Source organism: Empidonax traillii, unplaced genomic scaffold (genome assembly GCF_003031625.1).
Source record: "Empidonax traillii isolate 1590-97213 ecotype Southwest subspecies unplaced genomic scaffold, ASM303162v1 scaffold22:size5013007, whole genome shotgun sequence".
Classification (NCBI taxonomy): domain Eukaryota; kingdom Metazoa; phylum Chordata; class Aves; order Passeriformes; family Tyrannidae; genus Empidonax; species Empidonax traillii.
The window spans coordinates 2,923,535-3,067,377 of NW_020955215.1; the positions used below are offsets into that span (position 1 = coordinate 2,923,535).

At 47.1% G+C, this 143,843-nt stretch overlaps 2 protein-coding genes across 2 annotated transcripts; one reads left to right on the forward strand and one right to left on the reverse strand.

Annotated features, from left to right (window-relative positions):
• Positions 1-13,207: 13,207 nt before the first annotated feature.
• Positions 13,208-20,063, reverse strand: YIPF5 (Yip1 domain family member 5). The gene is made up of 6 exons (XM_027902212.1): positions 19,976-20,063; positions 19,668-19,776; positions 18,323-18,495; positions 16,856-17,001; positions 15,116-15,297; positions 13,208-14,272 (listed from the first exon to the last, which is right to left on the reverse strand). The coding sequence occupies exons 2-6, from the start codon at positions 19,766-19,768 to the stop codon at positions 14,110-14,112; spliced, it is 765 nt and encodes a 254-aa protein (XP_027758013.1). The 5' UTR covers positions 19,769-19,776; positions 19,976-20,063; the 3' UTR covers positions 13,208-14,109.
• Positions 20,064-27,182: 7,119 nt separating this feature from the next.
• KCTD16 (potassium channel tetramerization domain containing 16) lies at positions 27,183-93,957 on the forward strand. Its single transcript, XM_027902224.1, has 3 exons — positions 27,183-27,577; positions 27,850-28,988; positions 92,190-93,957. The coding sequence occupies exons 2-3, from the start codon at positions 28,157-28,159 to the stop codon at positions 92,639-92,641; spliced, it is 1,284 nt and encodes a 427-aa protein (XP_027758025.1). The 5' UTR covers positions 27,183-27,577; positions 27,850-28,156; the 3' UTR covers positions 92,642-93,957.
• The last annotated feature ends 49,886 nt before the right edge of the window (positions 93,958-143,843 follow it).

Below are 143,843 nucleotides of genomic sequence, written 5' to 3' on the forward strand. Positions count from 1 at the left end.
TGAAGGATGAAGACAAACAGAGAAATGTGTATCTGCAGCGAGATCACCAAGAGGAGATTTCAAAACCTCACACAGAAATCACCACTTTTACCACCTATTGCCCTAGAATGCCACACAGCCACAACAACCAGCAGCCATTTGCTGCAGTCCCAAAAGAATGATTGAACCGACACAGCACCAGCAATGGCTCAAACAGCCACCGACAGAACACAAATCAAGAGTCCCAGCCCAGGAAGAGCTCCTTGGTGGGACAGGACATGCAAAGAGAATGCTCAGAGACGGTGCAAAAGCCCAATTCCTACCAGCACAGCACCACTCCAGGCCATCCCTTCCCTGGATTCAAAGCACTTACCACTGGGAACAGCCTCTCTGCTCCACATTTGCCATTTTTCATGCTGCTGCAATATAAACAGCCCCAACTCTGGGTAAATGTTAGTGCTCACCGACAGCCACTGTACATATAGATCTCATACAGTTTACTTTGTGTGTTTTGGTTAGAAGGTCAGAGTAGTGGTCAAATATTTGGAAGAGGCATGAAATTTATAGCACCTAAGAAATTACAGCACATAGTAAACACACATGCACCCTATTTATGTGCCTATACATATAAAGAGAAACAGCACGACCTTGGCAGTTAATTTGTTCCTGCTGGTAGGCAGGATCCAGGGAGGGAATTCCTGCCTCTCCCCTCCCTGCTCCTTGGAAGCGCCTTTGCTCTGCGGCACACAGCAAGCTGATGCAGATTTCTATTTACATTATCTTTATTTAATTAAATGCTGCTTTTCATACACATACTATGCAGCTGACACTCACAGCTCTCCCTCTGTATCAAGGAAAGTTTCCTCTCTGTGGCCCCTTCTCCAGATGTTTGCCTTTTAGAGGATGCAGGACTCATCCAGCTGCAGGAGAAGCACTCCTACCTCACCCCACTGTACCCAGAATCATCCCACCTCACCCCACATCAGGAGTGTGTGTGGCTGCCCCGAGGCTTGGTGGGGGTGAGGGCAGCAGAGGGGCAGGGTCCCCCCTGGCCAGTCCCCACTGCACACACAGCACCAAGCAGAGGGGGGGCAACGCAGCTCCCTGCACCCCAAAAACCTCCCACTGAGCTCCACTACCAGAACGGGAGTCCAGCGTCACCCCTTTTCCCTCTGCACACTTAGCTATCAGCAGAAAGGACACGGGTTTTCGTGACTTCATAGCCTACTGTGGGAACCCAGCTCTGGAGGGGACGCCTCACCTCCAAGAGGGGTTCGCTGTCTCTCACCACACCTATGAGGCTGTGGGGGGTGTCTCATGACAGCATTGCAAGTCAAAAAACCCCAGTAGCTGATCATCTTGCTCTCCTTTTTGTGCTGAATCCCCCAAAGAGGGCAGATGCGAGCCCAGGGAAATCCACCCGGGGAGTCCGGGAGAGCCGATGCCATTCGGAGAAGGTGCTGCCTCCGGTCCTAAGGGACCTAAACTGAGCAGGGATCCCCAGGTAAGGCAGGCAAAGCACATGGAATAGTCCTCTCCCAGCACAGTGAAACACTGTGGGTTTAACCCTGGCACAGGCACGAGCTTGGGAAGCGGCTGAGCCGTGTCTGGCAGCGAGGAGCCATCGGGAATGGCACCGGCCCCAGGGATTGCCATCGGGGCACTGCAGGCTGCTGGGATATGGGTGGGAAACCCTCCTGCCCAGTGAATTTGCTGCTCTGGCAGTGCCTTCCCCATGTGCCCTCCTTGTGAGGGCTCTCCTGACCGCCCCAGCCCAGCCAGCAAAGTCACGGGCAACTCCAGGAAAGCCCAGTTATAATTAATAAAAGGATTGCAGCCGCAGCTTGGATTGTGACATAAACCCCTCATTTTTCCAGTCGTTCCAAGAATGACTGAAGTTCACTGTTCTCTGTGATTCAAAAGCTGCTCCCAGGCAGCCCCAGCAGGCAGAGCAGCTGCTCTCCTTTGGATACAGCAGAGTCTGAAGGTTTTGCAACGAAACCAACTATATTTAGTGAGCCCACCAAAGCAAGACTGTTTGTTGTTGTTATGATTATTAACAAAAAACAATAGACTCAGTTTCAAAAATTGTCTTTCACAACACAGAACTAGTGAGAAAAGCAAAGAAGTCAAAGCTCCTGACCTGGGTGACAAGGGACAGGGAGGGCAGCCACATCTGGACAAACAGGACAGTGCAACTGGATGAAGATCCCCTATAAAGCCACTGGTTCATAATGCCAAAATATGATTAGCAGTTACCCTTTGCTTACAACCAGCAGGCCAGAGCTGTGTGCTGCCCCAGCTCTTGCAGATCGTAGAATCAGAGAACCATAGACTCGTTTGGGTTGGAAGGGACCTTAGAAGCTCATCTTGTTCCCCTTCCTACTTCAGGCAGGGACACCTTCTACTATCCCAGGTTGCTCCAAGCCCCATCCAACCTGGCGTTGGACACTTCTAGGGGTGGGGCAGCCACAGCTTCTCTGGGCAATCTGAATAGATAAAGCTACAGAGAAGCTCCTGCTGCCCTGGTCGTTCTCAAAGTCCGACTTTAAGGTTTGCTCAAAAAGATTTTTAAATTAACCCAAAGACGAAGTTCCTCCCTCAAATGGAGCTTTATGAGTACACGTTCAGTTTCTGAGCAGGATCCCCCCACAGACTGAGTTTCTCTCTGTTATATCCCAGCACAGCAGCTGCACCACAGCCCACCTGCTCAGCCGAAGGCTCACCAGAGCTGTAACTCAGCAGTTCTAGAAACACCCCTGCAGTGCCCAACTCCTTCCAGGCTCTGAGTTACAAAGACAAGCAAAACTTACAAATAAACTTCAGAATTTTTCACATAGAAACCATTTAAAACCTCTCATAATTAAAACAAAATGTGGTCATTTTTATGTACATCATCTCTTTCTTCTGGAGTTATTTTTAAAGCTTTAGTTGCTATAACAACATATTTTACCATATAGCATTTACTGAAATGAGCCTGTGCTTCCTTCTAGTGCACAGCAGAGCACCGACCACCCACCATGCCCCAAGTGGGGGAATCTCTCCTGCCCCAGGGCACCCCCAGCACAGAGCACTCACGAGGTGCACGTGGCCAGTGAGAGTAAACCCAGCAGCTCAGGTACAGCTGCACTGTCCCGGGCACATGGGGGAAAACAGCCAAGAGAAACAGATCCACCAGCCCAGCAGCACCAACCACTTGTTTTCTGCGCTCAGTAACTTCTGCATAGCACCCAAGGAGCCCCTCTCACAAACCCCAACACCCCCAGGCAGCTCCAGTTCCCCAGAGAAGCCCTTACCTGCATCCAGCACCCTCCCTGTAAGCAGAGTGACCCTTGGAGGAAAAGCCAGAACCACTCCCGTGGCTGCATTGATAATCTGGGCTGGCTGGGTGGGGCACACTGGGGTGGATGGGAACACCTGAGTGGATGGGGAACACCTGAGTGGATGGGGAACACCTGTGTAAGCAGAATCACAGAATGGTTTAGATTGGAAGAGACCTTAAAGATCATCTTGGTTCCACTCCCTGCAATGGGCAGGGCCACCTTCCACAGTATCCCAGATTGCTCATGAGGCACACCTGAGTGAGTGAGGCACACCTGAGTTGTCAGGTCGACCAGATGGCCGTTGTAGGTCCCTTCTAATGGCAATATTCTATTCTATTCTATTCTATTCTATTCTATTCTATTCTATTCTATTCTATTCTATTCTATTCTATTCTATTCTATTCTATGCCATTTCATTCTTCTATGTGGATGGACACACCTGTAGCCCTTCTCCCCTGTTTACACAGACACTCTGACCAGACTTGCAGCCTGGCAGGTATCAGAATGCTCGATGTTGCCCCAGGGCAGAGCTCTGTGACAGGCAGAGCAGTGCCTGTGTTGGCTGGAGGCTTGTGGAAGTAGTTCAGGTGCTGAGCAGGTGCGACTGGAGCAGACAGTGATGGGTTTCCTTGCTGCCATCCCGCCCCAGATCCCAGGGCCTCACCCCACCATTGCCCTGCTCTGATTGCATGTGACCTTTAGAATATATATTTTTGCTAGTAAATAGTGTTGTTGCTGTGGCCACAATGACCCAAGACCAAGGGAGGAGGAGAGACGAGAGTCCTCTCTGTGGTGCCAATTGCGCACGGCTGGGGATTGAGGGGCCTGTTAAAATTTGTTCCAGAGAGCTCCAGGGTTACAGGGGAAGAGGGAGCACAGAGGAGAGGGGGGAACAGGGTGATATCCTGCTCACTGTGCTTTGCTCCACATCCAGTGACAGCAGGAGGGTTGGATGGGGGCTGCTGCTGTCAGGCTTGGGCAGTCCCAGAGCCCCTGGCAGTGGGCAGAGCCTCTTCAGGGTTAGTCCTGTATAGAAGCTCTTTATTGCTTCAAAACGTGTTTTATCTGAAATGCATTTCTTCTGCTTAAATAGAATTTGTTTCCCAGGAGCTGCCTGGTCACCAAGTCACTGAAAGAAGGGAGCTGTGAATGTTGGACCCAACTCAGCCCAATGATTACTAAACACAGGTTTTAAACATTTTCAAATATTTATTCTCTTCTGTATTCCTTTTTTTTTTTTCCCCAACAAAACGACAGTAATATTTTCAAACAAAATAAACCAGAGGCAGTGCCAGCGGGTGAACCCTTCTGGATGCTCCTGCTGTTTTGGATCAGTGTGGAAAAGCTCTGCCAACAGCAGCTCCTCACCTGGTCCTGTAGAGACGGACATGCTCAAACCAGTGCCGGGCTGGGGAAAGCACGTTCTGTGTTTGAGCAGCTGAAGGGTTTAATGGAAACCAGGGAAAAGAGTTTTAAGTACAGAAAATACTGATCTTCTCCAAAATTATTTGCTCTGCTTGAAAGCTAATGCTCTGCTTTTAGTCTGGTTTTATATGTCTCTTGGACTTGAGTTATGGCACAATAATTATGGTCAGAGGCAAAGAAGAAGTGTTATTTCTTTACTAAGAAGATGGAGAAATTCAGTTAAAAATAGATTATAAGGCAGTGCTGTCAGGCACAGGCATTTTCCTGCTCCACTGGATTTCTGTTTTCCATCGATCAAGGAGGAATTTGCTCACATAACATAAGAAATTTTTATATTACTCAGCATAATTAAGTGTAACTGGTTAAATTACTGTGGAGGTCACTAGAACAGCCAGTAACTTTTCCTTGCTTAGGGAAGTGGCAGTTGGCCAAAAATCATTGTCCTCTCCACCCCTTTTTGGTTTTTTTAGCATTGTTGCACGGGATTTGGAGCTTCTGTCGGGGAAGATGAGAAGCCAAGTGCACAAACCCCGCATGTGCCCTAGGGCTGCACTCCAGTGTGAGACAGGGTTTGTGGCAAGATCAGACCCCAGTGACCCACTGGGTTCTTGTAGGAGACATCACTGAGCCTTAGTCAACAGAGAAAAGAGTATGGAAACAGTAAATGCTGACTATCTCCTTTGGGGGAAAAAATGGAGTTTTCCTTAAAAATGCAAGCCCTGCATCAGGTGGAAACTTCGGGTAATTCACGGATCGAAGGGAGGATTTCTTTCCTTATGCTCTGACATTTTGTTAAATATGTCTTAAATATGTCACTAGTGAATATTCTTAAAATAGAATCCCAGCTTTGGCTCTATTTGCTAGGCCATGCTGTCACCCAGCACTGCTGTGGAGGAGGCTCTGGCTTGTTGCCCACACACCTCCTTGTCCCCTCCTGCAGCATTCACGGCCCTGCCACAAGTTTGACACCAGGGAACTGATTTCAGCTGAAAATTGACATGATGAAGTTAAACCAGACCCAGTCACGAGCAGGAGCAACTCCCTGGTCCAGTTCCCTGGTCCAACTCCCTGAGCCCCTGCTCTGGCACCCACTAGCAGTGCTGGCACTGCCCAGAAGGGACCCGGCAGCCTCCGAGCAGATCCCACCGCGGAGCACACGCTACACGAACGGCTGGAATGGGCCGATTGGAATACGTGGATTGCCATCTAGCGGCATCTAAAAATGCTTGTTCAGAACTTCTGTTACTCCAGTTTTGGTGACAGGGGATGCAGAGTCTCAGTGTTCCTGCAAGGCTGCTCTGAGCTGGTCCCATCATTCCCCCCCACACACACTTGTAGCCATGACCCCCCCACAGACTATGATCAACAGTTTGGGGATGAAGTTACGTTTGCTCTTCTTTCTTTATTTATTAATTCCATATTTTAAATTTTCGGGATATTTTTGCTATAAATAAGGCCAAAGAGTGACTCTGAGAAGAAGGTACGTCGTTGGTGATACTTCTCCTGGGTGACACACAGATTCAAGGTCAGGGTCGCTCTGCTGGTGCCCACATTTTGCACCAGGAAGTTCAGGGAAATCCCAGTGGCTTTGTCCAAACCCTCACACATGTGCCCAGCGTGCAGGGATCTGCAGGACATGCAATGCTCAGGCAGCCTGCTTGGACTCAGCAGTGCCACTGGGTTCAGGCCCTGCTGCCCCCTCTCAGTTTGGTGTGGAGCACAAGGGTCCTGCTCGTTCCCACCTGCCAGGTGCCACTGAAGGTGCCACCGTGCCCAGGTCTGTCCGTGTGCTCCACCTGAGCCAGCCTCACCCACTGGCTCCCTGTGACCCCCTCCTGCCCCCAGAGGGATCCATCTCACAAGTGACCGAGGTCTCATGGGTGTCTCTGAGTCATCCAGGCTGCCCCTTTTCGGTGGGAGGGGGTGACTCATCTGACATTATGGCTCCGTAAGATAAGGAAAGGGCCTTCTGGAGCCAATTTATTTCCACTGCCTGTAAAGCCTAGGATGAGTTACTCATCTATCTACATCTGCACTACAGATCTGTGCCTAATCAGGAGAATCCCACGGTAGATTTGTTGTCATAAAGGCTGAAAACAGTGAGCAGTATCAAGAACCACAGTAATATAAATACAGCAGTCAAAAATAGCTTCTTGATTCCGAAAATGATGCAGATGAGTTGCTGAAAATGGGATGAATGAGTAAAAAGTAAAGATATACTTTGGTTCTGGTTTTGTTTTCCCAGGAGAACTGGGGGCCCAGGCTGGGGTTTTGCTTAGTGACCTCCCAGTGAACATTCTACTTCTCTGTATCTCAGTTTCTCCCTCTGTGATATAGACGTGATGATAATTAACCAACACCTTTGTAAACTGGATTGGCAGAAACTGGTAAAAAAGGAAAAGGCATTTTATAGCGGGAGAAAAGCGGAGCAGAACTGCACTCCATGAAGCTTTGCTGGCTTTCTAAGCCTCTTCAAGTGTCAAGGATCATGGGTGACCCTTGTGCTCCAAGGCCAAGATGTGTCAGCTGCAGCCTGTGAATAACAGAGACTTGATGAGAAAAGGGCTGCAAGGGCCAAGCTGGGCAAAGACATCAGAGATTTGGGATGGATGTGCCCAGTCTGAGCCTGCTGTGGGTGACACAAGCCACTGCAGCAAGTTAATTACAGAATCAAAGAATGATTTGTGTTGGAAGGAACTTAAAGTCATCCATTTTCCCCCTCCAGCTGTGGGCAGGGACATCTTCCACTAGACCAGGTTGCTGCAAGCTCCATCCAACCTGGCCTTGGATGCTTCCAGGAACGGGGCAGCCACAGCTTCTCTCTGCAAACTGTGCCACGGCCTCCCCACTCTCACAGTAATATCTAACCTAAACCTGCTCTCTTTCAGTTTAAAACCATTCCCCCCTGTCCTGGCAGTACATGCTCTTGCAAAACGTTGTGAGGAACATCAGCTTCAGCTGGTGAGGGGCTGGGGCTGGGACCTGGGGGAGCTGGCCAGGTTGTGGATCGTGGGCAGCCCTCCTGGCTCCCATCCAGCTCCAGCACCCGGTGACGAGGTGGGAGTGACAGCTGAAAAAGTCTGCAGTGGGGAATGTCCGTGCAAAAAGGGGGTGGAGATGCTGGATTAGCACAGGCCAGGGCTGTTCATGCTGCCAGAGATCCTTGGGAGGAACTTGCAGTGTTCCTGCCCCTCACAGCAGATCCCTGACCAGCACACTCCCCATGGTCACAGCCCAGCCCTACAGCTCCCTGAGATGGCTCCTGTATCCCTCAAAGGGTGTATGAAGAACAAAACAGGACCATGGCAACCAGACTAACAGAGCTGGGTGGGATCTAAACACCGAGCCCGTGTACATCAGAGCAGAGCGAGTTGTTTGGGGGATCACACAGCAGGTTTCCATGGAAAAAGCTCCCAGAGAACAGCCTTCCAGACAAATTACTCTGTAAACTGAGGAGAGGTTTCAGAGCTTCAGCTTGATTTTTTTAATGAGCGTTATCTGGCTGCTGCCAGTGCTTTATAAGTCCAAAATTTAACTTTGCTGTCTTTTCTCCAGGGTCCAGAATTGTGCTTTGGAACTAATGAAGGAACAAGAAAGAGCCTCTGTGGTTATTCAGTCACCTGCTCAACAATCCGGGGCAAAAACAGAGAAACAAATGTGCTGAAGTAGAAGGGAGAGAGCTAAAGGCAAACACTTGCTGCTTCCCAACAGGAGACTTGCTCTGCATTGTGGGTGACCTGCACAGCTCCCCTGGGGCCTGGGGTTGTTGAAGGCTCCACCAGCTCCCCTGCACCAGCCCTGGGCCTGCCAACATCCAGACACACTTGGGAGCATCCCAGGGCTGCATCCCACACACCATGGCCAGGGTTGCACTCTGGCCTGACATCCTGCAGGGTTTGGGATCCTGGCAGGGAGGAGGAGGCAGGGCAAGGAGCTTTCAGGTTAGAATTCACTCATTACCTGTGACCACATCCACTGTGTACACTGGGATGATTCATTTACACAGGGAAAAGCCAAGAAGATCCTCCCAGCTGAACAGTGCTCCTGACTCTGAAACAACTTCAGAGCTATGGACAGGTATTTCCTCTCTCTCTTTGTGTTTTCCAGGATCAGCTGTTAAATTTATCACCACCTCATGCTGATGTCATGCTGAGGCTCTAAGACCTTTTGTGGCTTTATTTCCTCCTGGCATTCTCTAAACAAATCACTGTGTATTTTCAATAAATCTTAGGAGAAGTGAGGGGTGGGATATGATCCCATTCTTCCCTGAGGGCATTGGAGTGGTCAGCAATAGCCTGGCACAGCCCCTCACATCCTCCCACCCTGCCTGGGAGTCAGAGCCTTTAATGGAAGCACTGACTGGGTGGGAAAACTGTCCTGAGCTAATATATAGACAGGAGGATCATTTTCAAAATTAAGCTCTACTTTCAGGTCTGAAACCAAACTAAGAATAGATTTGAGGCAGAATGAAGCCTTTTAAGCTCAATTACAGCTCAGGCAGAACATAACGATCATCAGCACATGAGTGAAAATCTCTTGATTGCTTCAAATTTATTCCGAATTAACGGTGGTGGGAAGGAGGGAAGAATTAATCCAATGATGTGGGCTTGGACTGATCAATCATTTGTAATTATGATCTTCTCTTCTGTCAATACTCACACTGGAAATTTAATTCTGAGGCTGTATCCAGCAATGACAGGGAAATTGCCAGGGATGAAGGACTGAAATGAGGAGGAGAGGCCTGTGCAATTAAAAAACAACAAAACCCCACACACAGACCTTGCTATTCAAATCAGATAATGTTATTTAAACATTCAATAAATGAACAGAAATAAACTACCCATGGTGTCAGAATTGTCATCCTGTGTAAACATGTGAATGAATCAACGCGTTCACATTGAAGACACTGAAATCAAGTTCATGTGAAACATCCGTGTCTTTCCAAGCTGTTACTGACCTGTGAATTCCCAGCCTCCAGATCAAACCCACTATGACATCATCGTCATCTTCAAGTACATCTAGTTTAGAGAGAAGGATTTAGATTATAAGAACTCCAAGAGAATATAAAATGGGCAGAGAAATCACTAAAGCCAAGTGCAACTAATCATCTGTACCCAGGGCATTCTTTTACCACATAAGATTATATTCACAAATCCCTTTTCCTTGTTTGGCTTTTCAGGACAATACAACTGCTGTGGCTTTATTCACATGAAATGTAATCAAATGATGTATTAATTTCTCATGAATTGCATAATTCAAAAGCTCCCAAAGCCACCATTTTGCATGTACTTAAAAACTGAAGTATACCCAAAATATCCAGTGGTGAAATTGTATGTCTGAAAGGCATTGAGAAGGTTAAAATGCAGAGGGCTATTTTTATAATGCTCCAATCTGATTTTTGCAGCTCCTCTCTGAATAACCTCTCAGTGGTGATGACAGCATGTGAGGCCATCAAAGAAAATTTTAATGCATCTTCTTCTAGTAAAGAGGGTGAAGGAATATTAAGCCTGTGCTGAGGTACAAGGAAGAGCAGTGATCAGGAAACAACACTGCAAAGAAGAATAACAAGAGTTTCTATGAAGATATTTGAACAAAAAGTAAAAGTACCTTCTCCCAGGCAAGTGACAGGAGGAGAGGAACTGGCCTCAAGCTATGCCAGGAGAGGTTCAGGTTGGACATGAGGAAGAATTTCTTCATGGAAAGGGTTGTCAGGCATTGGCAGGGGCTGCCCAGGGAGGTGGTGGGGTTCAAGGAATGACTGGACATGGCACTCAGTGCTCTGGTCTTGTTGACAAGGTGGGGATCGGTCACAGGTTGGACTTTGTGATCTTGGAGGTCCTTTTCAGCCTAAACAATTCTGTGGCTCTGTGATCAGGTTCACTGTAGCACATCAGGAGTCCTGCAGGCCCACCCAGTGGACAAGCAGGAAACAGCAAGCCCCGGTTCTCCCATTCCTGCAGTTTTTCTTAGGATGCCACAGGACATGGAGCATAGACACTCCAGAGGATCCCGGTGAAGCCAGAGCCAGATAACTGGATGGGCACAGCGAGAGCTGCTCTTTCTGCTCCAGCTGCTCTTTTAACAAACACAGTTCCTAAAAAACAGTAACTAACTTTTGAACGATAGTGTTGACAAGAACTAAGGCACCACTGGTGCATCAGCTGGTGACTGCCCTCCCACCGAGTGCCTCGGGCTGTGTCCCAGCCCAGCCTCACACCACAGAGCCTGTTCCCAACTGCAGCATCAGAGCCAGAGTCCCATTTCCTTCAGGCACAGATAATCCAGTGAAAATTTCCCAGCGCTGATACCAGAGCCAAACCTAAGGGTATTCCAGCTTCTTACGGCCTTTCCACTATCCCAGTGGATCACTCAATCCCATGGAAATAAGGTAGCCTTCTGGAGAGAAGGCAGATCAAAGCATGAGGAATTTCTGGTGCTCCCACACACCTCCAGGATGCTCCGCTGCCACTGCAGGGATGGAGGAACATCTGGCTCACACAACACCCACATCACCCCTGCTCAGGCCTCCACCCGCCACTGACCCAGCACCAGCCCCTCAGGGACAGATCCCAGCACCAGTGCAGAGGTGACAGGCACAAGAGCACATTAAACACCTGCTTTTTGTACAGGATGTGCCCCACAAATTGCTGATACTCAAACAAACGGAACCAAACTGAACTGCAGCAGCAGCTGCCTCATGGCACAAGTGACCTGAAAACCAGTCACTGTCACAGCACCAACAAACTGGGATGAGAAATGGACAAACTGGGAAAGGTAATTCTCAACTCTTGTAGAATAGGAAGTGAGTTCAAGATTGGGTGGGGTAATAAAAGTGAGTTTAAAAAAGCAACTCCAGCATTTGTATATGAGTGGTATAAGGTAACATGAAAATATCAAGAGACAATACAGCGTGGAAGAAGTGACGCTGGTATTTCACCTGAAAACCAGGTGAGAATCCTGACAAGAGCAGTTGTAGGGGAGTCCAGATTTGGAAAATAAATTTTAAAAAAAATTCCTACTATGAAAGGCAAATGGGGGAGCACAGAGCTACAGTCTCCAATCCCGACATTCTACAGAATGGGGAGATTGAACCATCTGAAATGTAACTAAAATTGAAGCAAGAACTAGGACAAAACTTCATTACAGAGAATCAATGGGATTGATTTTGAAAAGGCAATAAACAGTCAATGCAATCACATTAATTAATGTACCAGAAATGTGGCATATTTAATGCAACCAGTCTGGACATAACACTGTGCTTTCTTCAAGTCCTCCATGAATTCAAGTGTTGGACCTTCTGCTCCCATGTGCTTCCCAAAATACAATATTGGAATATTAGAACCTGATGTGCTCAAAGTGTGGGAGCTTTTCTATGTACTAGAGTCACTGTGTGTTTAATTAGTTCTCATTAGTAATCACTGCAGTTTATTTGCACAGACACAGGACATGGTGCTCCATCATGTTCTTGACTAAAAGAACTTGGTGCCCCAGGGCAGGGGAGGTCTGTCCCAGAGACATCACAACTGCAGAGTAAAACATTTTGCTCAATAAAATCCACCCACCACGTTTATTCAGGATGGTAATTTGTAATAGCATATCAAAGGAGAAATCATCTGGGCTCTTGAATTCATCTCTGGAAGGAAATTGCAGGGTTTTGTGTGTCTGTGAGCTTCAAAATTCACCGTCCAGCCTGTTACAGCACACAAAGAAGTCAGAATGGTTTGTTCATCAGCGTGGGGTCCTTGAAGGCTTAACACTCAAGTGACACTTCCCACAGCTTCCAGGGACATGAGCAGAAGATGCCTCTGGCCAGTAAAGGACCTGGGCAGTAACTTCCAGTGGCACTAGGAAGGTATTTCAAGGAGAATGTGCAGAACTAAGGGAAAAATGTGTGCTGAGCCTTTGGAATGATTCATGCCTTTGTCACTGGGATGAAAGCTTCCCTTGAAGATGGATTCCAAATGGAGTCTTACCAGAAAGTGGTAACGGAACACAGCTGAGCTGATTCAACTCTGGAGTAGCTCGTTCCATGGAGAAGACAGAGGGACACCAGACTGACACCTGTATCACTGCAATGACATGAAATCCCTCGGGTTAAATTGCTGAAATAATGGGTGTTGTAATCCCAGCCCTTTGCCAGAGTTTTTTGATTTCCTAGTTGGGGGCATGGAATTATTATGTACATAAGTAACCTCCACTGTATGAGAACAAAACATGTCTGTAGCCTGCTCCTACTTATTTTACAAATTACCAAGTGCTTCTGTGAAGAACAACTAGTTCTGCTTTCCCACTTCTCACACTTGTAAGAATTCTTGTGATTAACACCCCAACCAGGTTATACTTCTCATTAACTATTTGTGACTGAAGCAAATACCAAATCCACTCACGGAATTCAATTTTAATTGTGATTTTGCTTCGCTATGGACATTTCTATTTTAGTAACTGAACATTAAAAAAAGAAAGATTAGGAAGATCAAAGACCTTTTTCAAAATTTAAGGAAAATTTAATCAATATGCCTTAAATTATTTTACAGTAACTACAATACTGACAAGCATTAACGTTTTCAAAATGGTGGTTTCCTTGGAAGTACTGCAAAAGAGATTCCTCTTCATCTACCAGTATGTGCACCGTGAAGGAAAGAACCTCTGTCGAAGTCCTCTTCAGAAATCCAAGTTAACATAAAGCTACTCAGACACCCAAATGTGGTCATGTTTCAAGTGTGACAGAATTACAGATCCCTTTCACTTTTAAGCATCTGTTTTCTAACTCATAATTTAAGTATTTTAAATCCTGAAATACTCTCACAGCAAATGAACGAATAATTGAGACCAAAATGCTTAAGAGTATATTGGTGAAGATACAGGAAATACTCTAATTCCTTTTGTTCATTTGTGCATTTTGTTTTTGGTAAGAGGGGTCAGGAAACAGGTTCCTCATCACTACAGATTTAAAGAGAGTCCCCCAAATCCACGGCAGCTCCATTAACAGTTTTGGATAAAAATCTACCAATTTTTAACTGTAACCCTTCTCCCTCCCCTAAAAAAACAAAACAAAACAAACAAAAATCACAACCCTCAAATAAACAACCAAAAGTTACTTTAGAATTTCTAAAGATCTAGGAATGGGAAAGAAATCACAGGAACTTGATAAGCATGAACACGTATTAAAGCTCTGGGCACCCCAGGTCATTGAAAACAGTATTCAAAGTCCTAAAAAAGTGAACACGAGACATTTTTCCATTGTTCCAGGTGATTCAAACTGGTCTAAGTTTCATGATAGCAACACGAGACAGTTGTTTGCAGCTGTTTCTGGTCCAATTCCAAGTTCCACGTTGGGATTTTCCTTTTGGCCCACTAGAGTCCCCCAGTTTGGACAGTCTGTTCAAAACACCGAAATGAGGGCGAAGACTCCGTACAGCAACGCGCAGGGATAGGCTACGAGGAGCTGCTGTCCTTCCATGGCTAAGGCAGAGATAAAGATCTTGGAAGCAGAAAAGCTGCACCAGCCAATAATTCCAGCCGTGAGAATAATCCCCATTATCCCCCTGGAAAGGTGAAGAAAGAATTCACGTCAGCCATGTGTATATACTCTTATAGGAGTCACACCTGGACTCAGCCAACACCTTGTACAGATTCTATGATGAATTTTAGCTTTTGTGTTTGACAGTAAATGAATCAGTCCCACTAAAAGCACTGGTAAAGCACTGGCACAGGCTGCCCAGAGAGGCTGTGGACTGCCCATCCCTGGAAGTGTTAAAGGGCAGGTGGGACAGGGCTTGGAGCAACCTGGGATAGTGGAAGGTGTCTCTGCCCATGGCAAGGGGTGGAACTGGATGAGCTTTAAGGTCCCTTCCAACCCAAACCATTCTGTGAATCTGAAACTCCAGAACAATATTAGTCAACTACTACAGCATAAAACCCCTTGAAAATTAACTCTGTGCATATGAAACATAAAAGCAGTGAGTGAACTAATTGTGGCAAGCTGCTTCTTTTCAGTCCCTAATTTCATAGTTATGAGGAAACACACTAATTTTCTTCTGCTTATAAAATTCTAATTTGCATCTTAAATAATATTTACTTTTAGACTTTACAGGTACTGAGACCTGTCAGATCCAGAGCTGGCAGAAAACAAACCTGAGATTGTTCTTGGAGTCTATTTATTTAAAAGCTGTCAATTGGCCTTGAGATAAAACCAGTATTCACCCACCTTTCCCCCAGTAAACACCTGAAAACTGTTGATAATTATGTTTTTATACTTACTAAAAAAAAAACTGTCATATTCAAATTATACAAAGCTTTATCATTGCATATGGAAATTCCTTTCAATAACTTCCTTCACCATCTCGGGAGAGGAATCTCTTACCAATTTATAGAGTATAAGTACTTACTGTAGTGAAAATACAATTGCAAAAGAGGAGAGCAGGATCATGGGAAGCAGGCAGTATCCCAGGACACTGGCCACGCAGCCAAAGGAGACCCCAGTCATGCTCATCAGGTTCAGGAGACAAAACATCCCCACGCAGCCGATTGCACTGATCCCATACACATAACCGAACTGGATTTTCCCAGCCTGGAAGCCAAGCAGAGGGATGTGTGTTAGTTATGGGAGGATAAAAATCTATCCACCACCACAGGGATAAGGACAGGATGGTTACAGGTATCTTTATTCCCCCTTACTCCCACCCACAGGCAGTTCCTTCCCAACCTGAGCCCCAGGGCACCTGCACACACCAGCCACCCAGGAGGCTGGAGTTTCTCCTGACCCTACAGATCATAATGAACAGATTTTATCAAATTGTTATTCTCTGATCTCAGCCTGTGAACTCTTCAGGTTTAATCAATAACTGCTCATGCAGACTGATTACTTACAATAATAATCTTTACAGAACACGTACCTAAAGACTGAAAAACTGTAATTGAGGAACTTTTTAACAAATCCAGACCTGAAGTCCTTTAATTTGTCACAGACTGCACAAGGTTACGGCACAAGGTAAGTTATTAAAAATTCCCAGGAACAGCTGAAGCTGAGCTGGATATGAACTCAGGATTATCTCAGATTTTAAAAAGACAAAAATCCAAAAAAAATTGTTAACAAGCACGCAGAAAGCACATCTGGATTATTTCAGTGTATCTTATGTCAGCACCTGGTTTTCCCAGGCCAAAACTGATGGTTCCCTGCCCCAAGGCACCCCCAACAGGACATGGGGCCAGGCAGCTCCCAGGGTGCAGCTTCCAGGGTGTCCCCCCCCACACAGCCTCCAAGCTAAATGTACTTAAAACCCCCTTCTCCTCGTCCTCAAGCACTGCAGAAAACAATCACACTTGCTGCGACCTGTACCATGCTCAGCTCGCTTCCTTTCACTACATTCCATGGATTTTTTTAAGAAAGCACACAGGAGAAACAAACAATTTTTAAGGAAAAGAAATTTCAAGCCTATCTATTATAAACACATTCATTAATTTGAGTGGCCTAGTTTCCATAAATAAAGGCTACTTATTAAAGTAGGTTTGAAGTCCCCTCGGTACCAAAACGTGTTTTAACTGTCACAGCAACGTGAAATTTTAGACAGAAATTTAAAGCAGTGCCTGAAGCATTCAAAGATAAAAACTGATTAAAAACCCCTGAAGCTTTCAATGCCAAGAAACACTGTTTGTTGCTGCTCTGTCATCTCATCATTGACACTTGTGAGGCATTAAAGAACAATCTTATTCCAATTAAGCTCAATTTAAAAAACCCACCAGGCTTCACCACTGACTGACCTATTAAGCAGAATAAATGAATGTGAAAGCAGGTTTGTTTCAGAAATGCTTTACCAGAGTGACCTGACACTCAAAAGTCACACCTCATGTGCCAGTACTTATTGCTTCTGTTGGTGTGTGAGGCCCCAGTGCCTCTCCTATATAGCTACAAATTTTTGTCCTGTGCAGAGCCAGAAATCAGACTTTGATGACCTTTGGGGGTCCCTTCCAACTCAGGATACTCTAAGAAATCCTTGGCCAGGACATGCTTTTTTGGCCTCCATGCCAAGAAGTCACTTCCAATAAACCCACAGGTAACGTGGCTCTTTTCCCAGTGTTTCCAAGAACATAAATGCATGAACAGCCACATTTTGCAGGCAGTGTCTCACCAGCAGTAATGTGGCTCCAAAAGCCAGGCAGAAGACCATGGGTCCGGCCAAATCCGTCTCGTTCATGATGCTCCCGTCGGCCACTTTCAGGGGGTGCAGCACCGTCAGTGTCTTCTGCCAGATGTGGTCAAAATTGATCCCCAGTTCTACAAATGGAAAGAATGATGCACATTCATTTCATTCCTGCCCTTCCTGTCGCCCCCATTTGCTCAACTCTCAAGTTTTCCCTGCCTCTCCACTTTTACATGTCCAGAGGCACCCGATGGGGAGCAGCAAATTGAGTGATCCCATCTTTCCCCACGCTGCCTTCACACATTCCTGGTCTCAAACGCTGGGAAGTGCCCAGGTGGTTTCTGAAGGACCAGTTAAGAGCATAAACAGTGTTTTGGGGCAGCCCAGAAGTTCCTTCAGCCCATTTCCCTCTTGCTGCACCAACAGCAGGTGCACCAGAGGTATCAGCACAGACCACACAGCTTCCCCAAGTCTCCAACAACTGCTGCCTCAAGGATTTCTAATTCAAAGAAGTTTTTCTATAGTTAATTATTCCTGGAGGATTTCTCTTTCACAAACCAGCCAATGAGCCCACTAAAAACCCCTCACCCCTTGGAGCAGTGTCTGGTGACAAGGAGTTTCCCAGCTCCCTCCGGCTGGATTTGATTTCCAGTCTCCCTCCATCCAGTCTGACCAGAGCTGTGCCTCAAACCCCACTTAAGATGCAGTTATATCTTGCCCACTGCTCTGGGAAGCATCTATGTAAGTAAAATACTAATCTGACTATTAATAATAAATAAATAAAAATTTTTAAAAAAATAGTATAAGCCAGAGGGTGGGAAGACATCATGACTGGGTACAGGTAGCAGGTGTGACAGACATCTGCCTCTCTACCCAGAAACAATAAGGGTTTATTCAGTTGTTTGGAACTGAAAAATAACGGATATAAGGTGGAAACTGATGCCATCAATCCAGTCAGTAAATGAATATCCACTCTGGCACTCTGCACAGGCTGTATTCTACACAAGCATTTCTGCAGTGTTGAGCATTCCTTGCTGGCAATGAAACATTCCAGTTCTAACTAGGAATAAACTGAAAGTACCTGCAACCATTTATTTTAGCAGGCAATTACAAGTATTCCAATAACGAGTATTCCAAAACCAGGCAATTACAAGTATTATTTGCAACAACAGAACTATAAAGTGTTTTTTCATGTAGTCAGGTTTTCCAGTTAATTGATTAAATCTGCCACAGAGCAGCTGGTGTGAAGCAGTAAAGCATAAATTTAAAAATGCAAAAGTTTGCACATGAACAGGTATTTTATACAACAAAATAGAGGTTAAAAAAATAAAACCAAAAACAATGAGAATTTCAAATCCACTAAGCACTTCCAGCAACAGAGAATCCACACAATGCTACTGACTTATCCCCAAACTAGGCACAGTTTTGGATTTGGGCCATAATATAAAGTTATACCTTCTAACAGTGGCGGCTCATCCTCAAAATTACTTCCATAAAAAGACTGTGCTGAAGCAGGAGTGTAGGTCGGTGTTGGCTGGTAGATCTGCCCCGTGTAGGGCTGCTGCTGCTGCATCATGTCGGGAGGGACAAACCCACCCTGCTGAGGGTAGTCGTAGCCTCCATAGTGCCTGCAAATTACAACACCTCGTTAGGACACACACAGAGCTGCATCTGAGACACCTCCTGCTAAGGCAAAGCTTATTTCAGTAAATAAACCACAGCAAATCCCTCATTCTTTCTTAAAAGCCCCATTAGATGGTCCTATACTCAGATCCTTTACAAAAAAGCCCAATCAAATACATCCTCTGCCCTAAACAAACTCCTGAGTTATTCTGGCCACTGATCATTCCCAAGTCTGACCAAAGAGGTTTCAGTAAACATCTCCAAAATATTTAACTGTGGAAATATAAAAAAATTTAGAACTCCTTGTCGTTTCTTGTGTTAGCAGAGTTCAGTCTCAGCACTGCAACCCTGTTCAGGTCACAAACAGGCACTGACCGGCTCCATCCATCCAAGGGAAGTGGCCAAACCCCTCAGTCTAAGGCTGGGTATTCACACAGGGCTCCCAGGATCTCCCCTGACTCAGGAACACCCACCACGCTTCCCTGCTGCAGCCTGGGAATCACCAGGACACTGCTGGCTCATTTGTGTGACACTAATTTTTAGTCCCCAAGTGCAGAAGGACTTGCAGAAGAACAGCATTTCTTTTCCCAAGGAGATGCAGGTTACTCAGAAAATTGAGATTACTCATATAGCCTTTCTTTCAATCTTCTAATACTTGCTCTAAAATGTAGCAGGCAGGGAATTCAACACGCAACTTATATCTCCATTTACACACTGTGAGTTAAGCTGTTCATCAAACAGAGCAACAGGGATTCATTTACAGGGCACAGCAGTTGGCTGAAATGCCAATCCTTTCCCAAGCACACAGACTGTCCCAGAAGCACTAAGGGAGCCTACGGGAGAAGTGGAGAGGGACTTTGGACAAGGGCCCGGAGTGACAGGACAAGGGGGAATGGCTTCCCACTGACAGAGAGCAAGGTTAGACGGAGCACTGGGTAGAAGTTCTTCCCTCTGGAGGTTGGTGAGGGGATGCGATGGAGTTCCCAGAGAAGCTGTGGCTGCCCCATCCCTGGAATTGCCCAAGGCCAAGCTGGAAGGGGCTTGGAGCAACCTGGGATAGCGGAAGGTGTCTCTGCCACGGCACGGGGGTGGAACTGGACGACTTTAATGTCCCTCCCCACCGACCCCATCAACGACTCCGCCAGGCCGAGGGGTTGCACGGGCACACAGCGCTTACCTGCCGTACTGCCGCCCGCTGTAGTCGTAGGGCTGCCCCTGCTCCTCGATGCTGTAGCCGGTCTGGTAGAAGTCGGTGTTGAAGCCGTCGAACCCGGACATCGCCACCTCTGCAAGACAACGGGGGGGGAGGCGGGTCCAGAACCCCTCACAAGGCCGCGGCCACGGCCCCCCAGCCAGCCAGCCATCCCTCCCTCGGGCCGCGCGCTACCCCAGCCGGCCCGGCCACCGCTCCGCCCCTCCCCCGCGGTGCTCCCGACCCATCCCGGCTCGTCCCAGTCCGGTCCCAGGACCCATTCCCGTACCCACCCGCGGCCCCGGCTCCGGCCCCGCTCCCGCCGCGGCCCCTGCGACGTGTCACGGCCGCCACACCGCTTCCGGGACGGGGCGGACGGCTCCGCGCATGCGTGACAACGGCCACGCCTACTGGTCTGTCCCCGCCCGTTGATTGGCTCCGCCCCGCCCTGGCCCCGCCCCGCCCTGGCCCCGCCTCACGGCCCCTGAGGGGCCGTGAGGCGGGGCCAGGGCGGGGCGGGGCCAGGGCGGGGCGGAGGGGAAGAGGAGGCGGGAGGGCCGAGTTGTGGTCGATCCCCACCTTGCCAACCAGACCAAAAAAAAAAAATAAAAGAATTGTCGTCGTAAATCCTTCCATCAGTATTGCCCTAGGTAGGGAAACCCAGCCGGCAGGTCTTGCTGTGGTCACACGGAGCAAGACGGGACGGTGTAAAAAAAACCCCACGATTTCTGTAAAAAATCTCTTTCAAGGATTTTTTTTTTTTCCCCCTAATACTCATCAAATAAAATGGTGTTGCGAACACTTGCATAAATATGGAGCAGAGCGGAGATGGAGTGCCATTTCCATGATCCAGACAGAGCTCCTGTGGGCATCAGTAAGAGTATAGACTTGGCCCTAGAGACATTGTTTTGCATAATGTTCATTTGAGGTGTGTTTTCCTCCTCAAGGCCACAGCTTAGTGACATGAAGTGGGGTTGCCTGCAGGTTTAGCCTTTTCCCTGTGATCTGTCTCATCTCCCAAAGGGAACAGGCTGTGCCCTGCTCCCTGCACTGATGGGAGGGTTTATGTGGCTTTGCAGGTGCTGAGGAAATGGAGGAGCTGATGGTGCTGCTGAGCAAAAAGTCAGTAATTGTTGTTATTTAGTACCAAACTTTCATACCCTTTTATATATGTCCACAAGAAATATTTTCCTGAGGCCACGAAAAAACTTTCCTAGAGCCATGAATCTTCTTGTCTTTACTCAAGACCAGCTGTTAGCCCATCCCTCACAAATGAGCTGCAGGATCTGGGAATACTGGAGAATTGAGAAAAGCATAACTGGGACTGCGCAGACACTGCCATGTGCAGAAGCTGCTTTGCTTCACAGTCCAGTGTCACTCACTGTTTATCCCTCTAGTTTCATCATTTTGCTCCCTTTTTTTTTTTTTCTTCATGAAGGGCCAGGGGAAAAGGCTGTATTGGCACTGTTAATTCGAATTTGTTTTTATTAACTCTCTCAGGTCCCAGTGCTGAGTGCAGGAAGGAGTGACCATGCTTTGCTGGCTTGGGTGGGCTTTGAGGTGGACGCTCAGGGAAAACCCCAGGTAAGGAAGTTTACCTGAAACTTCAAAATGAAATGAGTTGTGATTGCTACTTTATCGTTGTCACTGAACAGGTAGGTGGTGGTGAGTTCAGAAACACACCAGTTGTGCACACATAAACAGTTTAATCCCATGGTTGATGTCCCCTGACCTCTCACACTCCTGCTGGGCACATGAGCTTCCACAAGCTGAGCCCCTGGTTTGCAGTGTGTCTACATTTTTCTTTTAAATTCATTTTGGCTCAGGAAATTATTACAGTTCTTGTGTTACAAACTCCTGTATGTAATCTTCTGCTAGTGAGGTTACTGTATTTAAATTACAGCCCTGTTACAAGCCTCTCCTGCAAAGCGTATCATCCAGTGCAGCGTCCACAGTATCTCCCAAAAACAGGCTCCTGGGAAATATGTCAGTTTGTAGAGCTGAATGGAATAACGGTGGGGGAATTGCAACCATGGATAACAGAGATCAGTAACTGTGGTATAAGCTGCTTCTTGAAAATCTATGCTTTAGGAAAATTAGTGTTTGAAGTCTGAGAAGAGCCCAGCTTTCATGGAAGACTGTACAGTGTGTGGGCTGCATCTGATGGTGGTGCCTTAGTGCCACTTCGCTGAGCTGTGTGACTTGTTGCAGTTCACTGGGCAGTGAAATGAGACCCAAATCCCAGGCACTGGGCTGTGTAATTGTGATCTGCTGAAGAAACGCTCTCTGGCTAGAAATCTGTTTGGGATTGCTTAGATTATTAGAATTTACTGACAGCTTAGGTCGAGCTTTCATTAATTAGTTCTCTGTGCACCAGGCACCTCACCATTGCTGTAGGGCATCATCTGCTTCAGCTGTGCGGGATGGATTCACACCCTCTGGAGCAGTGTGTGCTCTCATACAGGCTGTGGGTTCAAGGGGAGGGCAGACACTGCAGCTGCACAGCTGCTCCTTCCTGCACGACTTGGGAAGGGCAGTACGTGGATTGCCTGGCTCAGCGAGCCTGGGCTACAGCCTGGAGCTACAGCCTGGTGCAGCACCAAGCACCGTCCCTTCCCTGAGGCATCAGCTCCAGCTGCACTGGTGGCTGTCACAGAATCACAGAATTACCAAATGGGTTGGAAGGGACCTTAAACCTCACACAGTTTCACCCCCTCCCATGGTCAGGGACACCCTCCACTAGACCAGACTGCTCCAAGCTCTGTCCAGCCTGGCTTGGAACACTGTCTGAACAGAGATTCTGGTTTTGCAAGAGGCTTTGAAATGACTCCAAGATGGGAAAAGTAAAGATATTCATAAACTTAGTGCATGGGTTATACATCATTGCTATTATTATTATTATCATCATCATAATTGTTATCATTATTATTATCATCATCATGGTACCCAGTGAGGACCAAACTTTGTTTTAACTGTAACATTAAAAAGCACACTTTAATTACACCAGTATTAATGATGGGATAATTTGAACCAAACTGAAAATAAAAGGATTATTCAAACAACTTTGGAAGTATGGGGGGATGAAAAAAAGAGAGAGGAGGAAGAAGTCTACTGAAGCAGGCCTTGCTATGGCAGAACTTGTAAGAGAGAAAGTTCCTTACAGAGGGGGAACTGAAAAGAGCGCTTTTTATTTGATTTTAGTCCTTGGTTTTCGAGGTGAGTCCATGAGGACTGCCTGTACATGCTGGATCTCTCGCAGTGTTAGAGTTGTTTGTGTAGCAGGTTGCTTTGTTAAACACTGGCCGTGAAGTTCCAAAGGAGTTGTCAGCACTGGATATATCCATTCTTTTCCGAAATGTTGTCTTATGTACGATGATTGATATCAAAATCAGTGGAACATGATAGCCCCTTAATGTCAGTTTTTGTAAGCCTCAAACCTTGTGCTGTGCTTGTACTGTGGGTTTGGTGTTTGCCAGAAGGAGCAAACGGTCTCATCTGCAGAAGCTGTGACCCCTCTGTGTGTTACATGGTGGGAAGAAACGTTCTCTCATGTCTGCGTTTGAATCATCTGCCTTGCACCGTGCCCGTGCTCACGTCCAGAAAGCTGCTCTTCCCCTTTGCCTGTTTTTGATGAAAATACATTATGCACTTGAGTTATGAATAAAAGATCAAGGGCATATCTTTGTAATGCTTTACTCTGTATTTGTGAATAAACCCAGCTTCAAGGCACTCACGCTCTTTGCTGGAAGATCCTTTCTCAGGGAGACTCTGCCATTTAGTGTTACTTTATGTTTTTTCTTCAAAGTGAAAGATTTGTGAGGGCTTCCCATTCCCACGTACTGCTGGATTTCAGCAGATGAGACTTTCACTGTATGTAATTCACACTGCTGGAGAAGGGGATAATCTCCTATTTTAGCTTGTACTGTACTTGTTCTTGCCTGCCTCTTTTCTTGGGAGCTCCATCTGTGGAGCTACCTGGGTGACGGAAAGGATACACACCTTTTAGAGAGGTGTCTGTAACTTTGCAGGAGCCTGGAACTGATTCCTAGCAGGCTCTGTCCTTTGCCATGGATTGAGGTCGGATTGGCAGTCTTGTCTGGGAGCACCAGCGTAGGAAGTGGTTTCTGCCTCTCGGGAAAACCACTGGCTCTCACAGTAAACCCAATCCAGACATTTCCTTGTCCCTTTGCCACACCATCCTTCTCAAAAACTGCCATCTTCCCTCTGGCTGGCTGGAGTTCTGCCCTCGGAAATGTCGCCTTGGCTCAGTACTTAGACACGAGCCTACTGAGGAGCACAGAATGTTACAGGGAACAGGGCTGAAGGATCCTTAGGTGGCACCTTGAAGTTGTTCCTGAATCAAAGCACAGGCCTAGAACTGGAAGTACTGTTCTTCTTTCTTCCTTTTTTATTTAAACTATTTTGTGTAAAAACCACCCAGAGTGATGAAAGTTCTCATGTGGCTTTTTAGCTGAAATCTGCTGTCCAAAATCCAACTTAGATTTTTTTTTTCCCCAGAATTACTCATTCAGTTTCTGCTACTTTCAATTGCTTCTTCACTGAGCACCTCAAAGCTCTGCATGGTGTTTGTTGCTGATAAACAACTCTGATGTTTCTCATTACATGTGGGTGACTTGATTTGAATTTCCAGCTTGTGGGTTCACACTGGAGATGTGTGGAGGTGATACGTACACACACCACTGCCACTACAGCCCAGCTGAACACTGCTCTTTCTTTCTAGCACTCGTTGCTACTTCTTTTCAGACACCTTTTTTTAGCACCCACCGAATTCTATGAAGTTGGTTGTCCCATGTTTTCCTGAAATGCTAATTTAGCACTTTGTCATAAGGAATGACCTCAAACCTGTGAATGCTGTCACATCACTCATAGATCAGGCTTAAGCATAGCTCTGTTGGGACTTCTGGAACATACATTTTAAGCTCACGCTAAGTTTTCCCCTGGCTGTGCTGAAGGTTATAAAGACATCTGTTAGAAGTGAAACATGCTTTATCCTCCCCCCTTTGATGGATGCTGTTTTTCTTTCCATCAGAACTGAGCTGCTCCTTGGCACGGACCTGACACATATTTTACATTTAGGTCATCACCGTGTATTTGGCCCAGATTTTAAAGTTTCACTCTCTCGGGCTGCATTTTGATGGATTTGGCCAATGGCTTGTATTTAGCTGGGGAGCCTTATGTGATGCTTTTATGACTGAAGTAATTTCATCAAAGGAAATTGTGTTACAGTGAAATGATTGGAACATCCCGTGTAAAGAAATAAAAGCAGGTGCTGAATTGCTTTCATTATTATTTGAAAAGTGCAGATGCATTTCTAAAGCTGTTGTTATTAAAATTCTAAGGTTTTTGTTCTTTTCAAAGGGCAATTCTGATGATAATGTTTCAAAAAGACATAGAGCTTAGAGCTCTCTGTATTGGCTAATCACATGGAATCCTTGCCGGAATGCTTCGTGGAGCTTGTCAGGAGTCACAGGTTTTTATAAGACTCTTGTCACCCACTGTTCACTGAGCACCTGCACATCAGACTCACTGTGTTGTCTTGGCCCTCAAAGCACCCACACAGGTGATCTTTAACCCCAGCCTTGAAGGTTTGGATCTTAATCATGGTGAGATCACAAACGCTTCCATGCTGGTTTGAACACCATCAGTTTTTACTGGGGAGAGGGAATAGTTTCTTCAAGCCCTTCCAATATGGCACCACTGCCTTTATGAAAATGGATTTTAATATGATTACAGCATATTAATTAGCATGGGCAACCAAAATATTTGGGAAAGCTGATGTAATACTTCCTGCTTTGAACAGAGGCAGCCCTGGTGAACTCTGTTCCTGAAGGGAGCTGTGTTTTTCTCTGGCTGGTCATGCAGATGTTAAATCCTGGCTGCACCAGCTGCACCAAGGCTCTTAAAAAAGTAATGAAGACATTTAAGTGAACATGATCTCACATCCCACCTTTAAATCCTCTGTGCAAGGGTTATGGAGCGCTTGACCTGTACTGCTTCATCTGCTCTGCAGAGCTGCAAGGGCAGGGGCACAGGACTTGGGCTTTTCTCTGAGCCACAACGAGCATTCTCTGTAGCAGCACCAGATTCTGCTGGTTTGAAAATTAGGAATCAGATCCTGAAGCGAGAGACAGATCCTTGGTTCAGGAGCACAGCAGTTGTTTCAGAATTAATTAATTACGGTAAAAATCAAGAATTTGATTAACTGTTCAGCTGTCAGATTTAATTTGAATAGTCTGTAAGTACACAAATAACGACTTTCTGCCTTAGCCTTGAAAATTGTGCTTTTTGACAATTTTGTTTTAAATTATGGCCATGTTTTCAGAAGAATCTCACTGAAGTATCTGCAACTTAAGTGCAGTCAGTGAAATGTACCTGCACACGCTAACTCCATCACACAGAGATTTCACTGTAAAGCTTTTGGTCAACGTTTGAGTAAAAGGCTTCATTTTCTCATATGGTTATCATTCCGAGTAGCATATTTTTGCCCAGGGTTGGTGCGTGCTGGCACAGGGCTGTGCCCCCCGTTCCCGCGGTCCGGGAGCCGCTCCCGCAGCTCCGCCGCCGGGTTTCAGCTCCGTGACGGGCTCGTTCCCCCGGGCGCTGTGAGCGGGGGCTCGCGGTGTCCCGCCGGAGCTCCCGGAGCGCTCGGCTCTCTCTCGCTGCCCGCAGCGCCCGGGCCGAGCAGCGCGGACAGACGCGAGGTGGCGGTGCCGGCGCGCCCGCGGGCAGCGCGGGGCGGGCGCGGAGCCACGGCCACGGCTCCCCCCGTTACAGACCCACAACTAGAGCGGGTACGCCCGAGCCGCCCCCGGTCCCTCCTCCTCCTCTCGTCCCTGCCGGCTCCTGCCCGCGCCAGTCGCCGCTGGGGCGATGGGGATAAAAGCCCGGTCCTGTCCGACAGCCGCGGGCTCCGGGAGCCCCCCCGCGCCGGGCGCTCCCGCCCTGCCCGCCCGCATCGCCAGCTGAGACCCCCGCGGGGCTGCGCGGAGCCAGGACAGGCACGTTGTGGAGGGGCAGGGACGGGCGCTGCCGGCCGAGGGGACGGAGCGGGGCGGGGACTTCATCCCAACTCGAGCGGAGCGGGAGGCGGCGGCGGCGGCCACGGACCCGGCGCGGCTGCGACTGGCGCTGTCCGCGGTGCTGCTGCTGCCCGCGGTGCCCGGCCGTGTCCGGCTCTGACCCGGCTGTGCCCGGCCGTGCATGGTTCTGCCCGGCTCTGCCCCCCAGCTCTGCCCGGCTCTGCCCCCCAACTCTGCCCGGCTGTGCCCGCTCTCGGCGCGGGACGCGGGCGCCTATCCCGGCCCGACTCCTTTAAGATGATGCAATCGGCATCGCCCTCCGCGCTCCCGGCCCGCTGAGCGGAGCGGCTCGGAGCGGCGCAGCGGGGCGGAGCGGAGCGGCGCGGGGCGGCCCCGGCGGTCCCGGCGGGCCATGGCGGTGCCGCCGGCCGCGCTGCCCGCCTCGCTGCCGCCGCGGGAGCCGCCGGAGCCCGGCAGTCCCTAGCGCAGGCTGAGGGCTTTCTGCAAGTCATCGGAGCCGGCAGACGCGCCCCGCGCTGCCCTCCCGCTACCCCCGCCCAGAGCATCCACTCGGGAATTTTTCGTTTTGTTTTTATTTATTTATTTATTTATTTTATTTTCCTCCCCCGTGCTGTATGCACTGGTTTTCCTCGTCACCCGCCACGGTTAACTTCCCTGTGACTCGGTTTAACTCTTGAGATCTACGTGGATGTTGCTAAGAGCACTTCTCTTGCCTTTGCTGTCCCTTGCTGGGATCGGATTCACACTACCCGGACCCTGTGTGCCTGTATGTGTGTTCTGAGTGTCTTGACATTTGGGTTCCTTTACAAGAGCTATGCATTAATTGTAACCAAGGTAAGACTCCCTGTTTTTGTTCCCTCATGAGCATGTCGAATTTAAACGTTTCTTTAATAATGAAGTATGCATTTTCTTTTAAACAGTGGAGTCATATGTAGCCCTTCCATTGATGAATACTTGTGAAAAAGCAGCATAGAACTTGCAAAAAAAGAGACCTATTTAGCAGGAGATCTAGCTTGGTTCTACAAACTGCTCTGCTTTGCTCTGTTACAGCTGCTGTGATGCTTACAAGAGTAATTTGTGCCTTATTTTGTTTTCCCTTTCGACAGACCTGTGAGTGACCATAGGCTTGGCTTGACCTTGATTTTGATGGCTTTGTTGGAAGATCTAATGATGTGATTGCATTTCATGAGGTGATTGCTCTCCAGCCTCCGTGGCTCAGGGTATAAACCGCTTCTGCCACGCTGTCACTCATGGACAATTCAGATTTTTTTTTAAACAAACCTTTTGGCTATCATTATTTTCTCACTTCTCCTTTCCCTGCTGTTTTTCCTTAATGCTGGGAGCCTTATTCTACCCTCTGATGTGATTGATAGTCCTGCTGCTTTGTGCTGTTGATTTCTGGTTTAAAGTACAATGGCTCTAAGTGGCAACTGCAGGACTTACCTTCCTCCTCGGGAGCAGGGGACTGGACTGCACTCCTTCCCAGAGGTAGTGGAGCTCAATGTGGGCGGCCAGGTTTACTTCACTCGCCACTCCACCTTGGTTGGCACCCCTCACTCCCTGCTGTGGAAAATGTTCACCCCAAAGAGAGACACAGCCAACGATCTGGCCAAGGACTCCAAGGGAAGATTCTTCATCGACAGAGATGGTTTCCTTTTCCGCTATATTCTGGACTATCTCAGGGACAAGCAAGTGGTTCTGCCCGACCACTTCCCAGAGAAGGGAAGGCTCAAGAGGGAGGCTGAGTACTTCCAGCTCCCGGACTTAGTCAAACTCCTGACTCCTGATGACAACAAGCAAAGCCCTGATGATTATTGCCACAGTGACTACGAAGAGGTCTCCCAAGGCAGTGACACGAGAATATGCCCACCCTCATCGCTCTTACCACCGGATCGGAAGTGGGGATTCATTACCATTGGGTACCGGGGGTCGTGCACTATTGGCAGGGAGAGCCAAGCAGATGCCAAATTTAGGAGGGTCCCAAGGATTTTGGTTTGTGGAAGGATTGCTCTGGTCAAAGAGGTCTTTGGAGAAAGTTTGAATGAAAGCAGAGACCCAGACAGGGCTCCAGAAAGGTACACCTCCAGGTTTTATCTCAAGTTCAAGCACCTGGAGAGGGCTTTCGACATGTTGTCCGAGTGTGGATTCCACATGGTGGCCTGTAACTCCTCGGTGACAGCTTCCTTCGTCAACCAGTACACAGACGACAAGGTCTGGTCCAGCTACACTGAATATGTCTTCTACCGTAAGTACAAGATGTTTCAGAGGGAAATGTAACTCCCTGCTTTAAGCTGCTCTCTTCCGTTGACTGTACAATTCCCAAGGCACAAAGAGTGCCGATTGCCTTGTGTCTGCTGCAGACTACGGCTTTATTTAGATCTGGGGGGATACATTTCGGTTTAAGCTTTGGAAATGCAAACCAGGGCTGAGCTCAGCGGGTTGGCCTTGGCTAGGTGGCAGCACAGACTGCCGAAAGCGCCCCGTCCGCGTGCCTGGAGGATGTGGTGCCTCTAGCTGTGTAAATCAACCAGCTGAATGCCTTGCACACTTCCCGGGATGTGTGGGACACAAGACGAGCCTTGCAAACACGCTGTGGAATTAATTACAGAAAATCTTCAAATGGGTTTCACTTTACAAAGGTAATAACAGCTTGATAATTGTCAAGCACAGTCAGCCAAGCCATCTGTCAGCAGACCTGACACACTTCCACGTAGGGAAGGGAAAACACAATCCCCGTCGCTCTGGCCGCGTTTCAGCGGAGCCTCCTTGGAGCCAGCTGCTGTGCTCTGAAATGGGGGCTCAGTGCAGAGAGGGGCAGGGTGCTGTGCCTTGTTATGCAACATGCTTGTGGAAAACCCAGCTGTCCTCATCCGTGAGGAGTGTGTGCCCTGCTTCCCGCAGTCACATCAGATCGCACTCTGCTGTGCTGATTTGAACCGGTAGCGCTGCTGGGCTCATTAACTTCCTAAGCCGATACTCAGGTAGAGGCTGGTTACCATTGGTAACATGAGGGTAATTTTGATTCTATAAGTCTGTATCAGAAAATCATTCCACAACTGCTGTGCTTAAATATTTGAGAGCTTTATGAGGCTGTTTTCCTCCATTTTCATTCGAGGAGGGTGAAGGATGGAACAATTCCCCAGTCTGTCTGCAGAAATGGGTTTTATCCAGCTGCTGCTTTGGCTAGTGGCCTTGGAAGAGGGATAGAGGGAGAACGCTTGGTTGGCAGAGCTGCCGTGCTGGGTGTGGTGCTCACAGTTGACAGGCTTGAGGCGTGGGGAGCTGACAAAAGTTTTAGATGTAAGATGTATCAGGAAGTGAACAGTTTGGATGTAATTCCGTGGATTCAGCACACATCTACTCTTGTGTGGGGCTCAACAGGCAGCCCTAATCTGCTTATGTAATGAAGCTTAAGTTAGCATCCTGAAAAGCCATCTGGGTTTTTGACATCCATAGATTTACTTAAAATTAGTTTTCTAGCTGGATTTCTTAACAAAATTGTTCTAAGGTCATGGATCCGCTTATATTCCGACAGGGATGGATGATTTATGTTATTAGGCAGCTTCTACTTGAAACTCATACAAGTTCTAGGAGGAGAACTAATGTAGTTAAAGGAATGGATTAAAATAAATTGTGTTTGCATTTATACTTCAAATCAGAAAAAAAATGCATTCCATATAAGCACAATGATTTTTATTAATTGAAGAGAGGATGAACATGGGGTTTGCCTGAATTAGCAAACACAGACTCCTGACTTCCACGTTACTCAAATTTTTATTCTCAGAGCTTGCTCTCACTGCTTCCACAGCACTACAGCCACGGTTAGGGACCTTAGAAATTTTGGAGAGTGAAAGTCTATAGCATGCATCACAAAATCTTCTCTCACCAGTGCAGGGAAAGCCCAATCCAATTAAAGTTCCTGGAAAGACTCTTACCCAGTTCAATAGGCTTTGCATTTGGTTCCTATAAGTTTTGTGGATTTTTGACACTGATACAGTTTCAGAGATGGATTTTTCCAAGGGCACTTTCCTAGGTGAAATCTAAAGCCACGGCCATGATGCCAAACCAGTCTCTCTTATCTCGAGCCGAATGGTTCTGTTAAGCTCTGAATCATTTGCTGCTGTGAAGGAGCCACGGGTGGGCTGCAGGGGTTCTCCAGCCACATTCTCAGGTCTGGCTGCAGCTGGTCCCCCTGAGAGTAGGCACAAAATTCACCTGGAGCGAAAGAACCCCCTTTCCAAATTTTCCAAAATAATTTCATTCCAAATTTCCTGAAACCATTTAATTTGAAACTCTGAGGACCAGTAAAATTGACATCTGGCTTTCTGGTGGAACATGACATCTCCTTTGCAGCTGCTTAGCCATAGTTATTTATTTAGAAGCTGCCAACTGTGCCTACATGAGCATTAATTCATCAAGATGTTGTGATCAGGTCGATGGGCCGAAACCTGGGAGGTGTCTAACACCACTGGTGAGGCAAAGGCAGGGGTGGTCTTTGCAGAGCCGCTTAGTAGCTCCTGTGAAAGGCCCACCAGAGGGACTCTTCCCAGCTGGGAATTAGTTCCAAAAATGGAAGAATAGAGGGAGGAATATTTTTTTTGATACACCAAATACACTGTATGCTTCAAATATCACTCAGAAAGTAAAGGCTTATGTGAAGATAAAGAACATTCTTCATGTGCAAATTCATCTGAAAGGAGATCAGACGGGCCAGAGAGGGTGTGAGCTGAGCAGCCTCTCACATGGGTACAGTGTATGCTGTTAAAGTACTGTACCATCAATATTGCATGAGGTTTTCTCCCTGTGTTCAAATTTAGGTTCTATTAAGGCTAATGGGAGATGCCTGTTCCCCGTGGAGGAGGTTTTCCCGAAATGCAGAACATGTCCAGCACGACCTACAGCTATTTGCTGAGTCGTGGCAGGACGGGCTCAGAGCGGTGCTGGGGATGACGGTGCAGTCCTCGGGGCACAGCTGGGCTGCACTCCAGCTCCAAATAGGCCAAGGCACAGAAGGGTTTGGAGACAGGCTGGGATGGTCCATTAGAGCTGTCACAGAATGGTTCTGTGACGCTCAGCTCCTGCGGGGTGGGTGGGCAGGAGGCACAGCCAGGCTTGTGCTCACAGGGCAGCTGAGGGGAGGAAAGGAGCTGAGGGTCTGCTCATGCAGATTTTTTTTCCCTCCAGTTTCTCTTATATCAAAGATGTTTCCTTAAATTTTATACTGGCTAAAGTTGGAATTCTGACCTGAGCTATTTTGTTCCCCTCCCGCTGTTGTTTTGATGATCTTAAAGTAAAACCTTATCTCCAGCCCTCTAATTTTTGAAGAAGGTGAATAACCTGGTTTTGGATCTTCTTTTTTACCTGTTTTCAGCCTTTACAATGGGATGAAACAAAAGTGTGCACTTGAATATGTGGTGTTGGGGGTGGGTGGTGTTACAGCATATGGGCTGGCTCAGGCCTTTGTAGCCTGGCCCTGTTCCTGTGGCAGCATCACTCTCCTTTCCACCATAACCCACAAACCAGCTCTTTTTGCCTCCTTCCAGTCTTGCAGCACTGCCAGTATTGGGGATGACAGTCCTGCACGTGGGTGCTGGGACTGCCAGGAGAGCAAAATAACAGGTTGGAAAGGGAGAAGGCTTGAGCTTCTGACAGCAGCTCAGTGACACGGCGGGCTGTGTGTGTTTGTCTGCGGAGCAGCTGGGACTGAGTGACGCAGCAGTGGGATGGGATGGGATGGGATGGGATGGGATGGGATGGGATGGGATGGGATGGGATGGGATGGGGAAAAATTGTATGACAGCCCAAAATGCATATGGCTATTGCTCCAGCACCCTGACGACATGTCCTTTCTCTCCCTGAGAGTGCAATGGGCTTTCTGAGCAGCTCCCTGAGGGGAGATCTTGGCTCCTCTATCTCACATGAACCCCCTTGCTTTGCTTGGGAGAAGCCTGACCTCTGCTCAGCTGGGGCAACATGGCCAGGAAGGGGAGACTGCTGGGCAGAGGAGCAGATACAAAAGGAGTACAGATGGAGGGAAAGGAGAGAAAATTGCACAAGGACACCCAGACACAGTGAGGGGGAATTTGTTAGATATGTCAGCCCTCAGTGCAATCCAAATGTTTTCCCGCAACAAGCAGGTGGAGAAGGGTTGGCAAAAGCTCCTTCAAGTTCCTGAGCAGCAAGGAATACAGGGATGTAGACAGACAACTCCTCCTGCCCCTCCTAGGGCTGTGCTGCAAAGTCTGAGCAGGCACAAGAAAATCAAGACAGCCAGTCTGATGGGGAAGCCCTGCCTTGCACTGGCCACTTCACACCTGCACATGGGGAGCAGCTGAAGCACCTGTAGATGTGCAAAGGAAATCATAAGATTTTCTGGTACTGTAGCTCTGAAAGCCAAAATTGAATTAATAATGCTCTTGCTCCTGAAGGATGTGTGCTGGCTTCTCTTGCTCCAGGGACAGCTGTAAATGTTGGTGCCTCACCTTGCTCTGTGGTGGCTGGTTGTGCTTTGCAGCTGCTGGTAGGAAGCTGGTGTGCAGAGATGTGTGTGGAGTAGGTTTCAGATTATCCTGGGATAAACAGGTGAATTCTCTTGGGTTGGGATGTGCAGGAGGAAGGAGAAATGCCTAGCGATACCCTCTGTGAATGCCCTGGTGCCCATCTGTTGGGCACATATCTCTGGGATAATCCTGGTGTCTGTTAGACAAGATGATCCATTTTGGATTACTGCAGCCAGCTGGGACCTGTCACTCTGCATGTGTGAACAGAACTAAAGGATCCCATACTGATGTGCCTACTACTGACTCATAAATTCATTGCGTGGCAGAAATTTGACTAACAAAACGAACACTCTTGCACAGTGACACCCACAGCTGTGCTGTCAAAAGGGTTAGATGTGGGAGAGGAACATCACCCATTTCCCCTCTCTTTAAACTGATACTGTCATATGATCTAGTAGTTGCTTCTGTCTGGTTTTATATCACTGAAGATCAAAATGACCCAAAAGCAAGCAAAATTAAGTCAAATCCAATGAATAATACAAGCTTCTGCCCTGCTGATTGGAGATGTTTCTGTTTCCAGGTAATTATTGTCATCATCGATGCCTCTGGTCCCTCTTGCCAACCCAAACTCTTACTGGATGATCATCTGCAGGTGGTGGGGCTGTAGCCAGCCAAGTCTGTTAGTATATCCCTGTCAGAAGGACCTTGCTCTGAGCTTTTTTGGTCAGACTTCAGTTGATTTTTTCCCAATTTGTCATGGCAGACTGAAAAGCCTGCAGAGTTGCTGATCAGAGTTATTCCGTAGATGAAAAATTCTGTTACTTAATGGAAACCACTAGTGTCAAATCTGATTGTCAGATTAAGCCAAGAATCTCCAGCTCAATGGGAAACGAAAGTAAAACTTGGTAAAAGGGTTGATTGGATAGAGGACTTGGAGTTCATTCTAACAGTGTATGAAAAGTGATGTAGAAGAACCAGCAAGAATGGCTTTTGGGTCCTGGCCTTTGTCTCTACCCAGCATTCATGGCACAGCTGGTTATCTCCTGACCCTTTGGATATGATCTTCATTGACTGGAATGTTTGAGATAGACATTAGCAAGATCATACAGATCTGTTCCCTCCTGCTCCAAAGCACCTCTTAGTGATAGGAATTCTCCCTCTGTTCCAACAGCTGTGCAGCAGCCAGGCAGGTTCCTTGCCAAGGACAATCCTTGTCCCTCTGACCCCTGTCCCTGGAGGTCTCTGTGGTGGAAGGGGATTTGTGAATGCAGCAGGTAAATCAGCACGGCCCAAAGAGCTTATTGAGGGGGCTGTGATCTGGTATTTGTGTCTTCTCTCTGTTTCCAGGGTCTCAGGAGGTCTGTGTGCCAGGAGGCAGTGGAAATACTCCCCTAGGGTTGGGTGGAGGGAGGGCCTGGCCACAGGGACAGGCTGTGGGCATGTCCTGGCCACCCCCGGCCACCACTACAACTCTGCAGGACCACTGACAGAGTCTCTCCTGTGGCACTTTGCTGCTGCTGCTGCTCTGTGATCCAGAAAAAGACTGTAATGACTAAAGGATTAACCAAGGAGGGCTGGCATTTAGGGGAGAAAAAAAAAAAAATCAATGTATTTTAAACTGCAGTCTCGAGCTGGCTCTTGGCCAGGAACAGCGCGCATGAGGTCCCACAGCACCATTTCGGGAGGCTGATCAGAGGAGGGGTTTACTGTAATAACAGCAGATGTGTGCCAGAGAGAGGGAGGTGTGGAAATAAGGAATGCCTGGTTTGCTGCCCTGGGACAGCAAAATTCCGAGTGGAAGTGTCCCAGTGTCCCTGGGCTATGGCTGCGGAGCAGCAAGGAATGGCTCCCACCAGCCACTTTCTGCAGCTTCCTTCAGCCTGGTCAGGTCTGGCCTTTTCCAAAATTTACTGAAATGTTGATGTGTTTCTTAGGAAAACAGAATCAGAAAGAGCAAAGGAGTGTAAACAAGAAAATACAACTGAGATATTTGCCATTCAGTGAATACCAGGAACATATTGTGCACACAGACAAACACTTCCTTGCAGCAGGTTGGGTTTTTTTCTGTCCAGCCATCCTGGATTTGTTTAATTTCATAACCACAATATTTTCTCAGTTTCTTCTCCTTTTTTTTTTTCAGCTTTTCAAGTTCAAGGCTAACATGCAGTAAATATGGAGACATGAAGCAAAATCTAAATTACTTCTTTGCAAACAGAAAGAGTAACCCTTTTTTTCCTTGAAACTGGCTCAAAATTGTATTTTTTGTAAAGGAAGAAAATAGACTGTAGTGAGTTATACTTGGTGGATCTGCTTTAAGGTCGCTCAGGTGTAATGCTGACTGAGCTGGCCAGGTCAAAGAATGCTGCGGGAGTGATTCCCCTGCTACTTTCAGACATGCTAAAGTCAGTTCTGGAACACAGTCAAACATTGCTGCCATTACTGGGACTCCTAATGTTAACTCAAGTATTTAGGGAAGAGTGGAGTTCAAGCTCCAAATCTGATGGTGCAAGGAAGTGTGGTATGTGGATGGTTTGGGAAGTGCTGAACACTGGAATGCCTCTTGGGTTCATAAAGGTTTGGGTCTGATTGACTAATGTGCCATTTAAAAGCTAAGGTGATGTGGCCGTTCCTGGCTCAGTGCAGGAGCCTGATGGCCTGGTTATTCCTGGGCTAATGGCCCTGAGTAAGGCCTTCCCAGGAACCCTGGATTTATGGAGAGGGACATTTTTAGTAGTGTAGTGCTGTAGTGGCAGGACAAGGGAGAACTGCTCCATGCTGTCAGAAAGTAGATTTAGATTAGATATTAGGAAAAAAAATTCTTCCCTATGAGGGTGGTGAGGCCCTGGTACAGGTTGCCCAGGGAAGTTATGGCTGCCCCATCCCTGGAAATGTTCAAGGCCACATTGGACAGGGCTTGGAGCATCCTGCTCTAGTGAAAGAGAGGTGGAATGAGGTGAGCTTTAAGGTCCCTTCCAAACCAAACCATTGTGTGACTCTCTGATTCTATGACTTGTCTTCTGGAGTGAAAGTCCCTTGGCTTTATCTTTGCTAGTAGGATATGAGTAAATAAAATAGGGAATGAACATCAGAGAACTGTGTGGGCTGTTTTCCTTAGTTGTCCCACATTAGCTTGTTAAATTAGTTGTCTAATAATGTTTAAAGGAAAACTCTGGAGTCGTGAGAATAGTTTTTGTATTTCAATAGCTGGAACAAACTCTGTTGAAATACCCATAAATATAAACCGGTCAGTTGGAGTGTGCTCCTGGTGACCCCTTTGTATCGACTCTCATTCATGTCCTTTCAGTCCATGAGCTGGTTCATACATCACTAGCGTTACAGATTTTCCAGCACTGCTTCTGGATCTACTAACAAAGTGATTAATGATTTCTAGGAGCTTATTGATTAGCTGTTAAGGCAGCTAAATAATTCCTCTACCAAAAAATACAGTGAGAACTGTGGTCATCCTGGTTTGCAATCCATCCTGAAAATCCTGCTGCTGTGATGCTGCTCGGCACTGGTGCTGCATCTCAGCAGCAGCAGGTTTGATCCAATAGCTTTAGATTTCACCTTTAAATCGCTCATGTCTCTCAGTTTTCCTTCTCTGAGATGATCTGACGCACATAATTCCTGCCACAAATTTTGTAGTTTATCCTGTGTGTCAGCGAAACTCGTAGGCTTTGATAAGGCACCATATTTGATGGAAATTGTTTCATCCCGGATGTTCCGAGCAGTTCTGTAGAAAGGACTCGCCTGATTTTGTGGGTTTTTTTTGGGTTTGTGTTTTGTTTGTTTGATTGTTTGTTTGCTTGTTTTGCTTACAATTCCTTCATTTCTGGCACGTTGTGGGATTCTTGAGATTGTCTCCTGCATGGTCAGGCGTTGGATTTTGATATTCTGTGATTCTACGAGAACCTTTAAGTCTGCCTATGAAAATCTCCACAGCTGTGCTCCAGCACAGGGCTCTGGAGTGTGTTGGATAGTGACTACAACATCCCCAAACATTTAATTCCAAGCAGGAAAATGAACCTGAGCTTTAGTTTATGTTCCTAGAAGAGCAAAGCTAGTTTGGAGGGAGCAGCAGCCCAAGAGACGTTCTCATCCTCACTCTGAGCTGAGACTGCAGCTGGCAACTTCTGGGTGCTGCTCTCCGAGCTTTAGGCTTTGGACAGGGCCCGAGAACCAAATTTTAAAAAAAAACTCTCTCTCTGCATATTTTGGAGGAGACTTATTTCAAGACTTCAGATTGAATTTCCATCAAACTGAATCAGAGTGTATTTTTACAGTGGAATTAAATCAGGCTGAAATAGAACCCAGTGGAACATGCTGATTTTGACTGAATTTTGCACTTTAAATATTCTCAAAGCCAAAAACTCTGAGCAAAGCTTGAGTGAGCAAAAAACAGAGAGGAGCTTGGAAAATAGTTTGTGCTCCTACGAAGGGAATTTCACTGGGTTTTTCTCAGCTCAGAGTTTTCACTGGTAGTGAGGGCAAGTCCAACACTGGTCCCATGAAGGATCCCCAGAGGGATCACAGAAGCTGATCCTGAGGCAGGGAGGTGAACATGGCTTCTTGCAAATTTACTGTTTGCATGCTCCTACAAAACTGTGTTTTTTGACCACCAGTCACACTAAATATACCACCTGCATCTGTAATGTTCAATTTGAACAGAATTTTCTCTTGCAGTGCCTTTGCCTCGGTGTGTTGTCATATGCAGAGTGAGCATAGGTACCAGACCAGAAGCCTGGGGCCTCTGAAAACACTGAGATGTTTCACCAAAGATCCGAAACCTCCTCATTCTAACATGCTAAAATCAATAGGGAGGAATCTGAGGAGCTGCTGATTGTTTTAAAAGTATGTTGGCTTTGGTTTTCTTTGGTTTACTCTTCTAGTAGATGATCATCAGTCAGTGCAGGGAGCTGGTCCTCAAGAGGTTGCCTGGTGCTTTTTGCTTTGGTTTCATGTTGCAGCATAATTGTGGGAGAAAAAAATGACCACTGTCCTCCTGCAGAATTATGGAGGGAATTTTGTTTCTGAATGAATGGCCCAGTTGTGGTCAGTGATAATATAATTTTTATGCATAAATAATGCTATTTATTAAATTATTTATTACCTTTATTATTAATGTTATATTTATAGGCAGAAGAGTAGCTATGGAGAGCTCAGGTTAAGGACAGAAGCTGAGCCCAGCAGAGCTGCACCAGCTCCCAGAGCTGCAGATCTGGCCGAGCATTTCTGGAGCTGTGCTGCTGCTTTTCCTGGCACTGTGTGCTCCCATGAGGACTGGCTAATTAGGAAGCATTGCCATAGAAGATATCCCATTGTGTGACACAGAGAATATATTTAATGTACTTTATTTAAGTACAGCTGTGCTTCCTTGAGAGGTCACTGTCGGAAACATGTTGCTGACAACTTTTGGAAGTTGGGCTCGTTTTGTTTCGTGAGTTTGACTGTGACATTTTATAACCTGCTCTTCTCTGACTGAGTTATCTCTCTCCCATTCCTGCCAGGACTGGATAGAATGACTTTCTCTAATCCTGCCATTATGTCTTGAACCACAGACTTGTAGTTAGAGAGATTTTTTACCCGTGGCTCGTATAAATTCTCTCCTTCCCTTGGTCGCTGTTTATAACCCAAACCACGTGCAGCCCAAGGGTGCCTTCACTTCCCCTCATGAAGCCACAATTACTAAGACACAAAACTTCTGTTTTCTAGTTGGGAGAAGAGCAGTTTCTAGGTATTCTTGATTTCATTCATTTGTGAGCATTCAAGAGAATAAACCCTCTATTCTCTCAAGTCAATGCACTGATATTACGTGAGGATTAAATCATTCCCTTCCCTCTGTGCAGAGTCTGCAGATAGAAAACTGCTATGCCTTACCTTGCATAGAGAAAGAATATTTAAATAAGGATGTTGATAAAAATGCTTTCACCGGTAAAGACATCATTAAAGAATCCGCTGTTTTAAAGTCCTGTAAGAGAAGGCAGAAGTCAAGAGGTACCATTTCTTGCAGAGGAATTGAAAAGTTCCTTAAAGTTTGGTCTGTGGGAAGAATTTCCATAGCTCAGTGACATCTCCAGTGCTGGGGAGAGCCCAGGTCCCAGACCTAGTGGAGGTCACTGATGGCTCAGATCAAACCTTGCTCTAATTTATTTCCATTTCTAAATCTTCAAAATATTTGACTTGTAGCTAGGAAGCACCACTGTTCACTTTATACAAGTTTTCTGGGTTTAAGAAGTTTGAAAACCTTTCCTGTGCTGAAATTAAAAGGACTGGAGATGATCCATTTGAAACTCTCAGTAATTGCATCCCTTCCTCTCCACCAGCAGCCCACGTGTCCCCAGTCAGGCTGGAACAAGGCAGGTGGCATGTTGGCAGCTGGGCCCTGCTCACGTGGGCAGGATGACAGATTTGCCCACCTCTCCCTGTTCCAGGAGACAAACCAAGGGATTCAGACCTGGCTCAGACTGGGCTGTTCCCTTCCATGGGATGGTTCCCATCGCTGTGACTGGCTGTGCCCAAATAAATTCGCTGCAATAGCACAGGGGTTTGAGTTTGTGTAGTCACAATCCAGCAACAACAGACATGGGATCAAACCAAGTCTGGATGCAAACAGGCAAAAGGCCCAGCTCCCACAGCATCCATGGCTGCTGGCAGCAGAACAGCTTTTGGTTTACTTGAAAACTGCTTTTCCAGCTTTTGCTCATGGCTTTGGTTCAAACACCATCATAATTTCAGCCTGGAGAAGAGAAGGCTTTGGGGTCACCTAATTGTGGCCTTCCAGTACCTGAAAGGAGCCTACAGGAAAGATGCAGAGAGATTACAGGGGTCTGGAGGGACAGGACAAGAGAGTAGGTTTAGATGAGATATTAGAAAAAAAAATTCTTGGCTGTGAGGGTGGTGAGGCCCTGGCACAGACTGCCTTGAGAAGCTGTGGCTGCCTCATCCCTGGAAGTGTCCAGTGCCAGGTTGGATGGGGCTTGGATCAACCTGGGATAGTAGAAGGTGTCCCTGCCCACGGCAGGAGGGTGGAATGAGATGAGCTTTAAGCTCCCTTCCAACACCAACCGTTCTATGGTTCTATGATTCTGTGATACTTAAGCATGTCTAAAGACATTAATAGATTTTTTTTTTTTTGGAGGAGACAGTCAACCTACAGACAGCAGGGGAAGAGTAAACCTTCCCCCAAACTGTTTCGAAGCAGTCTCTGCTGTGCTCCTGCTGATGGAAATGCAGTGGAAACCCATCATTCTCTGGAGGAAAGCTAAAAGCTACATGGCAGATAGTAAATAAATAATTGCAGGGAAACATTGCACATAGATTTCTTGGGGAACAGAACTTAATTAAATTTTGTGAACATGCCTACATAGTTCCATTGATCAGGAAAAAATGGATATGTGCTATGTCTGTAAGATTTACTTGCTTGGCTGTGTTTTGCCTTCCTCCCCTCCCTCGGCTTCATTCACTTTATATCCTGCAGTGGTAAGGGAACACATTTCTGGGTTTCTTCCTTGAAGAAATTGATTCTAAGCAGCATAGGACATGATGTATGGTTTGTAACTCTACAGTATTGCTAAGCAAAAAGAAATCACTGAAGAAGGCTGTGCAGATATTATATTAATTTCCATTTTAAAATGGATTTTTTCCCACTAGGACCAATAAAAAATATGCAAAGATTTTCAACAGCCTTTCTAGTAATGATTAATTAAAAGATGGGATAAATCTTTCTAGGCTAATTTAGCAAGGTAGGTTTTTTTAGACACTTCACAAGACATATTTTTTGCCATTGAATACAAGCTTATCCCTGAATTCACTATACCAACTACTCTGGGTCTGGCTGTGATCTCAGTGTCTGCTTGTTATCACAAAGAGAAGTCAGGAGGTGCCCATGGCTGGTGCCTGGCAGAGGTGCAGAAGGACCAGACAGTCACAGCCACCTCCAGGGCCAACAAAGGGCACCGGGTGGTATCAGGGGACTTGACCCTCATTGGAGCAGTGATGGATCTCTCCTCTGGAAGGGCTTCCTGGGGCTGTTGGCTCTGCAGGATGGAAAAGGGTGCTCTTGTTGAGAACAAAATATATTCCATGAGAACCCAGAGGATTTTTTTTCTGTTTATATTTTAGTCTTCAGATGTCCAACCCAAATTCCTGTTGGGGCTGTGAGGGCTCCTGGGGTGCCGCTGGTAGCCTGGGCCTTCTTCTCCCACCCCAGGAGCAGAAGCCCCTGGTTCATTTAGCAACAAGCTGGCTCCAGTTTGTTCCTTCCCCTCTCATTAGAGCCCAGCCCCACCAGGTTGGTTGTGAAGTGAGGGGGCTGCTGTCCTTGCTGCAGGATTGTGGTTTGGCATATTGGTGCAGTATTAAAATTTCAATGGAACAGATGGCGTCAGGATTTTAACTTATGCTTCTGAGATGCAGATGGTCCAAGGAGTGAACTTGTACACCAGTAATTTTTATTTTGAACAGGTTAAGAACGAATTACGCTTTGACTATTGTTACTGCTCTGCTTATCGTTTCTTCTTTCCCTGTGCATGTGCAGGTTTTCTCAGAATCTCTTTTCCGTGAACTGCTAGGTTGAAACAGCCCTATTTCTGCCTAAAACTCCTCTCTGTATATATTTAGTTTCCTTCCCAGTAGCCTTTCATTTTCCCTTGGGCCTGTTGCTGTTCTCCATGAGATGTGTGGGATTGCAGACCTGAGCTTTGCAGAAGTGCCTGTGCCATGAGCTCAGCCCAACCTCTTCTGGGAAAACTGTCCCATGTGCTCAGTCCAGCCTCTTATGGGAAAACTGTCCCTGTCCCCTGGGTGAGCAGATCCTGCACCAGGCTCATGGGGAGGCAGCCACTCGCTCCCAAACCTCCTGTGGCTCTGAATCCCGACACAGGGCTTGTACACCTGGCAGGACTGAAGATGGCCAGGCAGGATTCTGGTCTTGGTTGCGTTGGAATAAACCCAGGTTGACCCCACTTTTATACCAGTAAGGATCTGATTATCTAAGCCTGTTGTGAAACACGAGGTAATATTTTTGTCATAATTCATAAGCTTAATCTTTTATAAAAAGAAAATACATCTCCTGCTACAAATTATTAATGTCCACCTGAATATTTTACACCCACTACACAGCACTAATTTTCCTGCAGAGACACCAATGTTTCACACAAATCACCTGTGCATGTGTTCCATCCTTTCCTCCTGCCCTGTATCACACGCTCAGGGGAGGGACCTGTGAGCAATCCCCGTGTGCCACTCTTGTTTCTGCTTTGGCTCTGTCTCTGCCGGGGCTGCAGTTGGTGGCATCTTCTCAGAGGGGTGAGGTTTGACGTGGCACGTGGAGCTGCCTCTTGCAGGGATGTTTGCTGTGTGCAGCTGGTCAGGGGAACCTTGTGCCAGCTTGTGTTGGTGTTTAATTTAGAGCCTGATCCAAAAAGCAGGAGAGTCCCAGAGCCTCCTGCATTTGAAACAAGCTGTAGGTGTTTGAGATCTGTAGATTGGGGAAAACAACATTTCCTAAGGGTTAAACCATTGAGTGTCTGCCCAGCTTACTCCTAACAAGGGAATGTATTGCTGAGGTCTGACTGTGATCAAGTGGCCAGACCAGCAAAAATAAATCTTACTCTGTTCCTGTCCTTGATGCATTTCACATGTACGTCCTGGAGTACCAGCTGCAGGGGAGGGTTCCACGAAAGACGATGCAAACATATGGCACAAGGGCAAAGGCAGCAGTGCAGGTGTGGGTATAATCAGGTTCATTTATTCCTCCCTCGTGCCTGCTGCCATTACTCATTCCTCTCGCATGCAAATGCACAAATCACAAATCTCCCTGCTGAAGCCCACGGTGGTTTAGAAGACTCTGTTCCCATCATTCAAGTGTTGTGGGTCTGGGAATGCAGCACTGAGGGGACAGAGGCAGGGACCTGGCACCCAGGGGCCCCTGAGCCCCAGACCCCCATCCAAGTCCCTCACTTGCAATTTTTTCTGCTTTTTCGGGAAGTGGTGGAGGATGCAAAAGTTCTGGAGGGTGCAGTGGAGCTGTCTGAGAGCTGCAGGGAGGCTCAGGGATGCTGGACCACATCTCCAAAGGCTGTGAGATGTCCCATCCCCACAGGGCTGGCATGTCCCCTCTTGTTGGGGCAGCCACGCTGATGCAGAAAGGGCTTTTGGGATTCCTTGGAGTGCAAAAAAAAAAAAAAATCACCTTCCCACCTATTTCTGATAATTAGTATTTTCCATAATTATCCCGGATTGGATGACATTGACCGAGATGCCCGTGCCATAGCCAGGGGTGTTTGAGCTAATTTGGTTTCCCTCGGAGTACCCGGGAAGGGCAGGCACCGCCGCTGCTCTGCTGAAGTACTAATGGGGACAGGGTGAGTGGGGATGAGTAATGAATATTTCATGGGAAAACATTACTACACCGTATGTATGCGAGAGCAACTGACTCCATCACATCCTGGCAGCTGCCTCCTTGCTTTAGACAGCGTGTTTTGACTCTGTTTACCTGGTGGAGTACGGCGGTGACAGGAACACGCGGTGCTCCCATCCCCGCTGCCACCTTCTCCCTCACAAGCATAAATATTTAAAAGTTTGTCTTGCTGCTTCTGAGGGAGGGGATTTATAGAGCTCTGAAATATTAACTTCTTGCACTTTACACTGTGTTTGAAACATTGTGTTCAAACCCACCGCCCCTCTGATCTGTGGGATGGAAAGGGTCACCCCCCGCCCCAGAATTCACTCCATCCCCAGTGGAGATCCCCAAGCTGGTGGAGCCATGGTCTGCTGGCTGCTGGCTGGGTCCTGGGTGCAGGGAGCAGATTACAGCTTTACATTGTTCCTTTTCCCTTCTGGGAATGCTGGGGATGGTCCCCCCATGACACATCCCTGAAGGACTGAGTGTGGGTGAGTGCTCCGCCATGTGGGGCTGCTGCTCCCCGCTTTACTCCCCACGGGTGAGCTGTTTTGGAGCTGGCACAGCCTTGTACAGCCTGGCATGGGCTGCTCTATCCTCTCTAACCATGTCCCACATCCCCTCCACACTCCCACCACCCTCCTGCCCGCTCCCTGCCAGTCATGTCCGTGGGATGGATTATCGACCCACGCAGCTCTTCCTTCCCACATGTCGCTGCATCTACATCTCAGTGGCTTGAAATCAAACCAGGCCCGAAATCAGAGTCAGTACCTGTGCCAAAAAACTCAAAACTGAGTTCCAATGTCATGTTCCAAGTGTCCATCATGCTGTTTGGTGACACGACCATCACCTTGGGGACAGAGAGATTTTCCAGGACCCAAATTTCCTGCACCTGACCCTTCCAGGTTTCTCCACTCCAAGGAGTAATAATAAGCATGTTTCATTATGCAAAGTAAATGGAATAATAAGTAAAATATTAGCTAGAAGGTGTTTGCTGACGACCTCAGTTCCACACTATTTTTTTCTTTGCAGACACAGCTTCTACAGACGATGGCTAAAGGACAGATTAAATATTGTTTGAAAAAGTGATCAGAGATTTTGTTTGCAACTGTGCTGTAGCTCTTCTCCAAATATTGGAAGGATTTTAAATTGGTTTGTATTGATAATGGCACTGTAATGCCTTTCTTTGCTTGTACAGATCGTCAGTGGTTTAATGTGCTTATTCCCAAGGGATGCAGTGACTGAAGAGAACAGATTAAGTTAAACCTGAAAGAATATTTCATTGGGGAAAATTGTATTTCCTTTAAAAAGGCTTTGTGTAAGGTTATGAGGCATTAGTCTGTACTTGTTCCTGCTGATGTGCGCAGTGGGCATGGCCAGAGCATGGTGATCCCTTTTTCTGCCATGGTCTTGGCCCAAATACAAAAGTAAGACCCAAGTCAGGGATATTCCAAAAGCCTTTCAGGAAAGCTGTTCCCACCCTTTCCTCTCCAATGGGATCAGGGTGGGAGCTTAGTGCTGAAAGGGGGTTCCCTGACCTACACAGTCCTGTGCTCATTCCCCCTTTCCCTGGCAGGGTCATGTGAGAGCCAGGGCTGCGGGAGGCAGGAGATGCTGCATTTTTAATCTAAATCTTCTACTCCCATCTGAAAATGCAAACCAGGGAGGTTTGTGTGTGTGTGCTGAAGTGCTTGTCTGTGTTTCTGCCTGTCACAGTCTGGTCCATCCTCCCCTGCGCTGTGACACGGCCACTCCGGAGAGACACGTCAGGTTTGATAAATCCAGAACGGCACAGTTTGCCAAAAGCTGTTTGGTTGTACAGGAGTCACATCTTTACTGAGCTGTTCTGAACATGTCCACCTGGATATAAGCTCATACAAAACAGGCCCCTTCTGCAGGACAGGGACACGTCCCATATGTCCCCAAAGGAAGTTGAATCCATGTGATGAGCTCATTGGCCCTCGGAGCTGATGTGTATTAACCACAAGATCCTGAGTAAAAATGGATGAACCTGTCTGTGATGGCAGGATCAGGATTTCTGAGTCCATCTACCAGCGTGGTTAAAGTTATTTCAGTGAGACCTGTACCGTGTTTTCAGCCTTCATAGCTGAAGTTTGATTTGGTGTGTATTGCACACCCTGACAACAATATCCCAAAATAACATATGCGTTATTGTGACCCTCCCAAATCCATCAGAAATAGAACTAGCTCTACAACAAGTGCTTGGAACTGCTGCTTGAAGACAGGATGGTACAACACCTGTCTTCTCACTGTGTTTTCTCCTCCACAACTCATTAATGGATGCTAAAGACCATCCAGTGTGTTTCCCTAAGAATGCCTGCTGGCTCTGAAACAGGGTTAGCAGATCTTTAAAACAACATAGAAGGACCACTCCTGCCTGATAGCTGTGTGGATTTCCTGTCAGTAGCAAGCCACATGCCCCATCACGGGGATGATAGCCCTTCCCTTCTGGCTGGTTGACAGGGACAAATCCAGAGAAGAGCAGGAGCCTGGGCTTGTAACTCTGGGGCCTTGGGAAGCAGCTGTGTTGCCTTTGACACGATGGAAAAGCTCTCGCTGGTAACATGGTGCCCAGGTGTAACTTACAGGTGTTTCCTGCGACCCCTGGTACTGACATTACCCTCCCTCAGCTGCCCCAGGCTGGTGGATGGGGACAAACCTCAGCTCAGAGCAGGCTCAGGAACACCCCAGGAGCTGTCAGCGCCCATGTGGATGTGACAACTCTGTTTATGTTTATTGCAATAAAGAATATGATCAAAGTCCCACATAGCCAATATTTCAGCTGATCAGAACAGGCTTATTTGTTCATTTTTATTGATGCTCTGATCTCTGGTGAGAAAATAATTGGCTTATGCAGCAGGAGCCTATTCCATCTAAACCAGTGACAGCTTTGTTCAGTGACAGCAGTAGGTGACCCCGTACCATGTAAACAAACAAACACTCTCACTTATGTACCAATTATGTGTTATGGAATGGAAACTCTGAAGTTCCCGGTTTGCTTTTCACTAATTATTGTGCTGCCTCCTTGCATATGTCTCCACTTGGTTAATTGCAGTTTTTAAACTTGGGATTGCACTGTGGAATACTGGCCAGTCTGCAAAGCTGCATAGTGAGAGCTCTGCAGGGAGGGCAGCCGTGACTGACAGCAGTTATAGATGTGAGTATACATTTATACACACATATATACATTTATCAAACATTGGGCTTGATGATCTTGGAGGTCTTTTCCAACCTTTTTTTAATTACAGCTATCTCTGTTGAGCACAGGATAGGACTGTAGTCAGTTTTATCCCAGCTCGGGCTGGGAGGGAGGGTGCAGAGGCTGGACCTGAGCTCTGCAGTTCCTCCCCCAGCTCCAAAGTTCTCCCTCACAGCACTGGTGGTGCCAGGGGCAGGGAGTGACCTCGCCAGTGCCAGCAGCCATCGAGGAGACAGGGAAACAACCCAAGTCACTGGGTACAGTGAAGTTATGTGAACTGAACAGAGCCTTGTCAGGGAAGGATTCATCTTCTAAAAATAAATATCTTCGTTTCCCCTAGTCATTTATTTTTGATGAATGGCTCAGCCATGCATTTGTTTAGCAGCAGGACAAAGGTCCTCTGTCCCACTGGTGCTGTCAGAGCTGCAAGGAACTTCTGGGGCCTAAAGGAGCTGATTTTAACCTTCTGATTGTCTCCAAGTTCCTCCACTTGTTGCTGGTGATGAGCACAGCTGTCTTCATCTATTTGCTGGAAACAGGTCCTACTATCTCTACAGCCCAACTCTCTCTATTTATCACTGTTTATTTATTTTAGCTGTGGGTTTGAGTCAAGGCCCTTTATCTGTAGGGGGAGAGCTGGGAAAGGGGTGGAGCACTGGTGAGGTTGTGCTGAGGTGAAGGTAAGACTGGAACTCTACTCTTAGTTGGAATATGTGCTTCTCAGCAGCTTTGGGTATTTATGTGTGGATTTTTGACACGGTTTGTTTTAAAGATAAACCTAGCTTGAGAATTTTTTTGCAGAGACTAGATCAGGTATCTGTTTTCACACTCTGAGAACACATAACATACATTTTTGTGGTTTTTCTGAGCAGAGCCAGGAGTTGGACTTAGATGATCCTTGTGGGGCCCTTCCAACTCAGAATATTCCGTGATTCCATTAAGTTTTATTACTTTATGATTTAACTATATGATCAGCTGTGTTATTCTGAAGATTGAATGCATTTGGTGCTTAGATGAGAACATAAAGAACTTGAGTAGTGTAGAAATTTAATTTTCTGTTAAGATAACCTGCAGGCACTTACAAATGCTCCATGAGAAAGCCCAAGCTAAAGGAGCCATTTCTTTGCTGCTATTACAGGTGGAAGAAAGAGCTTGTTTTCATGTCAGCTCAGAGTTTTTGTTCCACTTTTGGAATGACTGTGGGTTAAAGCTCATAATCAGAAACACGGATTCTTTCTCTAGTGCTTAAACCCAGGCTGCTGGTAATGATTAACTTTATGAAGACCTGTGCTGGTGTTGTACTGATGGGTGTCAGGACAACTGTGCAGCCACCAGCTGGGCCTTCAGACCTGGTGGGCAGCTGCAGTTCTCTGTCAAAGGCCGCAGGACCTGGCTGTGCTGTCCCTGTCCCTTCACAGTGGAGGGACAGCGATGGTGGGGTGACACTTCTGGGCTATGCCTCCATGGGGTGTTTGACTGGGCAGGGTTGGGGTTTGAGAGGGTTCTTCTCTTCCTTTTTTCATCTTAGCTCATCTTTGGTTTTAGCTTTTGAGCAGACTTGTTCTATTTCTGTTTCTCAGAAACTACCCAACCTCTCGATGTCCTATCAATCTGGTGGATGTAATGGCACTGGATTGAGGAGAGAAGGGTAACCTGAAGGCATAACTGAGTGATACAGCTCAGATACTGCAACATGCTCTAAAGAGACAGGGAGAGTCACAAGGAGGTTAAAACATCCATTTTATCGAGGAGAACAGGAAGGAAATCATGCTTCTCTCTGGCTTCACTTTCGCCATAGAAAACAAGTTGCTGGTTCCTTACCTTGCAGGGTGGTGCAAGTGAGACATGTTATCCACCTGAATTATTTATAAAGCTCCAGCAAAAAGTCTTGCAGAGCTAATGGCCCCTCTGCAGGTCTCTGCCCCCATGCTCGGGCTTCCCCTCTGTGCACTTGGTCCTGGTGAGGGCTCCCCTGCCCCACCCTGTGATCTCCTCCTCAGCCATCCCCACTGCCTTCCCAGCTCTGCCTTCAAACCACGTCTTCAGTAAGACTTTTTTTTTTCCCCTAAACAAAGTCCAACAAGGCTGGGCTATCTCAAAAAAGTAGTTTTGTTAGACTTGTACTTGCAGATCTCGTTCCCCCTCCAATGTGAATGTTACTCAGATAACACTGCTCACATGAAAAGACTTCTTCAAATTCTTTAAGTGCACATTAAAATGCAAATTGGCCTTCTTATTAAAGACTTCTGGAAGTTCTTTGACAACACATTTAAATGCAAATCAGTGAAAAGTAGACTCAATATTAAAATCCAAACAATTACTTGATCCACATGCTGAAATTAAAATGGAAACACATTCTATGTCTCCATAAAAGCAGTGGTCTTTTTAAGCAGCACACTAGAGGCAGCTCTGCATGGGGCTGCTTTGACTTTTGGGGGAGCAGGAACGGCAAGAAGGGGTCCCAGGGTCAATGAGCTCTCCTGTCCCACCATGGGAATGCCATGGGGTCAGACTGTGTCTCTGTGAGACAAAGCTCCTGACATGGATTTGGACTGGTGGAATGACAAAACCCAGCTGGCATTTATTATAAAGCATCCCTGATGCCATCAGGTCCTCTCTTTGTCCAGTTTGGATGACACCAGTGTGAGAAGCCAAGGCAGAGTGCTGGAGCTCTGCCCATGCAGGTTTGGACTCATCACTATCCACAAGATGCAAGTTGGAGCATGTGAAGCAGCAGCACAGATATTTAAATTCCTTTAATGAGTAAGAAGCCGTAGCTAGATTTTGATTTTTTCCTCAAATTATGCAGTCTGAGGTTAAAGTTCTACCCCCAGCCAAATTGCTGGTAATTATTTCATGGAGTTTTACTGGATGTGTGCTGAGGCCAGCTCTAAAAGCTTGGGGTGTCAGGGGAGGCAGCTCAGCTGAACACATCTGATCTGGTTTATTTTAAAGTATGATAATCCATTAGGAACAACAGGCTTTAACTCTCTTTAAATCTGAATGAAGCCCTTTTGCTTTTGCTCTGCTGTGCTTGTGAAGTTCCTGCAAAAAGACTCAAGAGGAGCAAAAGGTGCTTTTTCACCACTCTTTCTCTTTTTTTCTCTCTCTCTGAATTTATTTGGCTGCTTCCCCTTAGGCTTGGCTTTCAGAAACCAGCGACTCAGAGCACTCAAACAGTGTGACACAGGTGGAGTCAGTGCTGTGACTGCAAAGTGCTGTTCACCGTAGTAGGGGAAGGACTTTTGGGTTTATTGGTGTGATTTTTTTCATGGTTTCTCTCAGTCCTTAGACTGTCGATTTGGAATATGGCTGTTTCACTTGAAAATATTGCACCTTAGAAATTAGGCAGTGTTGTTTGGAAGACGCTGATGACATTGAGGCGTGCCAGGAATATAGGAGCAATGTACCTGGGAAAAACACTGCCTGTAGTGTGGGATTAGAGCTCTGAGTGTGTGGGCTGGGGGCTGCCATGGGACAGGGCCAGCCTGACCATGGAGCAGAGGGCACTCTTTGCTGGTGTATGCTGTGGGTATTGCACAGGCTGACACATGCCTGACACTGACCACCTTTCAGCATGGATTTATTAAACATGGAAGATTCACAGATGCTTTCGGGAGCAGTGGTCATGGCACACAAACTGTCTTCACTAGGAACAGACCTGTGAGCTGTTTATTCACAAATAGAATTATTTGCGTTATCAGCTCTAGACAGGCTGAAGGGAGAGGGAACAGTGCAGGGTCACTCCTCTCTATAATTTGTTATATCAGGTTTTTATTGCTGGCTGATGTGCAGCCATATCTGAGGTGTCTCCAAGAGAAAAGGGGGATTCTTCTCTCTCATGAGTTGAAGATCCCATAAACAAACTCTACCAACACCAAAATTTCATTTATTTGGGGGATTTGAGGGATCTGAAGCTCTGCTTTTGTTTGGATTTTTTATGTCATTTCATGTGCTAATCAGGGCTTTTTAACTTGACTCTGTCACTCAAATGCTTCCTGATGATGATGAGCAAAATTAAGCTGTTTTACTGCTGAGAGTGTATCATCAGTGAATTTTAATTTTAAAGCAAAAAGTGATTTTTTTTCCATTTTTAAAGTATGATTATTTTAAAAAACAAACTATAATGTTGTTAGTTACTCTTGTAAGTGAAACTGAATCCAAAGTACAAAATTATTCTAGTCATTACCCCTCCTCCATATAGTGTTTGTTACATGAAAATAAATACCACACCCCAGTATATGCGAATGATACACAAGGACAGGCGGTCCTTTAGCTGGTATCCACCAGCGTTGGAAAACTGGAAAGAATGGGAAGCATTTCAGCTGGTGATGTTCATGTGCTACCTGTCTCTGCCCCACCCTGATTGTAAACATTTCTGTGTTGGGGAAAAGTGAAAATCAGATCATGAACTGTAAATGACATAAAATTAATTTTGTATGTGAGTGGGCAGGGAAAAGGCAGTCACAGAATCATTCAGGTTGGAAAATACCTCCAAGATCATCGAGTCCAACCTGTGACCCATCACCACCTCGTCAACCAGACCAGAGCACTGAGTGCCACGTCCAGTCATTCCTTGAACACCTCCAGGGATGGGGACTCCACCACCTCCCTGAGCAGCCCCTTCCAGTGCCTTAAAGAAGCTATAGTGTGTGCAGAGCAATCCAGAGTTTCTCATGTGTGAAACCAAAGTGACCTCATCTGGTTGGCAGGGTGGGAAGGGTTGACCCCAGGGTAGCTGGACAAGAAGGGGCAGCAGAGCTGTGGGGAAGGAGCCAGGTACCAACTTGTGCCTCTTCTCTCTCTCAGGGGTAGATGGTGCCTCTCCTCTGGCAGGAGATCTGGGAGTGAGGGGGATGGGTCCCTCCCTTCCTCCACAGCTGGACCAAGGAGCCTGACAGCACCAGCCTCCTATAACTTGATGGATCGAGCCATTCTCTCTGTGCTGCTGGGTTTGAGCTGATGAACTCAACCCCGCGGGCCGTTGTTTACTGCACAGATCTGTATTTCCCAGTGACATGTACTGCACAAGTGCAGAACTGTGGCTTTTACTGTATTAGCCAGCGAGGAAGAATAGCTTCTGCCACTGCCTGAGGGCAATGAAATCCCTGACATGTGCTCTTTATTATGGGCTTAAGAAGCCTGGAAAATCAGTGAATCGGCAATCCCTCAGCATAATGCACGTTAGCTGCAGTGTACAGTACAAATTATAGTGGAAAACCACGTTATTCTTGAGCTATTTGTCCATGGGGTTTGTTGCTGACTTGATGCTTTCTCATTCAGAAGGAGACAGAAATGCAAAGTACTCTCTTCTGTGGGTGCTCGGATCCATGTGGGGAACATCTGCTTCCCACTGCAAGTGCCTGGCTTAGTCAGCTCTGTTCTCCCTGCTCAGACCCCTGAATTCTGTATCAACACTGGAAATGTTTTTTGATACTGGGAATGTGTAGAAATTCCTAGAAACAGTCACCTTTTGGGGTGCTGGCACTGAAACAGCTCAGCACCCTCCCTTGAGCATCACCAGCCACCTGCACCCACCCACACAGAGCAGCTGGGAACGGGCACAGCTCCGCGTGCTGCGGAGGCTCCGTCACGGATACGGTCGGGTGCTGCCTTATGGGCTTAACATTCAATTTCTTATCCTCTCAGACTACGTTTCTAATGCTCTTTTCTAAGTGCTGCTGGAGCATTAGCCATTCCATGTGCTCAGTCGTGCTCCTCGGCCGTGGAGTGATGCAGTGAGCACCGACAGGTGCCCCGGCACCTCCACGTGGGGCTGTGGCAGCCGAGGGTTTTCCTATTGCAGGGTCCTGGAAAGCCAGGCAGCAGCTGCTCTCCTGGATGCTACTCCTGCATACTCTGCTGGGTTCTTTTTTTCCTTCCTCCCCTCTTTCTGCAACCTTTTTGGTCCCAAAGTCACCTCTCCCCGTGTCTGTCCCCCCTCCCAGTTGCTTTGCTCTTGCTTTCCCCTGTGGTGCAGCAAAAGATATTTCCATTTTGCTACTGAATTTCCACTCTCTGCTTGGCCCCGCTTAGGAAACTGCTGCCCTTGGGCTTTGTTGGAGAGTTCTGGGGGAGGAAAAACCCAACAACAAACAAACAGCGACCAGTTTAGTGTGTTGCACTTCCCCCTCCTCCCTCCTGGGTTAGGAAAGGCATTTCTCCTGATAGAAATTGCCCAGCCCCCTTGGCGTGCCCTGGAAAACACTACCCAAACACATTTTCCATAATGATCCCAGAGCAGCAGTCAATATTTAACAGTAGCTCTTTCAAGCTGCTTTCTGGGCTCCGAGGAGAATTCCTAAAGAAACAGTTTGTAGGAAATGTATCAGAAAATTAACTTTATGTTCATCAACACATCATTAATGGTTTTCTCACCCTAACAATCAAATGTCCCCGATTGTTTCCATCCTGGGGAGAGGTGAAGACTGGCACCAGGCAATCTGTTCTCCCATCGTTTGTTCATGGCAGTGCTGGTCCCGGGAGGCTGCAGGCTCCTGGTGAGGGGGGGCAGTGCAGGAAAAGGCATCTGGTGTGTTCCTGTGCCTGTTTACAGCACCAAGTGTTGGAAGTGATGATTTTTTTTTTTAATTTATTTTTGCAACAAACAGGCATCATTCATGAATCCCTTTTGCCATTCTCAGTTTTCCTTCCTTCTCCTTTCTGATCTCCTCAGCCAGCCAGTGCAGCTTATCATCTCCTGTGTTTTCTGGCATCTTTTCATTCTGTACCAGCCTTCTCTGCTGCATCAAGAACATATTTTATTCTATTTGGTTTTGGATGCTGGTCCCTGAGTGTATGATTTGCTAAAGAAGCCAAAGCTTAGTTTTCCTTTTACTTGCATGGGATAAATGTGAATTCAAACCACCCCCACCACCTCCACACACAATTTTTTGAGTCGTGAGTTGCCTTGGAGCCTGCAACTTCTCTCCATTGCTCTCTATGAATAGTGACAGCAAGAATTATCAGATAACTTGGCTGATGGTCCCCAGAGCCAGACTCTTGAAGGCTGGCAGGCTGGTACTCACAGGGATGAATGTGGGCTTTGGAGTTCCTTTCCCACTTGGGTCACTGCTTTAGGTGTCAGGATGAGAGGCTGTTCCCCAGAAGCCTTGGAGAGGCTGCAAGGGTTTCCAGGGAGACAACCATGCCCATCCCTGGCAGTGTTCAAAGACAGATTGGATGGGACTTGGAGCAACCTGGTGTAGTGGAAGGTGTCCCTGCCCATGGCAGGGGGTTGGAATGAGACAAGCTTTAAGGTTCCTTCCAACCCAAACCAGTCTGGGATTCTGTGATAACCACAAACCCTGTTTCAGAAGAGTGGACAGAGATAAAGAACCAGCTTATGGTTGTGAGGAAGAAGAGGGTAGAGAAAGGGTTTGCAAGAAGACGCTGAAGTGATACCTGGGGGTGTGACCTTTCCCAGAATCTTCTGGCATCGTGTAACTAGCAGGAAGGTGAAACAATCAGAGAGAAGAACTTGACAGTTATGGAGCTGGGCTTTTGTTTACATGCAAATAGGGGAGAGATGGTGTCTTCAATCCTTGGGCTAAAGAACTTGCAAGGTGTGAATGTAGTCAGGACATCCAAGCTGAGGATGATCCCAACTATGAGCCTGAGTTATTTGTATGATCAAGGTGTTGACCCCAGTGATGGAAAGAAGTGTGTGATGAACTTGGAAAGAGAGAGGGATCTCTTTGGTGTCCCCAGACCTGCAGGACAGACCTCCCCAGGGCTTGGAGGGTGGAATTTGGGATTTGAACTGAAGTAGATGTGCCTGGAGCTGAAAGGTGCATCTGTGAGTCATCAACACAGAACTGTTAATTAGAGATGTGTTGGGGGATGAAATTACGCAAAAACAAATGAGAAGCAAAGGCAAACAAGGCAGTTTGAGAACTGCACAGAAAGCTAACAAAGCTGTTGGAGAGGATTCTCCAAAGGATGGGCTGCAAGGGGGATTTTGTTTGGAGGAGAGGAGCAGTCTGAACCCCTGTGTTGTAAGGGCTGACAGATGTGCATCCTATCCTATGGGCATCTAGGGGATCAGGAGAGGCTCCAGCAGCGTGTGGAGGCCAGAACTCAGACTGGGTTTGGGTGGAAGTGAAAGAAAGAACATCTCACACTTGAGACACCTTCTCTGAGCTGAGCTTTTAATGACCTTGGGGAAAGCTGGGACAGTGGAGAAGCAGATGAGAGGTGTGTGGGGTGATGGGGATATTGTTCCCTGCACAGTGGGCTTGTGGGGTGGCCAGTCTGGGAGCAGTGGAGAAATGGATTTGTGTCGGGAAATGATAAAAACACAGGAGGTGGCACAGGAATTTGAGTGGAGGGCTTCAGCCTGGTCACTGAATTGGTATGGGATGCCTTTCCCTTGGCCAGGGTGGGTGCTGCCAGCTCAGTGCTCATTTCCATTTAAACTGTGTTTTCCCTTAAGGGAGAACATCACCAAGTAATCTCCTGTTTTGCTTATTCTGACATTAAAAAGGGAATAACAATAGGGTAACAAAAAAAAAAAAAAAAGATTAATTTTCAAACAGTAATTGCCTTTCTGCTGATAGTGCTGACAACTCCCTGGCACCTTCCAATTACAGTATTTGTGTCTTCCCTTTGCCTCAGCTCCCAAAGCTCCGTGCCTGGAACAGGACCTGCAGTATCAGTCACCAGATCTTAATTTCCCACCATTCCCCCTTGGCCGCTGGGGGAGGAAGTGTAGCAGTGGGGGATGTCTGATAGGAAGAAATCTCCTGTTGTAGCACTGTTACCTATGACTGTAAGTAGTGAACATGTTAAGGAATGATACTGAGCTGGTGCAAGTGTGTTTTGTCTGCTTCTGGGCTTTATGGAGCTATTGGATAGGTTGGACACCAGGAAAAATTTCTTCATGGAAAGGTCTGTCAGGCATTGGAATGGTCTGCCCGGGGATGTGGTGTAGTCACCATCCCTGGAGGTGTTAAGGGAGTAACTGGACGTGGCACTCAGTGCTCTGGGCTGGTTGACAAGGTGGTGATCAGTCACACATTGGACTTGATAATCTTGGAGCTCTTTTCCAACCTGGACGATTCTGTGGGTTTTTTCAGTCCCTCTGCTTCCTGAGAGACAGTGTAGGACAGGACAGCAAGTCCCAGCTGTGACGGGTTAATGTGCGTGTCATGGATTCGGGATCCCTGGGTTCCCCAGGGATTGGGCACTGTGGTGGGAACAGCAGTGCATGTGCCTTGCCTCACCTGGGATGTGGTCCCTGGGCTGATGTCCCCAAGGACTGACTGGGTGCTGTGTTACAGCTTGGTTCAGACACAACATCTCAGATGAGCCCAGCTCAATACAAGGAAGGTGAACACGTCCCCTGTTTAGCAGCCACGGAACTGTCTTCCCTTTCACTTCTGTTTTTATTTGCATTTATAACCCAAGCAAGTGTTCAGGGCAAATGGATCTAAACCCAAAAATCAATGCCTGTTAGCTGGCGTTCTGGAAAGGCCACAAGCAGCACAGTAGCTCTTATGCTTAAACAGGCCTTGAGGACATCAATGGATTTGCAATAATGCTCCTTAAATTTGATGCTTGCTTTTTGCATGAAGCTCCCCAGTCCCCTCCTCATGCTTTTTGGTACCTTTATTCCTGGCCCCAACAGGGGCCGGGTGTGCTGTGAGTCCTGCCATCCCTGTGCCCTGATCCAGCATCCACACTGGGAATGTGGGGCCAGGCAAGCACTGACAGTCGAGTTCATAGAACAGACACTGGTACCATGGTGGTGTTGCAGAGTCACACCCAGAAATAGCAGCTGGTGTTTGCAACCAGCTCCAGTTCTACCACGTGGGTGCTGCCTTTTCCCTCAGTCCCACAAATCAGTTGCTTCAGCAGTTTCCAATAGAGCATCTTGCCCTGGTGCCAGCAGATGGAAGGGTGTGCTGCCCTCCATTTGCCTCCCCTGACACCAATCCTCTTCTAACCCTGGGTTATTGATAATATTTTAAATGGAATAATAGTATTAATAACTATTTTATCTATATGAATACATTCCTCTGAAACAGGATAGTAATGATAGTGAAAAATAAGCTGGTTTAGCACTTACTTGTACTTAACAAGGTTCAGAACAAATGATCCAGGGTGACTGATGTCACCAGTGAGGAGACTTGTGCAAGTGCAGGTATAGCATGGGGAAAAGGGTGGAACAGATGACCTGAGGAGCAGGGGAGTGAAGAGTTCCCTGCGTCCACATAGGCACCAACGTTTGTGTTTGTATGTAGTGCTGGACCCTGGGGAAGGCCCTTGGCTGTGGGTGGGGCTGAGCGGGCTGGTGACAGGAATGGCCTTTCCAGATCTAGAATCAGATTCTGGATAAATTTACACTAAAGCCTTCAAGGGGAATGATTCCAGCTTCAGATCTGGGCCACTGTGGGACAGATCTGACCCAAATGGAGGGTTACACAGGCACAGTGTGATGCTCACTCGTGTGCCTGGCACGTTCACTTGTTACCATGTGCAGTTACTGCACTGATGTTTATGGCTGGCATAATTGCACACACAAACTCTGTTCACAGAGCAGTGATGATCTAGCCCTAAAGTGAGAATATATTTTCTTAAACTTATTTTCTGTTTAAATGGGGTGATTTCTGTGATTTCCTTCTTGTTCCTGCTTGTGGCATCAGTGCAAAGCATGAATGATAAGAGCAGTATATTGCCCGTGGGAAGCATCGTGGGTGATGGTAATGCTGGGAGTTGTGTGTCAAGGCTGAAAGGAGCTGAAGAGATGTAGAAATGCACTTTGTCAAGTGTAATCCATCCCAGGATAATGCAGGTACGTGCACATAATGGGATTCTGGGCTCTGCTCGGCAGTGTTTGCTGCAGGATGAAGGATGTGCTGTTATGCTGCTCTTCCCATATTCCTTACATGCCCTGTGCCCTAAGCCTCGTGGACCATCCCCTCTGTCCTTGGTGTGCCATCTCCTCTGCCTGCCATGGGCTGTCTGTCTCCTCTGCCTGCCTTGCCTCCATAAAGTCACTTCCCTGAGCTCATCTTTCAGCCTGTGATTTATCGACTCCTGGACCAGGTGCTTAGGACGCTGCAGTTCTGCACATGAAGACACTCCCAGCATGTCTGCCGTTGTATATCTCCCAATTTACACCATCCTTTTAGTGTTTCCATTTTATGGGCACTGATACCTTCCTGCTTACGGGGGAAAAAAAGCTCTTTTTAGGGAAAGAAGAGAGCATTGAGGGTGGGTCTGCACCTACTGGCTCCACTTTATTTCTCTTTTCACCACAGAAAAAGAACAAGTGAGAGGGGCTGGAGTGACAAGGAATGACAAGCAGTACCCAAGGCTGCACGTGCTGCTGGGAGCATGTTGTGAGCAGGGGAGTAGTTGGATCTGGAAGCTGGGGGAAAGGGGAGTTGCACAAGTGGCTCTATAGGCCAACAAAACCCGATAAAAGCTGCCTTTTAGGAAGAGCTGGTATTGTGTTTGCGGTCTGCAGCCATTCATCGCTTTCATCCACACCCACCTCTTCTGTTGCAGAGAGGGGTTTGTATCCATAGAAGTGCTGATATGAATTTACACTTGTGCAGGTAAAATCATAAGTACTTTAACAGCTGCGTTGAGCTGGATTTAGGTGGCCAGACCCCTCCCACCAGCACTGCGCTCTTTGCTGCCGGGGCTCTGAGTCACTTCCCATCAGCATTGCCCAGCGCCCCCAAAGCCCCAGTTTGCTTTGACTCCAAGTTCTTTTTGGAGTAAAACCAACACAGTCCATTTACAAACATTTGAGCACCAAGAACCAGGAGCTGAGGAACTGGGAGAGGGAATCTGTGTGAGAGTGATGTGGCCATGAGCCTGTGAGCTGCTTCAGGTTCTCTGGAAGCCCTGGCTTGGTGAGGTGGCAGGAGATGACAGTGCAACAGCCTGTGTGAGATGGGGGGAATGCAGATGCAAACCTGATTGCTAAACAAAAATTCTTCCCTCCTTTTTATTCTTTTCCTCCCTGATCCAAGGTGAGCCATCACGGCAGGGCTGTACTCCTGCTCTCCCCGGAGAGCTGCAACAGTGGGACTTCAATTTTAGTGCTTCTGTTTCAGTGCACACCAAAAACGTAATGCTTTTGGATGCTCCAAGTCATTTGGTGCAGTTTTAGGGTCTGAATTCCCCTCTGACTCAAGTTAGCCTCGTGTCCCTGGGCAGCCGGCGGTGCCTGCCCGCTCCCCGGGGGCTGCTCTCAGGTGGGCACTGCCCTGCAAGGGATGCAGGGAATATCCATCCACCTGTCACTCCTGCACTCAGGAGTGATTTATCTTCTTGTTTGGTAAAGTTCCCTTTCTGAAGAGGCTCCAGTGAAGCATATCCTAAGATAGCAGCAATCCTTTCTGCCTGGCGCTGCTGATCCCAGCCCGGCTCCTGCTGGCTCCGCTTGGCTGCTCCCTAATGAGCAAAACAAATGGGATGTGGGCACAGGCTGTGAGGAGGCGGGATGGTGTGGGAGGGGGCTGAGCGACCCTGGGGGGTGGCTGCAGTCAGGCTCATGTGGCTGCTGGTCTCCGCAGCGCTGGAGTTATCGCGCTGCCTGTCTCGCCCTGCACACACATTTTTTTCAGTGCCAATTACAGTATAAATAATTACTTGATTACACAATTTTTTGCTAAATGCTTTGTTCTCCATCTTGTCTTTGATTGCTCAGGAGCGTTTCGGGGTGAAATAATTGCATGTTCAGGGAATTTGCTGAGAAGATGGTAATTATTAACATCCTCATCAATTCATTTTCCACGTGCGTTTGGTGCACGATGAGCTGGGAGAGCGGTGGGTTATGCCAGAGAGTGGTTAACAGGGATCAGGGGCTGCTCCTTCCCTGACAGAGTCCAATTACTGACAGTGACTTTCCTGCTGCCACCACGGAAGGACAGGGATGTTTGCTTTGTTTTACTGCAATTACATCATCACACTCCCAGTCAGCCTAATCACGCCTTGGGCTTAACTGATTTCCTATAAATTTTCTGTACCATTCCAGCTGTGGGGTTATGTAATACAGTTATCTTGTATCTTTTATTTGATGACCCCATTTTATTGGTAATGATGTGCTAATTATTCTGGTTCTGTGTGTTGATAATCACTTCATATTGTGATAGAATAGAATCACAGAATCACTGGGGCTGGAAAAGAACTCCAAGATCTGACCTTTGACCAAACATCACCTTGTCAGCTAAACCATGGTGGCACATCCAGTAAAAACAAAGTTCAAGAAATGATTTTAAGTAGTTTAAAGATCACAAATAATAAGTAGCACTCCTGTCATGAGCTGTCATTAACCTGTACTGTAGCCCACTGAAGAATTTAAACTCAGTTTAAAGTTCCTGTTTCCCTACTGGAGGTGATATCTAGGTGTGAGGAGTATGATAAATTCCTCATCTCCACCCCCCTCTAGACTTCTCTGCAAATGCCTAATTACTCTTTCCCACAACTAGACCCATTCTGAACTTCCCGACTGTGAAATAAAAAAAATCCAGTTTCTTATGTCTCTTAAAATTATGGTGATGAACCTTTTGTGGATGCAGGACAGACACAGCAGGAGAGACCCAAGGCTCCCTCCTGGCCCTGACACTGCATCGCTAAAACTGGATAAATCAGTGTCACTGCAGTTTATATTTAATTGATTCTGAGATCTTCTAGTTAGCAAACATTGTGAATTTCCGCAACTGTTGAGATAAATTTAAATTTTAAAGAAAATGCCATTGGGAGAAAAACATTTTGGAGGAAAACAACCATTTTTGATAATGTGGGGAAAGTGCAAGGGAAATCCTTCTGGGGCAAAAATGCTGATGGCACGGAGGCAGATGCAAGTCATTTTATTGGCTATTCACAGGGAATAGTGTCTGTTAGAGACTCTTCCATGTGCTGAAACAAGGAATTTCATGTGCTCATTTTATACCTCTAAATCCCCTCTAAAAAGGTTTCCCAAATGCAGGAATGTTACATATCACTGCCACTCTTGGCCACAGTGATGTCTGGCTGTTGCAGCCCCATGGGAGGGGCAGATTCCCTGGAAAACCACTTTGGTCTCTCACTGAACTTAAATTTTTGTACTTTTCCTTTTTGACTTTTGCTCTTTTTCTTTTAAGCCAAGGTCAGTATCTCAGCTTCTGAGAGAGATGTGGAAACACTTAAACTCTATTTTGCTTAGGAAGGCTCAACCAAATCCAACGTAGGAGACAAAACAGTCATGGAAAAGGCTGTGTAATTGCTGGATACAGAGCAGTGGGGGGACGTGCTTTGTGATGTGTTCTATAACAAACACTAAACAAATAATGATTTGTAAAGGATTTAATTAACCTGAATGAATTTAGTTAAGCAGCGTTAAAAGTTTTACCCAGAGTATTTGCTGTCTTATTTTTTCATTTACATGTAAAAAGGTCCCTTGCTGTATTTGTGCACGTTACCTTGAGGTTTTGATTAATTTCAGTGTTTTCATTAGCTACCTGTAATTAAATATTTATGGTACAGTACATCCCCATTTCTGTACAACGTTGACAGCAGAAAGAAAATACGTCTCAGGAGATGGAGAATCGGGTTGATACGGGAGTTGGGGTGAGTGTAACGTTGGGTTTGTGCCCCACGAGGGTGTTTGTCAGTGTTTGTTTTGTTCCATCCAACATCCATGGACAAACGGGGGACTCTGACCCAGAGTGAGCCTGGGCCCTGTGATTTCTCTTCAATTAATGCCTTCTGATGGGCTCTGCACCATTCCTCAGGAGCAGGGAGTATTTACCACATCCTCCTAAATCACGTTGTCAGTGTTTGTAATTCAGGCTTGTAAAATTGGCACAAAACACTTGTGTGGGAGATCTCATGGGGCCATAAAATTTGGGAGGTTTAGTTAGACCTAATTAGTGACAAGCAGTTTTGTCAGACTCTTTCCTTGCAGAACCCTGACTGGCAAACCCACCACAGGCCTGGCTCAGGCTCCTGTCTCAGACCCCACAAATTAATTGTAAAAAGGGGACACCTTGGCAAAGTGACAGGATGAGAGGAAAGGGCCTCAAGTTATGCCAGGGGAGGTTTAGATTGGATATTAGGAAAGATTTCTTCATGGAAAGGATTGTCCAGCCCTGGCACAGTCTTCCCAGGACAGTGGCAGAGTCATCATCCCTGGAAGTGTTCAAAAAACATGTAGGGGTGGCACTTGAAGACATGATTTACTGGTGAACATGTTGGGGCTGGGTTGATGGTTGGACTTGGTGATCTTAAAGCTCTTAATGACTCCGTGAGTGCAGTTGATATTAGATAAGGCAAAGAATGCAAAAAGCAGTTTTGGCCTGTTGGGGTAAAAAAAAGCAGAATCTCTTCTAGGCCAAAAGCTCGGTATCTATTTCAGCAAAGCTTTTTCTTTTTAAACAAGTAATGTGTTTTTGCTTAAACAGGGGGAAGCACAGACTATTTATTGTTGTTCAGGAGTCAGGGTGGCGTTAGCAGCTGTGTAAATTAGTTTAACTTCATTGACTTTCCCAGAAATAAACCGATTCATCTCTGCTGCAAATCTGGTTCCATGGGACTTAATTGATTTTCAAGCTGACATTTTTATTAGGAATAACATTTAAGGTTCAGATAATGCTCGTCAAATATTTGCTTACTGGTGCCCACACCACCCTGCCTGGGTAAATAAGGTTGTTGTATGTACAGAAATCTGGATAAACAGATAAAAATCTAGATGTTATGTTTATAATTAACCAACAGTAAAACGTGGAAGGTGAGGCTGTCTGTCCTGAGCTGTATGAGGAGAGCTGTGATTACACTGAGGTGCCAGCATATCCTTAGGCCGGGGAGCTGCTGTCATTGTCACCTGAAATGAGGTGCATCCAGTTCCTGGGTCCTGGTTGTGAAACGGATCTGAGGGATTCAAAAGGTCAGGTTGATTTAGTGAATGCAAGCATCAAACAGTCTTCAGTCTTCAGCAATGCAAAATACCTGCAGATACATATTTATGTGTCTGTATAAAATATGCATAAAAGACATGTTATATCATGTAAGTGGTTTTGAAGAACCTCATTTGCTGGTGCCATTTGAGGATGTGTCCTGTGCACTGCTCTGTTCTCTCTCCCCCTGATGTATATAAGATGTTGAAGATGTTTAGGGTGTTCAAGAAACAACTGGACGTGGCACTCAGTGCTCCGGTCTGGTTGACTAGGGGTGATCAACCAAAGGTTGAACTCGATAATCCTGCTGACAGGGCTCCTGTCCATCTCTGTAGGAGTCATGAACCTGTTGTTAACTCCAATCACACATTAATCTGTGGTTTGAGCTGAAAGAAGAAGGAGGTAGGAAGAAAAGGTCCCAAGGAGGGACATGTATCAGATCAGTGCTCACTGACAGTGTTCAGTCTTCAACCGTAAATTCAGTGGTGGATATAAAATACTGGCTCTGCCACCAGAAAACTGTTCTTTGAGTAATTGTATTATGTACTTCAATGCCTCTTTGATAAGATGCAATTTGTGTGAGGAGTTGGCATGTCAGTAATCCCTGGTGTTCCAATGGCATTTTACAGGGAATGTGGTTGCGGATGGAGGCTGCTGCTGAAACCTGGCGGGAGAAATGAGCTTGTTTCAAGCAGGGGAATGTTACAGCTTAATTAAGGTGACCCTTGCATTTAAAACTTGATCCACTCAACTGGTTGGAAGTGTAAGGGGATGTAGGAGCATTTGCCCTCAGCTCCCTGGAGGCAGGAGTTTCAGCTTTGCAAAGATGTTTTCACCCTCCTGAGCCTGCAAGGGGTGCAGTAGGGTCTGGGCAGCCCCAGGCAGGTTTCTGGGTGCTCCCCACCTTTGTTGGAGCACGGAGAGCCACATCAGCAGAACCAGGTGGGAACAGAGAGAGAAAATGTCAGGAAAAAAGACATCGTCTCTCTTTCTTTGTTATTGAAAGGCAAGATAAGGACCCTCACAATTCCTTGTTTTGAAGTGTGTTCTGGTTCTTTTTTAGAGTTATTCTGGCAGAGAGAAAATGTGGATTTTTTTTTTTTTCCTCCTATTTCTCTTTGTTTGGCAGCAGTAGATGTTCCTGGTCTGCAGAAAGCCACATGGGAGGGCTCCTTGCCACCATCCTGGGTCCCTCTGGGTGGCTCTGGGCACAGGGCTGTGACCCAGCTGGTGCGGCCAACCTTGATCCAAACCCCATATTTGTAATATATGTCGGAACTGAATCCCAGAGAACCGCTCCTGTGTTGTTAATGCAGATTAATTGTCTTTCTCTTGATCCTGAGCCAAATATTTTGAAGTGGGAGAGACTCTGAATCCCTGGCTCTGATAACATTTCTTTTAATTTTACCATTCTGCCTCCCGGCTGAGCCACAGGAGCCAGGCAGGGCTTGTGTTGTGTGACCTCACCCTACAAAGTGACCCCTAGGATGACCCTAGTGCTGAAGGCTGGGACAACGTAGAAATTCTTGGAACTTTTCCTCCCTGTTCATTATTGCCAGAACAGGGAGCCTGAGATCTCTCCAGGGCTGATGTTTGCTGTCAGTTTAGGATCTTCACTGTGTCATATGCAGAAATAACAAACCCAGGCAAATGCAGGTGATGTCAGGTATTATTTTCCCTTTTATTGCTGCTGTATTGAATGCTGCTCCTCTAGAAACAAATGTGTTGTGCAATAATTTGGTTAAGTGCCAAGAACAGCATCTGCATTTGCATTCTGCGAATTAGAAAGCAGTCTGTTGCTAGAGGGGAGCTGGTGTAGTCATTTCTAGCTCAAAGTGCTCTTGAGATATTCCACCAAAAATACTGTGTGTCTGAGGCTTCTTCTTCCTCATGTCTCAGATAAAAATGGCCATACAGGTGCTGTTGGAAAAGAATAATTTATAGCTGCTTGTGTTACTTGCCTCATCTTGCTCTGGAGAAAAAAACAAGATGGTCCCAAAGAAAACAGATTTACTCTTTTCCTGTCTGAAGCTTTTCTTAGTAAAACTAAATGCTTGTGTTGTTTTACCTTTCTGTTCAATAAAATGGCAAAATCCCACCTGCAGGAGGGTGAGTTGGGGGTGATACCAATACAGTTCCTGCATGGCTGGATTAACTGGAAATGTCCTGAGCCTCCCCAGTCATCTCCTGGAATGTGCTCTAGATTTGATGTTGTGCAACAATATAAAATTGACGAAGTTGTTCTGAGTGTGAGGGATTTGCAGGGAAAGCTTTACTTCCATCTTTTCAAGGCCAGGTTGGACAGGGCTTGGAGCAGCCTGGTCTAGTGGAAGGTGTCCCTGCCCATGGTACAGGGTTGGAGCAAGATGAGCTGTAAGGTCCCTTCCAACTCAAACCATTCTATGATTCTATGATCTTTAATGGTCTGGAGGGGAAATCCTGCTGTGACACATTCCTGTATCCCCAGGTGATCAGGGCCAGCAACCCCGAGCCAGATCAGCCTGGTACTTCCCAGCCAGGCACTGGGGCCAGTCAGATCCCAGTGGTGAACTCGCCGTTTCCATGTGAGTTCTTGGAGATGGTGTGGTGATGACGCCCTGCAAAGTATTCAGGCTTTGTTGCCAAGAGCTCAGAAACTGCTGACTTTATATGTGCTTTGTAAAATGACAATAAGAGCCTGACCCTGTCAATACCAGTTGGGACCTGAGTGTTGCTGCAGTGGGTTACGGAGATGCTCCATGCTGGAGGAAAACCATCTGCGCCCCAGATATCCAGGTGGTGAATGGACACTCTTAGCATGATGCCTGTTGCTGTTTTGTCCTGGAATAAAACCAGTGGGGATGACTCTTTGCCTAACTATGGCTGTCACTCTCAGCCTCACCGGCCGGGCTGTCCCAGATGACAATTTTGAACATCCTTGATTGAAAAAAGCAACAGAGAACCTGGGAGCTGCTCCAACTGCTCTACCCTGACTGCAGGCATGTTCCTGGGAGTAGTTTTTCCTCCCACTCTTTCAAATGCAATAAGCAATCCATTGTGACTGACTGAATTCACCAGACCAAAAGGACTGAGCAACAAAGGGAGCGGTGCCCAGTGAAAGCCAGCCCGGGGCAATGGGCACCTTTTAGATCGTTCGCTGCTCCTCTGTCCTCTTTGCTGTATCAAGAGATGAAAGCTTCTATCGCGGCTCAGTCTTACTAATTAAACTGGTCTGTTGGGCTCCCACAGTACCCGGATCAGCCCCACCTCTGCTTTCAGCCTCTCCGACTGCTGCACTTTCAGATAAAGTGGGCTCCGGGAAGGGTTTGAAAGCGCTGCATTAACGGCCTCTGCTTCCCTGGGAGCCAGGGATTAGAGCCAGCCGAGTCCTCCCCACGTCTGAAACCTCTCCCTCGGAGCCTGCGTGACCTTCAGACAAAGGCAGGGTTAAAACAGAGAGTAAAACCTCAGTCTGGGGAAATCGCCGTGGCTGGAGGCAGCGGAGCTTCAGTGGTTGGAGATGGGGAGGGGGTTTGGCCCGGAGTGCCGAGACAGCAAAGGGAACAGCCCTCTTGAAAAACATAAAAGTTAATTGTTATGCAAAACTGGTACGTGTTTTCCAGCTCTCCAAGATCAGTGCTCATAACTTCCCCATAAACAGTGCAGCTGGCCAATATTCCTCACTTTTTTTGGGAGTGAATTGAAAGTGGAGGCTTTTGCATGTTCTCGGGTGGAACTTTGAGAGAGCCACTCTAAATAAACCCGGGGGCTTGGGGGAGCCTGGCTGCTCCCAGACCCCCTCACGGTGCCTGCCCTTCGCTCTCCCCAGAGCCCTGGTGAGAGTGGGGATGCCACAGGGCCATCAAAGGGCTTGTGCTCACCTCCTCTGCCAGGGAGAGGGTGGTCTTGATGCTCGAGATGAATTTGGCCCCAACAGGTTCAGCCAGAGTCGATCACTGGATCTTTGGGAGCCATCCAGAGCCTGCAGAGCTGATGGAAGAAATTCAGTGAACTTCAGATCCTGCTACAAGTGCTGGGTTCCTTTCCCCATGGAAGAGCAGATCCCGATTTTAATGCCTGTTTTTGTCAGCATCCCTAGAGATTTTATTTCCTTGAGCTGCTCTCCGTGCAAACTGCGCCGATTCATTTGGCTGAATCCTTGTTGAGAAGCTTGAGCTAAAAATGAGATGCAAATGTACAGCAGCTATTCCTGTTTTTTCCGTTGTAGAAAGCAGGCATTGGAAAGATAAATTACCATAGTTCCCTTTAAGCACATATTGCTGTGAAGCAAACACTAAAACATCAAAATAAAGCCTTTTTTTCTTCTTCACTCTTTTTAAAGCAAGAATATAATTATGCTCCATGGATCTCACCAGAGCACAGATCAAAGCAGTTAAGTAATTGCTCTTGGCTTTTTTCACTATGGTTTTGGGTGGCACATCCAGTGTTTATAGGGATGCCACCGGCTGTAGCTGGCACTGGGGGGAGGCAAGCGTGGCACCCAGGGAGGGCTCAGGGGTGGAATAGGCACCTCTGCCCCGGCCACCCTGGGGTACTGAGGGGAAGAAGAGCAGCAGCTGCCCCCAGAGAGTGGGGGGGTCCTGCCCTCAGCTCCTCACTGTTCTCCAAAGCAAAGGCATGTACTTAGGGGAAGTGCCTGCAGGCTGATGGTAAAGTGGATCCTCATATCAAGTCACTTGTAGCTTCAGTGGCTGCTTGACTTTTTTCTCATTTAGGATAAAAATCTCTCTCCAAATCTCAGGAATGCCTAAAATGCGACTTCTGTGATTCATACTTTGCAGCAGGACAAATGGGATCCAAAGCACTGACAGCACTCACTTTGGAACTTGGCAATGAGTGCCAGGTCATTTTCACCTGTATAGCCAGGAGGCTGCACAGAGATAATGCTGTTCATCATTTTTCATTAGGACGAGTTGGCAAAAAAAAAAAAAAAAGACATTTCAAGACCGAAAGCATTTCATATTTCCCCACAGAAATGTTCCCCTATTTTAAAAATAAAATAGTTCCCATCTTGCCTTACTTCTGCCTGCACAACCCTCTTCCAAAGTACATTCCAGCACCGTTTTGTTTTTGATTGCAGGAAAATTCCCGTTTGTGATTCGCGCTCCGGTGCGCGATGGGCTTTGTGATTGTTCCTTTCATGGCATCCGGGTGCAATCAGAATATTGAGCAGGTTGAAGAACAGCTGTGTTGTATCATTCAGCTCAGAGGAGGATTCTGTGCTTGGTGGTGGCTGCAGGCACCCCTTGAGAGCCCTGGGAGCAACCCGAGCGTGGGGACAGCTGCGGGCAGAGCTCACAGCCGCAGCACTCCTGTTGCACTGGAAAAGGAACAGGCTGAAGAGCAAAATCAACTGTCGAAAGGAGAATGAAGAGAAAGTATAACAAAAAAAGGGAATGGTCCAAGATGGAGGTCCTTTTAGGTGCGGGAGCTGTGGCATCACCCAGGTCCTGGCCAGGCTCAGTTTTAAAACCCCCATTCAGAGACACTCACCTGCAGCCAGGTTAATGCCACACCACATTTGGTCAAGGCCCAGACCAGGTCCCGGATCCACATGGATCCACTTTTTGGTGGAGTCACCATCCCTAGAAGTGTTCCAGGAATGACTGGATGTGGCATCAGTGCTCTGGCCTAGTTGGCAAGGTGGGGTTTGGTCACAGGTTTGAGTCGATGATCATGGAGGTCTTTTTCAACTTCAACAATTCTGTGATTCTGTGACCCATGTGCAACATAACTGAAAACCAGATTAAAACATGGTGTGATGGTCAGGCTGTGGTTTATTCAAGATATCTTGGAAGAATGACTTTGGGGAGTTGTCATGGTGACCTCCTAAAAAACTGCAAATGGAGTTTTGTTCTGCTGTACAAAAAGAGCCTTTTGCAATGTGGGTGAGAGAAATAGATCACTACTTGGCTTGGGTTAAATTCAGAATTTTTGTTTGGAAAAGAAGAGAGGTTTTAGAAAAAAAGAAACAAAGTTTTTCTGAGTGCTGTTCTTTCTCATTTGCCCTTTCCCCAGGCTGTGGGAGGAAAGCTCTCAATCCAAGCCATGGCTGCTATTTGGTCGTCAAAAAAGTAGACTTAAACCTAGAGTTTCCCTGAAATGAACCAGGATATTAATTAAAATCTGTAATTGCAGAGCTCCCTGAGCCAGTAATGATAGGATGTGTGAGTGTTTCTCTGTGATTCCTGTTAATCAAGAGGAGAGCCAAAGAAACAATATGCTAATCACAAAAGTGAAGATTCCTGAGTACATAATGATTGATGAGGACCCAACTGTCATTGATTATCACCGGGAGTTTCACACACAACGGGCTTTTGTGCCTTTCAAAATCTGCCTGAAACAGAAAACCCACGAATCCTCTCAGTCTGGGCGCTGAGGGAGGGATAGGGATTTGTCTGCCATAATTGCAGGGAGGTTTGGTAACAGGAGGGTGTGAGCTTCTATCTGGGCACCTGCAAATCTTGAATTCCTGCCATTGCTACTGGTTGACCAAAACAAAACCTGCCTGCCAGAGAGCCTGGCTGGTAACAGCTTTACCTTAACTCATGTAGGTGATCCTCTGTCTGGTTCCATCAAAACCCTCCTCGATGGAGCCGATCATGGTTCAGCAGAGTCCCCATAATAAAAAGTGCACTCCTTGCTGCTCCTGAAGGGACACACATTCTAGTGCTTCCTATTCAACTGAAGGATTGCACCCAATTTTTGAGGTTTAAATAACTACCTGAGCATTCATGAAGGTGTAGCTGCAGGGCTGGGCTCTGCCCCACTTGTGACTAGAGAGACAAGGACTCATCGTCTGACCCAGCATTTTGGCAGGTGCTCAGCACCGTGTGCTTCATGACAGCACCGTCCCCAGGCCATGAGTAAGGAGTAACCAATGAAAAGGAAACCAGGAAGTAATTGTCACTGTTTTTAGGAAAATGTCTCCAGGAGAGCAGCTGGAGGTGACCTTTTAACCTGATAGAAGCAGCCTTGGCTGAAATCCCGCTGTGGTGAATCCCTAGCCTGTACAGGGCTGTGGGGTTTCACTGGGGACTGCCAGGTGAGCAGGGGCTGCAGAGCTGTGTCATCTCCTGAGGGTTGTTCTTCCTTCCCAGGGATGCAGAGCTGCAGAAAAAATCACCTGACCCAACTCTGTAGGAGCTGCTGGTGCCTGTGCAGGGTGGTGGATCCTGTCCTGGGTTATCTGAGGCTCTCCTAATCTGTCTGTTAATTCTCTCATTCTGTTTCTGCTTCTGGTTTGAGATGTATTTGTTGAGCAAGCAGTAAATCTGTCACTCCAGCAAGCGCTTAATTGAGCTATTCAGTCCCGGGAAGTCTTTGTTTCCTTTCAGAAGATAAACAAACACATATACCAACATATTTCTTCTTCCTTCCCTCCTCCATTCATCTTTTTTTCAAACTAAACATTTCCAGGCAGTGGTATGTTTCGTCCATTTAGCATTCCTTGCTGGATGTGAATGCCTATGGCAGAGCACAGGGTGGGAGCAGATCCCCTCGCTGCTCCCTTCCTGCTCTGTGCACACCAGGGTTGCTAGGGACAGGGGTGGTGGTGGTGGTGGAGGAGGGAGTGTGTGCATCGGAGCAGCCCTAGGCATTGTTTGAGGATAACGGGAGAGGAAACACAGGGTGGGTGTAAATTCTTGGGTCTCCTCTGGTTCCATCCAGCTTGGTCGTAGCCTGAAACTGGGACCAAGGCTGTTCACTAAGGCAGTTTCTGCGGGAGGAACCGGCTCCCACAGCCCTCGCTCAGGACTGTCCTGTTTGGGCACATCCTGTGTGCTCTGCCCAGCCCTGGGCTGTGTGTGGTGCTGAGCTCTGCCCCGGGAACCTGTTGGTGATGGATCCGGATGTCAGGCTCTGGGACCAGCTCGTCCTGCTGCTCACATGCCAGCATGGAGCTATCAGAGCTCCAGCTGGGACCTGGAACCAGCCCACAGACCTTTAAAAACAGAAACAAAAATCCCCAACACAACAAAAAAGCAGAATTTTCTTCTCTTGCTGCTAATTAGATCAATAAGGATCTTAGTCACCAGTTACTGCAAGAGGCAGTTGGGCAGTAATTAAGCACGTGCTGGCTGGGAATGGACACTTCTCCTGCCCTGGATTCCCAGGAGCCCAGGACTAGCCTGGGGCTGTAGCTGGGCCGGCAGCACAAAGCAGCTCCTGCAGCACAGTGGGTTCTTTTCCCAACCTTAATCCCCGCACAATCCTCGGGCCGCCTGTGATGCTGCAGAGGGGAGTGTGGAGGGGAGAGGCTGCAGGTGATGGATTGCTATATTTAGCTCTTTGCTCTGAGGAGAAGGTTGTGGAGAGGTGAGAGCTGGCTGGGATGGAGCAGGATGGTGCTGGTTCACCTGGGACCCCCTGACTGAGCCTATATCACTCCTCTCACTCCACTTAAAGGCAGTTTGTGGTGCCCTGAGCGTGCCCATCCCAGAGCGTTGGCTGCTGCTCGCCCATACTGAGATCTACCACATCAGGCCAGTTGGAGACTGACACTATTTGCTGTTACAATAATTTTCAGTGTCAAATATTGTACTGTTGAGCTCACGAGACTGGCTCTAATGCTGGTTGGGGCTTTGAAGTAAATTGCAGTTTCATCAGTTACAGGATAAATCGCTTAATGGAATTTCCCACATGTTTTAAAATTAAGTTTATGTTCTCCTAAAAGAATGTCAGGCTCGTTGCTGTGATGGAGGATCACTCTCAGTTTACCAGACATTTAAACTTCTTTCTTTGTAGCTGGAAGTCCAGCTCCTGCTGTCTGGGCTTTTCGGAGAGGGGCTGAGCAGGGTCTCACCTGAGCTGTGTGTGGCACATCAGGAAGCACGAGGAGGTGTCCAACACTCACAGCTCAAATCCCAACTGATCTAAATTCCAAAGTAGCTCAGGCTGCTAACAGGGAGTTGAGACCCACTTCCAGGATATGTTTTGCTCTGATGAGGGACCTCTCTGATCCCTCTGTTTTGAGCATGGCTGAAATCTTCCATTCCTGCAGAATGACACCCCAGCCTGGGGATTGGGCTCCTGTGTGAAGGGTTGCTGGGGGATTTTAGAGAAGGTCTGATGAATGCAGAGTGAACCTGAGAGAGAGAAATCTTGCTCCAAGTGAAGATCTCCGTGTTGCCAACCAACAACCATCACCTCATAATGAAGAAATGAAAATAAGTTAACTAGCTATTACTGTGGGAGTTTTGGTGCCATGGGAGCAAGGGGAAGCTGTTTGTGCTGGGTTTTGTTCAGTTTGAGCGTGGATGAAGTGCTCATGCTGGGCAGTGCTACTGATGGCTGCAAAACAGGATGTGCTGGGGGACAGGGGTTGAGGGGGCCCCAGGGTGACCCATAGGTGTGAGGGGCAGTGCCCAGAAGCAGCATGGAGGTAAGGGGAATGAGGGATCAGGCCCCAAAGAACATGGAACATCCTGCTGCAGGCTGTCATGGGGAGAGCAGAATAGCTGAGCCAACAGGGCCTTGGGGCTTTGATTCAATTATCAATTGCTCCGATTTAAAAATCAGAGGCAACTTTTAAAACTTTTCAAACAAAGCCAGGCTGCCCTTGGCTCTGGATCCGATCCTGTCTGGAGGCACACAGAGGAATTGTCAGAATTCAGACAGGGGTTTTCAGGCAATTGATCCGGAGTGGCAGCGCTGGCTGGCTCAGAGCAGGCAGGGAGCTCAGATATGCTGATGCATTCAGATGGTTGCTGGATTTGTCCTTGGCTTTTGGGCTGGAATCAGGGACTGAAGGGGATGTAGGGGGTGAATGGGATGCAGGGGATGCAGGAATCACTGCGGCAGTGCTGGTTAAGGTGTCAGTCCTAGCTGAGGTGTCAGTCCTGGCTAAAGCCTCAGTCCTGCTTTTCCAGTTTGATGTATTTGACAGTTTTTGTTTCCCACACAACCCGTAGCTGGGCAGGAGCTGCAGCTGTGACGCGGTGAGCTGACGAGGGAGGTGCTAGAAATACCTCCCCTCAGCTGCTCTAGTGGTGTATTCACAGTGCACACGGTGGATGTGCCATTTCAGGGTCATTAAATGACTGCTCTGCACCCAACACACCCGGCATGAACCAGGGTATTTCTGACAGTGATGGTGCCTCCCCATGGTGGAGAACAGGTGGAATAACTGATCTGCCCATCCTGCTCGCCAAGCTCCTCAGTCGTTCCTTTGCTGGGTGAGCTGACCTGCCCCCACAATGTGTGGCTGTAGTGACCATCCTGGAGTCTCTGGTGAAAGCCTTGGAGCAGTGGGCTGCAGGAGGGCTCAGAAACGCCCCAGCCCAGCTCTCACTCGCTACTGTGGAACTTCTGACAATCTGAATTCAACGCCTGGCTGAGGTTAATCAAGCAATGTCAGTCATGTTGCCTTCTTTAATCCCCTTTTGCATGCACTTTGCAATTATCAAGCATGACTCCACAGGTAATGATTGTAAGGCAGTGGGGCAGTGCTGGGATTCAGGGAGCAGAAAGCCCAGCCTGAACTCAGGACTTGCTTCCCATATGAATTTTCTGTCCCTAAAAGGCCCCCAGATTTGTGCTTTCAGACTCCCACGGCAGTGTGGATCTCACGGTGCAGGCATTATCTGCTTTTAGCTGCCTGCACAAGCTGTTTCCAGCAACAGCCTGAGCACAGGTCCCTTTGGGCTCGTCTACGTGACGTTTCAGATGTGCTACAGGATCTTGTAGACTCACTCTCCAGCACAGACTCCAAGCTGACTCTGCTCTTCCCAGGATGCTAATGAGTGCCAAAATCTCACAGCTTTTCCTTCAGAACAAAAAAACATCAAAATGTTTTAAGGGGGGATCCCCAAGTGAGGACTTGGGAAGGGAGCAGTGCAATTCTGGTGTGAGCAGTGCTCCCCTAAAATCCTGGGAGTCATCAGGCTGTGTGATGGGAACATGTTGGCTGGATGTCTTTGGATGAGACCTGGCCTGGCCCCTGTGGAGCTGTGAGCCCCAGCCAGGCTGAGGGTCTCCCCGAGGGGCTCCCCAGAGCCAGGGCTGGTTGTGCCTTGTGCCATCAGATCCCTATCCTCCTGAGAGCCAGGAAGATGCTGGGAAACAAATACCTTTAGCTACCTCTGAGGGCACCTCTTCCCTTTTTTAACTTCCACATCACTGTTTTGTGCACTCCAGAGTGGAGCTGGGATGTGCTGGGGACAGGAACTCAGATCTTCTGGGGCTCAGATGTGCAGGGGCTTATTTGGGGGGGGGGCAGTGGGTGCTGAGGACAGCATGTACCAGCCAGCCCTGCCGGGATTCCTGTGTGCTCTGCTCCACGTGTTGGGGCTTTTCCATCATCCCCAGTGCTCTCCCCAGTGCTTTCATAACAGTTCCAGCCAAGCATCAATATTTAAAAAGACTGCAAGTGCTCATTTCCAGAGCTCCCTGGTGCAGGCAGCGCCGTTCAGCCAAGCGTAGCCCTGCATAGAAAACTTCTGCTGGGCTCTCCGCCCTTCCTTTTCCTAGGGATGGATTTGACTCCTATTATGTATATCCTGAAACGAGGATACCAGAAAACATACATTAGGCCAATAACCATATCATAAATATGTATTTGCACTGGAGCGGGCAAATTTATCTGTTGAATGATTTTTTTAAAACAAAATAAATTCACGGGATAAATTATTCAATGATTAATATTTGACCAGGCACAGTGTATGCAGAGTTACCTTAATTTGTTTGTGGGCCAGAGCTGCCTCGTGAATGTGCAGCATTCGTGCAGGATTTTTACAGCTGTTAAATATTAAGGGCCTCTTGGTCATGTGCACGGGGGCCCCATAAATCATTTTGGCTCTGTAAAGGGGCCTTGAAACGCAAGTAAATCACACTGCTGCTTGTTTTATGGCACCCGTATGCAGCAAGAGAGATATAAAAAGGCTTAATGTGTAAATGAGGATCTGACTCCACTGGTTTGGGATTTGTGATACTTTCCCAATGACAAACTCCCTGCAATAAGCGGGAGCGTGGCCAGAGGCAGCATGTGCCGTGGTAGAGCAGCTCCCTGCCCTGTCCCATGGGCTGGCAGGGTTCCGTGGTTCTCTCTGACACTGCCCCCATCTGTGTCCTTGCCCCAGCCCTCCGAGGCACTCACTGCCCACCACAGGGTGACCCCAGTCCCAGCAGCTGTGCTGGGAGGACAGGATAGCCCAGGGCAGCTCTCACAGTGATGAGGTGTCTCAGTTCAGCTCATCCTTTGGTCATTGAACCATGATTGAACTGTAATCAAACATGAGCTTCTGTCCCAGATACTGGTAATGCTTCTTTTAATTTTATTTTTGCTTAATATGTAAGAGAAATCCATTAAACTCAGCGAAATCCATAGGCTGGCAGTGTGGAAACTGTCTGAGCCAAGCTGTCACTGTGATATCATAACTAGAGCAAATGGCTTTTGATTTGGTGATGGCAACGAGACAGACCTTTAGCTGTAAATTATTCATGTACAGGACTAATACAGCAAACATTACAGACCATGCCAAAATACTACTTGGATATTTGCTATGCTTGACTGCGATGTAGACGAACGATTCCTTTGTCGTCGGCAGTAGTTGGTGAATCACTGATCTTCAGCTACTGCTTATCACAGCACAAATGCAAGTACCCATGAAATGAAATTTCACTGGATTAATTAAATATTTTGTGTTACAGATTAATCTCCCACGTTGAATAAGAGTTTGTTTTATTTTTTGAAGGCAGTAGGTTGAACTTTGGGAGTGAAATATAATATTAAGCCCCAGAGAGTGGATAAATCCTGCTAAGCCGAGCACTCAGCCATGAGAATCCCAGACCCTGGGAGCCGGCGCCTTCCCAGGTGGAAAAGGGGCTTCCTCCTGGCACAAAGTTGCTGAGCTGCTCCCTCCTTTCTGTGGAGGGCCCAGCTGTACCTACTGCACCCTGATGGGTCAGTCCTGGCTCCCCATGGGGTTCTGCTGCTATTCCTGTTCCCCCAGTCCTGGGATCACCCTGTGCCACTCCTGCTGCACTGGGACCCTCCTGCCCCTCCTGGGGCCGACCTTGCCTGGCTGTCAGCTGGGATGAGCCGTGAGTGTGGCACTGTGATGTGTGTGCAGTATATTCCACATTAATTCAGGTCCAACAGCTCCCATTAGGAATTACTGGATCTGCCGCTTCTTCTTGTGGCTGGGCAGCAAAGACGTCAGGAATATCAGCTCCCTGAGGAAGCAGGACATACCTTTGGCTGGATTCAGGCTGCCTGGAAGCAGCTTTATAAGGGTGCAAAGCCACCAGGGACAGGTCAGGAGGGAGCCCTGTGGTGACTCAGGCCTGAGCAGCTCTCAGGGAGCTGGGAGTGGTGTAAGCAGAAGCTCTTCTCACACAATCACTACTGAGCTGAACCTGAAACATTTAGACTCTCTCACCTGAGCAGTGATGCTGAAATGAGGCTGCTGCAGTTCACAGAGAGGGGGGCAGCCCCTGCCACCCCAAGGCTGCACCGTGTCCGTGTCCAAGCTCCTCTGAGTTCCAGTGCAGCCTAAAGAGCTCGGAGAACTAGATTTGGATCTCACAGCTGGTCAATAAATAATGACCATAAAACACTAAAACAAGCATCTTGACCAGCAGGTCACGCATGCATTTGGACTGCAATTTATCTTTCCTGAGCAAAAGAACTGGGCTGCAGCATTTTGTTTTCATCAGATAAAGCTGAAATAAAGCAATAGGTGAGACCTGAACAGCCAGTCCCTATGTCAGCATCAGTGCTGGATGCAAACGGAAATAACTCCCAAAAACGAGCCCTAGACCATTTCCTTATGGCTGGGAATTGACTTGAAATGGAGAGGACTGAGGGAGGTCTTTTAATCCACGGGCTGCTGAGGTTTCCTCCCCCTCCCCACCAGAGAAACCCCCTGTGCCATGCTGGGGGTGCTCAGTCTGTCAGGACATGGCGAGGAAGGACCTTGTTGGGTTCTGTTTTCTTGTGCTGCGGAGCTCCCTGATGCGTTAATAAGCCTCTTCCTTGATCAAATTACTTTGTTTCTGTAGCTGATTTGAAGGCAAAAGGGCCCAGGAGGGTGCAGGAGGGAAGGGAGAAGGGAAACGTCTCAAGTAATTAGAGTGATTACAGCAGCTGAACACTCTGCTTCCCTAAACTGTGCTGTTTCCTTGGGAGGCTTTTGTTGTGTAAGGGCTGCAGCAGCAGGGAGGTACATGGGCAGGGGGCTGGGAGTCCTTCCTGGAGAAGCCAGGCTGGGGCATGGCCTGGCCCAGTAACATTCCTTGGATGTTACTAGATGACACCCACGAATCCACCTTTTGTACTTTTAATTTTATGTGTGTGAATCACAGAATCATTTAGGTTGGAAAAGACCTCCAGGATCATCAAGTCCAATCTGTGACCCATCACCACCTTGTCAGCCAGACCAGAGCACTGAGTGCCAGTCATTCCCTAGGCAGCCCCTTCCAATGCCTGACAAACTTTCTGAGAAGAAATTATTCCTGAAATTCTTTCAGAATGACTTTGCAGGTGGCACCTCACAGGGTTGGTGGGGCTGGAAGGGGAGTGTGCAGACTGCCAGGGCGAGGCTCCCATGTCTCCCACCCTTGGCCTTGTGCCTCACCTGCCTGAAAGTGCTGGAAGTTCTGCATTCAGTCACTCCAGAAATACATTACAAGCACTTCTGATGAAACAGAAAAAGAGGAACAGAAATCAGAAAAACACGAATGGGATGTTCAGTTAACTCCTTGGCTCCACCAGGCAGATGGAGGCAACCCTGGCTGCTCTTCCAGGGCTGCTCTGGAACCTCCATCCCGTGGCTTCAGCGCCATGGGGGTGAACTGACCGTTGTGTATTCCTGTTGGTGTCATGTAATCCTGCTCCTGTCCCATCTCCTGCAGATGGAGGTTTCCTCTGCAACACTCACAGGTCACCTTGTGCCAACAGAGGAGTTGCCCAAGGGGCCAGAGCCAGGTCAGTGCTCCCCACGACCTGTTACTGCTCCATCAGTACTCTGTGCTATACTGAGGAGCAATTGCTACTCCAGATGGGGAAGCCTGACATACCAACCCTCAAATTAACTTGTGTGTATAGTTTTTTTCCCCTCTGAAGTTTTCTTTAGATTCAGCCAGCCTTCACAATCTGCCTCATTAGCTCCGGGGTAGCTGTGAGACGCAGTGATTTCTGAAGCAATGAAGTGTGTGTGAGGTGAGGAGCACGAGGCTGCAGCTGCAGCTGGTGGGCTCTTTTGAAGTCTTTTCCAGTCAGCAGAAATGCTCACATTATTTCCAGAGGGATTAGGATCACGTCTGTACATAGCTGAGAGCTTACTTAAATTTTCAACATTTCTTCTAGGTCAAAGGACAGTTAGTCCAATTTTTCCATGTTTGATGCATTCCCACATTACAGCATGTAGAAAACTCCTTCCATTATTATTCTTTTGAATACATCTGTAATGCTCTGAGACTTCCTGTGACTACCACAGAGGTGCTGGTCTAATAATCATTGAGATTTTCTGCATTCCTCTGGAGAAGTTTAATAGGAATCTATAATATCTCTACAGATTTTTGCGTTCTCCTTTAGAAAAATATGGAAGAAAATATCAAATAATCTGTCAGATTTAGCAGGGGGGAAAAAAAGTATTTTCTTCTTCTGTAACTGCAAGGCAGAGCTGGAGGTTAGTTAACCCAAACCAGTTTAGTTTATTTTCCCCAAACCTATCCAACCTAGTGTTGGACAGGGTCAGATGGGCCTCAGATGGGCAACACAATCTGCCCAACTCCAAAAAATCAACTTATCCTCTGGACTCATTAGGGAAAAGTCTTTCAATACCTGGTTGAAAACCCTTCCCACAGGACATGTGTGCAACTTCTGCTGTTTGATACTGAGGAATGGCATTGCTGCAGGGTTGGTCGGGTGGTCCCAAGGCTGGGGACAGCCTAGGACCCCACAATCCCACTGGCCCCTCTGCGCCCACCTCCCCCTCACGTCACAGAGAGAGATTTATCTGGTCTGGTGTGTTCCACAAGTCCCCTCTGTCACTGAGAGTGGATGCTGTGCTGTGTTTTCCATCTCTAAATGTCACTAATTCCAGACTTCTCTTGGATTTTCTCCTGTGGATCCTCTTCACTGATGTTCTGATTCATTTTTTGGAATTGCTTGCCCCTTTTCTCAGAGCACTTTCTGTGAAGTTGGAAGCTATGGGGCACATTTGACTTTGGCTGGTTTCTACTTTTGTTCTTTTTATACATTGCAAAAATAGAACGAGATGGGTTTTTCACTGATGCTACACAGGATGAGAGCACTCAGAGCCAGTGCCCTCCAGAGCCTTGCGTGCAACGGAGGACGAGCCCAGCCACAGTGGTGCTGTCCCTGCCACACCTCAGCATGCTCCTCACCCCCTCAAAACCCCCTCCATGGAAGGGAAAAGCTTGTGATCTCAGAGCATTTAGGATTGCCCAGGCGTGGGTAACTTAATTGATCTTGAAACCAGTGCTGAAAACGGTTGGAATAAAGTAGCGTCTGGAGGGTCTCCCACTGCCTGCGTTTATTTGATGCAAAAGTGCTTTGCTCTAGATGCTAAATCAGATAAACCAAACCATTCATTTCTGAAAGTTCAATTCACCACTTAGAGGATAGAAAATAAACCAAGCTAAGCCACAGCAACACTGAACAACGAGATACAGGGTTTAAGGCAAAGCCCACTGTGCCTGGGAATGTTTCTCACATAAATCAAATTTATCTCTGTAGAGCAGAAGCCCAGTTTATGAGGTTCAGACAGGGAAAAAATAAGAAAACTTCCAGAGAGAGTGTCTTAAATAGCTCATAAAAAATGAGCATCTGCCCCTATGGAAAGGGATATCTGATAGTCCCACAAATGTGACAACCCCAATGCAAAATGCCAGCACCATCCGTGCTCCTGCTGTGCGGTCAGACCATCCCTGCTTTCTTCTGGCAGCAGCTCTCTTGGTCATGCTTCAAATAATTAAAAAACAACAGCTTTTCAGGGCTTCCTTACCCCACAGCCCCTCACTCTCTGGGTTTCTGTGTAGCTGCAGTGTTCTCTCACCCTGGTGGGAACAGGAGCCAGTGAGGATGAGCAGCCTGGGTGGCTGATGAGCCACCACCCTACACACACTGCTCCGTGTCACAGCTCTGGGCTGGCACTGCTATCCTGCACCACAATCCATTGCTGGGTCTGCCAGCACCACGCAGGGCTCTTCCTCAGGGTATGTTTGTGAAGGATGCAGCTGGTTCAGGACTAGTACAAATGCAGGGCTGCAGCAAAGAACACGAATTGTTTGTTAGTGCCCATTGTCGTGGTGAAATGTCACCATCCTCCTGAGTGATAAAAAAGCAGGGAATGCTCAGCAGGACTGCTGGGCAGCTTCTGTAGCCAACTGTGCTTGTAGAATCATAGAATCCCACAATGGTTTGGGTTGGAAGAGACCTTAAAGCTCATCTTGTTCCACCCCCTGTCATGCGCAGGGACATCTTCCACTATCCCAGGTTGCTCTAAGCCCCAACCAACCTGTCCTTGAACACTTCCAGGGATGGGGCAGCCACAGCTTCTCTGGGCAACCTGTGCCAGGGCCTCACCACCCTCACAGGGAAGGTTTTCTTCTTAGTATCTGATCTATCCCTGTCCTCCATCAGTTTAAGTCCATTCCCCCTTGTCCTGTCACTCCATACCCTTTTCTCCACTCATCTTGTAAGGTCCTTTTGGGTATGGAAGGCTGCTAATTCCTGGTAACTAGGGAAGTGGTGTGCGCCTTCATTTGGGGATGAATCCTTAGGGTGGAGGAACAGTGCCTTGGGTCTACAGGGAAAAGCGCCACATCTACTTGGTTTTTGAACACTTCCAGGAATGGTGACTCCAGCACTCCCTGGACAGCCCAATATGCAATCTGAACCTCCCCTGGTGCAACTTGAGTCTGTTTCCTCTTGTCCTATCTCTCTTTGCCTGTGAGAAGAGGGTGACCCCCACCTCGCTACAGCCTCCTAATTAGGAGATCAGTAATGGCTTTAAGCAGGAAAGAGGAAAGTGATGTCCAAAGTAATTGTTTTCATAAGAAACTTTTTCAGCTGGATCTCTCAGCAGAGCCATCTCTGGCTGCTTTGCTGCTCTCACCCCTCTCGCTGTGCCTGGTCCAGGTGCACCAGCCATGGTCCATCTCCCTCCATAATAACGACATTCATCATGTCACTGTTTCCCATCCAGAAAGCAGCTGTTCCTCTCAGCTCTGCTGGTGCCAGCAAGGCCTGGGGGACAATGCAGGCACATGGGGCTAAACGAGGCAGAGAAGAAATGCCACTAATAAACTCATTGTGGGCTGATGAGTCCAGGCTGCTCCTGCAGCGTCTCCATTGTCTGTGCAGGTGTTCTCAGTGGTGCTTCTCAAGTGGGTTTGGCTGGTCCGAATGGGAGCAACTCCTCTCCAGGTCCTTGGGTACTGCTGGAAGAGCTACAGGAGCCACCATGGAAGAGCTGATCTCCTCCAACTCCCACCCTTCACATGGTGTCCAACATGGGCACTGAGATTTGCCATGGGGAGAGGCTGGAGACCCCTTCTTGGGTTTTCCTTTCCCAGGAGGCAGCAGGGGCTGGCAGCTGATCCTCTCCTCCCTGGGAGGCTGTTCGGCCATCCCATGAGCTGTAAGGGTGAGCTGCAGGGCTGTATTAACTCACCTTTAGTAATCTTGGGTTTAAATTCAAAGAATCTCCTCCCACCACCACCACCCCTTTTCAATAACGTCACTTCAGTTGTGCGTTATAACAGCTTCCTGCCTGTTAGCTTAATTATTGATTTATAGCCCAGTTACACAGCTTAGTTATGGTTTACAGCATTATAACCCCCCTGCTGTGAATGTGGGAAGGGAAGGGAAAGGACTGGTAAAGCAGAAAGACAAGAAGTTGGAAACCCAAAGGAGAACTGAACTGCAGAGCCCAGCGGAGAGCTGACAGAGGAGCCCCTGTGAACATCTCCTGGGAAGGGTGACTTTTGGGAACAGCACCTGGAGCAGAGACAAAGGGACAAGGGGAGGATACTCCAAGAATAGCAAATCACTTGATACTGAAAGTAAAAGATGAGAGGGAGGAAACTGGAGTGACTGCAAGAACAGAACAAATGAGAGGTGAAAGGGGAGAATTTGTCCATGTGACAATGGCAAGGATAATTGCACACAGAGGCCACTGACAGGATCCAAGGAGAGACAGATTTATATATAGGATATATTTATGTATGAGGACCAGGTGGGAAATAAACGGGAAGAGAGTATGTGATTAAATAATCAGGAGAAAAAAGTAAAACTTGGGTCTTTCAAAAGGAGAGCTGGGTTTGCTCCAACTGTAACCACAGTAAAATGCCGTGAGAAGACAGCAGAACTGTAGATGGATTTAAAAAATATCTTAGTTGGTTGAAACCAGCGCTGTTAGCAGAAACTCCTCATTTAAGAATTAGTTATCTCTCTGCCTGGGGATTTTTCTGCTTGACATCATAAAATAGCTTGTCAAGCTGGTGAATGTCTGAGCGTCGACATTGAGTGACAGACTCGCTGTCTTTGAGCGCTGGTCTCGTCAGTGCCTTGTGCCTCTGAGAGTTCTATCCCTGTTGGATTTGCCTGCTCCACCAGCTTTGCAGGAAATATCCAGCCTGTTGCCTAATGCTGTACAGTTATTTAGGTCATTTGATTTTTATGTCAAAGTAGCTCTGTCAGGATTTGGGGCCATTGCCATAAAGCCAGTCGAACTAAAGACAAACCAACTGCTCTCCCCAATAAACCCATTCCAAACAGTGTTTCCTGTCCCCAGGGGTATATCATAGAATCAGAGCATCGCAGAGTCAGAGAAAGCGTTGAACAGGATCTTAAAGATCATCTACTTCCAGCTTGTTAAAATATGAGTAATATCAGAACTGCCATTTTGTCAGGTTTTACAGGTGAAGCCCCAAGAAGTCCCTGAAATTCTTTGTCTCGGCCCTTATCTCTAACTTTTCTAAATCTACAGCTCCTAGTTTTGTTGTACCTGTCAAAAAGGCAGAAGAAAATCAGGAATCAGGTTCCTGTTACTCTTTTTCACTCTGTTTCCTGAGATTTCTTTGCATTGACGTCATTTGTGGTGGGGGTAAAGGGGAACATGCAATTTATTCTACATTATGTTCAGGGTAATGACAAGTCTTAAAATAGCTCTCAATTAGCAATTGATTGCAATTAATTGGAACAACATAGGCTGACATGATAACTTCGGATCTCCAGAGCATTTTTGAGTTCATGAGCTCTAATTTTCAAAAATTCAAAAATTGTGGCTCCCACATTAGCACAACCATCTGTCAGCAGTTTAAAATACAGATCTTACAGAAGCAGGAGCAATCCACACTTTGGCTTGGCTAATTAAAACAGGTGTCCAAAATGGGGCTCAAGTTTAATCTAAACTGGGGTTTACTTACAGATATGGAAATACCTATATATTGCCCAGAGACGTTATGGACTCCCCATCCCTGGAAGTGTCCGAGGCCAGGTTGGACGGGGCTTGGAGCAGCCTGGTCTAGTGGAAGGTGTTCTTGCCCATGGCAGAGGTGTGATTCTGTGATTCTATTTTTCTATATATATATATATAAATATATATATGTATCAAGGTCTTTCCTACTAGCTCAGAACTGTGTGCAGTCATGGACACAACACCTCTGAGTGACCAGGCTGGGGAAGCTGCCATGGCTTTGTGTTTGGGTGTTCAAGCTTTGCTGACACTCATCTCCTCTCATGCTAGATTTCTTGGCTCTTGCAGGCAAGGAGCCTTCAGCAATGCTCATGTGGATAATGCCAAAATTAGGACCCTATGAGGAGACGTGGTTTTTGATTATTCAGACTAATTTGGTTGTACTTGTGCTTTAATTAAAGGATGATTGGAATTTCTTTCTTCATAAATATCGTGAACACGTCAGTACAAAACAGCAGTGGGGCTTCAATCCGTGATCAGCCTGCATCACTTCCTTGGATTCTGGCTGCCAGTTTGCTGCCTGAGAGAGGGTTTCATGCCTTTTGGTGCAGCTCTTAGCCCATGCCATGGGTTACTCTTGGGGATTGTCCAGAGAGGACAAGGAAAGCCCTTGCACCTTAACCCAGACTGGTTTGATTCCATCAGACTTCACTTTCAAGTTCTTGAGCATAAATTTTAAGTAACAGAAGATAAAAGGAAAGGCTGTATTAAGATAAGGTACTGTATTAAGATAATACATCATTAATAAATAAATATTCAGAAGAGTCTTAAATTTGAGGGATCAAAACTGGACTTGAAGAAGGAAGGTGCCAGTAGTGGCAGCTATTAATTCTCTGTGCACCAAATTTACAAGAGTTAGAGATGTTTGGCAGGACAAAAAGAGTGAACACTGTGGATGGAAGAAAATTTGGATATCAAGTTTTCATATCAGTGTCATTTTCCCAGAGAAAAATACACTTAAATGCCTCAGTCCTGATGGCCAGATATTGTTTCTAGTCAGAGTACTGGGAAAGGAGAGCACAAGGAAGGAGCACTGAATTACTCCTGGAGTTACTATTTTTTATATTGAAATGCTGAATGCTCAGACCTCTCCAGCCTTTCCTACAAACCAAGCTGGTCATTTTACTGTACTTCTTCGGTCAAAGTCCTTGCTAAATCATCAATGGAAAATACTAGTGAGAATTGGAAGAGCATTTCTCAGCCCTACCCCTGCTTCAGCCTGACCAAAGATTTCCTTAGTGGATGAGAACTAAAAGACAGGAAGGCAGATGGATCTGGGCTGTGCAGGTCAGAATGGTTTCAGTGCTCACAGAGAAGGATTTGGTTAAGCAGACAGCTATGGCCAGGCTGATAAAGAGCTTTAAGAAGAGGATTGATTTGAAGAGACCATAATCAGAAACAATTAAAAGTTGACAGATGACCTGAATTAATGATGGAGACACTTGCTGAGCTATCACCACACATCTTCACAGTAAGAGGCAGAACAGTTTCTTGAACATGGCAGTGACTCACTTAAGGGTGAGACATGCTGAGCCATGGGGCCTCCTGCTGCCCCCCGACCCCAAAATCTGCACAGGCTCCATCAGACCTGCCAAGGAGGCTGCCTGAAGACCCTCTTCATGTGTTGTGCTGTTTGGAGAGTGCAGAGCAGGACAACCACCACATCCCCTGGGAAGGATGCAGCTAAGGCCAGGCTGCTCCTGTGGCCACTGTCACCACCTGCCTGCCCAGGTGGGAGACACCTGAGGCTGGAGGGTCCTCTCAGGACCCTAACATTGGCTGGTTTAGACAAGTGATGAGTAGCCTAGGTCCAGGCGGTGTCTCCAGGTGAGCCAGCACAGGGGACGCCAGTAGAGTCAAAAATTACCCAGCAAAGTGGTGCCCAAAAGAATAAAATAACTGTGGAAGGAGTTTTCTGCTCTAAAAATCTCTTGTTATGAAGTGCAAGGAGTCGTCTGTATGACTTGGGGTACACCACAGCTTTCAGAAACAGTCTGACAACGTCCATGACCACGTTGACCAATTTCTCCCAACACTTTCTGTGTCTCACCACACTGCTGCTCACACTTCTGGCTTCTCTTTCCGCTCCGAATTTTAACTTCATCACATGTTACTTTGAGAAAGAGCCATATATAAATATTTTGGCTCATTTAAAATGCCTTCTGGTATTTTAACACCAGGTCTCTTATTTTTCTCCACCATTTGGGGAACTTATTTTTATTTCCAAACAAATTTGATACTCTTGCAGAAGTTCATTTCCTGAATTGAGTTTTTTAGGAAACATTGCAGGAGTGTTGGTAAAATGACAATGTGCTGGGCTCCTGTGCCTGTGCTGCTGGAGACTTTGCACAAAAAAGAGAGACCGTGGGTGAACAAGGACAGTTCTGGGGTTTATATTGGGTTGGCAAGTTCAGAACATATAAGTGGAAAAAGCTTTGAAATAGAAAATTGAAATTTGTAGACTGGGCTAGGAAGAAACCAGGAATCTATGGGAAGCCGCTCAAGTCCATGGCAGCACCGCAGCTGCCCCAAGTAGGGTAAAAAATTCTATGAGCTTGCTAAGGGGGCTGAAACAGCTGTGGATTCTGCCAGTTCCCTTCCTCCCCTAATCCTGGCTTTGAACATATGGGAGGGTTCAAACCAAAGGCGTTACTGCCAAGTCCTTCCCTGTTTTTCTTTTTAACTGAAATTTTACTGAAGATACTTGATCCTAAATACGAATAAATCCACACTCTGTCCATCCTGCTGCCAGCGTGGATCCTGGAGCCCATTACTGCCTGGCATTTGTCATTGTTCCTCAGCTTTACCTTGGTAATTTTATTTAGACAGGGACATTTTCTTCTGATAAATCTGGCTCGATTACCATGTCAGAATGTATTTATTAAAACAGCAATTAGAGCTTGGTCTCTCATCAATCACAACACCTTTAATTCCTGCATGGATGCAAACCCGTTGGAGGTGTTGGGCTCGCATGAGTGCGTGATCTAAATCAAATTGTCACCTCACCAACGTTCCCTTATCCTGGGCCCCAGAGGCAATCCAGTTTTGATTTGCCATATGAATAATGGGTGACATTTTTAAAAGCTTCCACACTTCATTTTTTGGTGTTGAAAGGTGAATACTGGCTTCACAAGGCTGGAAACAAAGGTGAGCTTGGAGGTGAGGGCACTGGCCCCTCATACATGCAAGTGATGGGACACCAGTGGGACAGAGAGCTGGCCAAGAGGTGTCCCCACAGGCTGGGAATCACACTGTTCCCACCTACCAGAGCTCCTGCCTGGGCAGTGTGGTTAATTATCACCCAAATGGGGACCAGGTGCTGCAATAGCCCCAGCAGAAGAGATTAAGTGTGGAGGAGACACCAAAGCCCCAGGACAGGGCAGAGGTAAAAGTCATGGGACAGGAAAGGAGAAAACAAATGTGAAACAGAAATAAGAAATCAAAACCAACCTCAAAGCCCTAAAGCAGAAGCAGCTGGAAGAAGAACAAAAGGTGAAAGGACAATGTAAGTAGACAAGATTGGACTGGGAATAGGAGGAAAAATGGCTTAAATGATGGTCACAGACTGGAAAGTTGGTACAGCCACACATGTGAAGGTAGTGAGTGTTTGGATACAGAAATTATCCCTGCCTGCCTCAAAGCCAGCCATCAGACAATACCCCAGCTCTGTGCCCTGCCTGGGAACGTGGACCCTTTCCAGCCATGACTCCTGCTGGACGCTCCTGGGATGGTGTGACACTGTTCCTGAAGCAGGCCACAGACTTCAGGAAAAAGGGCTTTGAAAACTGAAGAAACTGAATAAAAAGAATATAGTTCTGAGAATGAGGTCATCTGCCTGTGAGGTCAGAGTTATGTGAGAGCACAGTCCTCATTCCACTGCATGTTCTCCCACACCAGGGACTTCCAGTCCAAATTCAGTATGCAAAAAAATAAAAATTTTGAAATTTTCTGTAAAATGTTAATTTGTAACATTTGTTCTGAAATATCACACCACTGTACTTCTATTGGTCTGAAGTGTTATAACAGAAAATTAGCTATATGTGGTGTGATATTAAAGTTGTAACACAGATGTCAAAATGCAAGGAGGTGTTGTCATGATCTGGCTGAGCACATACCCAGTGTAAATGCAGTCAAGGTCCCTGTGCTCCTTTAGAATATTTCAATTTCAAGACAGCAGCATTTACCAGTGACAAAATGCCCAAGAAGTGTTCAACCCTTCATCCTGTGCCTGTCAGAGGTGTCACATGTGTGGCTGTGCTCCCGCTGTGCTCCCAGGTGGCCTGGAGAGCAGTGGGAGATAATTTCTATCCAGGGCAGCAGCTGGATAATTTGTTTGGTATTAAATCAGGGAGGATCCAGTGCTGGGGAAAGGGAGAGGCTGAGACCAGACTAAGATCTGGATGCAGCTACTTGGTCAAACAGGACTTGGTTGGGAGTTACCTGTGAGTGGCATTTACATTTGAATAGTAAGAAACTCCCTGTTAGCCTTTTTCTGGGTGAACTAACTCAAAAACCTCCTTCCTAAAGTCCCTTGGAGTGGAGGTGGGGGGCGGGGGGGAGGTATCCCAGCCTGCTGTGGCACTAGGTTTTGGGGCACTTTCAGACACATCAAGGTGTTTCTGCAGCCCCCCTGCTCTCGGGGGGTCACCATCAGGGGGCAGGGTGATAGAAGGATGGGAGTGGGGGAGCCCTTCCCTGAGACCCCCGGGGCCATCAGCGCTGGGCTGTTCATGCCAGGATCAGCATTCCCAAATTTAAACACCTCCATATCTGAAGTGGGCTTGGCTGGGGTAGGGTCTGTGCCATCTCTCACCATAAAACTCCTTGTTAACTTTGGTTTTAAGGTCCTGTGCTAATCTTGGTTTATATCCCACTCCTCTCTGCTTCTCTGTTTTCTAACAGCAGCTGTCCACTGCATGGAGATTTCCTGTTCCTTCCTTGTGATGTGTTTGTTGGGAAGGAGGGGGAGAAGGGGGAAACGGGATGGCTGATGGTTTGTGTGTCAATTATACATCATAAGCTTTGCTGCTGCTTCAGAAGCTTCTAATAATAATAATTATAATTAGGGCACTGGGAGAGAAATGTGTTGAGATCAGGGAGGAAAGTAGGAAAGCCAGGCCAGAATTAATTAGCCACTTTTATCTAAGAATCTCAAAGCATTTAGACATTAATTAATGAATTCGATGGTTAAATGAGCACGATGCTCGGTTTGTGCCGGAGTCGTGGCCAGGCTCAGGCTCAGCACCTCTCCTTGCCCATCCCTGGGTCCTGCAGGGTGAATGCTGCTGCAGGTGCTTGTCTCTCACTGCAAAACACAGAGAAATAGTTCTTTTTTTCCTTTTGGTTCTGTCTGTCACCCTGAAAGCACTCAAATCTGGGGTGAGGAGACCCATCCTGGGTAGATATACACTGTTGGGAGCTGTGCAAATCCCCCAGCCCAGGAGATGCACATCCCCTGCACACTGAACACTGATGGCTTCCCATAGGGAACAAATGTTTTCTGCTGACCCAGACCCAAACACAGTGAAATCTCCCACCTGTGGCACTGAGATTATTCCTGGGGCTCCAGCAAAACTGTTTATTTCATGGCAAAATGGTGCCCAAAGGAAAAAATTGACGCTGGCAGAGGTTTTTCTCTAATCAAAAGGCTCCTGCTGGGCAGTGTGAGAGAGTGGCCCAGTGTGTGGGGTTTGTGGTTAATAAAAAGAAACCTGTTCACCTCTGCCCCGTGATTTTCTCAGAGTGCAGGAGCAGTTCAGGGTGCAGAAGGAGCTCCCTGGATGGAGCTCTCTCTGCAGCACCAGCATCTTAGCTGGGCTTTCACATTTCCCAGTGGTCTGGAGATCTCTGTGTGCTCAGAGCACCTGCTGCTGGACACAAGCAGTCCCATGAGCCCCCTCCCCACCAGCTGGCCCAGGCCAGCTCACTGAGCACTGGTGCCAGGGGAGGCCTCTGCCCAGGGAGCCTCTCCAAACCCTGTGGCTCTTCCCAGGACCTCACCTCACCTGGGTTCTGCAGTTCTGCCTCATGAATAGATGAGTTTCTGCCTCCCGGTTCACCTGTGGTATGCTCAGGGTTTGTGAATATTCATTAACAGAAATTAGCATCTATTAGGTCTTAATTGACTTATAAAAGCCTTGTTTTGTGATAGTGAAGTATATACTGTAGTTGTGCCTGATGGCAGCTGGTGGGTTCCTCTGCCCAAGCCACCATCCTTGAGCTGGGTCTGGCCAGGACACAGGTGGCTGAATCTCTTCTTCCCCACAGCCCATGGAAGCTGTGGCTGCCCCATCCCTGGAGTTGTTCAAGGCTGGGTTGGAGCAACCTGGTATAATGGAAGGTTTCCCTGCCCAGAGCAGGGGGTTGGAATGAGATGAGCTTTAAGGTCCCTTCCAACCCAAATCATTCTGGGATTGTATGACAGCCGTGAAGGTACAGCTGGAAGAAGCATGCCTGTGACCTGAGCATGTGCTGAACATGGGGGCAGACATACAGAGTTTCACTGGATGATTACAGCAATGTCCTGTGCCACTGCTGGGGCTGATGTTCATTGACTGATGATCAATTTGGGCTGTTTGGGTACTTAAGGCATGTGTTGGAGCTTTGTTCCTTGGCTGGTTGAGCACAGCCCTGTGGGTTTCATGGGCTGTCCTGCTGCTGTGGGATGTGGTTTGGCTGAATGTCCCTGTGAATTGGCTGGGAAGCTGTCAGGAGGGCACCGAGAAGTGCCACGCTCAGAGCTGGCAGTGGGAGGTGGGAGGAGGTTACACCGTGCTAATGGGAACCGACCTGAGCAATAACCTTCTCCCTCCCAGTTAATTTTTCGTTGTTTCTCAGACTTCATTCAGTTTGGTGTGAGGGGTCAGCAGCGAGGGCAGCAGGAGCAATTCACTCCGGTGTTGGGGCAGGCAAGCACCCCCCAAGCTGCTGCCACGAGCTTGGTCCTGCTGTCCACCAGGAAGGAGGGAGACAGTGTCCAGAGGAAAAACATGCTGGGAAAGAGCTTCTGGCAGCACTGCTGCTTGTCAAATGTGGTTCCTCTTTTAGGATTCACTGTTGTCCTTAAATGCACAGAGGCAGCATGGGGAAAATCACTGCTTTACAGGTGAGAAGAGCAGAAGTGCTCACAGGGGGTGAGCAGGAGCTGCTGGGATAGAGACTCTCCCTTCCCACACCAACCTGCTCCCCAGGGCTGGCCACAAAAACACTCACTGCTTCCACCTGATTGATTTTGCCTTCCAAGCAGGGGTGGCTGCTCGCTAGAATCACTCACTCTGTGTCTGGTAAGGGCAGAGCTCCGGAGCCAGCCCTCGCAGGGAGCAGCCATCAGAAAAACCCTCATAGAGCTGGAATGTCGGCTGCAATAAGGAGCTGGAATCCACACAGCTCCTGGAAGTGTTCTCAGAGCATGCATGACTAGGGTTTTACACGGGCTTGGTACATGGTGCCTTTGTCCAAGCCCAGCAAATGATAAAAATCTTCAATTTAGCCATTATTGACTGTTTTAAGACAAGATACAGGACAGAATTGAAGCGAGTCTGTAAATTAGATGTAGCCCCACAGCTCACAGACTGAGAGACTCCTTCATCATTGACAAGGAAGAGAAAGGAGGAGATGAGGAGGCTTGGTGACTTTATTTTTCTGCCTGTTCCTGTAAATTACGTGCTTTGTGTTCCCAGCTGAGAAAAGATGGAGACACAGAAGAGCAGGGCAGTGACTGTCAGTGGCTTTGTAACTACCATGAGCTCACAGGCCCCTTACTCCAGGCTCTACTCCTTGGGCTCAGGAGCTGCAAATCGGCAGTTTTCTTTTTTTTTTCCCCCCTTTTTTGATGGGGGTCTGTGTCTAGAGTGGTGACACCAAACTGTCCTGTTGGCCTCACCTCCCACTGCTCCACTGGAGCTCTGGCAAGGCTGTGACCCTGGCACTGTGTGTCACTGCTGCAAACCACAGGGCAGTGCTGTGGCTCTGACCAGACCATCCCATCCCCTGCCCCTTGTCCCGCTATAAGAGACCCCTCAGCACTGGGGTGTGACTCTGTGGATGGGGCTGCAGTGGGACTCTGGGTCACAGGTGAGACCAGGGCCTGCAGTGCTGCTCTGATGTTGCAAAGCTTAGTGATGCTTCTCTTGGTCTGGATGATGCTACTACTCTGCATGAGCTGGGAATGGTAATTCCGTTTTAGTGGGAAGATGGATGCTTCCAAATGACATTTATCTCCGTGATGACTGTGGTGTGGTCAGGGAGCAGTTGTTAGCGGTGCCAGCTCTCCCCTTTGTCACGGATTACTGCGGCTGGGCAGGGTTCCAGCTGAAAAACAAAAATTCCATCCATGCGCCGCATGAATCAGGAAATAGTTATTGCCCTGGGGTTCCATCACCGAGGTCATGCAAATGAAGGACTGTGTTTCCCCAAAGCCTCTGGTTTGTGTGTGACCAGGCCCTCATGTGTGGGGAGACTGCTCTGGGGGAGGTGGGACATCCACAGTGTTGGGTTTGGGGAGGGCCAGGGAATGCTGGGGTGTGATGCCCACCAGGACGGAGGCTGACAGTGCTGTCTGCACCATCTGGCAGCCCCATCTGGCTCAGCTATTGAGCCTCAGGGAAGAAATGGTGTCTGGAGAAACTGGGTGCTCTGTCAGTGGTCACTCAGGTTAAACATGGATCCTTGAGTGGTGGTTTCTTACTGAGGATCTCAGAAAATTTTCAGACCCACATTGGATATCGAGCAGCACATTCCAGCAGAATGGATGGAGGAGTTCCAGGGTTAATAGGAATCAGCTCCTGCTTGGGACTGGGTGGAGGGTTTGCTGGCAGTTTGTGGTGACGTTCAGGGAATTTCCCTGCAAGGATTCCTGTGGCACCAGCTGCCTGTGTCCATCCCGGCCCCTGCGGTCCCAGCAGGGCTGAGCAGCCCGTCCTGAGTGTGGGTGGGACTCTGGAGCTGTCGGTCACCCCAGGCACTCTCTGTTCCTCTTGCAGGTGAGCCCTCCCGGTGGTCCTCGTCCCACTGCGACTGCTGCTGCAAGAACGGCAAAGGCGACAAGGAGGGCGAGAGCGGCACGTCCTGCAATGAGCTGTCGACGTCAAGCTGCGACAGCCAGTCGGAGGCCAGCTCCCCCCAGGAGACCGTCATCTGCGGCCCCGTCACGCGCCAGACCAACATACAGACTCTGGACCGGCCGGCCAAGAAGGGCCCCGTGCAGCTGCTGCAGCAGTCCGAGATCCGCAGGAAGAGCGACCTGCTCCGGACTCTCACCTCCGGCTCCCGCGAGTCCAACTCCAGCAAGAAAAAAGCAGTGAAGGAGAAGCTCTCCATTGAGGAGGAGCTGGAAAAATGTATCCAGGATTTCCTCAAAATCAAAATCCCAGACAGGTTTCCCGAGAGGAAACACCCCTGGCAATCTGAACTGCTGCGGAAGTACCACCTTTAGGCTCAGGGTGGGGAGAGCACATGACCTTATTACATTAGAGACAGATCCTAATTGATACAAAAATAATTCCCAATAATAATTATTTGTTAGGTCACCAAAACCAAAACACATCTCTAGTACTGCCTAATTTGCCTATTTCACCTTAACATTTCTAGTCATAGGGTAACCATATTTTTTGCAGTCCTGGAAGCACAATGACAAACGCTTTCGTTTGTAAACTCGGAGTCTTACACAAGCTGAAAACCTTAAGGGCACAACCAGCCCCATGCCAAGGGATGGTTGCATGTGGCTGCCAGTGCCGTGGGAGCGTGGCCTGGGAACAGGCAGGTCAGGGGGATATGAGCTCCGTGCCCTTTGTGTCTTCCTCGGAGCTCGTCTGTTTGGAGGGAGGTGCACAGTGCAAAGCCCCAAGCTCTACTGTGGCAGTTTAAGCATGTGTATATATATATATGTGCATATATATATGTGTGTATATATATCTCTGTGTATATATATATGTATATATATCTCTATATATATATATCAATATATATTGCTTAAAGATTTTCTGGCTCTCTCCTCATAACTGCACTTTCTCAGAAAAGAGCATTTTTTAGCTGTCTGTGGATGTTCTGTTTCTTCTCCAGGTCTTTGAGGGCTGAACAGTAGAAATCCATCTCACTGTCTCTCCCCTGCTCCCTCTCCCTGTCCCTACCCCTGCTCTGAGACACTGTAAATGTGTTTCAGTGGAGACCAGGGTGCAGTCTGTGGTTCTTTGTTGCCATCAGCAAAATACTCCCATTTGTTCTGGATGGTCTTGTCCCTCTGTGTCCTCCCCACACCTCTTGTGTTCCTCAAGGCTCTCCAGTGCCAGTGGGTTAAAGGTGTGCTGATCCCAGCTGCAAAGCTGTAGGGCTGGTTCCATGGCTGTGTATGGAGTGGCTGTGCTAGTTCCTGTGGATGCCAGGCACAAGTGCCAGGAGTGTCTATCCCAGCTGGCAGGGACAGAGGGCACTGTGTCCCATCCAGCATGGAAGCACCCACAGAAATCACCCGCCCAGCCAGCCTGGTGGTGCTCTGCGTGTGGGGATCCATTGTTGGAGGAGGGAGCAGGTGTGTGTCGAGAGAAAGTACAACCCCAGGAGGTACCTGTGTTCCATCCCACAGATTCTGTGGTGGGACAACCAGCAAACTGCTCTGTGTGTGCTGTGTCACCCCTGGAGCCGTGGGAAAGGCTGGTCCTGCTCTGACCCACGGGGTGTGGGAGCAAGGGGCAAAGGAGCAGGGGGGTCTGTGGGGTGCAGAAGGGCCAAGGGCAGCTGGGGCCTGAGCGTGGCAGCACAAACTGGAGAGCGTCGATGGGGTTGGCAGGTGGTAAAGGCATGGGATGAGCCAAACCTGGAGCAGGGGAATGCTGGGGGGGGGCTCGGCTCAGGGGACTCAGGCTGCTAGGGAAGGAAACCATGGAGAGTGATGGAAACTTAATTGCTCCAACTAGCCTGTGTTGGCCATATCTGGGAACAAACCAGCTGGAGGATTTGGGATATATTTTTCATTTTCTGAAGGCACAGGAAGAAGATTTTATATGCATAGAAAAAACTACGGACAGTGACAGTGCTGGTAGCACAGAGCACTTGGATTCTGACTTATTTAGCATCCTGCAGGTTCGAGGGCTTCCCCCTACTAAATTCCAGAGGCTGCTGTGGGAGATGCTGTCCTGTCTGCACTGGTTCTCTCTGTGATCCTCGTACAGTTCCAGCAGGATGGAATCTTGTTTCCTTTGGGGTTCCATCGTGCCGGGCTGCACAGAATGGTTTGGTAGAGAACTGCGAGGTCTTTACAAGGTGTGTTTTGGTGAAGATGCACATTTTACCAGCAAAAATAGGAAGCAATACTTGTCCAGAGGGATCCATAAGCATGAGCTGGCTGTGGGGAGGGGGAAACCATTCCAGCAATACATCTCCAGGTTGCTGGAGAACAGGGCTTTGATGTGGCAGCTGGTTATCACCTCTGTAGAGATTGTATATGGAAAAGGTGCCATTCCTGACATCTGGCATACCGTGTTGGTACCAAGGATTGGGAAGGAGAGGCTCTGGGCTGGGAAATGCTCAGTGAGGAAACTCAGAGATTTCCCAGGATTGTGCTTTAGAACAAGTTCAGGTTTTAGGACATTCTGTCATGCTGGCGTTCAGGCCTGGCTGCTGTGCCGCCCTCCACTTACAGGCTCAAAGGGCACATTTTCCCACAGAAATCAGTGTTTTGCACAAGATCCACAGATCTGACCCTGCTTAGTTATGTCATGGTTAGTTTATTGCATTTTTCTTTTCCTGCTCAACATTTCCCACACCTTGTCCCCCCGGCTCTGGCACCAAGCAAGGAAAATCGGGAAACAGCTAGGGCTCTCCTCAGGATTTCCAGCAGAGGATGGGGCTGGGGACAGGTCACTCAGATTCCTTGGCAGCAGACTGGAGCTAAAACCTTGTCCTTTCAATCCAGATCTTTCCAAGTCTCTTTTTAATATCACAAATATTTGGGCTGTAAACTGCATGTGCCAGAGTGGAAGAACAGGCGTTGGATGTGTGTGTGTGCGTGTGTGTGTTCCCAGGCTGATGTTCAGGGGACACAGGATTGCTCAATGATTAATAACTGTGGAAAAATTAGACGAAATGAAATGCGCCTGAGCGGGCTTGATTTATGTGGCCTTCATGTCTCCAGTTTGAGATGAAATGGTTATTACTCTCCAGTGCTACAGAAATAAAGGTCTTAAACTTCAGTAATCACAGGCAGGCCAAACCTGCTGGGAAACCCAATTTGAGATGGGGTTGGAGGAGGGCAGTGCCCAGACGTGGGGCTCTTATGTGTGTGTGCGTTCATATGTGCTCTGCTGCGTTACTAAGGGACCTTGTTCTGGTCTGACTACATGTGTGGTTGTTTTATGAGTGGCTTGTGTAGAGCTGGGGCTGTGCTGCCAGGTTTTGTGCTGCTCAGAGTGACTGGTGGGCTGTAGGTGGAACACAGGAGCCCTGGGTGGTGGTGGGAGGGCTGTCACTTCTCCCCAGCAGAGTCAGAGCTGTGTGGATGCTGCTCAGAGCTCCCTTTCTCTCCCTCCTCACTCACTGCTCTCTCTGCACCACCACTGTCCCATGGGACCCCCTCAAAGAGCCACCTTTGGGGCACCTCATTCGGCCACCACTGGAGCAGGGGCAGGGGATGGAAGCATCCAGCAACAGTGTGGAAAAAACGTGGGCAGGTAGAGATAGGGACCAGGGGAATGAAAAATGCTGCTCCATGATGGCCCCATAGTTCAGCTGTGTGGCAGTGGATCAGGAAAGAGCAACCAAACCTTCTGTAGGCACCAGGATGGTGGCAGGAAGGCGACATTTACTCTGGAATACTTATTGCCAAAAATAATACCATGGACATAAGGAGGCACAAAACTATACATATTTCCATATAGTTGGATAGATACAATCACACTCCTTGGGATGAAAGGCAGGTGCCAATGCCTTCTTGGCAAGGTTGCTCCTCCCTCCCCTCTGGGGTGGGCACCTCTCACTGTTCTCAGGGACAGGAAATCCCTGCAATAGGTGTGTGTCAAAGTGGTACCTCCAAGCCTATGGCCAGCTCAGCAGGAGGAGGGGAATGCAGTCCATGCTCGGTGTGTCCGGCACCTTCCTCCTTCCAGGACTTTTCCTTGGGGCTGTGCAGGGAAATGGGCCCATGAAGGGAAGAATGGAGACGAGGTATTTCAGAGGAGAAAAGGTAACTGGAATGAGGTTGCCAGAAAGGCAGCTGGGTTTTAGGCTCTAAAATATATTCTACTCAATTCTACTTTGTTTCAGTGAGAGAACCCATGTTTCTCCCTAGGACAGTTCTGGTAGCAAGCCAAAATTGAACTCAGTTCACAGAGTACTTCATTCTTTCTAAAATATCTGGGGGCAAACTGGACTTTGAGCTACTTTCCACACATAACAAAGACCAAATATAAGTTCTGTTGAAATTAACAAAAAAACTTACGTTGACTTCAGTGGGACTGAGACTCCCATAAAACACCTTTTCTCAAGAAAAATGGGCACTTGACCCAGTGAGGATGAATAAGAACATTCACATCCATGTACGTGTGGCACAGGTCCAGTTGTTCAGGGATGGTGTGGCACAGCCAGCCTGCAAATACCATGGCCTGGTCTTTAGTCTTGATTAAACTTAGCTTAGGGCGCTGGGGAGGGAGCGTGGTGAGCACCCCCTGCCCCTGTGGGCTACAGGGTGAGTGACACAGCTCCTGTCACAGCCACCCACATCCCGCCTGTCCCGGTGCCCACAACAGCTTCCACCTCTCACGGGCAGAATTCCCAGTTTCCAAGGGGTTTGTTGTGTGCCCAAACACCTTGAGACACCAGAGCAGGACTCAGAGCGTCAGGGGGAGACACAGGGAGAATGTGTCTGTTTACACAGACCCACGGGGACCAAATTATTTTACCATCTGCACACACTGTCCAGAGGCTTCACAGTGCTCTGGAGAACATTTTGGGGGTTTAATTCTGGTTTGGTGAGTCCATTTATTAATTTCATTTTCAAATTGCGGGCTGAAGGAGAAGACAAGGTTGGGGTTTATTGGAAATGGCCATCATGTAACCAAGCCCTTCTGCTGTGTCCCAGTCTGATCTCCCAGCCCTAGAAAGGCTGGAGGAAACTTTCCAGCTCCTTACCCTCCCCAAAGCCCTTCCCACCACTGCAAGTATGGACTTTCAGAATACTTTATGCATAAGGCCCCATGTGTATCATGGTACAAAATAATTGTCCAGTCTTATGGATAGTTTATGCCCCAACGGGGTTTTGTAGATTAATAGTAAAAGAAAAAAAAAAAAAAGAAAAGAAAAAAAAAAAACAGAAAAAGCACTTTTAAATTATTTATATTATAAAAAGACATTCTTTATTTTTCTTGGCATTATCGATGTCACTTAGCTAAGAGATCCGTTTATAAATAGGATATTGCAGATTTTAAACTATAGCAATGCTAAAGCAAACACGAAAAAGCAGAATTCAGAGTTACACAGACAAAACTTACTGAGGTGAAGCAGGAGGGTGACAGGGCCCAGCTGGCTGAACGGGTGGGCGTTGCAGTTGAGGGGAATGATGTCCTCCCTGGGGGCCCTTTGTGGTCCCTTCTGGCCATCCCCAACCCCAGGGAGGTGGCAGGACCAGGTCCCCCCAAGGCATTTGGGGTTGTACAGAGGAGCAGGTGCTGCCAGTGCAATATTGTCCCAGCCAACACGGGGTGCAGAGGGGGTTTGGTGATGTGATCTCTTGGGGCCTTGCTTACGTTACATTTTCGGACCTCATACAGCACTTAATGACTTTGCTGAGGCTGAGTCAGTCTGTTGCACATTGATGTAGATTAAGTGGCACCCACTGAATTACCTCTCGACTTTCCAACGTGGTTCACTTGTACATAAGTGTAATGTCAAACTGTTTACAGGTTCTTTTGTGCGTAATTGTGGAAACAAAAAAAAAAAAAAAAAGTTTTAACTACAAATTTAAAGGAATTGATTTTACTGGAAGGTGTTTAAAAAAAAAATGAATGTGCTTAACACAGTATAGACATCCTTGCTAATGGTCTCACCTGAATGCATGTATCCGTGTTGTCAGTCCCCACCAGTGAGGTTATTGGCAATATTCTGCAGTCTGTGAATAGCAAATATGCATAAACTACTGTGACTCTGACAAATATAACTCGGTAACTGTTTCTACTGTGGTATGTAAAAAAAAAAAAAAAAAAAAAAATCTTGTAGCTTTTAGCCTGCTGTATTTCCCTGGTGCACAGAACACCAGGAAAGAGAGAGATCTTGGAAAAAATGAAGTCACAGCTGTGACCTGTGTGGGGTCGTTCACGCAACAGCACCTTCTGGGTCGCTGTGGTACAAGTGCTAAAAATGCCATTTTTAGAGGCTGGGAAGTGGGAAGTGAAGGTGTTGCTGCTGCCTTCTGCTCCGGCGTTGCTGCTGGAAACAGAGCTGGCCTTTGGTTCGGGGGATGATGAGTGAAGAGCTGCTCCATGTGCAGGGTGGGTGTCAGACCCTGCATGGGGGGAGCACAGCACCGGTGTCGGGGCACTGGGCGACCGAAAACTGCAGCCAATTTGTGTCTTGCAATTCCAATAAAGCAGTGAATATACACTGTAAGAGCACAGACAAGAAATAAGTTGGTATCCTTCAACTGTCACATACACACACAGGAATACATCCAGAGATCCATCCAGGCTTTCTTGCCCACAGGGATTTAGCATCAGGCCTCGTAACCCCTTCCCTCCCTCCCAGCTGGGCATTATTCTCCTGTGAAAGTGGTGGATATTTTTCCTCATTTATTTCTGGGTTGGGCTGAAAATAACAGTTCAGTGGTCACAGGGGAAAGTTCTTCTCCCTCCCTGTCTTGCACAGAGATTTTTGTGATGCTGTGAATTGAAAGTCCTGGCCCCAGCAGCTGGAGAAGACATTGCAGCATCAGGGGTTATCTGCCAGAGGGTTTCCAAAAATACTTTATCCTTTGTCATTTTAAAGATGCCTTGGCAAGTGATGGCTTCATCCCAGCCAGCAGCTGAGTCACAAGTGGAGAAGGTGCAGGGCATGACAAGAGGAGAAGGATATGGAGGGAAAGGCAGGATATCTCTTTAGGACATAGAGAGGCAGCCAGCTGTGGCCTTTTTCCAGCGCTGGTCCCCAGTCATCCATCCCAGGCAGGTCCCTGGGGAAAGGTGAAAGCTTCACCTTCCTGCAGTAGCTGCTGCAAAGATAAAAGGGGAAAAGGATGTGGGAAGGACCTGTTTTGCCCCAGCATGGCTGTTCTTGGAACAGCAGACTCACAATTTGAGGTTATTGCTGGGTTATTGGCCCATCCCTGGAAGTGCTCAAGGCCAGGTTGGATGGGGATTGGAGCAACCTGGTCTACTGGAAGGTGTCCCTTCCCCTGGGGGGGCAGAATGAAATGGGCTTTAAGGTTTTTTCCCACCCAGGCCATTCTGTGATTCCATGATCTTCCTCCCTTTGGCACAGCTCTCTGGGAACAATCAGGGCTCTGTCCTGCTGCCGCTGCCACACGGGTGGCCCAGTTCCCAATGCTCCCAGTCATACCTGCACGGCTGGAATCGGGAAGCATTGCTGTAGGCAAGCTGGGGCTGTAAAAGCCAGAAAACCAGATGATGGCTCACTTGTGGGGCTGAGGATTCAGGGGTGATTAGGTTTATTATTATTTTTGATCTGTGGTAGTTGGCTGTGGTTCAGAGGAAGCCCTTTCCAACGGCCCCTTCCTGGGAGAAGGTGAAAGATCCATCTTTGCAGCATTTCCCCCATATGGTGCTTCCCTGTAGCAGGGATTTGGATGTTGCAGTGTCTGCACAAGCATATGGAAGGCAAAGTGTGTTGGAAGCTGTGTCTCCTCAGATGGTGAGGCTGCTGCTCTCCGGGCATACCTGCGGCACCAGCCCAGCGCCGGCAGCACCACGAGCCAGGTGATCCTGGCACAATCCCTCTCCTGGCAGAGGACTCTGTAGGAGGCACTTGACTTCTGCCTCGGGGCCACACCTGCAGCAGGGCCAGTGTCCCTAAACCCCGTTACAGCTCTGCAGTGAGCTTGTCCCGGATTAACCTCCCCTAGTTTGGAGGCAAGGAGCTGGGGGAGAGGGCATGGTGAACTGAGGAGACAGTTCTGCTGCTGTTCCTGAGCAAATCCAGAGGTCTGTAGCTCTGTTACTCCTGGCTGGGGTAGTCCCTCACACTCCATCTCTCCATACAGGAGAGAACACACGGGGAGCAGCTGAGACCTTCAGTATGGGTGGCAAGTCTTCTCCCCAGCAGGACACCCCTCAGTTCTGAGAAGCAGCTCAGCTCTGCTGCTTTCCACACTCATTCTAGGGCAGGAAGCTGAATTTTGCTATTCTGAGCACTTCTGAGCACTATCTTGTCTTCTTTTCATGTCAGGGCAGATGTGAAAGAGTAGTGGGTGTTCGGGTTAGAACACCTGCACAATAATTACTGAGGATTTAATTACCTCCCCTACGCAGCACTGGATGATGTGCATGGAAAATAGGAGAGATTCCCTTTGATACCAGGTGATACCATAAAATGATTTTAATCTGCCTTACAACTATATAATTAAAGGAGCTTATATATAGAAATATATATATATATATATACACACACACATATGTATATTTATTTCTCTTGCTGCTGGAGTTACAGTCGTTCTGGCCTGGGAGCAGAGTGGGCAGCACCAGGTTAGGGCTGGGCTTGCTCCATGCCAAGTGCTGCCATAAGCCAGAAAGGAGGGTGGGGGTGGGAAGAGCAAACTCCTTGCTTTCCAAAGCCCTCTCAGGGGAGAGGCCACCCCTCTCCAGAGGTAACCCCCACCCCTCCAAAATGACAAGCTGTCCCCACACCTGGTGTCTGTGTGGAGGAGGTGTGGGGTGAGGAAGGCTGTGGTCCGTCCCTGTGTCACCCCTTCTGCTCCCTGACCTGGGCCACTCCCACCTGGAACGATGCTCGGGCAGGTGAGGTGTGACCCTGCAGGTCATTCTGGGCTTGACAGGAATGGGACTAAATTATTAATGTGCCCCAAAACCAGAGCAAAGAAGGAGCTCAGCAGCTTGTTCGGAGGTATCCAGGAGAGAAGATCCCTGTGCTGTGAGGCAGGATTTGGGTGGGATAGCAGTGCCTGAGACGCAAACCCCTGCATCCTCCAGCCCTCTCCCTTCTGTCCCGAGGCAGGGCAATGAGGAAACCTGCTGCAGGGAACTGGGACAACGGGATGGTGTCAGGTGAGGGCAGAGAGCATCGGATACTCACTTCTCGCTCGACTGTTCTCTCCCGTTGCTGCTGCTGAGAGCGGGGAGCTGGTGCTGCGTCCGCCCCCGTGCTGCTGCTGCCGAGGTGTCTGCAGGGAGAGCTCTGTAAATACAGCAGGTTAAAAACTGGCACAGTATCAGCAGGTCTGTATTTAATGCAGATGTTTCCCATGTTTTGTAGTATTGTTTTATTGATAAATAAAAATCAACCAAAGACAAAAAAGGCACTTGGCATCGTCTATGTGACCCAGACCGAGTCCCTCCAGGGCACTTGAGTATAGAGATGGTACCTGTGACAGGAGAAGCTGCAGAGCCCTTGGCCTCTCCTCCGCAGCACAACAATCCCTGGGGTGCCCTCCAAACAGAGGCCACCACCCATTTAAATGTAGTGGATGAGCAAATGTTCCCTGAGGTCCATGGGAAGAGGAGCTGCATGCTCGTCACCGTCTCTGGGTGAGCCCTGAGCTGTACCGGGCTCTTAGTGCGATACTGAGTCATGAAACAGGGCTGTAATGACACAGATATCACAAATGGCTCGAAAATTATGCCAAAACGCTCAGGATTTTTAAAGCCCAGAAAGAAAAACAAAACTTTCAGCAATTACACTGCATGTTAATGAGCTGCCTCCCAAAGAAAAGCTTGAGAAAAATAGGTTCATCAGAGACTCGTTAAAAAAATCACTAAAACCATTAATACTATAAACATCCTCTCCACGGCATAAATTTTGCATCTTTCCAGATGTATTTTTATTATTTTGCCCATTTATTGGGAGGAGAAAACGAGGCACAGCTCTTAGGGTTATTTTGCCCCAGGGATCCCAGCAAAAGCAGCCAGGAGGTACTAAAAGCACTTCCTCTTACCAAATTCCCAGTCAGGTGTGCCTGTGCCACCTTGGGCTGCCACATCTAAACCCTTTAGCACTTTTTATTTAGTCTTTACTGAAGCAAAACATTCCTGATTTCGAGACATAGTGCTGACTGAACTGGGAAGTCAATATCTGTGAGCAGCCATTTACCCATGAAATAGAGCTGGGAGAGCAGAAGGAATTTGGGCAGACACTCTGCTTGGAGTTTAACCCCTTGAACTGCCAGAGAAGGGTTTGCTGAAGCCTTCCAGCTTTAGACAGTGCTGGGCTGTCAAAAATCCTCTAGCACACTTCAATGTAAATGTATTTTAACAGCTGGATTTGCTGAGCTGCGGAACAGAAGGCAACGGGGCTGTTCCCGCCTTTGCTCTGACATCCCAGACCTCTTCTACAGCCCTGAAATCCGGGCAGTCACATCACTGGGGATCAGAGCTTCATGCTAATGGGACGGTGCCCCCGGCAGGGTTGAGCTGTCCGGGGCAGAAGGGCTGCCAGGAGAGGCGATATTCCCCGGCTGCTCTGGCGGGAGGGCCAGGGAAGGAGCCAGGTTGTGGGAACTGCTGTCCCCGGGAGCTGTGCCACCCCACCATCGACCGCCAGGGGCAAAGGGACACCATCCCTCCTCTGCACGGAGCTGGGGTTATTTCAGTACATCTCACTCCAGCATCACTATGTCTGTCCCCCTCTTCCCTCGTTATGAGCTGATATAAAATGCAGATAAGATACAGCAGATGAGCGGTGATAGGTAAAGGGCACCACGTGGGTGATGGACTGTACATGCTGATGGCATCAGTGATGCCCTTGGCTGAACCTCCAAGAGAAATCCACAGTTTTCTTCCTTTTCATTCAGTCCCAGACATTAAACCCAAGTTCCACCTGCCCCCACTCTGGCCTGGCCCCTCTCCAGGCCATTTGGATGGTGCCGGTGCTCAGGGACACTCAGCTAAAATGTGGGTTCTTTTTTCTCTATGATCTTGCCTCTGTTACTTGAAATTGTTATTAAACTACCCTAATTATTTTTTAAATCCAATAAAGACATCTTATATGTGCAATTTTAACATAATGTGTTGGGAATAGTATATAGTTTAGCGATATTACCAGTGCTAAAATCAATGGCACTACTCACGTAGCTGAGAACTTTTTTTTTTTTTAATCATTAGCCCAAATGAACAAGTCTTGATCTATATCATTATGAATACAAAATATAATAATATAAAATATCTGTAATTATTCATTGGAACCATTACATTTGAATCCTTCTTCCCTTGGCCATAAGATACTTTCTCTCTTATCACAAGCCCTGCGAACAACCACAGAGCTTTCCCCGTGTGCTTTTTGTGGTGTGTGATGGAAAGATGGACAGGTAGAAACAGGTGTAAGAGGTTCTGGGGCAGCCTGTGCTGGGGAAGTGGGACAACTGTTTGTAACAGGGCCTAGCGAGAGACAAACTCATTTTTTCCTGTTGCAACCAGGTCTCTCCTGGGCTTTCTGCATAATGAATCAATCCAATCAAACCTGTGAGAGCTGAGGAGATCGGGGGCTGGAGAGGTACAGCTTTAGGTAAAAGGATGGGGAATGCAGAGGATGCAGGCAGGGCTGAGCTCTGTCATCACGACACAGGGACAGATGCCAGTGCTGAGTGACACAGTGAGATGCGACGTGCAGCCCAGGGTGGGCGACAGTGAAGGTCAGTGCCCACACAGGCAGTAATAGAAGTGGTAAAAATATGTCTCCAATAACCCCTCAATTAACAGCAGTGTTGGCCTGGATGTGTTCATCCATCATTTCAACTCTGATGGCCAGGCTTGGGGAGAGGGTAGGGAGAGATGCCTGCACCCAGCACTGTTGTCCTTGGCCCTGCTGCTCCTGCCCCTGCACCCACCACTGCTGCTCTCTTCTTTCATGGTAAAATTGTTATTAAAGGGAAAACCTGCCCCTGATTACAGCGGCCACAGGACTGAGCCCCCCAAAGTACAGATGTCCGGATTCTCCAGTCATACCTTCCCTCTGTTCCGATGTCTCCTCTTTCTCTATCATGTTCAAGAATGTTCTTCTCACCTGAATTATCCCCCACACAGCTACCGCCACGTTTGTCACTACATTTCCATGCAGCTCTTTCAGCTGTCCACAAACCTAATATATTGATTTAATTATCTGCAGAAATCGTTCCACTCCTCACCAGCTTCTTCAGGCATTTTGCAGCTTTTAGTCAACACAAAAGGCTGAAGATTTCCCCTCATAATTTCATATGTTTTAATTGCTCACATCTTTGTGTCATACATAAAACCTCCCTTTGTGTCTAGGGTGAGCTGCACTGGCCAGGAAACCCTTACCTATCCTGGTGCTGCTGGTGCTGCCCCACGTCGCAGTGCAGTGTTAGCACTTATCTCTACCCAGTCACATGTTTGTTTTTCCCAGCACTGTGAATAAGGAATAAATCCAGGTAACAAAGCAGAACTCAAAACTGGCAGTTCGATTGTGGCTGTACAACAGTGCCTCCCCAGCAAACAAAAGAGTGAGCACAGTTCCCACACATCAGCTCTGAAGACCCTCCTGTCACTGTGGTGTCTGCACCTCCAGAGGTTTCTGTAGATTTAAAGTTAATTAAGAACAAAGTGCTACATTAGGACCAGGATGCTGAACTCAACTTCAGTAAATTAAGTTTTCTCCTTTGGGTGGTCTCTTCATTCAATATTTTATCACTTCACAGCCACAACCATAGTGAAAATCCTACTACTCTGGCTTGTGGGTTCTTTGCTCCACTCTCTACTCGGAGCCACCGCAAGGCTCCTGCTCCTCCAGCCACAGCTGAATCCAAGGGCATTGGAGAGGTCAAACCCCTGTGTAATTTCTTCCAGCCACTGATCTATGCCCTGAAACAGGAGGATGGATATTCCCTTTAGATCTACCTGATAGGAATACAAATGTTATTCTGCATTTTATAAATGCCCTAACACTGTGTTGAAGTTCTTTTTAAAAGGATAAAGCAGGTGAGTTCTCTTTTCCAACGACCATGTCTCCAGGCAGACCAAATTTCCATCCTGCAGCTGTATTTTAGTACTATTATAACTAATCATCTCCTCCAGGTTAAGCCTGCAAAGATGTCCCATATCATGTATTTAAATGATAGCAAAAAAATTCCCCTAACTCCTTAAAGTTAATGACAATCTTCATTTTCATTTCCCACATATTCCTCTAACCCATAATAGCCATGTACTAAATCTTCATGAGATTTTTATAGTTTCACTGAAGGAATATTTGCATAATTATTAGTGCATAATCTCCTTTAATGGTCCCACTGATTTTACTGTTACAGCTGAAGGTATGTGGTGTCAAATTTAAGCGTATAAAGTTCTGGACAGTTCTTGGGGGATACAGTGTCTGCTGGAGACAAGACATGCCCATGGATGAAGAGTGCCCACACCTCTGCTCGCTTCTGAAGAAGAAATGTCACCAGTGCCAGGGCACAAAACCCCTGGTTGGGTCTGGCTCTCAAAGAGCAGGAAAAGGGAAACGTTGCCTAGTGATGTCCCTCACTGTGCTGTAGAGTCACAGAATCCCAGAATGGTTTCAAAGCTCAGCCAGTCCCACCCCCTGCCATGGGCAGGGACACCTTCCACTAGACCAGGTTGCTCCAAGCCCTATCCAATATCGTCTTGGACACTTCAAGGGATGGGGCAGCCACAGCTCCTCTGGGTAACCTGTGCCAGGGCTTCCCCACCCTCACACTTCCCTCAAATCCCTGCAGCAAACATTGCTTAGTTTGGGGACTGGGGGGAAGGAGCCAACAGAAAGTTGTAGGCTCAGCGCTTTGGGGAGGTTTTGGGCCGACTGAACAGGGTTTGGCCTCCTGTTCACTCCCATTTTGGAATCTTCCCCCATGGGATTGACGTGGAAATATATAAAAAGGATCTCCTGAAATAAGAGGAATGAGGTGTGGGGAGGGTGTGATGACAGCAGCTATATAAGGAGGCAGCACAGAATTTTTGAGGGAAAGCATCAAGCTTCTGCTATTTTCCAACCAGATCATACCCTCGCTAGGAAATGTCATTTCTAGAATTTTTTTTAGACTGTTCTAATAGGTACTGATAAATGTTCTTCTCCTCAGGGCTTGTCAGGAACAGACGTGATTGATACTATCTTCAGAAGGAGACAAAAATGTTCCATGTGGTATCTGCCACTGTGGCAGATCTCAGAAACAATGGTCTGAAGCTGAGCTGTACAGAACTTTTTTAAATATTTAAAATTCCTACAATAGCAATTTAGGTTTGAATCCTACCTCCACAGGAAAGCCATAGTAAAGATATTTTGTAATAATCCAGGAAATCAGTAAGAAAAGAAAGCATCTCAAAAACCTGTAAGCAACAGGGTGGTGTGAGTACAGTTTGGGGCAAACTGCATTTTCTGCATTGTTTTTGAAAGTGGCATTATTCAATTAATATTATTTAATGAAATACTAGTATTTTTTAATTGCAAGATTCCGCAGCCTGAACCTGGAGGCTGGGAACAGCTCTGCTCTCCCAGATCCCAGCTCAAGCCCGAAATTAAGCTCTTAATGCCTTAATAAGGCAGAGAGTTGAGCATATAATGACCTGTTCTTTAAGTGATATATTAAATTAACTTTCCTTATGTATTTTCAGATGGAAGTTAAATATTTCCACATAGCTCTAGACAGCAAAAGACCATAAAAATGGATTAGATGAGCAGTTTTCTCTCTATTAAATGAAAACTCCAGCATCATGTGGCGGCTGCGGCTCAGACCCCATCCTGCACCCACTCATTGCTGTGCTCTCCTCCTGTGTAAAATTCCCACTAAATTTCACAAGAATCACTTACCTGATGGGCACTTTGCTTGGTGGAGGCCACAGGAATAATGAGAATCCTGGAGCTTGCCATATCACTTGTGCTGCCCCAGGGATTTCAGCTTTCTGAGGCACTGTACAGTATCCCAGATTTGTTCTTCCATAGCAGCTGACAAATAACCTTAACAGTTATCCTATTATCCAGGTAACAACAGTAGAAGTTTGTGATTTTTATTTTCTGTAAACAGAACCTGTCAGAATACTGTGATTGAGTGTTGCTGTCATGTCCCCAAATTGGGCATCCTGTAACCCTCCAGTTTTTGCAGCAGTTTTGATGGTACTTTGTTTCCATACCGATGGATGAACAACCCTGTGGTACAAGGCTGCAATTTCATTGATTGTTCCTGTAACCTTGTATCCCCTGACAGCCCCTGAGCTCCAGGGATTTGTCACTTGGAGCTCCAGATGCGACTCCTCCCTCTGACACAGGTTCATATTTTATATCCTCAAAATAAAGATTTCAAGAACATATAGGAATCTGATGTTTTGTTTTACCTCATCTGCAGGTGGTCAATAAAGTGCCTCATCATATAATATTGAAGGGACATAGAAGAGAGCTGGAGAGGGACCTTGGACAAGGGCCTGGCATGACAGGGCAAGGGGGAATGGCTTCCCACTGACAGAGGGCAGGGCTGGAACAGATATTGGGAAGTTCTTCCCTATGAGGGTGGAGAGGCCCTGGCATAGGTTGCCAGAGAAGCTGTGGCTGCCCCATCCCTGGAAGAGTTCAAGGCCAGGTTGGATGGAGTTTGGAGCAACCTGGTCTAGTTGAAGGTGTTGCTGCCCGTGGCAGAGGAATGGAATGAGGTGAGCTTTAAGGTCCCTTCAACCAAGACTATTCTGGGATTCTGTGATCTTGGGCATCGAACTTCCAATGCACTTGAATGGAGCAGGATTCATTTACTGGGCCTGGGGCACCTTCCTCGGGTCTTCAAGCAAGGTTTGGTGTGTGGATGAGAAAAATATCCCCTTTAAAATGAGACCTGAACCCACAGCTGGAAAACCTTGGCTGCTGTGTCCATCCTGGCCTGCCTCTGAGGACTCTGTCTCCTTGTGAGACAACCAGCCCTGAGGGTGAACAGGACTGTGCGTGCTTTGCAGTTTGAGAGTGTTCGTGGAAACCCTCCACAATCACCCGGGTGTGGAAAATTCATCCCTTTTGTCTCTTTGACAGACAAATGATCAGTGTCTTCCTTTGTAAGTAATGCAGCTGTAAGAGATTAGGAAATAACTTCTGGATAAATAGATTTATTGGTACAGTTTGGTTTTACATGGCCAGAATGGTGTGTTTATAAAATATTTATGGAGTTTTCCTTTGCACTGATGGAACAAGAACCAGTTTAACAATGTGTGGGGGTTCATTAGTGCTGTTTCGCAGGCGGGTTTGCTCTGTCTCGTCTTGTCCCTTCATTAAGTTGGCCCTCATGATAGATTGGCCCATATCACTAATTAATAATTACTTCTTCTGTATAAAATCAGATGCCTTGAGTTAGCACTACTGGTCATGAATTTAAGATTATGCATAAACCTGTATGCGCTTCTCTGCTCCATATTTAAGTCATCCTGCTATTCATCCAAAACCTCATCAGAACAGATAATAAAGCACTTCATGAACAGATGTGCCACTTATTCATCCAGTTCTATCATGATAATGACGAAAATTTAATCTGGAGTGTCTATGGAAGATGATCTGAAAGACAGATTGGTGTGAATAATAAAGGCACTACACAAAAATTTAAAGGCTGCCATGAAGAGGGAATCATTAACTACCCCAATGCTGCCTTTGATATCGTCCAATAGTGCACAAAAACAAACCCCCCCTTGGGTGCTGGGCTCCTCGAGGAGTTACTGTTTCTGCAGATGTAAATGCTCTAAATTGCTTTTCCTTTAAAGAAGTATAAAAGATAATTTCTCTTACAGCTGTGAGCAACATCTGACATTGCAAAACACTGAAAGCACATAGAAGAGAGGTTGGAGAGTTCGGATACATTCAAGGTGAGGGAGATAACATGCGTAGCTGAATATTAAGTGAAAAAAAATTTTTAAAAATGCAGAAACAAGTGGAAACTTGTGAGGCCAACTTGTTCTAAAGAGCCATTTACCCCTCATTAGCTGAATATACATTTATCTGTTTCCTCATACAGGCCACAGTTGATCCCTGTCAATAGAAAAAAAATCAGGAATGCGGTACAGGGGGGACACACATTATAGGTGAATATTAGAAAGCTGTTATTGGAGCTCTGTGAATTCTCTTAACAGTCAAAAAAATCATTCCAAGTCCCCAAAGTGTCTTTGAAGAAAAAAAGCTACTTACTCAATGTCGAGGAGACGGCATGGATTGACAACTGTCATCTAGTTATTCCCACAGCAGGAAAAGCACAGGCTGTGCTGTATAAGCTCTACTAAAAGAAAAGACTGCATGGAGGAGGGAGCATGGAACAGGACATCATACTGATTCCCATGGAGTGGCACTTACTCCCAAGCTCACTCTGGCTACACATTAACCACATGCCGTCCATCACATCAGTGAGATCAATGGGAACAGTCAACATGTGCTCCTGAGGAAGACAAACGAGGAGATCCCAGGCAGAGGCTGCTGGGGGACATGGGCACTGACAGCCATGGGTACAAAGCCATCAGCAGAGCTGGGAAGGAAAAATGAGTCCTGGAGCGGTGCTGATCTGTCTCAGCTGGAGGGAACTTGATGAAACCGCTCATGACAGCACCGATGTAGAAAAGATGTAAGTGTGGGTACTCTCAAGATCCCTTGAACTTCAGCAGAATGATGTGTGTGTTTGACCCATCCCAGACCAGAGCACTTGCCCCAAGAAGGGCCAGGGCTGTTAGAAGAGGGAGCATGTGGTGTTGGCCTGTGCCTGTTCCCTCTGTGTGCAGAGCAGGGGGACATCCCCTGCATCCCCCCTCCCTCCCACCAGTCAGGTACCAATCCCTGAGCAAGCCCTAGAGCCCCTCTGCTTACATATCACAGCACCAAAGGCAACAGAGGCTGGTGGGGAGGGCATTTCCAGCTGCTTCACAGGGCGGGAGGAAGAAGAGGATGAGGAGAAACCAGCTGTGCCCCACCTGAGCTGGTTGTGCTCCCTCCTGCTCTGCCTCGCTGGGACCTACTCACACCTGCTCTAGGCAGACCTAGAGCAGAGTCTCATCAGTGCAGGAAAACCAAAAAGGAACTTGGAGTGAATGGATCTTCATCTTCATTTCAGGACAAGCCACTGCTCTGAATTCCTTGTGTGAGGTCATGGGACACTGTCCTTCCGCGAGGGCTGTGGTGTCTGTGTGTCCCCTGGTTCTGTGCCCCCGCACGTCCTCAACCGACAGAGCCAAAGTTATTCCCTCTCGAAAATGACCCGGAGGGGAAACAGCCCCATAACAGTAAATCTTTTCTTTAACAGCTTGTCAGCAAAGAAGTACCGCTTTTCACACCAAAAATATTGCCAGCCTCTCTCAGCATCTGTCACAGCAGCAGCAGCTGACACCGCCACAAATCTGGGTTAAGGAGACGGGAAATAAAACAGGTTTGAGAGGGCAGTGTGGGGACTGGGACTGTGTTTGGTGTCAGGTCCATGACTCTGAACCAACAGAGGCACAGGAGGAGAAGGATCCAGCCTCCCTCTGTGGGGTTGGGCTCTGTGGCTGCACGAAGTGGGGTCTGCCAAGGCACAGTTTCTTCACTCTTTGTGTCTCCCTTACCAAATTTGGGGCCAAATCCCAGTCCGTGAGTTTTCCTTCAGTTTTCTTATTGATTTTGATGGACCTAGGATTTGCTTTCCTTTACTGAGCTCTTCTCTTAGTGAACATGTTTTAGATGCAGGCTGTTCGCCTAGTGATTCCCAAAAGCCAAACAAACCTGTGTGTGCTCAGGCTGAGCATGTGGGAGCACAAGAACAGTTCAGCTACTAATTCCTGTGCACATTTGCTGTAGCAGCACCAAAGACACCACCAGCAGCAGAGCCTGGGTTTTGAATACTGTTGGTACCTGTGACAGTCTCCTGGCCAGGAAAAGACATTGGGATTCCTGCTCTGCCTCCTTCAGTCCTAGGTTGGTGGTCCTGGAAGTCACCTTTCAACAACATTAGAAGTCACAGTGGGGGCTTGAGATGGTTCAAATCCCCAGAGAGAAACAACCAGGAGAGCCATTACCTGGGAACATCTGATGCTGCTTGTCCTTGCCTCAAGTGAAGAACACTGAACCAGGAGGATCTTAACTCAGCTTTGCTGGGGATGTGAAGAACCAGCATATTTTAGTTTCCTTGGTGATCATTGTCAGATCTGATACACAAAAATGAAATGAAAATAAGAATGTATCAGAATTAATTATATGCATTCATGTTAATTATACACCTTCTCTAACGGCTTTCATGGAGTCGATTTTAGAACTTTTTTCTAGATCTCTGCTTCTCAAGGACTGGCATGAACTGGTCAAAAGGCTAAGTGTTTAATCTTCCAGTGATAGACCAGACATTTTAACACTGAGATTGGTTTATTCTTAGGATACCTTCAATGCCTCTTCCTAAGGACAAATTATTGCTGTAGCAGCCTACAGCAATTTGTCAGTGAGAATGACCCTGAGAGTAGGTAAAGTTCATAAGGTACAACATGAGTCACCACTAGAAAATAACAGAACTATTTCTCTCAATGACAAGAGGTGAAAATTCAACAGCAAACGGGTGTGAAATATTAGCACCCCAACTAAATCAAAGATGAGTAGATGAGGAATTACGGTTGGTGCTCATTTGGGAAGCAAATGTGAGACGATGTGTTTTGAGTGCTTGAGAGGAAAGTCGGTATCTGTGGTAACACTGATATAAAGGAAGAACATCCAAATGGTTTTCATCTGTTACTGTAGTCATGGAACTTGAAAAGGCAATGAATAAAGAATTAATAATCCCAGGAAGAAATTGAAGGACACCCCCCCCCCCCTTTTCAAAGTGCTGGTGGCTCAAGAGCAAAGGGTGGTCCAGGGGCCACCACAGACAGCACAACATGGCAAAGAGCCTGACACTGGGAGAAGCTGTAGGGAAGGGTTGTGAATGCCCAGGATCACACCAGGGCTGTTCACCTGCCTGGTGTGTGCCTGGTGCTGACAAACACTGATGTGACTCAGGAGGTGGAACAGCTCAGGGTGCTCCATCCCACACCTGTGACCTGCAGCCCCTGCTCCCTTCTCCCTCCATGTGTCACCAGTGGGGGTGACATGGCAGGGACAGGCAGGAGTGAAGCAAGTGACCTCTTTTGGATTTTTTCCATCTCCATGCTGGCAGCAGCACAGTCCCTGAAATTTTGGGGCAGGACAAGGGGATCTGCTGTGGCACAGGTCACTGCTTTCCCATTACTGCCCAGCTTCCCAGCAGCTCATACCTCACCCAGGGGACATCCAGCCAAGCCAGAGAGCCCTGGAGAGCTCAGCTCTACTCCCCAAAGCTGTTGGATGCTTCATGCAGGCAGATTTCACACAACTACACAGCAAAATCTGACAGAGCAGAGCCAGAACAAGCAAATACAGCCAGTGATTCAGTGTGGGCTCTGATGGATTACACACAAACCTAAATATTATAGGAGAATGTATTTCATCTAGACAGAAAACTTTAAGCAGGACACAACAGACATTTTTCTTACAATATTAACAATTTACCATCTGAACTTTATCTTCTCTTTGGATAATAACCACCAGCCACTGGGTAAAGGAACAATTGATTTAAGATCTCAATCAAAGGAAAGCATTCCTCTTATCTGGATAGCCAAGCAATGAAGCAACAGTCATCTGGGGTTAGTGTACATTTGTCAGTCCATTAAAAGCACAGACTCCAGATCTATAGATGGGCTGTAAGACATTTGTGGAAATGACTCTTGCAAAAATCTTTAGTGGTTAAGTGCATGCCATCTAAGCCTTCCCTTGATTTCCACAACCTTCACTCAGAAAGACAAGGTGGGGGGGGAATTTATACTTCCTGAGTCAGATTTTATTCCCTTCTTCCACGTGCTTTTCCTGGATGATTGAATTGCTCAATGTTTTAATTGCTTCTATAGCAAGAACAATGTGGTACACAGGGTAGTCCCCCCAGAACTACAGGATCATTCAGTTGGAAAAGACCTCCATCACATCAACCTGTGATCAATCCCCACCTTGTCAACCAGACCAGAGCACTGAGTGCCACGTCCAGTTGTTCCTTTAACACCTCCAGGGATGGTGACACCACCACCTACCTGGGCAGCTCATTCCTCCTGTCCTTCTGCAGCCAGCTGGGCTGAGCTCATCACTGGGAACAGCTGTGGGTCTGGCTCTGAGACCGTGGTGCTTCAGGAACATTTTGGGCTGTGTTAGTCTGTGCTCTGTGGTATTTTCCACTGAGTTTCTCAGTGTCCTGATCCTGGCAGAGCTTTGTAGCCCAATATGCTGAGCTTGCAAACACAACTGGAGGAGCATCTGACGGGGCTCTTTTCAATCCTGCTCATCTGCTGGAGATGGAGGAGGAATTCAGCACAATGTTACACTGGAGAAAATCACATGGGGCTTACACTGCATGCCCAGCACTGTGTGTGAGCACTGGGCAGTCCAAAATGCACAAACTCCTAAGGAATGTCTGATGTCAAACAAGACTCATTTGATAGCAATTTCCCCCCACATTCTGCCACCTCATGTAGAGTATAAACTGATGTGATGCAGAGATGTCAAATCCAACAGCTCCAACAGTCCCACAGTGTGCCTGACAGCAGTGTCCAAATGCTTCTTGAGCTCTGGCAGGCTTGGGGCTCTGACCACTGCCCTCAGCTGATATCACCTAGCTTTTCCAAAATGAAATCCTTGCTATCCCAGGTGATCTCTGCTGTCAATGGTTGATGCACTCTTATCAGTCAACTTGGAATTATAACTGATCTAGGGCCAGAGTTATAAGAGCGAACATCGATTCCAGATGTTTTAGCAAGGCAATACATGGCCATAATAATGATAGATGTGCCATCATCACCAACCCATTGCCCAGCCTCATCCAAGCACCAACCCTTGGGCAGGTCTGCAGAGCACAGAGAGAGGTGGCTGAGGAATCTGGTGCAAGTTGTGTTTATTTTTAACACGACTGTTCTGCAAAGATAATTGTGTCAAGCCGAAGGCACAGCGCCACAGCGCACGGGTTGCATCGCTATCCCAGTTTCCATGGTTGCTAATACTTAAAACACTGCCTGAGAAAGGAAGAGAATTGCTCTCTCCATGCTGGGAAATGTCTCCCTGGCTCACGCTGCCCACATAGAGCAGGATGCTGCTGGTCTCTGCTGCAGATGGGAAGCTGGTGAGATCTGCCAGGACGGGGCTGGCAACAGAGCTCGGGCTCTCCTGGTTTATCCCCACATAGGCAGAACAAATCTCCTCACCTGGACTTTGGCTTTATGTAGGAAGAAACTTTCTGGCCATTCTGCCAGTGGACATCCATGGGAAAAAAGACAAGTTCACTTGCAATCCAAAGAACATTCTGGTGTTTTGATCTGAGCTGGTGCAGCACCAGAAGCGCAAGCACAAGGCCAGGAAGACCAAAACAAGAGCAGATGAAGTCTGTGATTCCTTGAGCACAGTTCTCCCTGAGGATAAGCAAATGCCTTTCCAAGATTAAAACAGCCAGGATGGCCCTGACCCACCCCACTCTCAGGAAGCACCCCTGACAGTGGGTGTGGGACCCCTCCAGCTGCTCATCCCATCAGTATCCCCCATAGCTCAGAGCAATAAGAAAATACAGAATCAATATGGATTTTAAAATTTTTTTTTTTACTCTACAGCAATCTCCAGCAGGATGATTTCCCTCTGGCTTTCAATATCCCTGCATCTGTGTGATGATTCCTGACGTACAAAGAACTAAAACAAAATGTCTCACCAAAAAAAAACCACAACTTGCTATCTGCGGAGTTTAAATTCCCAACTAATTGTGCATTCTCAATCAGGCCAAACAATTAACTGAATCATTAAATCTTTAAAATTATTTCAGAACCAAAGGGACCTTGGTTCAATTTAGGAGAGTCAAAATAGGGCCTAGTGCCAGGGTAGCTCAATTCATGCCTTTATTCATTCATGCCTTGCATTCACTTCTCTGACCACTTCCATGCAGAATTCTTCCCTTGTCCAAAGGGTGCTTTTCCTGGGAAGTACAACCAGTGAGACCTCACCACCAACACCAGTTTCTCCTGTCTACTGGTTTGAGCTAAGTCTTTAAGCAAAAGGCTGCTGTGGGAAGCCTCACCCTTCAAGGTTAGATCAATAGATTTTTCCTGTTTTCATTAAAAACATTTTGCCCAGCTCTTCCAAGGCACTTTGGCATGCCATTCCTTGCTGTAATTCCTAGACCTAATTATTTAGAATCCTGAGCAACCATTTGGAAACCACTATTCTGCAAGCTCTCTGTTATTTTCCCTCTATTTGCTGGTACCTGGCTGACCAGAAGGCAGCATGGCATGGGGTAAGCTGCAGTCACACCTGTGTGACACTCAAATCTTACTGCCACAAAATAATAAACTGTAAAGTGCCTCAAAATATGCCCAAGGTAAGACACTGTCTTACCTTCGAGTATTCTTTGAGCCTCTCAATGGATGCTTTCTCATATTGTTGTCCATCTGTCCCCAGAGGTCACATTCTAATCTATTCGTTTGCTGAAACTGTCAATGAAAAAAACAATCCATGTTCCCATTCCACAGGGTCTCCTGGTGCTCCAGGGAGGTAGAGCAGCCCCCATTAGATCCTGTGTTCTGCAGCACATCATTCAGTTCATGGTGAGTTTGGCTCAGGAGTAGTTTGTCCCTATGTTCTCAAGAGGTCAGATGAGACTTCACAGTGGTTCCTCTGGCTTCAGAGTCTGCCAGCAGAAAAAAAAAGCAATAAAACTACTTGGATCACTGACATTTCAGTGGAAAAGGGTCACAGGGTTCAGACTCACGCTCCTGTTTCCTGCTAAATTAGCACCTGGGTTATTGCAACCTATTCCTACAGTTATCCATCTTTCCTCACGGAATTCGGTACGAATTGATGTGCAAAGCCGTTAAAATATTCACCTTTCATTATCCTCCCGTCCTTATGCCCATCCAACCCAACTGTGAAATAATCTGTGACGCCACTGCCAACAGACAAGCGGCGGGATGAGGCGGTCGCGGCCACCGCCGGGGACACGACACGTGCCAGAGGGACACGTGCCAGCGGGTCTGGGGGAGGGCGAGGACAGGAGGCAGCGTCTCGTGTGTGCACACAAAGCTCTCTGTCTCAATTACACAGCTCAGAGGCAGCCAACGGCCAGGAACGGCGGGTGGGAAGGGACTGGCAAGCGCTTGCAGACGGTCACACCAGTGGAATACCGAGGTGGAGCGGGAGCTGCGGCCGTGCTGAGCATGAGGCTGCCATGGAGGGGTTTGTTCCTGGCTGTTTTCAGTCAGAAATGCTCCCCAGTGAGGTCACTCATGGAAACCCAAGCACAGTAGAAATGCACCGCGACAACACCGCTTTCCCCCTCCTGGCACCAGCAGAGCCAAATCCCACAGACATCACAGCAAGCCTGTGCTGGAAGCAGGGTGTCCTCCAAGTCACTTAACAGTGTTTATTATTGTATTATTAATGATAATTAATGTAATATTATTGTAGCATTATTTATTATAATTAAGATTGTTTGAGTAGAGTTTCCTTTTCAGAGAGCAGCCCTCCGTGACCAGACCTGGGGAGAAAAGGGCCAATGATATCCCTCTTCAGACATTTTGAGATACAAAAAAGCAAGTTATGAGTAACACGAAATTCCACTGGCAATGGGCATACCATGTGCCAGGAGTAGGGGAGGGTGGAGGGCACTCGAGAGCCGGTCACAGAAAGTGCTCCACAAGCAGCATTTCCAGGAGGAGATCACGTCGTGGGTTAGCGAGGACTTATAAATATTAATACAGCACCTGGTTCAATTACTTTCAACTAGCAGGAGCAGCCGAGCCCGGTGCGTGGTGACACAGAGCGGGAGCAGCTCGTGACAAGTCTCCCATGTTTACTTTCATGCTCTTTTGTAGGATTGCACGGGCTTCTCTTTTAGTTGGCTCTCTGGGGTAAAAGCACAGCTAATTAATCACAGGCTGAGGGAGGCAAAGCTTCATCATTTAATAGCTGTGCACCACATCCTCATGAAGTGGGGAGAAGGTTTGAGGGGTACCAGGACTGAGGAGCGGGATCTCAGGAAGGGGGTGCAAGTCTGAAGCACACACACCTGTATCTAGAAGTGCCTTTGGCTACTTGCATTATTCAGAATTGGCAGCCTATTACCATGCAGTAAGGACCTTCCTACACAGAGGAAAAGGCAGGAGGTATTATATTTTGCTCAGCATCAATATAGAACTTATTGCTCCCTTATACCCCATGAGACACTGCTCTGGTGCTGATCAGAGCCTGCCGTGCAGGGACCAGGTTAAAGCTCCTCACAAACACTGCTCTTCTATAACAGAACTGGATTCCAAGGCAATCCACTCAGTTCTGCCCACCTGAAAACTTACAGTTTGAAAGTCAGCTGCTCTATTGCACCTGATCCTGCAGCCTTCCTTCTCATGGGGCATCCAGGTGGAATTCTGCCATGGAATCAGCTGGTATAGCCTGAGCAGCGCTGAGCAGCCCCTGCCCTGTGCCCCCTCTGGACTCCTGCATACCTTCCAGACCCCACACCACCTCTGTGCCCTCATACCCCCTTCAGATCCTTCTCCTGGGCAGGCACCATCTCCTCCCTCCTCCCTGGCACAGCTCGGTGCACTGTGCTGGGTTTGGATGCTCATAAATACTGATGACACAGCTCAGCAGTTTAAAATACAAGGGGAAAAAAAGAGAGAATGGCCACAAAACATTTACTGTCAAATAAGCTCAAAGTGCTTTTATAACTGTTCCTCATGTCATGAGATACTGCTGAGACATGGTGATAAACACATCCAGCCATAAAAACATTATGTATTTGCTTTTTAAGTCACCTCCAAGTATTTCAGTGCAGAAAACTCCTATTTAAGATTGTTGAACTGGGATGTGTGTGAGCACCTGCACCTCCCGAGCACCACCCACAGAAGGGGCAGCGAGGTGGTCCCAGCCTCTCGCAGGTGAAGAGGACAGTTGTGGGATGGTTGGACTCATTAATCTTAGAGGTCTTTTCCAACCTTGCTGATTTTAGGATAAGAGCAGTGAAGAGCCTTGCCAAGGTCACCGGGCCAGGCTGAGCAGGATGGAAACTTGCTCCAGCATTCCCTGACTCCAGAGGAGACTCAAAGTTGCTGGACCCAGTTGCTGGGTGATAACCTTAACATTAGTTATTATTCTATAGAATCCTATAGAATCAGTGCTTATACTCCTTCCCCTCCTTCCATCCCTCTTTTTCAGCAAAGGCCCACATGCATCAGGATGTCTTGATGTGGTGGTTTTGGTATTTCAGTGCTTCAGTCTGTTAACAGGGATACCTTGGGACCAACATCCAGATGTTCTCACTCGCATCTTTCTCTTCTTGTTTCTGCCTTCCTGTCTCAGCCAGATGGACCTCAGCTATCCCTTCAAGCTGAGGGCAGTGAGCCAAAGGGGAACTTCGTTTTTTCTTCCATCAGCAATTTTCTACAGTAAATAAGAAAAGAAAATAGAAAACCTCATAGGAAGTCCCCGGCTGCTGAGGCTGTTTAAATGGGTTCAGAGGTCAGGCCTGAGGCAGATTAATCACAAACCAGACACGTTGAGCCAGCACAGGAGATGGCATTTCAGGGCTCAGGCAGGGAAGAAGGATTAACTGAGGTATGGGACTAGGAACAGGAGAAACTTGAGCACCAGGTAAAGGAGGGTTAGGATGCGACAGCAACGAGACTATTCAACAAAATTAGGCATGGCCTTGAGAAGTATTTCCCTTGCATGAACACTGTGATCTCACTCTAATGTGCTTGCAAGAAATGGTAGATGATTAATTGGATCGTTTCCATATCCTGCTCCTAAGTGAGGTACTTAGAGGAAACCGTGTTACTGTTGCTGCCTGAACTACAAATATGGGGTGTCAGCCCCTCCAAAGGAGCTTCAGAATGAAAAAGGATGGAGTGATGAGCAGGAGGTGTTAATGAGACAGGCAACCAAGGTAATGGCCCCTGAGTCCCTGAAATAGATCCCATTCCTCGGGTTAGCACTTTTAAAATGTACTGCATGGAAATGTACCCCTCATTTAACAAAAACAAATAAACTCAAATAACAGGTTGCTGCCGACAGCAAGCAGCACTTGCCAAGGATAACGATGCCTTTTCACGCGGCGTTAACACTCCAGAATGGTTCATCTTTGCTCAATGGTCCTTTTACCCTAAAAATACTTAAGATACATTGCGGTGCTTTCTCCACTGGGAAACCCACACGTGGCACCAACAGAATGGAGACTCAGATCCCTGTGCCACTGCTCCACTCTCACTGCCTGCAAGGACTACAAAAAAGGGAAAGGAAGGAAGAGAAAAAAGCTGCCGATGCCCTAGGCACAGCCTCACTTCTCAGGTCCAGTGCAGCTCCATGCCCAACTGCTGATTCCTTCTTAACGCTTCATTAACTCCTGATTTCCAACGATGTGTCTCCTTGTAGAGCTTCAGCCCCAAATATTTCGTTCTCTTGAGGCTGGAAGCTGTCACTCAGAGCACCCAACAGCTGCTTTCCACATGCTCTGTTTCTACATAAATATATTACTCATGAATAAGCTCCCACCTAAAACCAGGAAGGTTCCTATCTGTTTCGTGGCAATGAATGTTTCATGTCAGGGATGGAGACAAGCTGTCAGTGGGACTTTATCTGATGCTGAAAATCTGGACTGGGCTTAAACAGCCACTGAACTGGAGAATGTCAGAGCATGATGTACCGCTGTCTTCTTGGGAGGGCTCATCCATGCTCTGAGGCAGCCCAGAAAGGATCCAGGAAGATCCAGAAAGATCTAGGCAGGACCAGCTTCTCAGGGACAAATGTCCAGAGATTTGAACCCAAAAGGTGTGGTTTCCATTCGTGTGTCTTCCCAAAAACTTTCCAATCAATCCACGACTATTTCAGTTTCTCAGCATCACTATCTGGTTTGATTTACTGCTCAATTCCTGAGCAGTTTGAAGAGTTTTTCCCCAGCATAAACACTACTTATTTGAAATAGAAATTGAATCTGATGGGAAAGCTTCTTTTAATTTGCAAAACCAGAGAAGGTTAAAAGGGATAGAGAAAAAAAAAACACCTCTTGAAAAACAACCTCAAAACTCTGACTAGCAGTTTTGGATGTAGCAACAGTACAAGAGTAGTTCACGTGCTGATTTAAAAAAAACAAAAAACAAATACACAATGACCTCCCCAACCATCACATCATAGAGACATGCTGTAGGGACCTACCAAATCACCCCAATGCAGAGCACCATAGCAGATCGAGGCAGCTTGTGCTCGATCCACAGGTTTTGTGTCCTGTGCTGGGACATCTCCAGCCTGATGGAGCAGAATGTGAGTCTCCAAATCCATGGCCTCAAGTTACGCTTTAAACTGTAACCCCAAACCAGTGCTCAGCATCTTTCCCAGCATTTGCAAACCAGGTTACCCTCTCTTGCCACCTGCTGCCACTCGGGCCCCACCCTGTGCTCCTGTTTGCTGTGAGGATGGAGCAGGTTTGGGCAGGAATCCCTCGGTTATGACTCAGAGGCAGCACCTTTACCAAAATATAGTAATGAACCCCCTGTGCAACGAATAATGTGGTTCCCATCCCACCTCACCACCTCAGTTCCCACCAAATACACCATGTTTCTCTTTGCTGAACTCATTTCCCGTTTACTGTGGCCATACATTTTCATTCTTTGTTGTTACATCATGTTTGTAAGGAATTTCCGTTTGCACATGGTAAAGAAGCGTCTGTTAGACATCACAAAAACACTGTTCCATGTTTCCTCACAATTCCTTCCAATAAATTCAAAGCAAAGACTAACTCATGAGAGTAAAGGAAGATGATGTTTATGAAGATTGCGTTTCATGCAGAGTAACTCTAATTATTCTAATAGGATTATTCTCTATTAATATTATCTAATAATATTATCTCTTAAAGTATCTATTAATAACAGATTATTCTAATAGGAAAACAGAAAGAAAAGGATAAAAAAATAAAATAAATAAATAACAAAATAAAATTTAGTTTTCCTCCAGCTCCTGCCCGCACTCTGCATTTCACCTGCACAGACAGAGGGAAGTGAAAAAGCTTTCCAGCACTGGGTTTTTTTATCACAGTTTTTCACCTGTTAGGCCAAGCTCAAGGAAGGGCTCTGACCTTCATAGCAGGTGACTGAGTGTTAAAGCAAGATGCATTTCAAGTCAAATAATGTGCAAATCCCCACAGCCTGGAGAGGCACAAGACATGAGGCACCAAGATGTGCCTACACACAGGGAGGGCAGTGGCATGAGCTAGTTCTACAGCAAAACTGAGCAGGGATGGGGCCTCCAGGAGACCCCAAGCAGGGTCTGAGCAGCCCAGAGTTGCTCTCACATCAGCCCTCTCCTGAGAGCTGTTCTCACACCAGCCTTGCTTCTCTGCCTTTCAGCTCATCGCTCCTGAGCGCAGATCACTGCCTGTGGGACCCCCCATGTGTCCCATCACCCCCACCCTGCTGTGCACCCCACCACGAGAGCAGCACCACGTCAGCCATCACCAGCTCAGCAGGCTGGAAGGAGGTTAGATTAAATCTGGTGGAGCAGATTTTGGTCACCTTACAAACAACAACAACCCCCCCCTTTTCTCTCACAGTCCTCCCACACACACATCTGCCATGCTGGAACTGGAAAATTAAATCACTTTTCCACTCCACTGGCAGGACTCAGCCTATAACTCATGAGAACAACCGTGGTTTAAACAAATTAACCCCTTCAGTGGAGCAGCTGAAGGCAGAGGGAGGGTGGGCTGGGGGGTCTGCTTAGCCAGTTACATCCTGCTTTGAGTACAGCAGGGGAGAGAGGGGTTGTCTGGCTGGAGTGAGATAAACAGCAAACCTGTGCATAACAGAGCACTTTCATCAGGACAAGGGACAAAGCAATCTCCCCAGCCAGGCCCAGGGTGCTCCAAAGGTGCCAGGTCAGAGCTGGGAGGAGACAGACAGATCCTTCACCTCTTTGTCCATCTCAGTTTCCTCACTCAAAGAGAAAAAAAAAAAAAAACTAAGCTCCCTGTTTTTTAGCATATTTTGTGGCAAATAGATTAAAGGTCTCACAGGGAATTACAAATATTAATTATTCTCAGTGCTCACGTGATACTTTCTCTGCCACTCAGAAATACAAGGCTGCAGCACTCACTTCCAAGCACACTGACTTCACCTGGAATTCACACATCCATGTGCCAGGGGAGCTCAGAGACTGTCAGTCTCATCTGAAATGAAGTGTCCTGTCACAGACAAGATGGGACCTTTATCTTTCTGGAGAAGCACCTACATGCAGCCCATGTGTCACTTCTGGGTTGAACTGGCAGTGAGGTGCATTTCCAGAGAGATAACGTGCCCTCGCCAAAATTAAAGTCATTCCATCTTATTTAATTGATGAAGGGATTTTGCTGACCTGCTCTCTGCATTGTATTTCCACTTACCTTGTGCCTCATTAAAGTTGCATGAGGCCATCCAGCACTCAGGCTGCTGGAAACTGAGCTGACAACAAATTGGTTAGGAAATAATGGAAAATAATGAAAAATAATAAGCAGCTTCTCCTGGAGTTATGGAAATCCCTCTGTTGTGTGAGGTGGCACAATTAGAGGGAAGCTGGAGCGATCCTGGTCAGAGAGATCACTGACAGACATGGAGTTAAACCTGCTCAGGCGAGAAAGAGGCTGGTGGCAGTGCTGGGCTGGGTGGGAATAGAAGGAATGAAGTGAGCAGGGAGAAGGTGAGAAGAACCACAGCAGGTTTAGGGCTGCCCCTTAGTCTCTGCACTGAATTGCAATCAGACAACACCCACCGAGCACCACGGCTGTGCCACCGTGAGAAAACAGCTCTTTGCAAGTGTCCCCAAAGGTGATTCCAGCTGTCAGCATCCAGCTGAAACTGTTACCTGGATGAAAGGCTACAGGTGAGCAGGTCCAGAGCCCTCACAGCTCCTCCTGCCAGGCAACCCCTGTCAGCTCTGGGAATCCGGACACCAGGAATTCATCCAAGGGCTCCACGAGTGCTGTCACTGTGTCTGGCAAATGTCCCCACACAGACCTTCCTTCACCTCAAACAGGGCTGCCAGAGTAATTCCTAATCTGGGGGTTATACTGCAGGTGCTCCCTCGGGATCAGGTCAGCGATGAGAAGTGTGAGGCACTGTTAACCACTCACTTTTGCAAAAGAAATGAATCATTGGGCAATAGCAGCTCAGTGAGCAGTGACTGCTGTGATGAAGGTTCAGCTCTGACAAACCTCCTATATCTCTAATTTTTTGGAAAAAAATATTTTCTGACTTGAAGTGGCTTTATGTTTTAGAAATCTTTAAACTAGAAGTCACTAAGAGAGACACCAACAAGTACAAAGAGCTGAAGAACAAGGGTATGGCAGTACTGGGAGGACTCCTGGTCCATGTGGAGCCAGAGGAAACCCCAAAATTCAGAGAATGTAACACACCTGAGATTTTGTTCTTCACATCGGTATGAGGAGCCTAATTTCAACATGTAGATGTGAAGAATGGCTTTTTAAGCCCTCTCTTGAAGCATTTGAAACAATGAAACAAGTGGAAAGGCAGTACTCCCTGGGGTACTCACACCCAGCAAAGCACAAGAGGATCAGTGACTGGAGCAAGAACAAATCGGTACAAAACTACCCCCAGTACAGAAATGCAGAAATGCAGAGCAGTGCCAGATGCAGAACAACAGATGAGTCCAACCCCATTGCTGATGGATGAGGGGAGGACTGGGTTTACACTGACCAGGACTGTGTCCTCAGAGAGGTGCCTCAAATAGTGGCCAACAGACACAGATGTGGAAAACCAGCCCCACTCCCTAAATACCTGTAACACTGAAAGGATGAAACCAAAATTAAGAAAAACAGAGAAACATTGGCTGAGCGTAACTGAGGTGCTGCCCCACCCGCGATGCAATCTCTTAGATCTATCAGGCAACACTTGGTTAGAGATTTGAGCTTTTCCTTTGATCTAAATATAGCGAGGAGCAACCTCAGAGAACCTCACTGCATCAGCGAACTCGGGTTGGTTATTGAGAGACACCACAGCCAGTGGCATTCCTTTGTGCTCAGCATTAAGCACAGCACACAGCACACTTTGTGAGGCTCCAGTTCCACAGCACAGTTCATAGACACAGTATTCCCAAAGCTCTGTCACTCACAATTATAGCAATGTCAGCAAACCTCCAGAGACCAAACGGGATGCTGTTTTAGGAGAAGGGAACCAGTGCTTAAAGCTACACCTGGAAAAAGCACTTTTTTTTTTTTTTTTGTGATACCAGCAGTTTCCCACAGGTGCAGCCACTGCTCCTGGGAGAGTTTCAGCTTCTCGCAACAGCTAAGCTCAAGCATAGAATCCCAGAATCACTGAGGTTGGAAAAGACCCCCAAGATCATTATGTCCAACCTTTGACCAATCTCCACCTTGTCAATCAGATCACATCACAAAGTGCCACGTCTGCTCCTTTGTTGAACACTTCCAGGGATGGTGACTCCACCACAGCACATTGAGAGCTGCTGCCAGCAGTGCACAGACACACTAAATGGATGACAAATGCCACACCTGAGCTGCATTTATCTGCCTTCCTCCTCCCTTGGACTGTAGTGGCCACCATAGTGTCCTCACCCCAGTGCAGCTCCTCTGAGCATCCTTCTAGAGCAACCGAATATTCCTCAAGCCACCTCTTCTTAGCTTAAACTCTATCATAACTTTTTTTAAAAAAAAAGTTTTAAAATTTAGATAGATGATCCAAGGAGGACCACAGGCGAAGGCCTGTGAGGATATTGGTAGCACTCCTCATGCTCAGAGGTACCACTCTTAAGTCAGGCACCAAGGTGGGAGCACTGCAGCATCGCTGGAGCCACGCATGAGCGTGGGGGAGGATCGATTTGTGCACCTCACGCCGCAGATCCATGACAATCCGTTCATTATTCAGCAGAGCCTCTGCTGCCTTTCCATTTAATCTATGTGAAAATTGGATTTATGGTGCAGGAGTAAGAGCTATCTGAACATGGCCCATAAAACTGGAAGAATCATATTTTTCTCTTCAGCAAGCAACTTTTAACAGCTCTGCTGGGTGCTTATTTGCAGTCACCAGGCAAAAATTTTCTCTCTGCTGTTTACGACCCTTTTACTCATTTCTGAGGCAGAGGGGGGTGGTTTGGAGCGCGGTGCCAGCGACGCTCCAGTTACTGGGTGTTATTTGCTCCAGGGACTCTTTTGATGTGTAGTCCTGGGCTGTGCTAATGTCCCCATTAGTCTTGATTGCCTCTGCGGGAGGGTGGTAACAACTTCGGTAACAAAGTGCCTCGGAAAATCCTTCTTGAGCCTTTGATATTTCCTTTGTAACATTTTCCCTCATGTTTCTCAAGATATGAGTTTGACTTTGAAGCGATTTCCAGTTCTTCTGTTGTCAGTACTTTGTATTTCTACTGGACTGCTGGATGTTTCTTATGGGGGAGAGAGGGACCACCGAACATCCTCCCTTTCTGTGTTCCTTTCCTTGCCTGGTCCCTTGAGCACTGAGGCACAATCCGAAAACACGGGGTATCTAAAGGTGGGTGCTGCGAGGGGTTGCTCAAGGCCACTGCAAGGAAAAATGAAGCACAAAAATATATATGTGGAAAATCATGTACATTCTTCTGACGCTTCTGTTCCCTGTAGAGACAAGTCTCTTCGGAAAAGAGTGTTACTTACATCCCCTGCGATAACCTTTGCTTTACAACCATGCCACAGCTGGGGTCATTTCCACACAGGTCAGCAATAGGAAGTGTATTTAAAATACCCAACAAAGAAAGAAAATTCCAATGAACATTTTTACCTTTGAAGAGAAAAAATATCGAGATAATTCAAAAGAGCTGTAAGAGGTTCCTGCTGCTTTGTCACCCCAAAGACAACAGACATCTCTGCACATCACAACACGCCAGCAAATAGTCACTCCGGGGTGGATTTGCCCTTTCCAGCTCTGCCATACTCCATCCTGAACTGTGAGTCAGGCACTTTTCTGTAACGTGCAATTCACGGAGCCAGACACCAATTTGCTGTCATTACCTGCCATTCCTTCGGTTCAATGACCACTGACATTGCTGCCCATCACAGCTCATCTCTCGCAAACAAAAAGCAAGCACGGGGCTGTTAAAAATCAGCACAAAGGAAAGCGCAGAAGCAATAACCGGCAAAGGACGCCGAGCGCAGCCAAACAGAGCCAAGCGACAGGTCATCCCCAGTTTTGGTTTACATAAAAACCGAGGGCTATTTAGCCTCGAGCCCACGCGGGTTCACCAAATCATCTCTAAGAAGCCCCCTCTCTCCAGCACCACCACCCTGCGCTGTCCCGTGCTGGGATCCCACCTGTTGTCACTGAGGTGTGATGGGATGCAGCCCGTGGGGAGGTCCCAGGGGGAGAAAAGGCTTTTCCTGCGTGGAGCTCCTGGGCTGCTGGTGCCGTTGTTTTTGTGCATTGACAGGATGCAGATAAGAAGGGCATCGAATTTGAATGTTATGCTAATAAGAACATCTGTGTACTTAAATCAGCACTGAGCAGCTGGTACATTTAAAACAGCCCCCAGCATGTCTAAACACTCTGTAAATACAGAGTTAATATCTCCTGAGATCAATTTATCATTAATAAGTTATAAAAGCAGGATTTGATGCATACTGAAATAAAAATAACCTATTCTTTATTTCCATTTTTTCCACCTCAGCCCTCAGGTTTGTGAAGAACAGACACAGACTGAGCAGCTCAGATAGGCTGACCTCATCCTCTGGGCTCTGAGCAGCCAATGCAGAGTTCACTGGGTTAGGCTGGAGGGGCTTGGAGCAAACAGGTCTAGTGGGAGGTGCCACCCATGTCAGGGGGGTGGAACTGGAAGAGCTTTAAGATCCCTTCCAACCCAAAGCAATCTGTAATTTGATTCTATGAAGACACCTCTAAAATTTTCCAACATTTGCCCTTAGCCTGCTGGCATTACTAAATATGCTACAAGGAACTGCATGTCCCCAAAAAGACTCCTGAGAGCATCTGAACTTAGTTTGAACACTTTAGAACTCTACCTACTAAGTCATAAAAATTAAAGCTACTTGCTGCGATAAAATGAATCTCTATTCCTCTGTTGTGAAGAGGCATTGGGCATATATATCCTATGCTCCACTTTTTCAATCTCTTGGATCCACAGACAGAGCCTGCTTCATTAAATGTGTATTTTATGCATCCTGTAAGCTCAGGGGAACTGTGTAATTCCAGGTACCAGCCAGGGTGTGCAGGTGGCATTTTGATCGATGCTATGTGCATCTGTAAAACCAAGATACTCCTCTGCATACTTGGAGGTGGTTGTTTTTTCCCTCCTGCTCCTCTCTTCCTGGAACACTTTTATCTCACTCCAGTAATTGCCAGCAACACTCACAAACAGTAAAGTCCATGAGTAAACCTTATCAGCCACGTTACACTCCCCAGCTCTCCTCATACCTTCCATAGGGACCATGTCTTGAAAGATGAACACTCCTGTCACGGCCAAAGGTAGTCACAGGTGTCCTCATCCCACAGGGTTTGCGGCATTGGAGAAATGTCTGGGAAAGTGTTCCTAGAGAGGAGATTGTGTTTGATTTATTACAATCCTCAGCCATGCACATGGCTTGTCTTGGTTTATTTCCACAGAGCAGAGCCTGATGCTGTGGGATGAACCCAACCCCTGGTGAGGAGGAGGTTGGGCAGATATAAAAATAAGGCAACAGAGATTTCTCCTTAAGATTTTGAAAGACAGACTCTGGATTTGGCTGAGACTGGGGAACACAGACTTTACACATGTATCGGGGTAAGTGAGGCACAGAGAAAGGCACAGGCTACTAAATCATCTGCTATTCTGATTTGTGTGCCCTTGGATGGTGTCAGGGCAGTGTTCACAGGCAGTGTGCACACATTTCTGCCTTGCTCAGGATTCTGCCTGCAATTTCATGAGCAGTTTTTGGGAAGAACCTCCACTCACTCAACTTTAATCCTGAAGGCAGAGCACGGACCTCACGCTGCCCTTCCAAGAGGTGAAGTGATACTGCTGGGCTCCCTGTCCCTCCTCACGGTGCCGTGGAGAGGATCTGTGTGATTGTGGAGCTTGTACCAAAGGTTTAAAAGCTGTCTGAAGTCCTCCCTGCTGCTCTGTCACTCGGCAGGTGGGCTGCTGGCCCGTGGGTGGGCTGGGGCGGGTGGGCTGGGCAGCAGATGGAGGCCCCACCGCGTGGGCAGCACGTGTTCCATCTGCAGGAACAGGGCTGCAACCTGCCCAAACTGAACAACCTCCTCTGCACAAGAAGGGTAAGAAGGACCTTGATTCAAATGTTTATGTGTTATTTTTCTCATCAGGGCAGAGGGTGGCTGGACGCGATGGGATGGATACGTGTTCTGGTCCTGCATCATTCCGGCTGTGCTCTCACACAGCTCCGAGAGCCCCCGCAGGTACAGCAGCTCTGATATGGAAAGAGCAGAGCTGTGTGAGTGAAGGGTGGGAAATCAGCCTTTTCCCAGTGAGCTGTGAGGGTGTAAACAAGCATGAGCACTGCACTTATTTTTTCCAAGTAATATGAATAGTGAAATGAATGACATTTTCCTGGCCAGAAGCAAGCAAAATTTCTTGATGTATTGGGATGCCATATACGGAAAATTTGTTGTATAGTAAAGTGCACTTAACATTTACTCTCTCTCCTGATCTGTCACTGCTAAACTGTCAATAACTCCCCCACTTCACACACTGTTTCTGCAGAGGATATGAAAGTTTCTGCGACATTAGGAGAGAATTTACCTTGGCAGAAGATGGGAAGGAGTCCAAATCCTCCAAATAGTAACCTTGCCCTTATCCCTTCTGTCCATGGGATATTTCTGGACTGCCTTGCAGCAATGTCTGGCTGAACTGGTTTCCATGCTTCTGGACCAGGTCCAGGCTGGCCGAGGGCTCCTGTTGTGGGAACAGCAGCTACTGGGAGTTGAGGAGGAAAAGGGTTAATCCCAAATCACACCCTGGGCTTCACAACAGTTTTGGTTGACTGAAAGTCTTGACCTAAATAATAATGAAAATCAACCAAAAAGCATTTCTAGTTCTTGTGAGGTATAAGAACAATCTCAGTTTATGAAAGCATAAAACTTCTGATAAAATCAGCCAGGGGGTTTAAAAAAAAGGATAGCTAATAACTTTCTGGTGAGATAACCAACATTTTAACTGAGTTTACTACAATTTTTCCAAGCACTTTAAACTTAAGAACTTAATGGCATGTTGACCATGAGAAAATGATTTTGTGCTGAATTACCTACCATTTGCTTATTTCTGGCCCTTCCCACCATCTGGTCATGGCTCTGGACACCACTGTCAGCCACCAGCCCACAACCACAGATGGTTAAATTTGGTACAAAGAATGCAGAGAGGAAACAAACTTGTTATATATGTAAATAACAGGGAGGAACTAGCCCTTTTTAATTAATCTGCTCCAGGAAAATGCCATGCAGGCTGCAAGGCAAGATAATGTCCCTGTGCCTGAGTAGATAGTGCCAGGCAGCAGCTCCTCCTTTCTGAGAGCAACAACAATGAACAACAGCCCAACACACGAGTTATTGCAAAAACGCTGGTAAAATTGTCTTGTTCATAAAGAAAACAGTGCTTTTCCAGCTTTTCCCAGTGGCATTTTGGATGCTTGTGATTTTTTTTCTCTGCTTCTGAGGAATTTGTGCTTTGCCAACTGCTGCTCACCCTCCCGGCGCAGCCGCCGTGGCAGCACCTGCTTTCGCATTCGGGTTCTTGGCACAAGGGAAGAAACGCTGCCTGTTGTCACTTGTCCTGCTGCCTTCTCTTGGGATACTGTGCTCATCACAAAAGCAATTTCAACTCTAAATAGAGTAACTGAAATAACAGAAACTCTGGGGTAAAGGCTGACTGAGAGGTAACGGTGTCACCTGTTCACCCTCAGCAGCACATCGTCATCTCCTCTGCCCCAGCACTCAGCAGCTCTCGGCTGGAAGCCCGAGCACGGTGGACTAAGGAGGAAAGAATGAGCAAGAAATGCACATTACTTACTGTATAATCCAGTTTAAGGATATGGGAATACCCTGCCAGAGGCCGCAGGCTCACTCTACACTTCATTCTCTCATAAAAACAGAAAATGAGTTTCTGGAGTTCAGCGGCAGGAACTGACTGGTGCCAGTGGAGATCCAAGCAACAACCAGTCACTGAGCACTGATATTCTATAGCACAGGGATATCCCCCTTGGGTTACTATCCCATCCCTCATAGTCCAACCTCCCCAGCCCAACCTCTTTCAAATGAACTGATGAAATTACACTTTCCAGATGATTTTGTTCTGCAGATTCACAGCTTGGGGCACAGCCCTGCCCTGCCTTTATGCAGATCCTCCTCTACCCAGGAATCCTCACTGCCTTCCCTCATAAAATCATTGTGCCTTTAAGGTTCTCTAGATTTAACTCAGTCACATTCTTGAGGGGTGGCAGGAGCAAGAGAAATAAAGAAATCAATCACTCGGTGAGAGACAGGCTTGAACCAGTGCCAGAACCAATACTCCCAAATTCTGGGAAGGGTGCACTTCAATGTTGATTAGAAAGGTGTGTTTTTGTCAGATGTTTACAAGCCTGTTTCTACAGACCTTCCCCAGGCACAGAGGGCATTCCTGTGGAAAGCATTCCAGAGGAATTCCATCCCCATCCTGCAGCAACAACATCCTTCATGTCCTGGGACAGCCAAGCAGACACACTCACTGCCCATGGGGCCACTCAGCCCATTGAATCTTTTAAACTTCTTTTTGCTCTTTGTGGACTTTGAGCTTTCCCCTCCCTCTTCTCAGCTGCTGACATTTGAGCTGTTGAACTGAACTCAGTAACCTGAGAATAATTGAGGGCAACAGGTAATAGCTTATGAGAATGATGGAGTTGTTGAGGTCAGAAAAGTCCTCCAAGACCGCGGAGTCCAACCCTTCCCCCAGCATTGCCAATACCATCGCTAACTCACGAACCCCAGTGCCACATTCACACTTTAAATCTGTCCAGGTGTGGTGACTCCACCACTGTCCTGGGCAGCCTGTGCCAGTGCCTGACAGCCCTTTTGGGGAAGAAGTTTTATTTCCACAGAAATCTGTGTTCCCTGAGCAGCACCAACTCAGAAACATTTCCAACAGCACATCAGATTAAGCTTTTTAATGGTGAATTGTACAGTTCAGCCTTCAGAAAGCAGGGCTGAAGGTACAACATTGCTTCTCTTCCTTTCAGTCCTGTACCAGTCACTTATTTAATTTACTCGCAACAGCACTGAACATAACTTAAAATACTCTGCTGTTTATTTAATATATTATCTTCAATATCCAGCTCAATTTTTAATCATCAGAATTACTGAAACAGGCAGTTCAGACTTACAAAAATTCATTTTTCCTTCCAGTCTTAGTCGTGTCTTTGAAAGGTTATTTTCAGTCCTAATTAAAATCTATACACCAAAACTATGAGTTTTCCACTAAAAGCAGTGTAAATAAAATCCAGAGGAGCCCCTACCTTTCAAGCACTGCATTGATTGTTTTGCATAAGACAATTTAAGAATAATTTAATTCACCTGTCAGAACAACCTTGGAATAAACCCTTTTGAGTGCAGAGGGAAAGCACAGTGGACCAGTGTCCACCATGGGCATGGGATGGCCCAGCATGGTAGAGCTTCCCATTGCTCCCACCATCCATGCCCTATCCCAACCCCATGCCAGGCACCTCCAGGCTTGTGCAACACTCCCATCTGCTGATTCCAGCCTTATCCCAGGGGATGGGTGTGCGTAAAGTGTCGCACAAGAGGACAGACCTTGTGTCTCGACACAAGGCCACAGGAGCACATCCAGCCACCCCGGCTGCACAGGGGTTCCCTGGCACGCAGCCTCAGCAGAGTGGCAGACCCAGATATAAAAGTACAGCTTGATAACCTTTGCTTGAACTGAATACACTCATCAGAAACACGATTTGAACAAAAATACATACCACAAGAGGGAATAAGGTCCCCAGAGGAAAGCTGGGGCAGCTGACGGAGAATTAGGCAGGGCACTAGGAAGCACTGGGCACTGGCATCAGCTCCCACTTATCTCAGGTGCTCAGTGTTCTCCATCCTGACCTTCAGAAAGAAGCAAAGTGATTTGATAAGTAGAAGCACACAGCTTTGTTTACAGCTGACCAGAATAAACTCTGCTGGTGGCTTCTGGGTCAGCGAAACCGCTGGAATAATTGCCTGGATCGCGAAGAGAATGCTGAAACAGCTCTCACACGTTTTATCCCCTCATCCCCTGCCACTTGGGTTTTATACAATGAAACCCTGTGGTCACGTGGGGAAGACAAGGGACAAGGGGTACAAGTTGCACTGGGAGACATTTCATCTCAATTTAAGAATTTTTTTTTTTTTTTTTTTTTGCCATGACAACAACAGTCACTGCAGCAACCTTCCCAGGGCCATGGAGTGTTCAAGGGGTGAGTGGACACGGTGCCAGACCATCATCTGGGCTCCCTTCCCACAGTACATTGCACCAGATCATTTTGTGAGGTCCCTTACAGCCTGGGCTGTTCTATCTGATTCTAAAACCAAATCCCTAACTTTGCATGTTTCAGAAAAACAAATCAAGAGAGAGGTAGGATCAATAGCTAAATAAGAAACAGGTCAGCTCATTACTTTTAATATTTTACTCATTGACAAAAGGTATTGACTTTCATTGATGTTCTACAATGTGTGTTTAAAGAGCAGATGATGCTTTACAGAAATATTTGGAGTGCACTAAGAAAAAGAACAATTACCCCCATGACAGAAAATCTATTTTTGTTTGCCATCATTTTTCATTAGGAAGAGCATTCACAGCAAAAAACGATGTATCAAGAGGCAGAGCTCCTTTCTGAGCTCCCAGTTTGTGTACTTAGGGAGCAGCTCTATGGAATTTAATTGCAAATACTAAATTTCTGAAGATATATCGATCAGGTTTATGGAATTTAATCAAAAGTTACATTTGTGCTACAGAATTCACAACTAGATAAAGATTATGATTTTGAACTGGATGTTACAGACTTCTGAAAAAAAAAATCTGTAAAATACTTTTCTATTTCTTTTGAATTTCACAAGTTTCATTCCACAATAAATTCTGTGGTACTGATCACAGAACACCCACGCAAACAGCACTATTTAGGCAACATTATCCTGTTGCATTAGCTTTGTAAGTGCTATACAAGAAATCTCAGCTGCATATGCAGCCACTTATTTCTACCTATGAGCAGCTATTCCCACCCATCTGGGAGTCTGACAGAGCAGTTCCTTCAGGTAAAACTGCTTGAAAGCACTTAGGGTTTAAAAAGAGGTTTTAGGACTTGACCCACATTTTCAAATTATTCAGTGATAAAGTTTAAAAAAAACTTCACAATACTTAGAGAGCCTGAATTTTTATAATCACAATTTTTATTAACTCTTCCCTTACATGTAGGACAAGGGGGAATGGCTTCCCACTGACAGAGGAGAGGGTTAGAGGGGATATTGGGAAGAAATTCTTCCCCATGATGGTGGTGAGGCCCTGGCACAGGTCACCCAGAGAAGCTGTGGCTGCCCCATCCCTGGAAGTGTCCAAGGCCAGGTTGGACAGGGCTTGGAGCAACCAGGGGCAGTGAAAGGTGTCCCGGCCCACGGCAGAGTGCTGGAATCAAATGATTGGTCAAGTCCCTTCCAACCCAAACCATTCTGGGATTCTGGTGAAGGTGATTTTGACAATTTGGTTTCATATAGCTCTTTAAAACTCTGTTTCAGTAGAGTAGCACCTCAACACTTGAAGCATCTACCACAATGGACATCACACTCAGTGGAAGCCCAAACCACAGGGCCTGAGCATGGGGCTGGACCCACTCCTTCCCCAAATAGGATGGGAGGACACCCCCTCCAACCTGAGGTGGAGGAGCAGCATCAGGAGCTGCTGCCCAGCCTTCCAGACCCCTGGAGAAACAAACCCCAGCAGAAGACACAACCCCTATCATTTGCTGCAGCCCATTAAACAGCCAGATGTGCCCAAGATCGGGTTCCTCCAATCTATTCCATAATGGATTAGGTGGAGTCACCAAGGAAAATCATTAGGACCGTTCTGCTGTCACATCACCCGGAATGACTTAAAGATTTACTGGAGAGCTCTCCCCCTGCACAGCTGGGGCCTGGCTCACGTTCAGTATGTGCAGAGGTAGGTCCTTGTGCTCATCCACTGAAATTAGAATTCAAGCTGAATTTCCCCTTTCCCACAGGAATCTTAAATCAGCCCTTTTCATTACAAATGGGTTTTTAACTGTCATCTTCCAAATAGGTGTTTTAGTTTGAAAACTGGAAAGAAAAAGAAGACTTAAATTCAAATGGTAACCCAAAATGAAATAAAACATTTTCTCCAATGTGTCTTACGATTTTCTTTCATTCATAACATTGAGATTTGAGTATCAAAACAGCTTTTGAAGTGCTGACTTGGAAGAAAAATTCCTGTTAGGAATTGAGTCACTGAAGACCCAATATTTAGATTAATACAGTGGGTGTCATTGGTATAATTGTCTTAATTGCTTGGGAAAGACCAAACATTAAGGAATGCAGAATCATCGGAATACTGGTCAGGTATTTTTAGGCTGGGTTGTTTTTTTTTTTTCCTTCCCAGAAAAATGAAGCTAAACCAGTCCATAGCAGTAATTAAATCCTAATTCTTCCATTTCTTTTCCAAAAGATATGTTCTACAAATGGAGCTTGACTTTGTTTTGTCATGTCCTAATAGATTACAGAGGAAATTTAATAATTTTCTTCTATTCTGAGTGACTCAGTGGTGCAAAATAGATGTTAAACAAGGAAAGAACAATTTATTTATCTGCTCCTGTGCTCCCTTTACTTCCATTTGCATGTAAGCTGTTTGGCTAAATGGTGGGATGGGGAGGACGTGAACACTGCTCTCGCCTTGTTCTGCTGATGTAATGACAATGGGAGGATTATTTCTTAATTTTCAGTGTGGTAAGTGGGTAATTATTGTCCAATTAGACTTGCTATTAACCTCCCTGTATCTCATTTTGCCATCCATAAAACAAGAATAACAGCACTTACCACTCTCACTGGGATTCTGCGGAGATTTATTAGTTAATGTACGTACAGCACAATGAAAATGAAAAGCTCTGCACATTGGTGAGGGCAGGATTATTAATAATCATCCTTAGCATTGCTAGTGTGGTTATAGTTTTGGGAACTTGGGGTGGGATTTGATGCCTGGCAATAGGGTGCACCCCCAAGGGATCTCTTGTGAACTTTGGAGCTTGAGCAGTGGGATGGGGAATCTAGAAAATACAGTCTATGGAATAACAAAGTTTTAATTGTTGCAGATATGAATGTACTTTTTCCTGAAGTATAAAAAAATAAAAAATATTAGGAAAATAAAATCTCCTAAAAAAAATTACATTATCTGAAAAAAGAAAAATTCTTAACCTCTTCTTCCCTAAACCCATCATACCTGAGTGCACACCTTGTGTCATATCATGTCCGTAACATGCTGGTTCTTTAGAAGAGAGCTCTAAGGGGATGGAGGACACACTTGGAGAGGTCACCCATGGCATTGGCCATAGCAGGACTGGAGCTGGACAGTCACCTGCAGAAACATGGGAAAGGGGAGAGGAGAAAGGAACATCCATCAGGTACCGGCACTATTGTTGGGAACGGCCTGGGGACACAGGTGGTGGCTGTGCTGGGAGAGGCTCCATTACCACCCAGCCCTGGCTCCTGCTGCCCTGTGACCTCTCCTTCCCACTCACACAGAAGTGAAATGGGACCTGCAATTAATCTGTGTTACCACAGGGATTCCTTTGAATCTGAGAAACTTCCACATCAGAATGATGCTCCTCGAGGGACTCTGTGGAGACAGTGCCTGTTGTTGGAGGATCCTTTGTTTCAGCATGCTGCTCAAAGTAGCATCAGAAACAGAGCTGTTCAAGCAGGGACTGATTAGAGTAAGTTCAGTAACTACTGTGAATCCAGTGCTAGCTCCCAATCTCAGACATAGGGGATGGAAAAAAGAAGAAGCAGAAGCCTCACACGGTGGTTAAGATAATATCTTCTAAATTTTTACCCAGTTTTGTCATGCCAACTTGCTGTTATTTTTATGCTGTAACAATTTGAAATAAAAACAAAAATATATAAAAACCACAGTATTTTGCAAGAGCTTGCAGTCACTAAGACTCCAAACAGAGCTTGCCCCCTGAGAAGCCACTGCCTTTGATTTGTAGCCTCGTGCTGCAGATGGCTCCCATGACCCTCCTGTTTACACAGAGACCTGTGTCACAAGGGTTTGTGCAGTGTGAAAATCAGCTATTTTCTGTGTCACTGGTGGAATCCAGAGCTACACTCTCTCCTCCTACAGTAACAGCTCAAATGAGGAGCCCCGTCTCCATGCTCAGCCAGGACACACCTGCCAGCCTGGAGCAGCAGCCAGTGGTGTCTTGGTTGGTGACTGGGACACACAGAGACACTTCTGCATCCAGTTGTGCTGCTGGTGTGTCAGGGATGGACCTGCCACCCTGCAGAGCATGGGGATGGTCCCCACAGCTTGTCGGGATTCCTGCTGGGCAGCACGAGGCTCTGTCTGAGAGACTATGGCTTGATATCAATCAGGGATAATTTAATTAAAGACTGTACCAACTGATGCATGGGAAGACACCAGTAACAAGTGTATTTTACCCACCAAGGAATAAATGCATTTTCAGAAATGTTCTTTCTCCAGCTCCCTTCTCATTTAAGCATTTGGATGGGTTCCAGTAGTCTCTGTTGCTCCTTCTCCCATCTGTCCCGCTGAGAAATACAAAACATCGTGCTGCTCGTGTACATCTGTGTGCACACATACACATCCACACAGAAACCCAGAGTGATGTCAAACCTTCAGTCACACCATCTGACACGTCTCAGTCAGTCCCTTGGTGCCAGAGCAGAGTCGGGCAGACACTGAAGCCGATGTTGGTTATTGAGGTACAACAGCAGGAACAGGCCTAATATCCAGGTGTGCTCCTTTACTGATGGAATTCCTGGGCTGTGTCCCAGAACTGTGGATACTAATTGAAAGTTTGGTGGTTTATTGTTTCCCACGGACTGGGAAAAGATGGAATTTCAACCAACCTCACAAACACATAAATGGCATTTTCTCTTTGAACAAAAACGTAAAGAATGAATATTACCTGGGTACTTTGGGCCTTGCCTGGCCCAAAGAGAAGAATCCGTATGACCTGGGGCCACAGCCTCGAAAGAAAGAAAGTGGTGACTCTATAACTCTCCTTTCATGATAATTCTACCAACAACTGCCTTCTAACAAAGATCTATGGACAATGAGCTGAAACCAACTGCTTCTCCAGCACAGGAGATGAATATGGCGACACATGTAGGTGTAGCAATAATGTGTTAATGAGTTATTGATTTTTACACTAAATTTCAGTGGTATCATATTTTCAATCTAAATGAATGCATCATTAAAGCAATTAATAGCACAATGATAAGGAGAACTGATGAAGATTGCAATGAACTGGTAGCACAGGGTCCTCCCATAACACCCCGCAGGCAGAGCAGGAGCCTTGGTTGGACCTGTCTCTGAGGGAGGCTGGAAGGGACCCGTGTGGCAGAGCCACTGGCAGGGGGAGCTGGGCTGTGTGGGGCCTGATGCACAGAAAGAAAAGAAGAAAAATAGGAGGGGAGGAAAAAAGAGGAGGGAAAAGAGACAAGGGGGGAAAAAAGAGGAGGGGGAAAAAAGGAGCAGGAAAAAAAAAACGGAGGAGGAAAAAAAAGAAAGAGGAAGAAGAGGAACCTAACCCTAAGTGTGCTATTGAAAGGCCAGACCATCTAAAGCTAAAGCTCCAGAGCTCAACCATAATGGCCCCTATCAGGGTAAATCAATCCTCTCCTGGTGAGACCACAGACCTGTTGCTCAAGGGCTGTTTTGGCTTTTTCTGTTCTGCTCTGCTGTCAAATCCTGGCCCACCACCCTGGAAGCCAGAGCACTGTGAGGACACTGCACTCCTGCCTCCCCCATCCTTCCTTCCTTCCCCTTCCCACTCAGAACAAGCAATCATCATTCCCACAGCACTGAAATAAAGGAATTTGATTTTTCTCCTGCTGATCACTCACATTTGAAGAGCATCCTCCTGAACCAGCACGCAGTTAGCCCTTCTCCCTCCTACACACGCCAAAAACAGCCTCCACTGGTGCGATTGGAAAATGGCATATTAATTTACAAGAGTTCTAACTTGGCAAATAATTGCTTAGGACAGAAAACACAGACCAGCAATCTCAGTTGAAAATCTGTTATTTTTAAGCACACCATAAAAACCCCTAACTGAAACTCAATTGTTACACGCAGTCTGAATAATAATAAATGAGGAAAAGATACAATTACAGACCAGTTCCTGAAACTGAGGAGACGTTTTCTTGACTGAAATAGAATGTCCAGGTAGAACTGTTTTTTTAAAGATAGTTTTTGGGTTTTTTAAAGAGCATATAATGTTTTCCTGAAGAAGAAACTCTATTGACTCTCCTACCCTTGCGTTGGCAATAGGGCTACAGATCTGGTTATTGATGCTCATCAATACAGCTTCCACAGCTTCCACATGTTTTAATTTTAACTAAAACCTCACCATCTGTTTTTAGTCTAACATGATTTTTGTAGTCACACGTGCCTGGGGCAAACACAGAACATCAGACTTACCCAATTAGGACTCTCTGTGGCTTTTTCCAAGCCTCCTTCTGAACTTCTTTTCCTGGAAAACTCGTAAAATAAGAAATTCTGAATACTTCTGATATAAAAAAAGGACAGAAACATCCCAGATGAAATCACCATCCCTGGAGATGTTCAAGAAATGACTGGATGTGGCCAGCACTCAGTGCTCTGGTCTGGTTGACAAGGTGGTGATCTGTCACAGGTTGAACACTGGTCTTGGAGGTCTTTTCCAACCTAAATGATTCTGTGGAAATCAGCTCTGAACAGCAGGACTATTCCCAGCTTATCCCATTCTTCTTGATGAAGACATCTTACCTTTCCCTGCTGTGTGATGGTGTCTGACCCATTGCAGCACCACGTAATTGCACTGAAGTGACACTGATGAGGCTGGTGGCTCACCAGGGAAAGGGTCTGGGCAAGCTGAAGACTTCAGAGTGGGGAAAAATTTAAAAATGATTCTTAGGGCTCATATAAAACTCAGCTTAAAAGCTCTTTTATTTAAACAAGTTGCTGCTGTTAAGAACATAATGTCCTTCTCGGGGAAAAACAAAACTGTTGTCTCATTTTAAAACAAGTGCTTCCTTTAGGGCTAATTAAGCTGACAAATCACACTTCCAAAGATTGAGCAGTTTAAGTGATGACAACGCAGCGATGCCGGGACCCTGGAGAGGAGCAATCGCTGCTGTGCACAGCTGGGAAAATTACTGTGTCCCCTCTGTATCACGACATTGAATGAGGGAAAAATAATACCTCATTAATCTTCCTAATGAACCTCTTCTAAACAAGATAATTCACAATTTTATGGTACACATGGGGTTGCTGTGGAGATTTGCTAAGCTGCCTCACAAACTGAATGAGAGGCTACAAAACCCAACACCAATGGACAGCAGGACACTCATCACCAATCCAGGGTCATTCCCTCCTTTCAGCTCCAATCACAGAATCACAGGATGGTTTGGGTTGGAAGGGACCTTAAAGCCCATCTTGTTCCACCCCTCTGCTGTGGGCAGGGGCACCTTCCACTAGACCAGGCTTTTCCAAACCCCCTCCAACCTGGCTTTGAACACTTCCAGGGATGGGGCAGCCACAGTTTCTCTGGGCAACAGATGATGCCACAAACCCAAGAACAGGGTCGACACCCTTTGGAGAGGTGGGTTCAGCAGCCGTGACTATTGGATGGAAAGTGCAATTAAAGTAGGACAAGGTGACAAATGGGATAAATAAAGAGTTTTGGAGTATCTGTGCCAGAGCTGTGAATCTCTGGGGAAAGCCTTCTCTGGCCACACTGACACAGCAACCCTGGACACCCCTGGGAAGGGAGAACTAAAAGAATCAAAAGGATCCTGCTCACACGTCAGATTTTCCACATAAGAGGGAGATGGTGCCTGACATCCTCCCCAGGCAGGAGAGACAGACTGTGCTCCAGTCTGACATTAATTACCCGAGATGCAGCACTGTTAATCTCACACCATCACAATAATCTTCTTACGTTCACAATTAAAGATTGAGGTCCCAATTTTTAGCTATTTGTATGTTTAATACTTGCCCAGTAGGACTTACAATTATCTTTGAAGATCTGGATTTGATTGTGTTGCCCCTAACAGGAAGATACCTCCACACAGCATGAATGTAACAGAGTTCTTAAACCTTCTACAGGATTTCATTGACACCCCAAACCTACAGCGTTTCAGGGTCCCTCTGGCACTTCTCCTATCTTTTATTGTGGAGTTTAAGAAGAATTCTGATAAAAATCTCAATACTGAACAGTATAGCAAACCCTCAAGCATCTGTGGGGTTTTTGTATTTCTAAATAAATAATATTATTCAGTCAAACATCCTTAAGAAAAAGAAGCCATGGGGGAACAGCTGCGTGGGTATTTCCTTCCTAGAGGAATTATGAACCTTCATCATACAGACTCTCAAGTCTGTGAATGGAACTGGTTTTGGCAGGTCTGTTAGATCCTGTAAGAGTGACTGTGAGTGCCATGGCCAGGCAGGTACACATGAAACCTTTACCTGTTGGTGCTAGCTGGGAAAAACTCAGTGCCTGCAGCCTTATTCCTATTCCACAGCCTCTAGCGCAGAGCAGGCACAGATGGTCTTAGAGCACTTGATGAGCCTCTCATCGATTTCTCCTGATCCATGTGCCCTTAAATCATGTACAGTCACATTTGCATCTCAGGCTTTTTACAGTCTAGGGAGTCTCATGGGAATAAATAAGGATAAAGCAGCATCGAGTTATGTTTCTGTTTTCTTTTTCCATAATGGAAATAAAGCTATTATCAGATCACACAACACTAGGTAAATGATACCATTGCAAATATCCACCAATTTCCGTAATGTTTCAATGCTACATTGCCATAATTTCGTACTCTTCTCTCTTTTTTTATTTAAAGCTGTTTCTTTCAGACAAGAGCTCAGAGCCACTGTCATTAATGTGTGCTGGAGATGTCAATGAACCCAGAGAGGGGCTGAAAGAACACACCTTTGAGTTCCCTGTGATCCAGTGACTTTCTCTCTAAATCCAAACTGGAAGGAGCTTTGCTGAACTCCTGTACCAGCTGCTCATCTGCTCGAGCCAAAGCACTGACCATTTCTGTAATTGAGTGTAGCCTGTGAATGATTCCATTTGGTGCATTTCCAATTTATTCCCAGTTTATGTCTGTGCTCAGCAGAACTATCAGAGCCCAGGGAGGGCTCCATCTGGCCACCATGGACCTTGTTTTAAGAGGCTCACCAGGGCTTTGAGGTACCCAGAATCACACTCTCCACCTGCCTCGCACCAGCCTCGTGTGGGTCCAGCCATGCCCAGGAGAGGCAGGGAATATCAAGCTCATCCCATGAGGTCTTGGGCAATATCCAGAGAATTCTGCCTTTAGCAGAGGTCACAGAAATATATGACAACCATTTCACAGAGGTCTAAACCAGGCTGACACATTACCAGAGTTACTCAGACATAATATAGCACGTCTTATGGAAACTGCTACAGAGCAGGCAAAATCTTTGTTCCACACAGGAATCTCATAACCACAAAATCCCTTCCACAGTCTTATCTAAGGGTTACCACAGTGAACTCAGTGACAATTTTCTTTGCCCATCAACACAGTTTTGAAAGCCCTGGCTCTGAAAATCATTTAGGGATGTGTTGAACAAGAAGCAGGCTTCAACTCCAAAGCCTTTCACCTCTTTAAAATCCCCTTACACATGACAATTGTCCATTCAGATACAACTTCTACTCCTTTCTCGGCCCCTACATTCCTTGTCACACAGCCCCACAGAGGTGAGGGTGGTGGGAAGTTCAGTTTTGTGGCCTCAGTCACTGTCCACCCCTGAGTGCCCTCCCCAGCACTGATGGCCAGGCTGGCTCTGGCAGTAATGAATTCAGTGTGTCTTTGTTTGTTCCAATACTGCCACCCCCTCCTAGCTCTTCCCTAACACAATCTTGTTATCTTTGGGCCTTGCATGGTTTTTTAATTATCATTATTATTCATATAGCACGATGCACACAGACAAATTTAATCACGTTGTTTACATGAGCAAACCTGATCGACTAATGGAGAAATTACAGATTTTGTTCCCACTGTTGGCACAAATGCAATTTCTTTTCTCACTCTCATTAACACAGTTAATGTTTATAAAAGTCTGATGATGCTGGAGATGAAAGTGTTTTCTCCAAAGAACAGGTAAACCATAAACAATAACTAAAGTTCCTCCCACCCCAATACTGTAATAAATGCGTTTCAATCCCATGATGGAGTCAGTGAGGAAAGTAGCCAAAGAATCGAGCCCAGATTAATCATATTTGATGAAGAACATAAACCTTCAGACAAAATATGTAATCCAATTCTTCTGCAACAGAAAGAAGAGAACAAAGAGGTGAGGGCCCAGAACAGGTAAATAAGGTTCAGTCACTGTGTGACATGGAAGAGCACAAAACCCAGAAAACTGGAGGACAGGTAAGAAAAAAACCTGCACAGTTTAAACAAAATATAAACCTACAATGGGCAAGGAAAAGAAGAGAAAAAGAACAAAACATACAAGTACCTCTTGCTGACTTCCAGAGTGATCAGAAAGGTCTCTCGCTGCTCGAACAGATGGGGCTGAAATTGTTCTCTGTCAGCAGAAGCATCACGGGCTGTGTTTGCCTGGAAGGGACAAACCCCGGGTGAGAGATGTACTGGGAAGAAGTGCCACACAGGTACCTCATTTGAGCATGGCCCTGAGCAGCTGGATGCAGCCGATGTGCCCCGTGCAGAGACACTTCATCTCTCCTGCCCCTTTCCTGGACAGCCCTTGTGCCATTTACAGCTCCTTCTGCTCTCCCACAGCTTCCTGAACACAGGAGCCAAAAGTGAATAGAACAAAGAGCCTTCCTCCTTATTCCACCTTATTTCTTGAATAAATCTTAAGGGTTTATATTTATTAGGAATGGAGGGGCAGGTTTTTACCGCATGTGGGTCAGTGCTGACTTCCAGAGCAGCCCTGGCTCTGGCAGCCAGGGACAGTCACTGTCCAGGAGTGGCTGCCACAGAGGCATCTCTGGTGGGGAAGAATGGCTCCATCCCTCAGGATTTGCACCCATGTGCTGGTCAACATGGACTTGAAGACACCCTTGATAAACTCTTCTGTTCCTGTGCCTTTACATTTTCCTTGGAAACCTTTCAGCTCAAGGCATTGAGTCAACTCCCGGGTGGAACATCAGGAGAAGGTTTTGCCTGCCTTCTAAAGCTGAGCCCAGAAACACAACTTTCCCAAAATTGCCTATGCAGAAAATC

Excerpts from the sequence above, each read along its gene's own strand:
- YIPF5 (XM_027902212.1), bottom strand. The coding sequence starts at position 19,768 with ATGTCCGGGTTCGACGGCTTCAACACCGACTTCTACCAGACCGGCTAC. Across the intron at positions 18,496-19,667 it reads AGCGGGCGGCAGTACGGCAG|GCACTATGGAGGCTACGACT; the intron begins GTAAGCGCTGTG and ends TGTAATTTGCAG. Across the intron at positions 17,002-18,322 it reads TGAGCCGCCACTGTTAGAAG|AACTGGGGATCAATTTTGAC; the intron begins GTATAACTTTAT and ends TTCCATTTGTAG.
- KCTD16 (XM_027902224.1), top strand. The coding sequence starts at position 28,157 with ATGGCTCTAAGTGGCAACTGCAGGACTTACCTTCCTCCTCGGGAGCAG. Across the intron at positions 28,989-92,189 it reads CACTGAATATGTCTTCTACC|GTGAGCCCTCCCGGTGGTCC; the intron begins GTAAGTACAAGA and ends TTCCTCTTGCAG.